General features: G+C 40.7%; 3 protein-coding genes, 2 long non-coding RNA genes and 1 pseudogene across 9 annotated transcripts in view; 4 read left to right on the top strand and 2 right to left on the bottom strand.

Annotated features, from left to right (window-relative positions):
- Window positions 1-9,480: 9,480 nt before the first annotated feature.
- On the bottom strand, window positions 9,481-9,655 carry LOC117968437 (small nucleolar RNA U3; annotated as a pseudogene).
- A 41,689-nt stretch (window positions 9,656-51,344) lies between these two features.
- On the top strand, window positions 51,345-55,044 carry LOC131702981 (uncharacterized). Its single transcript, XM_059005855.1, has 5 exons — window positions 51,345-51,423; window positions 52,524-52,844; window positions 53,275-53,580; window positions 54,461-54,566; window positions 54,861-55,044. Exons 1-5 carry the CDS (start codon window positions 51,384-51,386, stop codon window positions 54,883-54,885), a joined length of 798 nt encoding a protein of 265 aa, XP_058861838.1. The 5' UTR covers window positions 51,345-51,383; the 3' UTR covers window positions 54,886-55,044.
- A 17,974-nt stretch (window positions 55,045-73,018) lies between these two features.
- LOC117968433 (uncharacterized) lies at window positions 73,019-73,831 on the top strand. The gene is made up of 4 exons (XR_009309658.1): window positions 73,019-73,155; window positions 73,260-73,281; window positions 73,617-73,672; window positions 73,771-73,831. It is a non-coding gene; the product is annotated as an uncharacterized LOC117968433 (long non-coding RNA).
- A 20,945-nt stretch (window positions 73,832-94,776) lies between these two features.
- On the top strand, window positions 94,777-96,313 carry LOC131703043 (uncharacterized). Its single transcript, XR_009309662.1, has 3 exons — window positions 94,777-94,902; window positions 95,701-95,806; window positions 96,132-96,313. It is a non-coding gene; the product is annotated as an uncharacterized LOC131703043 (long non-coding RNA).
- A 9,673-nt stretch (window positions 96,314-105,986) lies between these two features.
- LOC117395254 (uncharacterized) lies at window positions 105,987-110,842 on the top strand. The gene is made up of 8 exons (XM_033994137.3): window positions 105,987-106,051; window positions 106,867-107,190; window positions 107,962-108,267; window positions 109,308-109,418; window positions 109,536-109,557; window positions 109,888-109,943; window positions 110,042-110,100; window positions 110,387-110,842. The coding sequence occupies exons 1-8, from the start codon at window positions 106,012-106,014 to the stop codon at window positions 110,447-110,449; spliced, it is 981 nt and encodes a 326-aa protein (XP_033850028.3). The 5' UTR covers window positions 105,987-106,011; the 3' UTR covers window positions 110,450-110,842.
- Window positions 110,843-141,156: 30,314 nt separating this feature from the next.
- The window catches only part of LOC131702988 (uncharacterized), a 12,032-nt gene continuing 9,009 nt past the window's right edge, over window positions 141,157-144,179 (bottom strand). For 4 of the 5 annotated variants that reach the window (XR_009309630.1, XR_009309631.1, XR_009309632.1 and 1 more), the window contains 3 exons: window positions 144,122-144,179; window positions 142,532-142,579; window positions 141,157-142,268 (listed from right to left, as the gene is read on the bottom strand). The exon at window positions 144,122-144,179 is cut by the window's right edge and continues 15 nt beyond it. Coding sequence is in view for 1 of the 5 variants with exons in the window: in XM_059005865.1 (XP_058861848.1) it covers window positions 142,546-142,579; window positions 144,122-144,179 (92 nt within the window). In the remaining 4 variants the exon portion in view is untranslated. The remainder of the gene's footprint in view (window positions 142,269-142,531; window positions 142,580-144,121) is intronic. The other variant, XR_009309633.1, reaches the window with a different exon arrangement.

Here is a 144,179-nt window from a genome sequence, read left to right as displayed (position 1 = left end):
ACAATTGTCCTGGATTTCGTGTTCTCGAGGAAGTCAACTTCCCAAAAGTTGGAGTAGTAGTCAACGGTAATCATATGTCCTTCTCATTGACTGTAAAAAGATCTGTTCCCACTGTTTCCCAGGGTCTACTTGGTGTTTCGTGTGATTTTAAAGTTTCCTTTTGCTGCTTGATTCCCTGTGCACTGCACACACTGCATTGCTCCATGTATGTTTTCAGCTGTGCATTCATGCCTGGCCAATAGATACTCTCACGTGCTCTTCTTAGGCATCCTTCTATTCCAATGTGTGAGGAGTGGACTCTTCGCATAATATCTGCTCTGAGAGAAGCTGGTATAACTACATGCTCACCCCTGAAGACAATTCCATTTTGTACACTTAGCTCATCTCTGCTATGGAAAAACACTGTTGCTTCCCGAGGTACGTGTTCCTTAGTGTCCGGCCAACCCTGTAGGATCACTTTCTTTAACACCTGAAGATCCTTGTCCTGCTCTGTTGCTTTTTGTATGGCCTTTAGCCTCTCGTCAGAGATGGGCAAGTAGTGCACCATGTTAATGGATTCAATTTCAGTTTCTACTGGATGTTTTGAGCTGGAGTCTGGTAGGTATGCCCTGCTTAGCGTATCTGCCAGTAGTAAATGTCTTCCTGGGTAATATCTGAGTCTGACATCATATCTCTGCAACCTCAGTAGCATCCGCTGTAGTCGTTTGGGTGCACAAAGAAGGGGTTTCCTTATTATACTCTCTAGTGGTTTGTGATCAGACTGTACTTCTACCGTGTGTCCATATGTGAACTGATGAAATCTCTCTATTCCAAACAGTACTGCCAGCAGCTCTTTTTCTATCTGAGCGTAGCCTTGTTCTGTATCTGTCAGGGCTCTGCTTGCGTAAGCAATTGGCTGTCCTGACTGCATGAGTGCCGCCCCCAATCCAGTTTCTGATGCATCACATTGCAAAACAAGCTGTTCTTCTGGGTTGTAGTATTTTAGTACTGGAGTTTTTGCAATTGCCTCTTTAATTTTCTCAAAGGCCTCTTCATGCCAATCAGTCCACTCCCACAATACGTCTTTGTGTGTCAGTTGTCTCAAAGGTTCGCACATCCCTGACAGGTGTTCACAAAATTTTGCTAGGTAGTTCACCATACCCAGGAATCGTTGCACTCCCCGAATGTCTGTTGGTCTAGGCATCTGCCTAATGGCCTTGACCTTCTCCGGATCGACTTTCAGACCCTGTGATGTCAAAAGGTGTCCAATATATGGCACTTCTTTCAGCCTGAGCTGAAATTTCTCTGGGTTTAGCTTCACATTGCATTCTCTGCACCTTTCCAGGAGCTTTCTCAATTTATCATCATGATCTTGTGCAGCTACTATATCATTGTTTCCTTCCCCAACAATAAGGATATCATCAGCTATGATTTTGATTCCTGGCACCCCCTCTAACACTTGGTTTAGTTTTCTCTGAAAGACCTCAGGTGCAGGACTGATTCCCATCGGCATGCGCAACCAACGATAACGTCCAAATGGAGTTGCAAAAGTGGTGAGATAGCTTGACTCTTCTTCTAATTCAATGTGCCAAAACCCATTCTTAACATCACATACTGAGAAAACTCTGTATGGCTTTGCTGCCTAGCAGTGGTCTGAGAACATTATTGTTGACAACAATGAATTCCAGCCTATACGCTTTTTTGTTGCGTGGATTTCTTAACTTAAGTTTGCATTTTCCAACGGGCTTCAGTGTGCTTTTATTATACATTACTAACACTTGCTTGCAGTTTTCTAAGTGGATGTCTCTTGTTAGGAGGTTCTCTGGGATTACATTGCAGCTAGCACCACAGTCAAGTTGAAATTTAACTGGTTGTTTGTTCAGTAACATGGTTGCAAACAGTGCTGCGTGAGGCTGTAGTGTTGACGCTTGTACTGCATTGATGTTCTCTGATTCCGGCTCCAAGGTTACACATAGGATATCCTCGCCACTGTCTGACTCAGTTGAAACATTCTCCAATGCTAACACTTTTTGCTTTCTCCTGCTAATGCTACTTCTACATGTGCTAATAAAATGGTTCCACTTGCCACAACCCTTGCATTGCTGGCCATATGCTGGGCATTTTTCTTTTTTCCTCTCATGTCTTCTTCCACAGTAGTTGCATTGTATTAAATTAGCGTCATTTGGTGTGGGTCTTTTTTGTCTCATTGTTTCCTTTTGTGTAACTGCATGTATCTGTGTAGACCCCCGTTCTTCAATTGTTTTTGTTCTTTCTTTGGATAGTTCTGCAGCTCTCCCAATCTGTAGACACTTGGCTAAATTTAAGTCAGCTTCCCTTAGTAGGCGTTCTCTTAAATGTGCGTCTCGAGTTCCACACACAATTTTGTCTCTTATGAGGGAGTCTGTAATATTTTCAAAATTACAGGTGGCTGTCAATATCCTTAATTCTGTGACATATTTGTCAAAACTTTCATCCGGGCCTTGGTTGCGTGTAAAGAAATTGTATCTCTCTACCGTCTCATTTTTCTTTGGGTCACAGTAATTGTCTAGCGCAGTCCTTACTTGTACTAACGTACGATCGGCTTGCGCGCCTTCATTCAGTGTTTCACACACCTCCCTGCCTTTTTCTCCAATCAAGTAATACAATAGTTTCACTTTCAAAACATCCTCTATCCTCTATCCCCCATTGTCAGGGCAATGTATAAATTAAACTCCTCTTTCCATCTTCTCCAGGCCAACGATAAGTTCTTTTCATCAAAGTCTATATTTCCTGGGGGTTTGAGTGCGTGTTCCATTTTTTTTTTTTTTTTTATTAACAATCAGTTATCCGTGTTTCTTCTTGTTACTCTACACAATATCTAGGATGTCAATGTATCGATCTACTCACGGTTAACTTTTAGTCCTTTCCGTTCCGCGCTGTTTTTTTTTTTTTTTTTTTTTCGCAAACACGTCTTCATGGATTACTTCAGGGTTCCTGAAAGCATACCGCTGCCACCATGTTTAAAGCTTGATGTGTTCCCCGGCGTAAGAAGTCGACACAAATCCAGATGTGAAACAAACAAATTAGCTTTTATTACTCAGGACTCATTTGCTGCCTTTCTTTCTACTCTGCTCTTGCTCATGACCTGTTGGAGCAGACCCGCGCCTAAAGCGCCCCCCCAGGAACACAGTAACACACAACAATAGGTTCCGCACATATTGCTACAGTCAATCTGATGTAGTTTATGTGTGACCGCGGAGATTTATTTATATATTAAATGATTTTACACGTCAAAATGTTGTCAATCTTTAATCGAAATTAAAATGTTTCAGTAATATAATCTGATGACATGCTGCATCCATCATATTAGTATGACAAGGTCGTATTTTTACATTTTGATATGAGTATAGCTGTAACTTTATTACAGTTTAGACGTGGCAAAACCGCCAGTTAAAAAAAAAAATGAATAGTATATACAGTACCTTGATTTGTCTGCATGTGTTATGTTTATTTAAAAAAAGGTTCTATGTTTAGGGTTGTGGTATTTAAATTGGGATAGGGTGAAGAAAATTAACCACAAATAGCCAGACGAAAGTTTTTTTTTTTAGTAAGGAATTGTGTCGTGTACTCAGGTTGGGAATTAAAAAAAACCTGTCATGCTGTTTGCACACAATACATTAACATAGATGCCATATTCTTCGTAAACGTGACAATTGTATTCCTTGCAGTAATATATAGTATTACTAAGGGATAAGATCTGTACTATTTTAAAAAAAGGACCTTGTCAAATCCTCTTGATAGGAGAAATACAGAAATGAAAAACGCATGCCATGGTAGATATGATTGCTCGTTATGTCTTACATGGTTGTTGCACTACAGGAATTTATATATATATATATATATATATATATATATATATATATATATATATATATATATATATATATATATGAGGAAGAGAGATACTGTATATATGTGTATATCTACATGATTTTAAATCGTGATAATTCACTTTAATTCAATATACTGTATCTCTTTCTCGTTATATGTCTTATTGGTTGTTGCTCTAGGATTTACCATTTTAAAATTATGCTGATATAGAGCAGCCTACATATACTGTATGATCTCTCTCACAACACAAAATCTTGGTTGGTTTTGAACTACAGGTATTTACCTCAAAGACGTTAACTCTTTAGTTTTTAATTAATGAATATATTGTTTCTTCCCACACTTGTAATTGAAATACATGCACTATGACAACCTGTCTCCTGTTCATTTTCTGTCCTAATTATACAAAGTACTGTATGTAAAAATAAATGAAAGAACAAATATAAAATAATAATACTGTATAAGCAACGTATTTCAAGTACATCGTGTGATGGATGTGCACCGTGGCCTAGTTAGTAATCGCAGCATGGAGCTTATTTTTTTTCCATGATTGAAACTCATGCTTTAACTTTTGGACAATCGCTGTCCATACTGTAGTGCTTCCCAAAACAAAAACACCTCCAGAAATCAAAATAACGTCAATACGTAACACATTTAAATGTACACAATCAGAAATGTACAATCATACAATTCATTTTTAATTATTTAGTTGCTGTTAATATATATTACAGAGATATTCACATTCCCTTATCTAGCGTAATACTGTCGAATATTTCCGATCTACATGTTAATGTAAATTATGCGTAGAAAAGTCATTTTAAATTATGCATTTTTGTTAGGCTAATATATCGGATCTAAAGCGATATTCACATCATCTTATCTAGCAGCATACTGCAGAATAAATCCGATCCATTAATTGATATAAATTATACTTACAACATTAATTTTAAATTATTTATTGTTCATTGATATATCCGATCTAATTATTTCCTGACTCGATCTACTTATTTCCTAGCCTAGGCTCGTTTACATTAAAAACAATGGAACCTCCCCTTTAAATTCTAGAGCTTGATCAACTTTTTTCCTGATCTACTTATTTCCTGGGACACCGGAAATACATTGGTGACACTGAATGCTACTACTGCATGATCTGAATGCTGCTCCCCTTTTAAAGTTTAATTAGTATTTTCATTTTATCAGTGTTGTTCTTATATTCAAATTAATTATACATGCTTTTAATCATTAACACATCATTTCCAAGTTGTATTATTATTATTATTATTATTATTATTATTATTATTATTATTATTATTATTATTAATAATGTTTTATTTTTTGTTTGGATTTCTCTCTGGGGTTTTCAGCTTTGTTGAACTCAGGCAGTGCCCTGGGTTGCTCATGTCATCAGAACAACTTCAACTTTGAAGGCAGTGTATTTTAATGAGATATTTGGTCATTGTTAAGACATTCAAATACAACCACTTGGAATAAAACAATCATTTTTTAGACATACTGGAGCTGCTTTAGAATTGTACCCAGAGCTGATGGGTTGTGCTGCTGGAATTGGATCACTTGTGAATGAAATTCCATTTTACATTCAGTGACTTGCTCTCGTCAAGGGAAAAAAACACTATCACATGGTAAAGCTACAACCTATAGAGGATCATTTACTTCCCAATGTATGTTTTAATTACACTTCTAGACTGCCAGGTGCATTAAACGTGAAATAAAAAATGATTTTACATGAGGGACGTGTATGGAGAAGGAAAAGATCCACATGTTTTAAAAAAAATTCTAATATTTTTTATTTGAAAAATGTTTGCATTTATAACAATCTGCCATTAATTAAAATGGCACAATTAGCATTGACCCTTTATGCATGCCTTTAAAATCATTGCTCCAGCACTGGCTTATTATTCAGCACAAACACCCAGAGGAATCTTAGAAGCAGAACAATTCAAGTTAGTTACTATGGATTGAATTCTGATATGCGCCAGAAATGGGGATTTGGTTACTAATTAAGAATTAGACCAAATAACATTAAAATCATACACATTTTCATCCTTGAACCACTGCTTATCCAAGGCAGTGTAGCTTTCAGATTATAAAAATCCCTGCTGTGAGTTTCCTTGTTATGACAAAAGCACAAGCTGATAGGGAGTGCTTCACAAAGCTCTGCTCAAAGCACTAATCTTTATGACAGGAAAGAACTTCAGCTCTCACCTGTTGAAGTAACAGGCAGCCACTGCTCCACAATGTCACCACCATGTGATAGCATTGAGGATTCACACATTACTAAAAGCAACAGTAACATCTTTCATTTAGCTTCTCATGAAGAAATTGGTAATTGGCATAGTGTACAAACAATGGGAGCATATGCAACACCTAGTGGATGATAGGGCAGCAGTGTGGAGTAGTGGTTAGGGCTCTGGACTCTTGACCGGAGGGTCGTACAAACTGCTGTTGTACCCTTGAGCAAGGTACTTTACCTAGATTGCTCCAGTAAAAACCCAACTGCATAATGGGTAATTGTTTGTAAAAATAATGTGATATCTTCTAACAATTGTAAGCCGCCCTGGATAAGGGCGTCTGCTAAGAAATAAATAATAATAATAACAATAATAATAATAATAATAATGTGTTACTACAATATTGTTTATTTGTCTCATTCAATATCTAGCTGTAAAAACAAATAAAGACCTCAATATCACCAGGAGCTTTATCTGCTGTTGCATTTGCTAAAGCAGGGGAGGCCAATCAAGGTCCTGGAGGGCCACTCCACTGCAGAGGTGCCTTCAACGAAGCAAACGTTTGTAACATTCCCCAAAGGTTCTAAACTTTTTTTTTCTTCTGTTGGTGGTGTGCTGGTGGCTAACATTAGCGACAGAGTGGAACGGCTACCTCTTATACACAATGATATAAGTCGTCAAACTAAGGTAAAATAATTCTTCTTCATCTTCTTCTTCCTCTTCCGTCTACTTTTTAAGGGTGTGTAGCGACTATTCAAACAGAAAAGCTAAATAACTGGACATCTACCAATCATGTGATTCCACATGTTGGTCAACGTCAAAACAAACCAGGGTGTGCAAGCAGTTTGATATCCACACCATTTATATTAAACAAATTATTTATGTTTCAAAACAGCACATATCGCAGGAAAAAAAATACCAAGGTTTGAACTTGCAACATGACGTTCTTGAAGAGCACACGACCTTAGCACGCTGCGCCACTGCGCTGTTGTTGAAATGTGTTACAACATGGTAAAAACATCTAAACTCTTTGAGCTGTATAGAGACACGGTAGTTTCAAACAAGTTTTTCTAACTTGTACCGTTCCTCTCAATCAATTTTTGTGGTTCTTATTGTCATTTTGTTACAGAACTGTAGTCATGCGTAATGTGTTTTCATTATGATAATAAAGCTACAGTTAGAAAATAAATAAAAAAAAATGTTAAAAAAATTAAAAATAAAGCTACAGTTACTTGATATATACAAAATATATATACAGAATGATGCAAATGTATTTGACTGTATTCACATCTTCTCACATTTAAAATCCTCCACAGGTTGGGTGCCTCTCAACTCAGATTAAGGTTGATACTGTATAAATGCAGAACCAATCGTTCCATATGGATGAGACCATTCATTTTTAAATACATGTAATTCGATTTTTCATTTGGTATTATTTGTATTGAGGCAGGGAGGCTGCAGTTGTTTCTAAGCGCCAATGAATCTGGTATAACATTCTTAGAGTTTGTGTCATACGACTTTGTGTCATCAAAGGTGTTTCTGGTGACGTTCAGTGGATTATATTTGGAATCTTTGGTTGTGTCTTTTAGTATTCTAAAATAAGACGACAAATTAATAGCTCAGTTGGTTACAGTGAAAGAAACTTCCACCAGTCAGCCCGGCTAGCTCAGTCGGTAGCGCATGAGACTCTTAAACTCAGGGTCGTGGGTTCGAGCCCCTCGTTCGACGTCCTTTTTAAATACAAATTGTAGATGTTTCTTCGAGGCAACGGAGCAATGTCTGATTCTGTTCACGTTGTATACAGTACTGCAACAAAATTACTTATTAGTCACTGTCATATAGCAATTGCTATTGTAAAATGCTTGCATCGTTTATAGCTATAACGATATTGAAATAAATCAACTTACTTTTTTGGGTTGACTTCAATCCGTTTCTTTTTTTACAGTTGTCATTACATCATTCATGGAGCAACAGTTGGTATGTGCGTAATAAACCCAATCGGGTCTTGATATGACAACCCTAGTCTGTGCTGAAATAAATAATGCGGTTTTCTAGTATGATCATCGCAGCTTGTCAGGATGGCCGAGTGGTCTAAGGCTCCAGACTCCAGAACTCTGTCTTTCCAAAGAATGGTGTATTCTTGTCTCCAAATAGAGGTGTGGGTTCAAATCCCTCATTTGACAGTTCAATTTTACTTATTTTTGAAAGGAATAAATGTGTTCATTTTACCATAAAATATTGTTTCAAGGAAATCAACAGCTGATACCAAACTCGTGTCAGCACTCAATACCATTTTAATTTCCATTTTAAATCGGACTAAAATAGAGTTTCGTAAGGGATAAACCACGGTAAATGTTGAATCGGTAAAATAATCCACCGATTCAACACTTACCGTGGTTTATCCCATTTAACACGTTTCTTCCTAATTGTCAATTGTTCAATAATGAGAGTAATTGAAATCTAATTTGGTAATTGATGTTTATATTAATAGGCTACATTGTGTATGCGTTTGCTAGTTTGCCGTCATGAGTTCCGAGTCTGAACCTGATATTCCATTGACACAGGCAACGTATTGTGTTATAAGTGAAGATAGCAACGAGGACTTTGTTTTAAATTTAGACCATGAAGGTGGCATTAGAAAAAAAAAATGAAAAAAACAAAGGAGAAAGCGGAATGTAAGCGTTTTGCTGCACCTAAAACGGATGAAGAAGTTAATATTGTAACGGGCACGGCTGGACTGACTCGCCGTTGCCACCTGTCGGCGAATAGGGCGCTGTGCCCGGAGCCAGTCCCCTACATTTGGTTAATGTGCAGCAGAGGATGCTGGGAGTACGAACTATGGTAGGGGAGAAACGGAATTATTGTTGTTGTGTTTATTTGTTTGTTATTGTAAAAGTTCCAGTACTGTTCTATGCATTTCCCTGTAATTGTTATTACCCTTCCGGTGTTGTTTGTTAAGTATGTGAATGTCACCCTGAGAGGCAGAGTAGTGCTGTTGGTTGGTTGGCGCTGACTTGCTGTTAGCTGCTTAATAAACTGTATTACCTAAAAGAGCTATTGTGTGCGTGTCTCCATTAATCCCTGTGCTCGCTACAATATCTTTGCAAGGGATCGATTTTCAGGAAGTACTCGCGCAAAATGTAAATGGGCTGTGAATCTGTTTGAAGTTTGGTTAAATGAAAGGAATTCAAAAGCGGACTTTAAATCTGAGATGCGTGTGATTAGTGGAGATTTAGTCAATATGGATCATGCTACTTTGTAGAAAGAAAATGTAACGGATTGTATGTAATTCACTGTACAAACCTGTAATGTGTATTGATTTTAACAACTGAACAATTGTAGGCTTGATGGTTTCTTTTTTCTGCGTTTCTACCAGTATGAGATACGCACTCAAAATGTGTCCCCTTCCTTCAACAACCCCCGACTGAAGATTGGAGTGGTCATCACTAGCAGCGAGCAGGTGCTGAGAAGAAAACACTCCCACTCTTCCTGGTGGATACCGAGACAAATCCCTTCAAAACATGTTTCACTCTAGAAATGATCATTTCAAATATAGTCTCAACTTTTATTGGCAGACCGTCGCCCCCAAATGGCAAGCTCTACTTCATATGATACAATGACTGGGCAAAAACGAGGTGTTACATTAACAATACAAACTAACTTGAGACAGCCAAGCCGTTAAAGCATACCTTAAGTTTGTTGTGTGATTAAAAACCAGGTTTTGGCATTTTGTATTGCCTGTCTCGTCAAACAAGCACGAGCCACAGCACACAGCGCTGCTGCTTCGGGACAGAGGTGGATTTTAAATCGACTGAATCAACGAGCTAAGACTACTTTTTGAAGAAATTGAAAACATACCTCTAGTCGAAATATTTGCTATTTAGTTACTCAATTTATTTTTTGAATTTGCAAATGGCAGACTGCATTACCAATAAAATAAAACTATAGGACAATCTGTATTGCTCGTATCAAGCTGCGATGTAGCCTATGAGAATCGCTGGCATAATTTAAGGGGAATTAGCTCAAATGGTTGCGCGTTCGCTGTATTTGCGTATTTAGTCCCAAAGCATTATGGAGATAAATACAAAGTGTGACAATTCTTTGTAACAGAGATGCCCGCCCTACATATGTATTTTAAAGCACAGTCTGCTAATTAGTAATATTCCCAGGACTGAAAAACTGCAGTACGCCCTCCATCGTTGCCTTCCGAGAAGGACAAACGTAGATTTTTTTAAATATATTTTAGCAATGGAAGAGTTTGTGTTATTTGGGAATAAATATAAATGGCTTGAAGTTTGCTTGCATTAGTTTGAATACATGTCATTGTGATTAGACTTTCCTGCCCAGTGTTGCTTTCTTCTTAGACGTGGTCTCAGCAACAGCTGAGCAGAGCTGTCTCTGAGGCGCAATTGGTTAGCGCATTAGGCTGTTAACCAAAAGGTTGGTGGTTCAAGCCCACCCAAGGACGGTGCTTTCTGCTTTTCTTAATCACATTAGAAAATGACACTGTAATACGTTATTATTACCTCCAATTACACTGAAGAAAAACATGTGTTCTTTTTTTTTAGTTGAAAATAATACAAAACGAAAATATTGTTGTTTTAGATTTTCGGTCTAACGCTCTCCCAGCTGAGCTATTTCGGCTTGACAAGCCTCCTTTTTCGAGATAACATTCTTTTTTTAGAACAGTTGTAATATAATTAAGTAAATTTCTAAACAAACCGATAGTAACATATATAATCTCAAAGAGCTATAATTTATTTCAGCTCTTATGAAAGACAAGTATCCTTGCGCATTATATCATCCTTGAATGTAATATTAATTAATTGCCTTCAGTTAATATTTTAGAAAAACTCCTTTGCTAACAGAAGAAACACAAGCTAGCAGAGGATGGTTTTGAGCAATCGACCGCTGGGCCCAGCACGCTTCCGCTGCGCCACTCTGCTACAGCTGCCTCATGACAGAATTACCAAGCAGCAGAAAAAAAAAAAAAAAAAAAAAAAAATGAACATCGTTTTAACCAGTCACACGGCAGTGGCCGGGCCGAACCATGGAAACGTTGCAATTCAGAGATGATCCGTTTTCTTTTCTCCCAAATACGTGATGCAAAGTATGCAACTTTTCTGTCCACTTTGATCACAGGCAGTTTTATCCCCCAGTTTCGGCTGCCAATTCCAATATTCAGTCTCTCTAAAGAATCTTAAATCGTGGAAAACGCTCTTTGGGGCACTATGGAAGATATATATGATTAATTGCAGGGGCGTAGCTAGTTTTAGATTTTTAATGTTAACCTTTAGGTGTAATTCGGTGGACGCTGTAGAGGGCGTTCTCTCGCTGAGCTTCCAATTTGTATGTTTGTATTTGGCTTCTCTAGCCCCCTGGCAGCTCTCAGTGGTGTCGGGATTAGCCATGCAAATTACTTCCTGGTGGGAGGGGGGCGGTTCAGTTTCAATCAAGTACAAGTCTCTCTGCCATTATCTTGCGCTGCTCTGTCTGGTCAGGTAAAAAGGACGTGACCAGAGCGATATGGGCAATCCCGTTAGGTAGCTTGCATGTCAATCTCTCCTTCTTTTCTATTTGTCCCCGGCGGTTCCTCGCCGGCTAGAGGGGACCCCCTGCCACAACTATCCAGTCGCAGCTCATGTGCTAGCCTCACCAAGGCTACAACCTTGCTATCCCATCTAACTTGTTTCATTTCTAGTCCGAGCACCTTTCTGCCCCTTCTGGCTGGCCGAGTCGGGCCGGGCTCTTTATCCTAACTCTCCACGCCGCCCATTTGCCAGCCACGCTGCCTGGGGATGCTGCACTGAGTAGTGACGGAGTGTCTTTTATGTTTGTCTTCTCATTCTGTTTGTTCGTCCAGCAGCTAAGAGACGCCGCCCGGTTTCGACCTGGACTGAGAGCTTTGTCCTTATTTGTTCTGTCTCTCATTCTCAATAGCCTGCCAGCAGCCACAGGATGCTGCCTGACCCGGTGAGACATGAGAGTTCAGAGTGTTTTACGTCATTGTCTTGTCCAGCTCTTCTCATCTCAAGCTATCCAGCTTTATGTCTCTAGTTCTGTGTTACACATATGTTCCCTCTGCGAAGTAAACCCATCTTTGCAGAGAGATGACCACCGACTTGGAGCCCTTTAAGATAACAGACAAGCTGCTTAACAAAGCCAGCAATGCACTGAAAGAAAAAAACTTCTCCTAAAAAAGGCACTGGCAAAGGAAGCTTTGGTATCTTTAATATACCAGCAAGTACTCAGGGATATTCATGTGAAAATGTTATTTTACTATAGGCAAATACACACTGTTGTGCTATAATGAAAACAAAGAACTCTGTTTTTTTGGTTGTTAAATAAAAAATAACAGCAATACGCACGGCTGTCTTTAATTTTCCTAATGAGACATGTGATGAGGATTTCAAGATTCAAACATTTGCGATGTTCTGACTTTTATTTTCGGTTCTTTCACATATTTTCAGGATTACTCAGGCTTGAAAATGAATATGTTCTTTAGAATACTCGGTAATGGAAACATTAAGGAAAATAAACCAGGAGCATGCCGTGCTGCAGGTTACCATTGTGCAAACTTACGACTACTAGAAGAGCCAATGGAAACGGAACGATCAAATAATACCTATAGCAGGTAAGACACGTTGGGTAGAAGTATTAGCTTCTGTTATTTACTTGTCTGTAGGAAGTGTAAAAGCTATGTGATGCTGAATAATGCGGATTTGAGAGAATACATTTTGCATACATAGATATAATGTAATTAAAATGTGTCAAAAAGGTCAAACTTCATAGATAAATAGCTTGAAAAGTTGTATCTGTGGGCATCATCAAACGTAGTGGCTCCCAAACCGGTCCTGAGGACACACTGTGCCTGCTGGTTTTCATGCCAACAGAGCTCTCAATTACTTAACTAGACCCTTAATTGAACTGATTATTTGCATAATTATAACTTTTTTCATTGTTTTCAGCTCTCAAAGCTTGAAAAGAATTGTGGGAAATGTGGGATCAGGCATAGAAGCAAAGGTATATTTCAAGGTCTTAAAACGACATTTCCCACATTTTTTTACAACGTCCCATCCCTGCCTATTGGCTGAGCGTCGCAGAGCAAGCAGGGGCGGAACATTCAAATTTAAAACTACACAAACAGACACGGAGCATTTAGCTTATTTGTTTTTAAGTTACTAACTGTCTCTGTTGAACCGAATACTGTTTTGTTTTTAGCAGTATTTTTATTTTCACCGTAGATGCGCTCTCGGTGCAAGCACAGTGCTGACATGTCATTTTCTAAAATTATATTAAGCAAAGTTTCGGGTAAATATATAAAGAAAAAAGGGAGTGTGTATTTTAGCACTAGTACAACAAGACCATGTATGGAATTAAAATGAATGGACTATAGAATAGTCGTTTTTGTAACAATTTAATTGGTTTAAAAGCAAACAGGATTATCCATAAACTAAAGTTAACAGAAAATAAATATAAAAAGAGAATTTCGACAAAAGCTGCCCGGAAGCACGGTCGCTGCTGATTGCTTGTTTCGACGCGCTTTGAAAGGGGAGTCTCGTCTTCCAGAATATCACTTACAATGTGCACCATCAAAAATAAAAATACAGTTTCTGAAGATGATTTCAGCAAGCTAAAACACCACACGAACACTGGTCATGTGACACTTTCTACATTGGCTTGCTAGCTTGCAATTGGCTGCTGGTCCGCGGCGGTGCGGCACTGAGCGCTGGTTTAACATGTTACAGGTGTTATACACCAGCGCCAGTAGGCACTGAGCGGTTTTCATCTCCAGCGACAATGTGTCACTGACGCTGGCATGCGTATCGGGTGGCGGTTCCGTGTGCACGTGGGTAGTGGAAACAGATATATATATAAAAAAAAAACATTATAATTCTTCCCAAGATTCTGACCAGAATCCTTTTTGTATTTTCATACAGATGGTGTATGCTTGAGTTTGATGAAGTTGTAATGGAGGGCCTAATAGGATTTATATTGCTACAGAATTGTTTTGTCCAAGATAAGCATTTAATAATCAAAGCTGTTAGAATTACAACTGTTTTTTTTCTTTGTATCCTTTTGCTATTTACAATATAGAACTGTAAGCAGTGTGATCCAAAGAGGTTAAATCAGACATCTGTGTGTAATGTCAAAACCTGTACATTGTAAAATATAGAATTTAAAGATAATTGAGTTTTAAATTCTTCTTCTTCTTCTTCTTCTTCTGCTTCTTCTTCTTCTTCTTCTTCTTCTTCTTCTTCTTCTTCTTCTTCTTCTTCTTCTTGTAAAACCAAGTCTAAGAATGTAACAAGACTTCTTAACCAACTGAATTGAAAACATACCTGCACACAAAACTACAAATTTAAAAGATTAAAAGATGCAACTACTAGCATGTGTTTAAAATCTGTTGCAAACGATTTAAGTTGAATTCTGAAACATCTTTTTTCAATATATTAATAAGTAGAAATAAGTCTCAACATACAAATTACAACAGCAACACCTTTCAAAGAAAAGCTGCAATAATGGAAACAACTCTGTGGTTGGTGTGCAAAGGGTCCTTTCATTGTTTAAATCCACATTGATCTTCATCAAATACAATTCAAGACTATAACCACAGCCCATCTATCTATCAAAAAACAAAACATAGCATTGACCACAACTGAGACGAGTCCTTGGTTTTCATGTATGCGCTGCTGAAACACACAACACATGTTTGCACAGAGAGAGCAGCATGACTGCACTGAGTGCATAAGAACATGAAAGCCAGCTCTGGCCAGTGTGCACTCATCATCATCACAGTGCATCATTAAAGCAGGTCTTTATGAAAAGCAACAGCTTTAATAGTGCCTGGGGGTCTCTAACAGTCTTATTAAATACCAATAAACAATATATTCCAGGTGTCAGCCTTTTCATTTGGGATTGAATAAAAATGTAAATTATCCATGCAGCTCTCCTCTAGTGGAATGGTAAATCCCTTAAAAACCCAACAAAAACAAATGACACAACCTGATTGGTGGATGCAAAAAAACTGCTTTGAACCGTTTTTTTTAATCACCTCCCCTAAAATCATTGTTAATAATACAAATGAATAAACAGGAGGGCAAAGGGGCAGGGCAAGTCTGTTTCCTAATTCCCATCACCTGGTCAATGAGTGACAGCTAACAAGGTGTGGCATGTTTGCAAAAAATGCCAACTGTAATTGTATTGGCCCAAGTATTATTATTATTATTATTATTATTATTATTATTATTATTATTACAAAAGACAATTGCAAATAGCCGAAGCAATATCACAACTATAGTTGGCCTATATTATATTATATATTGTTTGTGAGTTTTCCGCGCCCCCAGCTGGACAGTGTGAGCATTACACCCCTTCCTCCAGTCCCGGTGATGACTGAATGCAACCCAAACTAGGGGTTTCTTCAATCAGCACACGTGTTGCTGCAGAGATCTGTCTGCAGGGAACGGATACAAACTCGGACTTATCAAAAGCAGACGCGATGCTAAGATGACGTTAACAGTATCTGAAAATCAAACACGAAAGGATAAGAGACTGAAGTTGCCATGAAATATACATATTTTTAACATTATTCCTAAATACTTAAAAACTCATGAATTCATAGGTGACAACTAACAATCAGTACAATATAAAAGGAAATTTATTTTTTATCTTTGAAATATGCATTCTAGAAAGTAGAATGCTATTGTTTATATTGTGTATTCATTATTTTTGTATCGTTTAATACTGCCAAACCTCTGTAAAGAACGACTTGTCTATAGTGACCACATGATCACATCCTATAGCAGGATTTCCATGAAGACCAATTGTAACGCATGAGAATGTTTGACTGTCATTGCAGAGTGTATAAATTACAGTAACTGCTCTAACTGTGTAGACCACTAGATGACAGAAAAACCCTAATAATCCAGAAATGTTTTGTTTCCTTGCCAGTACTAATAGATGGAGTTTTCGAGTAATTAAATTTTGTGGAAAAAAAAACTGAATTAAGTATAATTCGGGCTTCTGATCACACACACGCACACACACACACACACACACACACACACACACACACACACACACACACGCACACACCACAAACGCACAGACACACGCACACACACACCTTGTCCTTCTGGCAAAGGGAGCGGGGGTCTGCGTAAGGTGCGAGGGGGAGCGAGGGGATATAAAACGGTGCGTGGAAATGACCGGGAGATTTGGGAAGACAAGAGTGAGGGAGAGGGGTATGTTTGGAGAGATAGAGAGAGGGGGAGAGGGAAAGGTTAAGAATATCGGAAAACAAGCACGAATACAACTGTTTATTATCCTTTTCGACTCCTACTTCCCTCCCCTACTTCATGAGCCCCTGCCTCTTGTTGGAATTACAATCCCACACTTTCATTATGCTAATGGAAGAGGAGAGCTGGATCCCACAGCTCCATGAAAGCTCTCCAGCATTGCACATGCGTGGAACTACAACTGAACAAAATAGTAATTCAGAACACACCCATGAACTGGTTTTGCTTTTCTCAATGAATATCGGGAGTGGCATTTGCTGTACCAAATAGCAAAAATGACAGTTCCTTTGTACAAGGTCTCTGTTCCTTTTACCTCTTTAATATTGAGCCATTCTATTTTAGGATGAGCCTAGAATGCTGCCTGCAATTCAGTACATTGACGAGCAAACCAAATCTGATAAAGGAAGGAAGGAAGCCTGTTTCAGTTTTGCCTGTATATAAGGTAAACAAAAAAAATCTGACACAATATACTCCACTGGACATTGGATCATGTATAATGCTTTGCACAAGAAAAGATTTATCATATGGAGAGAGAGAGAGCATTTTTTTTCCCACAGAAACAAAGGCTGCTAGTTGTTTTTAGGGGAACAATAACCACAGTCTATTTTTATTTTGCTGAATTCTAATACATGAGAGAGCTGCTTATAATTATTTTTTTAACAAAACATGTTTGAAAACACAAGGTAGCGCATTCAATTAAATGTATGAAACTGGATTATGTACTGTCTTGACTTCACATGATAATGCTATCTATTGAGTCAATAAATTAAAAGCTCAGTTAAGCAGTTTTTCTTTCATGAAGCTAAGCACAATTATACATTACTGTACATATCTTTCAGAATGTATCTACAGAGGAGCTTGAAAAATACACGCAAACCCAAGAAAAATAATCTCCTCGCCTTATTCTCTGCATTGCAAACAACATGTTTAAGAAGTCATTATCGTGAGGGACACTATTTCAAACTTTTCTCAGGCAGAACTGCTTCAGATGCTGTTCCAGCTTTACTGGGAACACACCGTGCATTTCACTTGCAGTACCTCAGAGTGTACTCCCAAGTACCTGGATTCCTGCAACATTATATACTGACAGACCCATATACTTATTTGCAAATTTAATAAACTACACCCATACAATGCAGTTTTGAAAATTCTACAGCTTTTATAAAATAAATAATTATATACATATATATAAAGTGCCTTGCAAAAGTATTCAGACCCCTGACCAATTCTCTCATATTACTGAATTACAAATGGTACATTGAAATTTTGTTCTGTTTGATATTTTATTTTAAAACACTGAAACTCAAAATCAATTATTGTAAGGTGACATTGGTTTTATGTTGGGAAATATTTTTAAGAAAAATAAAAAAAAACTGAAATACCTTGCTTGCATAAGTATTCAACCCCCACATATTAATATTTGGTAGAGCAACCTTTCGCTGCAATAACAGCTTTAAGTCTTTTGGGGTAAGTATGTACCAGCTTTGCACACAGTGTCAGAGTGATTTTGGCCCATTGCTGTAAAGTAAGAATGCTTTCAAAAATAGACATGTTAATAGATTATATTTATCAATTAACTAAATGCAAAGTGAGTGAACAGAAGAAAAATCTAAATCAAATCCATATTTGGTGTGACCACTGTTTGCCTTCAAAACAGCATCAATTCTTTTAGGTACACTTGCACAAAGTCAGGGATTTTGTAGGCATATAGTCAGGTGTATGATTAAACAATTATACCAAACAGGTGCTAATGATCATCAATTCAATATGTAGGTTAAAACACAATCATTAACTGAAACAGAAACAGCTGTGTAGGAGGAATAAAACTGGGTGAGGAACAGCCAAACTCAGCTAACAAGGTGAGGTTGCTGAAGACAGTGTACTGTCAAAAGTCATACACCATGGCAAGACTGAGCACAGCAACAAGACACAAGGTAGTTATACTGCATCAGCAAGGTCTCTCCCAGGCAGAAATTTTAAGGCAGACATGGGTTTCCAGATGTGCTCTCCAAGCTGTTTTGAAGAAGCACAAAGAAACGGGCAACGTTGAGGAACGTAGACGCAGTGGTCGGCCAAGGAAACTTACTGCAGCAGATGAAAGACACATCATGCTTACTTCCCTTCGCAATCGGAAGATGTCCAGCAGTGCCATCAGCTCAGAATTGGCAGAAAACAGTGGGACCCTGGTACACCCATCTACTGTCCGGAGAAGTCTGGTCAGAAGTGGCCTTCATGGTAGACTTGCGGCCAAAAAGCCATACCTCCGACGTGGAAACAAGGCCAAGCGACTCAACTATGCACGAAAACACAGGAACTGGGGTGCAGAAAAATGGCAGTAGGTGCTCTGGACTGATGAGTCAAAATTTGAAATATTTGACTGTAGCAGAAGGCAGTTTGTTCGCCGAAGGGCTGGAGAGCGGTACACGAATGAGTGTCTGCAGGCAACAGTGAAGCATGGTGGAGGTTCCTTGCAAGTTTGGGGCTGCATTTCTGCAAATGGAGTTGGGGATTTGGTCAGAATTAATGGTCTCCTCAATGCTGAGAAGTACAGGCAGATACTTATCCATCATGCAATATCATCAGGGAGGCATCTGATTGGCCCCAAATTTATTCTGCAGCATGACAACGACCCCAAACATACAGCGAAAGTCATTAAGAACTATCTTCAGCGTAAAGAAGAACAAGGAGTCCTGGAAATGATGGTATGGCCCCCACAGAGCCCTGATCTCAACATCATCGAGTCTGTCTGGGATTACATGAAGAGAGAGAAGCAACTGAGGCTGCCTAAATCCACAGAAGAACTGTGGTTAGTTCTCCAAGATGTCTGGGCCAACCTACCTGCCGAGTTCCTTCAAAAATTGTGTGCAAGTGTACCTTGAAGAATTGATGCTGTTTTGAAGGCAAAGGGTGGTCACACCAAATATTGATTTGATGTAGATTTTTCTTCTGTTCACTCACTTTGCATTTAGTTAATTGATAAATATAAACTATTAACATGTTTATTTTTTAAAGCATTCTTACTTTACAGCATTTTTTCACACCTGCCTAAAACTTTTGCACAGTACTGTATATATAAAATATATTTAACAATGAAATGTATGAGGATACAATTATTTTTATTGTGCATTTCAATTATTTTTAAAGCAGGGGTTACATATATTACATTTAATTATTTGATATTGTTACAAATATTTATTGGATACATTCAAATATCATAATGCAAAGCGGTGCTGCTATTTGCATATCAAAGTATTCAGCGCTACGAGGGAAAGTGCAGTTACACGGAAGTGTGTGCTACATGGCACAGGTGTTTCTAATAATCTGTCCAGCTCCGGTCTTTTTTTTTTTTTCTCTCGTCTTTTTGCTGTTCTGTCATACAGTATTGACATATGAAAGGAATACAGGTCTGTTCAAAAGAAGCCGCGTGAGATTATCATGAATTCATATTACTTCATTGGAGTATTTTAGGGCTCTAGTCTCACTTGGTTTACACGCTGATTACGCGCTGGAAGAAGGGCTTACAAGTAAACCAAGAGAGAAGGTGAAATTACATTTTAATATCTGTAAGTGTATCTATGTATGTATGTGTTTGTATACGTGTATATGTATTTAGACCTAATGAGAAAATGACGCAATAACAAAAAATAAAAAAATAAAAAAATAATAATAATAATAATAATAATAATAATAATAATAATAATAATAATAATAATAATAATAATAATGTACCTCTGATCTTATCTTCGGTCTGGCGTGCCTTCCGCCAGAACCCGTGTTTTCACATTGCCCTTTGAAAAAAAATATGATTTTAAACATAATTTCTATTTTGAAAAAAAAGCTCATTAGCAGGGTATGTAAAACGTCGTATCACGTACCTGTGGTTTGTTTCTTAGTGCTGACAGGTGTTTGTCTGACATCCTCCCTGTAACGCAAATCTATGTTAAACACCAGAGTAAGCAAACAAACACCTCTCCATGATATTCATACAATCAGAATACATCCATCTGTGGGTTCAAAATGCGACTTCAATTATCGGTGCACACAGTCACACACGCACGCACGCACGCAACACACACACACACAGTCTCACACACACACACAGTCTCTCTCTCTCTCTCTCACACACACACACACACACACTGTTTGTGCTCCGTTTCTGTGGAGGCTGTGGTATTATTTTGTAATAATATTATTTGGTGGGTGATATACCGAGCGCATGAACTGGACGACGGCACTGTTTACTTGCTGAGTATAGAATCCCTGCTTGCAATAAACTGTTGAATTCGAGAACCTCCAATATCTGTGTGAGCTGCTTCTTTTCCACGCAACCTTAGTTCTCAGCTCCCCCAGCTGGACACTGTGAGCATTACACTGCTTCTCAAGTCTCGGTGATACCTGAATGAAACACAAGCTAGGGGGGTTTCTTCAATCAGCACACGTGTTGCTGCACAGATCCGTCTGCAGGGAACAGATACAAACTCGGCCCTGAGCAAAAGCAGACGTCATGCTAAGATGACGTTTACAGTATCTGAAAATCAAACACGAAAGGATAAAGAGGCTGTGATATTACAGTTTATTAAAATCTTGCATGCATTCAAAATGAGTCATTTCTTATTTTTATTATTAAGACAGCAGTTGTCATAAGACAAACATCTTTAAAAAGACACCTAAATACATAAAACCCCATCAATTCATACAAGGTGACAACAAAATGCAGTACTATATAAAAGGAAATATAATCTCTTTTTTAAAATATGCATTCTAGAAAGCAGAATACTGTTATTTGTATTATACATTCATTGTTTTTTAATAGTTTAATATTGTCAAGCCAGCTGACCACATCCCATAGCAGGATTTCTATGAAGATCAATTGTAACTAATAATGTTTGACTGTAATTTTAGAGTGTATCAATACACTCTAACTGTGGTAACCGTCTCGACCACTAGCAGGCAGCAAAACTCTAATAAAGCAGAGATTGAATGTATTTCCAGTACCAGTAGATGGCGCTCCTCCTTCGAGTAATTTAATTTTGTGCAAAAAAAGTCCAAGAATTTAGGAAACCAAACACTCGACTAACCTAGCGGTTGTAAACCTGGTTTATTTTCTTCAATAAAAGTTTTTAACATGTTGAATTCATTGGGCTGATGCAAAAGTTCATGTTTTGTAAAAATCTTTTTTTTTTTATCAAAGTACAAGTTAATGACACACATAGGTTTGAACTTCACTAGATTAGTTGCTGCTTCTAAATCCTTTAAAAAACATACTGGAGCACACAGAGAAACATACACTGTCTGGTCACTTTATTAGGGCCTGTCTGCTCGATTGGATTTAGCCTGGCCCAGAATTAGACGTTAAGTTGATCATGTGATCCCTCTAGGACTACAAAGCTGTGGGAGCAGCATGACTGCAAGCAGTCTACCAGCAATAGGGCTGCTACGATTACATTTAAAATTCATTTTTCAATCAATTCCATTCCTCATTATATACATCAAGATAAATACTGGATAATTTATTTAATAATTACATTTTTGTAACGCACATAGTTAATAACATTCTTTAAGATTATCAATGAAACTGCACGGAACCCCCTGCCTTGCTATTTACAGTATTTCTGCCACACAAGCAGTGGGCGTGCTCTTCTCTTCCTGCTCGTGTTAACTAGCATCTGATTTGCTGGTCCCATCCTACCAGCGAATCAGTTTTGAAAATGCTTTGCAAGTACACGCCCCTCTCTGTATTCGATGTAAACAGAAAGCACACCGCTTGAATCCAGAGCAGGACCACAGGCTTGTATTCCTGCAAACAGCCTGTAAATAAATTGTGAACATTGAAGAAAACTGACTGTATATAGTTTGCGCATCTGGAAAGATTAATGGAAGGGGGTGCATGTTGATCACTGGAAGAGGAATGGAAGGGGGTGCATGTTGATCACTGGAAGAGGAATGGAAGGGGGTGCATGTTGGTGATACAGTAGCAGAAGCAGTGATGCTGGTCAGGCTGACTCCAGGAGGCATCAGAGTGCATCAGCAATGGCAAAGGGAAAGCAAGAGAAAGCTGGGGCTGCAGACAGTGACGGACGGAGGGGAGGGACAGAGAGAGAGAGAGAGTCTTGTCATGTGGGAAATATTAATGAGTGATTGCGTGAACATCCCCCAGACTCCTTCCGGAGCTTGTGGAATCTATGCCACGTCATGTGAAGGCAAACGGTATCTAACCTGAATTCAGGTGCAATTCTTAATAAAGTGACCAGACAGTTTAATGTACAACCTAAACAAAATGTGATCGAGTGTAGGAGGAGATAACAGTCTGTGACAAAGACACACGCTATCTGTGCCCTGCAGTTACATCAATCGTTAGTTCCTGTTTTAAGGTCCAGCAGTCAGTTGCACAAACAATTTTGACTGATTTCACAGACTTTGATTAGCACTAATCGTGGACTACCTTATAGAAGTTAACATTGGATAGTTCAAGATTAGCGCTAATCAGGGTCTGTGAAACCAGCCGGTTAAGGTAAATTTCCTCTAAGCTTTCCACTTAAGTGCTTGTAGAGTTTAAGGGTGTTGCAGAAATAACTTCATACATTTAACTCAATAATCTACAGTTATGACCGAACGTTTTGAATCACCTCGAATTTTAGGATTGAGACATAATAAAAAAAAGTATATGAACGTCATTTAGATATTTTAGTTTACATCATGTAATCAAAGAAACTACAAAATGATATTGCAAAAGTCTACCATAAACCATAATAGTAGTACAGTATTTCTTATTAGATTTGGAAATGTCGCATTTTTCAATTGTTGTCAGTTTTTCGTTAAGTATATGGAAAACTACAAAGCAGAATGTAATTCAATATGTTAATGTAACATTATTCAGCAGGTTTCATTCAACTTTGTAAAGCAAAATTGGTTTATATATGTTAATGTAATATTATTCAGCAGGTTTCATGCGACTTTACAAAGCAAATAGGGTGATGCAAAACTTTTGGCCTGAGTTGTAGATATTTCTTGTTACTTAAACCTAATACTTAAATGTCTGGTTTCATAGACCCCCAATTACCACTGATAACTTAGACAAGGTAAGCTACTGTTTATTATTATAAGCAGAACAAATATTAAGAAATGTACTATTAAAATAGATGTTTATGCACTTAATAAAACAGAATGTATATATTTTTTGTTTTGTTTATTTCACTTTATTAGTCCATAAAAGCAAAGCAACAGAAGAAAATCTACCTTAAAAAAACTATTAATTAACCTAAAAAATGGAGACCATAAAGTCAGTCAATCTGGACAAGTATCTACAGCATCCTGTTCACTTTCTATCTATCTATCCAGCCAGCTATTCCTTTTTAAACAGACATTTTAAGTTCAGTGATTTGAAGAGCTGATTGAGCTTAGTTTAACTGCAACAGTATCTTTCAGGATCTCAAAAGTCTCTTTGGGTCAAAGTGGAAATGTAAAGAATCTGGTACAGTGTTTTTGTATACGATTGTAAATCAGAAATAATTGTCAGATTTTTTCAAATTCATGTTTCTATCTTAAATAAAATCAGCATTCAGAACACTGAGGTTTACATTTGTAGACATCTTTATAACCCTATACTGGAACTAGCTGGCATGGCTTGTTTAGCACAGTGACGCTGCAGAATCTACACAATAAGGCTGAAAGCTGGTTGATTTAGGAGTACTGGTACTGGTCCATTGATCCTGCAGCACTGGATCTGGCCCATTGATCTTGCAGCACTGCTACTGGTCCATTGATCTTGCAGTGCTGGTACTGGTCCATTGATCCTGCAGTACTGGTACTGGTCCATTGATCCTGCAGTACTGGTACTGGTCCATTGATCCTGGTGTACTGGTACTGGTCCATTGATCCTGGAGTACTGGTGCTGGTCCATTGATCTTGCAGCACTGGTACTGGTCCATTGATCCTGCAGTACTGGTACTGGTCCATTGATCTTGCAGTAGTGGTCCATTGATCCTGCAGTACTGGTACTGGTCCATTGATCCTGGTGTACTGGTACTGGTCCATTGATCCTGGAGTACTGGTACTGGTCCATTGATCTTGCAGTACTGGTCCATTGATCTTGCAGCACTGGTACTGGGACAATTGATCTTGCAGTACTGGTCCATTGATCTTGCAGCACTGGTGCTGGTCCATTGATCTTGCAGTACTGGTGCTGGTCCATTGATCCTGGCGTACTGGTACGGGTCCATTGATCCTGGAGTGCTGGTGCTGGTCCATTGATCTTGCAGCACTGGTGCTGGTCCATTGATCTTGCAGTACTGGTGCTGGTCAATTGATCCTGGCATACTGGTACTGGTCCATTGATCCTGGAGTACTGGTACTGGTCCATTGATCTTGCAGTACTGGTCCATTGATCTTGCAGCACTGGTACTGGGTCAATTGATCTTGCAGTACTGGTCCATTGATCTTGCAGCACTGGTGCTGGTCCACTGATCTTGCAGCACTGGTGCTGGTCCATTGATATTGCAGCACTGGCTCACAGTTTCCTCTGCTTTCTGCCGCTCTGATATTATAAAGACATGACAACATAATATATTGATGTGGTGAACACGTGGGGTTAAGTGTCATTAATCATCATATCTGCTTAAAATGCTCAAAGCTATTTAGATTCTGCCGCCGTGACGTTACTGGAGATGAACCACTGAAACCGGACTGCGGGCGAGGAGAGGCCCCGGACCAAGGCAGACTAATGTCAGTGTCCCCTCGAAATCGAGCGCACTGGCAGAGACAGCAGGGGCCAGTATAGACACGGAAGTGTTCTCTTTTGAACTGTCTGAAAATATATATGTATTTGAAAAAATAAATAGAATGATTAGGTTTTATCAGTATTTACAAAAACATATTACTTATGTATGTTTTTACAGGACCCGCAATTTTAACAGTACCAAGGACAGCGCTAATGCAAAACTGTAGGGAGCGAAACTTTCAGGCAAAATCTTTTAGCAGTTCCTCATAGAATTCATTGTCTCGTGCTCATTGTGCGCATGTGCAGACGTGTCTTTTTCCAGTCACTGCGTGTGCTCTGCTGATTTTGTGAAAACCGGTTCACGGCGATTCAGTATGAAAGCCCTTCTGCGTCAAAAAACGCGGTATGTACTACTCGTTTCAAATATTTAGTACACTTTCTCATTTTGACTTTAGTCTGTGTAGTAATTATATTTACTACGCGTATTAATTTGGCCAATCAGACCAAATTAAATGAGAACCAATGAATTTAAAGAAAATAGTACGTGTAATAAATTATCCAATTAAAAGTTGCTTTACATCTGCCTTTCCTGCCCAATTCATGGTGGTATATGGACTTGACATAGTGTAAAGTCTAGTGAAAGATGGATAGACCCGGAACCTTACAGGGGAGCATCAGCCGGTGGTTTCAGAGCCTTAGAAATCACTTTAATTCAGTGGTAACCCCACTGGAACTAATATGTCATTTTAAGCAAGTGTTGACAGATCTGTCATTTAGTCTAACATTAGCTGTAGTAACTGAATATTTTTGTGTAATTAGAAAATAAAAAAAAACGATTGTGTACATTGTTAATACAAACTGAACCGTGTCACGGTCAACATGGTCTGTCTCAAGAAGTTACATATTAGTTACTTAGTAAATACATGTGTACTGAAGCATCATTACAATGTTATTATGCATAGTTACAATGTACTTCATGTGTAAATCTTTGTGCATGATAAAACCCTATCCCTAACTGAAACCTAACCATTTTCTGATACCATTGTCTACTTACATAGATTGTGCAAAAAGATTTACACATTAAGTACATTATAACTGCATAATAACATTGTAATTATGTATAAGTGCGCGTGTATTTACAAAGTATCTGCTATGCAAACACAGAGTAATCAGAGACACTTCATATAAAAGTGTTAGCGAACGTTCAGTGCTGCAGTATAAACTCACTTCCAGACACGATCACAACGGGACCCATTTGAGAATTGCATGTAGCTGGTACTGCGTTCAGCACAGTAGTATCTCCCGCTATTGTTTCCTAACGTGTCCCAGATTGTTAGCGTGATGGTTCCATTGGTCTCTATGGTGCGGGTAAACATGCATTGGGAGCCCGGGTCTCTGCATTGATCAGGGAACAACTCGCTCACTACAGCGTGCTCTAGGAACTAGCGAAGCCGATTGGCGATTGGCAGATTGGAGTTTCCAATCGAAGACACAGGGGACGACCCGAGCAAAATCATAAGCGGGATTTGTCCGACCCGAGCGAAATCATAAGCGGGATTTGTCCGACCCGAGCGAAATCATAAGCGGGATTTGTCCGACCCGAGCGAAATCATAAGCGGGATTTGTCCGACCCGAGCGAAATCATAAGCGGGATTTGCACTGAGAAAAAAAGAAAAACTGCAATAAATAAATAAAAATAATAAACAGGCAGCACGAGTTTATAATAAAATGATTAATGTTGAGGATGCATCTCGTTTAAAAATGTGTATTGCACCATGCGATTTAAAGAAGAATCCTACCAGCAATTGTAAAGTTTTTAGCTGTGAAAACAATATTCGGAACTACATGTATATAGTTATATAATACACTATGGTCTCGTAGTTTATGACGCCACATAAACCCTAGATGGAATTGTTTTCCTGCAACTCACTGAACCCCATCTATTATCTCTCTCTCTCTCTCTCTCTCTCTCTCTCTCTCTCTCTCTCTCTCTCTCTCTCTCTCTCTCTCTCTATATATATATATAAATATAACTATTGTTTTGAGACAGGAAATAACAAGAAAAAAATGCATAGGTGGTTTTTGCACCTTCGATCGATTGTCCATCTGAAACGACCACGTGTTGATGTTTATCTTCAGTGGAAAATACTAAACCACAAGCACTGAAACCCGAATTAACGGCTATTGTGCTCGTCGATACCGTTACACCCCCCCCCCCCTCCCCAACCCAACCCAACCAAACCAAACCAAAACAACCCTCCCCACTTATAATGCAATTAAAATAATAAAACAAATATCTAACAACCGAAAAGTAAAGAAGGAATATATCTGAAACGTTAAAGAGACTTTACGCACACATTTGGAAAAGGCACCTTACACCGTAGACCAAATACTATAATAATAATAATAATAATAATAATAATAATAATAATAATAATAATAATAATAATCTGCAGACACTCATGTATTTCATTTTCAGTCTGAAACAGCTCCATTAAACAAAGCGTTCAGCAGTGAAAGGGGCGCGTTCATCACAGACTGCTCTGGTTCTGTTTTATTTCCAAATGCAATTAACTAATAGTCTGGGTCGTGTTTAATGGTCGCTTCAGCGCGTCGGTGTTGTCAAATGTGCTTCTCGTATTATAACAATGACATCCCCTCCTGTTTTGAAGCACACAAATCTGGCACGAGATTCTAAAGGCTCGCTAAGTCGCTGCTGCAACCGGACACCTCGAGTCTTGTGTAGATCTTTACGCGTAAAGCGGCACAAATTATATTGAACTGTATGATTTTAAAGATACCTTAAGCGTTTTCAAAACAGCTTGAATAAAATATATAAAGTTAACTGAATAGTGAATAAAAAATGCTTATATTTGTAAATTCTGCAATGCGCAATTTCTTTTGACAAAAGTATTCATTGCTCATTTTTTGTCCCTCAAAATAACTGTTTTTTTATATTCATATTCTCAAAAAAAATAAACAAGTTGTGGACATTTCATACATTCATAAAAGCAAACAAACATACACGAACTGAATATGTATTCAGTTATTCTGTCCGCGCATGTGTATCTAGATAGAGGCTGTGGAGCGGTTTAATACAGTCTGCTTTCACAGGGGTATTCAGTCTGACTCGTGGTCTCAGCAAAAACCCGCAACGAGCTCTCTCAGCGTGAGGTGATTTTCCACTAGACTGCAATCGACAGAAGGGTATTTCTGCACGAAGGCGGCTCCTTTCTTTCATCAGATATGAACATGGCACGTCAGCATATGCATGCTTCATATCTCGAGCGTGCGTGCATGCAAGGTTAGAATCGGTGCGTTTTTGCATGCGGGGGGGAGGAGTTTGCGCGCTGCTTTAAGTTAGTAGTGTAAACAATAGTCATTGTTTCAGGACGAGTTCTGCTAGATATGCAACTTGAGTTTCCCATTAAATTGCACGAAAGGTTTGTCTTTTTTTAGAAAAAAAAAGTTGGCTTATAATATCAGGTCATTCGCGTTCAGAGCAAACACAAAATAAAAACCTTCCCAAAAGCGCTGGAGCGAGGGGCAGCCAAAACTGACCCGTCCACTCCGGGTCTTTGTTCCAAACCCTGTTCTAAATCGTTTAATTAATGAATCGATTAAATAAACGTCCATTCGTCCAGATCCTTGGAGTAGTTCATTATCTCATGTTACCTGTTAAACCTGTAGTCTGGGTGGTATGATGCATCTTCCACTTCTTAATGATGGTCTTCACTGTGCTGAGAGGGATACTCCGCGCCTTTGAAATTTTCTTGTACCCTTCTCCTGCTCTGTGCCTCTCTACCACTTTATCCCTGACTTGTTTCAAAAGCTCCTTGGTCTTCATGGTTGCTTTGTTGGATCACGATGCGAGTTGCAGCTTGAAAGTCTTTATATACCTGAGGGAAATTATCTACAAGTTAAACCACTTTGAGTACACACAGGCTGAAACCATTTCACTCATTTTGTGACCTTTCAAACAAATCATTTGCAACTGAGTTGATTTAGGGCTGCAGTAGCAAAGGAGTTGAATACTTATGCAACTGAGATTAATCTGTTTTTATCTGTAAATCTTACTTATTTATAATTCTAAATGCATTTTTTTTTTACTTTATCAATGTGGAGTAGTTTGTGTAGATTCTAAATGTAAAGTCTAATTTGAAAACTGTGCAGGTACACAAAAACGTTACTGTAGGTACACAAAAATCTAAAGAATTGATTTTTAAAAAAAGCTAATATTTCAGAACTTATGGACAACGAGTCCTTCTTCAGCTGGATGGAAAAAAGCAGCAAGCAAGCTGCTGTTACAAACAAGTTGTCTTTCAAAAGAAAGGCTCCGGAAGATGATGACTACAGTGTGATTATTTGTGCTTAAATGTCTGACAACATGAGATGTGGCGCTGTTCATTCTTACACTTAGTATATGTCCCACGAAGCGATCATCTAAACGTAAAAAGTGCCATGAATAGATGAGATAAAAGTGAGATAAAAAGGTATGTCTGTAGACTGCAAGAATACACAGACGCACGTGTTTATGCTCGTGTTTAAAACACATCGATTTATTAGTTATTTATTAGTATTTTGACTGCATTAAAGATACCGATTCACATGTAGTCTTTTCGAACCCGCTTCTAAATCGAAAAAGCTGCACTGGTGCGCTCAGTGAGACACACAGCCCTTCTCTAAAGTAATACGAGTCTGTTTACAGACTTTCTTCAATGAAAAGTGTCACTAATTTGAACGATCTTTTACAAAAAAAACGGCTTGAAGGTGAATCAGGCGGAGTTTTAGAATATAATTAATAATGGTAAGCATTTTGTTTGAATATTAATATTGCTGTAGGAATACAGATTTGTGTTGTATGTATTTATTTAGACGTAATTAACTGTAGACTGTATAGAAATGTGATCTTGTGGTAGTGAAGGACCTTGCAGCGGGATCTGTATACAATATCTGCACTTCCTGGCTTGTCTGTTGCAGCCCCTCTTCTTGCCCTGTTCACTGATACTGGCTGCAGTGCGGATCACACACACAACATCCTCGCCAGCCTTGCTGTGAACGTCCACCATGCTGCTCCGGCTCATTCTGCTATTCTACACGCTGCAAGGTAAGTGTGGCTTTACTGTTTATATTCTAACATCGCACAACAAATGTCTGTTTCAGGTTTATATTCCACTTGAATTTTGTTTGTATTTATTTACCGATTTAGCATTCTCGGTTATCCTTAACAAAAAATAAGGCTAACCTAAATGCAGAATGTTATTAATCGCCTGTTATATTGCATATCAGCAACCTGATGCATTTTGAATTTTGCCCTAAATTAATAATAATAATAATTATTATTATTATTATTATTATTATTATTATTATTATTATTATTATTATTATTATTATTATTATTATTAGAGATATAAACAGTAGGCTCTTTGTTTTTCTTTTTTTCTTGTTTCAGTTGCAGATGCAGGACTGTTCCAATGCCCGCCCTTAGTCAGAGCCGAGGTCGGGAGCAGCGTAAACTTGACCTGCGATATCGAGGACACGAGTGGAAAGTGTTTCAGTGTCATGTGGTTCAAACTGCGGTCCAAGAGCATCCCGACCCTGGAAACTTATCAAAGTGTCAGACCCGGTAGCAGCTTGGTAGGCAACGAAATCGAGAAAACCTGTTCCCTGAACCTAAACAACACGCAGGTGAACGATTCCGGGACTTACTATTGCGTTTTAATCAAGAGCTCAGCTATATACGTGGGCAATGGATCCTAGTTAGTAGTAAGAAGTAAGAAAGAAGGCAAAGAAGGTATTGAATACGTTTGTATATATTTATATATTACAGTGTATTACGTCAAACGTTTGTTTGTTTTAGTGGGGCAAATGTTGCAAGCGGGTCAGAGGCTAACATGGGAGTAAATACAGTATCGTGTTCCTCCACTGTGTCCATGGTGGACATTGGGCAGGTTTTGAGCATGAAGACAACTTTAATGCAACTTCAGGTTTCCAAAACTTTTACAAAAAATAGTAAACGTCAGTATATAAAATGCGTAACAGTCTATTTTATCTGTGTGTAAAGTGGGCAGTTTCAAATATTGTTTTCTATAAATCTACAAACATTCAGAGCTAAGAAAACCCATCTGTTTCGATTTCCCGTCTGCTGTCTGCAAACAGTGAAGTTGACCAATTCACACTGCTTTGACGTTGTTTAACTCTTACTTGAATGCCGAAGAATGTTCACCTACAACTTTAAATCTGACATAAAAGAAGTTGCACAGACGACAGGTCTAGAGTCGATGTCTTATTTAGGTTCAAATTACAATTTTGATATACTGAACTGCAGACGGTTCTAAGAATGGACTCCATATGAAAATGCTAAATAGGACTATTCTGGTTTTATGATATAAATCGCGTCAATACAATGTACTGTAGGCATTTCTAATCAAATGCGCTAGGATAAACGGGCTAGTACAACGCTGCTAATCTTTAGTCTTCAAAATGTACTCAGTGGTTTACACCCCCCCCCCCCCCATTATCCAACATGTTGATCTTAATGTTTTATATATTTACATCGCTCTTCTGGTTTCGAAAACAGAACGCTCCGATGATCGCTCTTATAATGAAATCCACAGTCCAGTCCAGAGTCAGATGACGAAGTCCAGTCCATTCATACTTAAATAACTACATAAAATAACATTATCGAATAGCCAGTTAACATGAGAATGATCTTTTAATGTCAACTCCCGAAGATGTAGGATTATTAACATCCAATCGTGAAGATGGAATCTGATCATCTTTCTTTCTCTGGTTTTAAGATCGGATTTGTGAATTACTTAGAATCTGCTGCCAATGCTTCTCCTTCAGCCCACATTCACAAACAGATCGAGGTTTTATTGATTCAGTGCTTGACCTCTGTATGCAGCTGATTAAGTCTGAACCGCACATGTTTGTATTGTGTTGTTTGTGCGATTGTCCTTTTTTATTGTTTCCAGGACCCCCTTGTAAATGAAGCCTCGGTCTCAATGGGTACATCTCCCGGTTAAATACATAAATACATAAATAAATATATAAATAAATAAATACACTGAAATTAGGTTATGTCTTGTTTAATACACTTTGAAATGTGGAGTGATGTTTTGTAAATAAAATCACCATCAAGTAAGAAATGAAGTTTTAGTATGTATAGACTTGTACTGTAGTGTGTGTGTGTGTGTGTGTTTATTTGCTACTTGTAATACTATATAAATATCATTAAAACGCAAGACCATTTCTGATTTGTTAGTAAGCGCTGTTATTAAACTAAAACAAGCGCCCGTTAAAATAAAGCGTGACCGAAGAACCTGAAAGAAGCTTGAAAATGATCAGAATTCTAAAGGCGTCACATCCAGTCAGGAGCGCAACCAGGATTTTCCTTGAGGGGGGGGCGGGGGTCTCATGTTACCTGCCAAGTTTCAGAAGTCCAGAAAATACACCACGCTCGCATATATCGCGCGCGTGGAGGGGGGTCCTCTATAAAACCGCAATACATCGGGGGCCACAATATAGCGAGACCCACAGAAGAAAAACAAATCACAAATACTACACAGTCAAACTCGGTATATCATGGGCCTGAGATATTATAAACAAGGCAGCAATACATCCAGAAACACATAGAAATAGGAGGCTAATAATACAGTACATCATTGTGTAAACTTAATATAAGCTTTTCAATTATGCAGTCTTGCTGGATGAGAACGCGCAATCACGGTTTACAGTAGGGTAAAAAGTAACAGATCGCATAAGAGTAACGTTACCTATTATCAGTGCTTAATTTGTGTCGGGGCGTGCCGGGCTTCCCGGAACCTCTGGGCGTGCATATTCCAGTCGCCTGAGCCCGCCCGTTGCGCCCCTGGTACCGGTGCGCGGTTCTCTTTTCACCTGTTTAACTGTGTTACAGGGAGCGGTGCGGGTCCACTCTTCCTCTATGGGTCGCTGGCGGCAGCTTCATTTCTTCTGATTACTCTGTTAATTACACTGGTAATATGCTATCGAAGACAGAATAAACCAGGTAACCTTTTCATCTGTATTATTAACAAGCTATTCGAAATAGAGCAAAACCACTAAGAATTTATAAGTAAATTAATATTTGGTTTCTTTTTTTTACCAAACAGATGCGTATTTTGCAAATGAACCGTAAGTATGTATTTAAATATCAGCCAACACAGAATAATGTATTTATTTATGTATCTATTTAGATATTGTAAACTTATACAATTATGAAATATAACCCATTTACCACGAAATAATGCAAAGTATTTTTTTTTCTTTATTTTTTTTTTAAACGGACTGAATCCTAATCGATTGATAGATGTATGTTTTTTAAATATTTATCACAGGTTCCATGAATATTGAAGCTAGAGTTCATATTGTTCACATTCACTTTTCTGATAGACCTTTCGGATAGTATTTATAATATGATACCATGTAGATTCTTGTTTTGAACCCACAGATCGATGTATTCCGAGATTCGCGTTACAGGGAGGGCGCCAGACAAACAAATAGCAGGTATTACAAACAAGCCACAGGCGATTCCTGGTTTACATTGACTTCTAATTAGGTTTGTTCAAAATCAAAATGATGTTTAAAATGATATTTTTTCACAGGGCAACGTGAAAACACCGGTTCTGGAGGAAGGCACGCCAGACCGAAGATAAGAGCAGCGGTACAGTATTATTATTATTATTATTATTATTATTATTATTATTATTATTATTATTATTATTATTATTATTTTTGCGCCATTTTATTGTTAGGTCTAAATACATATATACAACACACATGCATATATATATATATATATATATATATATATATATATATATATATATATATATATATATATATATACACAGTACTGTGCAAAAGTTTTAGGCAGGTGTGAAAAAATGCTGTAAAGTAAGAATGCTTTCAAAAATAGACATGTTAATAGTTTATATTTATCAATTAACAAAATGCAAAATGAGTGAACAATCTACATCAAATTAATATTTGGTGTGACCACCCTTTGCCTTTAAAACAGCATCAATTCTTCTAGGTAAACTTGCACACAGTTTTTGAAGGAACTCGGCAGGTAGGTTGGCCCAAACATCTTGGAGAACTAACCACAGTTCTTCTGTGGATTTAGGCAGCCTCAGTTGCTTCTCTCTCTTCATGTAATGCCAGACAGACTCGATGATGTTGAGATCAGGGCTCTGTGGGGGCCATACCATCACTTCCAGGACTCCTTGTTCTTCTTTACGCTGAAGATAGTTCTTAATGACTTTCGCTGTATGTTTGGGGTCATTGTCATGCTGCATAATAAATTTGGGGCCAATCAGATGCCTCCCTGATGGTATTGCATGATGGATAAGTATCTGCCTGTACTTCTCAGCATTGAGGAGACCATTAATTCTGACCAAATCCCCAACTCCATTTGCAGAAATGCAACCCCAAACTTGCAAGGAACCTTGTGGCAATGCGCCCCGCCCCTGTGTGCATTTGTGTGTTATGTGTTGTATGGTGCATGTGTTAATGTTGGTGTATAGTCATTGGTACACGGGATATAAACGGATCTGTGTTTCACGTGTATTTAAAAATGTAAAATTGTATTTAGGCACGGGATTGCACATCACTGCACGTGCATTTAAAGTAAGTAATATGCGCGGACGAGGTTGCACGTAATTAATTCACGTGCTGGGATTCAAGTGAATAATTAATTAGTAATTGAATCCCAGCACAACAGTATAAATAGATGCACGTTTCATTCACTCAGTGTTAGGTGTTCGTGAGTGGAGAACTGGAGAGAGAGGAGGAGAACTAAAAAGAAAGTAAAGAATAACAATTGCTACAGCGTGCTGGAAGTGCCAGCACGGTACTTGTTTAAACGTTTGTCCGCTTGTTTTGTGTGTTAGTTCGTTTTGTTTACCTGTTTATTTTGGCTCCAGTGCCGTGTCCTGTTTTGTGTTTAAAACCCTTTTATTTCATTTAATAAACGCTGAATGCCACCATTGCACTCAGCATTACTCATCACCACCGTCTGTCTGTGTGTTTCTTCCTGGTCTGACGTGTCACCACTCAGCCAGCCTTGTGACAAACCTCCACCATGCTTCACTGTTGCCTGCAGACACTCATTCATATACCGCTCTCCAGCCCTTCGGCAAACAAACTGCCTTCTGCTACAGTCAAATATTTCAAATTTTGACTCATCAGTCCAGAGCACCTGCTGCCATTTTTCTGCACCCCAGTTCTTGTGTTTTTGTGCATAGTTGAGTCGCTTGGCCTTGTTTCCACGTCAGTGGAATGGCTTTTTGGCCGCAAGTCTTCCATGAAGGCCACTTCTGACCAGACTTCTCCGGACAGTAGATGGGTGTACCAGGATCCCACTGTTTTCTGCCAATTCTGAGCTGATGGCACTGCTGGACATCTTTCGATTGCGAAGGGAAGTAAGCATGATGTGTCTTTCATCTGCTGCAGTAAGTTTCCTTGGCCGACAACTGCATCTACGGTCCTCAATGTTGCCCGTTTCTTTGTGCTTCTTCAAAAGAGCTTGGACAGCACATCTGGAAACCCCTTTCTTCCTTGAAATTTCTGCCTGGGAGAGACCTTGCTGATGGAGTATAACTACCTTGTGTCTTGTTGCTGTGCTCAGTCTTGCCATGGTGTATGACTTTTGACAGTAAACTGTCTTCAGCAACCTCACCTTGTTAGCTGAGTTTGGCTGTTCCTCATCCAGTTTTATTCCTCCTACACAGCTGTTTCAGGTAATGATTGTGTTTCAACCTACATATTGAATTGATGATCATTAGCACCTGTTTGGTATAATTGTTTCATCATACACCTGACTATATGCCTAAAAATCCCTGACTTTGTGCAAGTGTACATAGAAGAATTGATGCTGTTTTGAAGGCAAAGTGTGGTCACACCAAATAAGGATATGATTTAGATTTTTCTTCTGTTCACTCACTTTGCATTTAGTTAATTGATAAATATAATCTATTAACATGTCTATTTTTGAAAGCATTCTTACTTGACAGCATTTTTTCACACCTGCCTAAAACTTTTACACAGTACTGTATATATAGACACAGACCGTAACATACATACAATTACATCTTAACTAAAATATAATTTTTTTCCTATCAAATAACAATGAATTAATATAAATTCATGGTAATCTCACACATCTTATTTTGAACAGACCTATATATACTGTACAGCAACACGACGATGTTTTCCCCTCCTAGCAGGTCCGTGATGACGTGCAGTACGCCAGTCTGCAGTTCGAGGTGCGCGGGCGACAGAAATGAAGACTGGGACTGGACAGATTATTAGAAACACCTGTGCCATGTAGCACACACTTCTGTGTAACTGCACTGTCCCTCGTAGCACTGAATACTTTGATGTGCAAAAAGCAGCACTGCTTTGCATTATAGATGAATGTATTCAATACATATGTTTAATAGTATCAAAATAATTAAAAGTACCCAATGTAATCCCCCTTTAAAATAATTGAAATACCCAATACAATAAGCATCATATCCTCATAAATTTCCTTGTTAAAAACATTTTACAAATATTTACAATTATTTATTTTATAAAAGCCATAAATTTGCTGTATAGCGCAATTCTTAAAACTCTCAAAATGACTTTGTAGTTCATTAAACGCTTTTGAAAATAATTTGTATTGATAGGATTTACATCCAGTGTATGGGTTTCTAATGTTGCAGGAATCCAAGCACCTGGGAGTATACTCTGAGGTACTGCAAGTGTAATGCATAGTGTGTTCCCAGTAAAGCTGGAACAGCATCTAAAGCAGTTCTGCCTGAGAAAAGATTGAAAGAGTCACTGTATGACTTCTTGCAACGTGCTGTTTGCAATGCAGATACAAAGGCGAGGCGATTATTTTTCTTGGGTTTCGATGTCTCTCTCTCTCTCTCTCTCTCTCTCTCTCTCTCTCTCTCTCTCTCTGCTGAAGAAGGGCTTTTGCCTGAAACGTTTTGAAAATATTTTTTTTTAAATCTTTGAAACCTTTTGTGTACAATTAAAAAAAAAAAAAAAAAAAAAAAAAAATGTGTATATATATATATATACACACACACACAGACGCGCGACAAACCATTTGTTATGCAAATCACTAACATTATCCTATATTATAACAGAATTGTTTTAGCGCCCTCTAGCGGCTACTACATCCGAGGAGAGCGAGTTACAGAGGCTAAATATATAACTAAGAATATTATTAACATCAATACACTCCATGTATTTTCTTTTGGTTCCCACAGCCAAATACAAACTTAAGTATAGTGACCCACTCTGCAATAATATAAATATATAATGCATGGATGAGGACTATTTGCATCCCAAACCATACGGGATAATACCGCAGCAGTGACGTCAAAATGTCATATCCTTCTAGATGATTATACTTGACCTTTGACCCATGATTTCCATTACACGAGGGTAGATGTTAAAGATAAACACCAACTAAGATGTAGCTTTACAGTAAACTAATGTGATCCATATGTGTCTCCATCCATTTGGGCTTCCTTCCATATGATGATGTAGATATCCTTCTGCCTGGTGTTAATGGCTGAAGTGTAATGCTGGCTCCAGGGATCAGCTTATTTTGCCTCCCTGGCGCATCAGCACACACAACGGCTGCAATGCTGGCTCCGGGGGTCAACCACAGTGCGGCCTCCCCAGCGCATCAGCATGACAACTGTCTGGATTGAGCTAAGTAGGGTACATCTCTGGGGTCTTCAAGTGGGCACCTTCCATCCTCTGTGTTTCGTCAACTAGCCCACGACACCTCAAGAGGGCTCGACGGTGATTCTGGCGTCCCAGCATTACCCCCCTCCATCCCCCACTCAACTCAGCCCAGCTTACTTACCTGTACATCAGCGTTTCTTTCTTTCTATTGTGCTTGAGATCCCCAGCCACAATCTTTCCGTCTCAACCACAGCCAATTGCTGCTCCTCTCTGCTGCTTCAGATAAGTTATTCGCTGTTCGACGCAACTCTTGGCCACTGAATCCGACGTCTCTGAGAAACCGAGTTGTAGAATGTGCCACAAATACTCGACAACCCACTTCCACTGGGTAAACCCGGACTCTCCATCCTCGATGTTCCGCTTCAGTGGCTAGTTGAGCATACCACAGTTTCTTCCTCTCATACGCCTCATCTACAGCATCCTCCCATGGCACTGTTAACTCTACCAGGTGAACAAGACGTGCTGATCCAGACCACAAGACAATATCTGGTCGAAGGTTAGTGGTGGCAATCTCAGGTGGAAAAATAAGCCGTTGACCAACATCTGCCAGCATTTTCCAGTCTCTAGCAGCTTCCAGTTGTCCTGGGCGAGGATTGGTTTTAACACCTTTTCGTGGTGGTTGCTCTCTCTTTAGATCCCCATCGTACCATCTCCCAAGACTCTTCACTGGCTTCTCAGACACTGTTGGTATTGCCTCACCATTAATGAAGAATGTTTTATCTACATGTTTACCTTTAATTATAGAGATGTTCCTTGATTTAGTGGGCTTGAATTGCATTAGTGCCCATTCAATGTTATTGGTTAATTTGCCCAATAACCGATTAGTGCAGGCTACTGTTGTAGTCATGGTTGTCATGTCATCCATGTATGCTCAAATTGGTGGTAGTCGCATTCCAGAAGCCAAGCGCTCTCCTCCTACTACCCATTTTGATGCCCTAATGATTACTTCCATTGCCATGGTAAAAGCCAGTGGAGAAATGGTGCACCCTGCCATTATTCAAACCTCTAGGCATTGCCATGTAGTGCTGAATTCTGAAGTTGAAAAACAAAATTGCAAATCTCCAAAGTAGGCTTTCATTAAATTTGTTATTGTAATCGGTACACTGAAAAAATCAAATGCTGCCCAAAGAAGTTCATGTGGCACTGAACCATATGCATTAGCCAAATCCAGGAATGTCACAGGAATGTGTTCTAAGCATTCTGAGAAACCTGGAATGCCCGCTTTTTGTATTGAAGTGTCAATGAAGCAGTTCTTTAATAGGTAAGCTGACAATCTCTGAGCAATAATGCTGAAGAAAATCTTGCCTTCTACGTTTAATTACTCCTGTGCACCCCAAGACCACTTTATTATTATTATTATTATTATTTCTTTACTTAGCAGACGACTTTATTTCTGATTACACAGTTACATTTTTAAACTTTATTTCCCTTTCAAGTCGAAGACGACCACCAACATTAAGTATGGGATATTCCCTGCCCTTGAGGTAGGTAATACTGAGCTCTCTATATCAGAGCTGCCGAAGGCCCCTTCCTGTGATGACGCACTCTGTCCCACCTACCGAGGGTATAAAACTGTCACTCACCGGAAGATCTCTCTCTTTTTCCTTCTCAAGATGGTAAGTTAGGACCTCTGTGTCTAGAACTGAGCGTGTTGATAGGGAGAGTCCTCGAGTCCATTCTGGTCTGTTGTAGTTCCTAGCTTTTGTGCTGAAAGCTGGCTTGCCGCTTTCCTGGAATCAACGACTCTTGAAAAAGACAGAGTTTTTTGTCTTTCTGTCTTTCAGCGGCCCCCCCTGGGCTGGCCGCTCTCTCTTTGCTGTCTGTTGTATGTGAGCGGCTGTCTGTGCAGCCAACCGTGAGTTAGTTGTCTTTTCCTAAAGAGAGTTACACAAGTATCCTCCTCGGGGCTAGGCCTGCCGCATCCCCGCTGTCGAGTGACCCAGCCGCGCTCCCTTCCTCGGGGCTAGGTACTACCGTATCCCCGTACGAGTGGAGTCGCCGGCCGAACCTGACCGCTGCGGTGTGTCGGTTCATGTGCGTTCGGTGTGCTCTCGCTCTCTCTCTCTCTCTCTCTCTCTCTCTCTCTCTCTCTCTCTCTCTCTCTCTCTCTTTCTCTCTCTCTCTCTTTTCTTCCTTCTTATAAACTGTAATTTTTGCTTGACAAAAACTTCACCACCGCGGCTTCGGCCTCTGTCCCCCCCCTGGTACACGCTTTGCACTGACCAGGTGTGTGTGTTGACCACGTGGTCTGGGTACGCACTTTGCGTAGCGTCTTCTCTGGTGCTGCGGTACCGCGGCGCACGCATAGCCTGATTTCTCTTGGCACAGGCTGCGTATTATCCAACGCCAGCGTAGGAGCATAGTGCACACGGTAGTTGGTTCCCAGTACGCAGAACGATATTCACAGCGCACATAACGCGCAGGTGCTCATTGCTCCTTCCAAAAAGTTACGCACAGAGCGCAGGGTATGCAGTTTACGCTCCCGCTGCGCGAGGCGTCTAGAACGTTCGAGGCAAGCAGTGTTGTGCTCGATCTAAAGTGTAGTTACGCACAATGTGCACGATACGCAGTTCACGCAGTGTATGGTACCCATTGCACAAGGCATTTGGAACGCTTGAGGCAAGCAGTGCGGTGCACGTTGCACTAGTTGCGTAAGTACTGCTCTACTACCGCATTGCTCGTGGTGCTGCACGGTAATACCAGTGCGCACTGAGCTCAGCTCAAGCGCTGTACGCAGTGTACATATTACACGGTGCAGGTGTAGTTGGTTGTGGACTAGTGCCCATACGCTGCATAGTACACGGTGCACTTGTGCCCACGGTACCCGGCGCAGGGTAAGCGGTGTTAATAGCCTTAGCTGTAGCCCTAGCGAAATTTACACTGTGTTAGTACCTGTGGGTCAAACGCAGTGAAAGCAGTGCTTAGTGCTATGCACAAGCCAGATGTCCTGTCTCAGGACTCTCTGCCTAGCATCTCAAATGCAGTACACAGTGCGCTTTTGACGCACGGGTTATTGCGTAAGCACTGCTCAACCTGGCACATAGCTCACCTTGCTGCACTGTACCTGTGAAAACAGGATATTCGCTGCACACGGGGCTCAGCATTATTATTTATTATTATTTGTTTATTTAGCAGATGCCTTTATCGAAGGCGACTTACAGAGACTAAGGTTTGTGAACTATGCATCAGCTGCAGAGTCACTTACAATTACGTCTCACCCAAAAGACGGAGCACAAGGAGGTTAAGTGACTTGCTCAGGGTCACACAATGAGTCAGTGGCAGAGGTGGGATTTGAACCGGGGACCTCCTGGTTACAAGTCCTTTTCTTTAACCACTGGACCACACAGCCTCTATGTATGTGTGCATACATACAAGGTATGTGTGCATACCTTGCTGTAACGCTAGTGAGTGGACACACTACGTTAACACTTACCAGTGTTCAACGTAGTGCAAGCAGTGCCTCAGTGCTAATGCACAGAGTCAGCACCATATCGGGGTCCTTCCCTGTACGGCCTGCGACGCATCATACCCACAGGACGTATGGTGCTCGGTAGGCAGGTGCTTAGTACGTCAGGGCGCATAGCGCCTCCGGTGCTCGATGCACGAGGTGTCTCGTTGCCTTCTGCCTGTAGAAGGTGCTTCACTCCGCGGTAAGCTACGCGCTGCCCCAGTCGTGTGATTGCACGTAGTCCAGGCTAGACACCCCTGTCCAGTTACTACGCTGTGTTTACTCTTTTTTCTGCTTAATAGTCTACATCGCTTTGCGATTGCAGTCTGCTGAAAGCCTTACAGCGATCGCTGTTTTCTGCTTTCCTCTGCTATTAAGTCGCCCAGGATAAGGGCGTCTGCTAAGGAATAAAATAATAATAATGTTGCAGTTTAAAAGAAAAAAGAGACACGTGTTCCTCCACCGGCCCCCGGCTCTGCCGTGCCCCGCTGTGGAATTGACTCTGCTGGACTGCCTCAGCCCACCCTCTCGGTGCGCTTAAAATTTACCCGTTACCCATATTGCCTTGGGTAACTATTATTTTTTACCCGCGCAGCTTGCGTGGAGGGTGTGTATTTTCGTTTCTTAACTGCCTTGCAGTTTAGAAATTAAAATAAAATAAAATAAAATAAAAATACAGCGTTATTTCCACAGGGACCCAGCGCTGCTGGCCCCACTGTTGAGGGGCTTCTGCTGGCTTGTCTCTGCTAGGGCAGCAGTGTGGAGTAGTGGTTAGGGCTCTGGACTCTTGACCAGAGGGTTGTGGGTTCAATCCCCAGTGGGGGACACTGCTGTTGTACCCTTGAGCAAGGTACTTTACCTAGATTGCTCCAGTAAAAACCCAACTGTATAAATGGGTAATTGTATGTAAAAATAATGTGATATCTGTATAATGTGATATCTGTATAATAATGTATAATGTGATATCTTGTAACAATTGTAAGTCGCCCTGGATAAGGGCATCTGCTAAGAAATAAATAATAATAATAATAATGTCTCAGCCCGCCTACTCGGTGCGCTGTTTAAAAGCAGTCACACGCGCTGCCGTGGTGACTGCTATTTTACCCTCACAACCTTGCTGTTGTGTGTGTGTGTGTGATGTGTTTTTTCTTTACTGCCTTGCAGTTTAGAAAAATAAATAAATAAATAAATAAATAAAATGTAGTATGATATCAAACGGCAGCTCTGCTGTGTCCCACGGTTGAGTTGAATCCACCGGCTTGTTTCAGCCCACCTACTCGGCGCGCTTGGTCACCCGCCTGGCATGGTGAATGTGTTTCCCCCATAGCTGAATGGCTGGGTATAAGCCTGTATGTACCTGTTACTGCCTTTGCAGTTAAGAAATAACAGGTTGCAGCTCCTTGGGCCTGTGCTCCACCCTGGCATACGCTATGCTCTGCCACGTTATTATTATCCGCGTTGTGTGACTGCACGCAGTCCAGAACCAGGTTATCGCCGCTCTGCACCACGGTGCAGCACCGTGTGCTCCCCTGTACTGCTCTCCTGGTTGCCTACCACAGCCACTCGAGTCTGGGTATCCACCCCGGTGTATGCTTTGTGCTACCCCAGGTTGTGTTGGTTTCACGCAGTTAAGGCTGGGCGCCCCCATTCGGCGCCCTCGGTGTTTAGATGCTCCATACCTCAGTGCTTGGTGCCCCGATGCTTCGGTGCACCAGTACTGTATTCTACCTCACTCAGTGTCCTCGGTGCGTCTGCACCCTTGGTGCCTGAGTGCTTCAGTACACGGCTGAGCTGTACGCGATGCTGGGCCTGGCCAGGCAGCAGGCTCAAGCCCTTGCTGTGGCCCTAGCTCAGCCAATAGCGCCGGCACTGGAGCTGACCCCGCCTGAACCGGTGGTTGCCCCAGATGTTACGCGCTGACATCTTCCGTACTCGGCAGGCTGTCTGGCCGGGCGAAAGGTTTATCACACTGGACTGAAAGAACGCGGATTCCACGTTGCTATTCATCTAGTGCACAGGAAGTAACTCCGCTTCACCTTACAGGGGAGCGTCCTGAGTTTTCTGTGCTGTGGTTCAACCTCTCCTTAGCCCCCGCACGTTTCAAAGTGCATGGATGCCATCCTAGCTCCCTTGCGACTGCAAGTGATCAGGGTGATGAATTAGCTGAACGACTGGTTGATCTGCCCAGTCACAGGAAGGAGCAGTGGCCCACACAGTGCAAGTCTGCCTGTCGGACGACAGAGTGGCTGCCATTTGCAACTGTCTCGCCTTGTTCAGCAAGGGTTCACAGTATAATTGGTGTTGTGTTAAAAACTATTGGGTCTGATGGCCTCGGCTTCATCACCCACCCATCTAGGGTTACTCCACAAGCGCCCGATCCAAGTGTGGCTCAGTGCCTTAGGCTGCACCCCAAGTGCTACAGACACCGTCAGCTGACCATGTCTCGCCTAGGCTGGGAAGCCATACGCTGGTAGAAGCAAGCCTCTCTTCTGAGCGAAGGCGCAAGCATAGGAGAGATACTGTCAATTGGTGAAGACAGACACACCCAACTCTGTTGGGGGACCGGTCGGGCAGGTGGAGGAGTTCGTGGACCCTGGTCGGATCGCTGGACATAATGCGTGGGAACTGAGAGCAGCCCACGAGTGGTCCAAAGTGTTTTTTGTATGCTTTCCCACCTATACCGCTGCTCCCTTTTCTAGGAAAAGTCAGGTTAGAGAAAGCATCAGTTCTCCAGGTGGCCAAGAGAATGTGATTTTCGACCCTGTGCCAGCTGTTGCATAGCCAGCCCTGGGAGATTCCACTTCGTTGGATCTCCTCAGTCAGGTGGAAGGCTCTTTGGCATCCGGAGCCACGCAGGTTCCAAATATGGGTCTGGCCCCTGTAAGGGACTGCTGGCTAGCCCTAGGGCTATCGGACCCAGTTGTGGGTACCATGCAGAGCGCTAGGGTGAACTCCACTAGGTTTTTTGTATACCTATAAGTGGAAGTATTTTCAAGCTTGGTGTCTGGCTAGAAACCATGACCCCATCACTTGCCCTAGGCCAGTCATATTGCAGTTCCTGCAGGAACTGCTTGGTGCTGGACGGTCACCTTCCACCTTGCAGGTGTATTCAGTGGCTATCTCTGCTTGCCATGCACCCTTAGATTCTATGTCTCTGGGTGCGCATTTTTGGCTACCCATTTCCTTAAAGGCGCACGGTGATTACACCCTCCTAGGAGGACTGTTCTCCCCAAATGGAGCCTTAATATTGTGCTAGAGGCTCTCACGAAGGCCCGTTTGAGCTCTTAAACTCCATTGAGCTGAAGTGTCTGTCTATGAAGACAGCCTTCCTTTTAGTTATCACCTCCGTAAAGCGGATCATTGAGCTGCAGGTGCTGTCTGTTCACAGCTCCTGCATGCGCGTGTGGGAGGATGGAAGTGGAGTGTCGCTGCGCACCAACCCCGCTTTCCTCCCCAAGGTGATTACAGCTTTCCACATTAACCAGTCTGTGGAACTGGAGTCTTTTCATCCACCTCCGTTGCTTCAACGGAGGATGAGAGATTTAATTTTCTCTGCCCAGTGCGGGCATTGAGATGTTGCGTGCTAGGACAAGAGTGCTACATCAATCTGAACAGCTCTTTGTCTGTCACGGAACACTGACCCTAGGACAGCCCCTCTAAGCAGCGTCTGTCACACTGGATTGCAGACACGGTGTCGACTGAATATGAATATGTGCTGGGTTACCCCCACCTGGTAGAGTAGCTGCGCATTCGACTAGGTTGGCTACATCGTGGGCCCTTTTAAGGGCGCTTCGATTTCTGAGATTTGTGCTGTGGCTAGCTGGGCTATGCCGCATAATTTCACCAGATTCTACCGCGTTAATGTGGTAGATCCTGCTGTGCCATCTGTGAGCACAAGGGTCCTTGAGGGTGTACGTTCACACCGCTAACCTCTAGGTTAGACAGCACTTGTGCGTCCCTCATATGCTGCCGTTCCTTCTCCCTCGCGACGGCTCTGGTATACATTATCCCATACTTAATGTCGGTGGTCGTCTTCGACTTGAAAGGGAATGTTAGGTTACCTACCATAACCCTGGTTCCCTGAAAGAGAAGACGACCACCAACCATGAGGTCGCTCCGGTCGCCCTCACGGGTTCGGCGGAAAAAGAGAGAGATCTTCCGGTGAGTGACGGTTTTATACCCTCGGTAGGCGGGACCGAGTGCGTCATCACAGGAAGGGGCCTTCGGCAGCTCTGATATAGAGAGCTCAGTATTACCTACCTCAAGGGCAGGGAATTTCCCATACTTAATGTTGGTGGTCGTCTTCTCTTTCAGGGAACCAGGGTTACGGTAGGTAACCTAACGATTTTATTTGTATGTCACGCGATTACATTTCGTTTCCCGCCAAAACTGTAAGAAAGAGGGAGGGGGTGGAGAGAAGCGGTGTGGAAGGAGATATGTTAGTGACAATGAAAGGGTGGGGAATATAGCGAGGTTCAGGAACTATGGGGTGTTTATATGTTTTACAGTGATGAATAGACTGTCCAATTTCCAGAAATTTATATTCTCAATCACGAACAACATCCAGCTCCCAACAGAGCAGCATTCAGCTGTAACATGGAACGGCGCTCTGTCTTAATGACTCTCCCTGCACTTCCTCTCCCGCACATTCAACACAGGAAATACATTTGCGCTTCAATGACATCACTATTGCTATTGTAACAAACTGTAGTTACACAAAATGTCCACTAGATGATAGCAGTTACTTAAAGTTATCCAAGTACAGAATCCCTACTAGATCTTAGATTGAAATACAATCAAATGATTCGAAGTAAGGCTCATTTTGTCTTTACTCTACCCACTTCAGTTACATTTTATTAATTGTTTAAAAAAAACTGTTTATGTGAACTTTATGGAGTGAGACAAAACATCTATGAATTATAGATTCTAGCATAGATGGGAAATATAACATGATACAATGATACATGCAGTGACATGAATGTATTATACACACACATAAATACACCGTTTCATGTAAATTACTGTTGGCTAAACAAATACATATTTAGGGTTACATAGGGACACCTCCCTTGGCTCTCCAGCAACTCTCAACAATATATTCTGCCAGAGTAAATAGGAGCTGTGGTATGTGAAAAAAATGATAGCTTTGAAGGCTGAGAGGGGTGCAAATGTACCCCAAAAATGTACCATGTGCACTTTGAAGCAGGATTGTTATTTTTTTCCGATCTAACAACTGTGATTCTTGAAATGTATTTTTCTTTAAGACTATAAGTCGCCCTGGGCAAGGGCGTCTGCTAATAAATAAATAATAATAATAATAACAAGGTCATCCTTGGTATCAAAATAAAGGTAAGCAATTCAAGTTTAACCACATGTACGGTATATTACAATACACGTTTGAATAACTGTACAGTAGCATAGCAACTGAATCTGACTGAATCAGTTACAATCATTCGATTCAATGGGACGTTATCAAGCAAAATCACCCCACAACCTACCAATTGGTAGAGCAGGTCCGGAAGCGCTTTAATGGACGTCGGGCATATTAGCCGCTATAGGGAGCAAACAAGCGTTGCTGAAATCATAGTAACAGTTAGTTTAATAACGTAGTTAGGGTTAGGGTTAGATATTAGGTTTAGGGGTAGAGATTATGTTTAGGGGTAGAGATTAGGTTAGTGGTAGACAATAGGTTTAGGGTCAGGGGTAGAGGTTAGTGGTTAGGAGGGTAGTAGGTACCTACTGGCCCATTCCTATGGGAAGATTTTGCCTGATAACGTCCCATTGAATAGATTGATTCTAATCGGATCGGATGGATAACTAGTTTTAGGTGGCTTGGTTTGTAGGTTAATTCGTGCCCCTGACTGCCACTCCATCTACGGAGGTATCCGGAGTCTTGATCAGGGTGGCATTTTACTCTGATTCACGAACTGACTCATAGTTGTGTAAATAGACATTAACATAATTCAATGTAATCATCATAGTTATATTTTTTTAACCCATAACTTCAAACACACTTATGGGTGTGGTTTCACAGACCCGTTTCACACTATGGGCTTCCATACCAAGGTTAACAACAGCTAGTCTCAAATGTACGCTAATCGGGGTCTGTGAAACCTTGGGTATATCATAGATATTAAAACTAGAAAAATACTGAATTAATATATTTACCACCGTGCATTTACGTTTACACACTTGCAAATTAAACACACCTCGTTTATCTCACTTTTTTATTAGGATTTTAGCAAAGCAGAATACTAAACCTAATAATAATAATAATAAAAACGCTTACAGAACGGATTCTTGCTTTCATAGAACGCAGTCTGTCTGTCAGTCTGGCTAATCTACAGTATAGATCCACTGCCTGTCTGTTCAACAATCTATAGGACTTTAAACACATGTTTCAAACATTGAAAGCTGTTTCTCAGATTAACTGTGATCCACAAACACCAGTTTTCAGGACCTCAAAAGTCTTCTTGTGTTTATGGGAATGTAAAGACACCGAGGCTTTTGTAAATTTGTGCATATCCGAATTGTGTGATTTAGGTGTAACCCTCTCGTGCATGGCGATCTCGTATGTGGACCGATACAAATAAAGCTCTTTTCAGCCTATTCTGACTCAATGCTTAATTTACTGACGCGCTGGCTACTCTTAAGTGTAGTCTCTCTCAGGTACGTATCTAGCTGTGGGCGTGGCCTGTGGCTCCACTCACTCATTACTTTCAATATAGCAAGTTTACGGTCACGCCTCTGTATGGCCATGTGAAGATGTTAATATTGAAACCTATTATGTTGTTTTAAGGACTTTTAATTATCACTTGAAACTTAAGTAGAGCTATCAAATTTAAACCCCAATAATTCTATTCTCTATGTATAATAGCCCAATAGCCTATATAATATTTGGAACCCCCTACATTCGTTCTGTAATTGGCCTTTGGCGCTATAAAAACTCCACATATGGCCCGTTCGTTGAAATTCGATAATGGCTGCAAGAAAGTCTTTATCTGAAGAAGAAGAAAAATATTCCAGTTTTTCTATGGAGGAGATTGAGGTTCTGCCTCAATCTCCGATCGCGGTCCTTAAAGAGTTAAACGTGCCCAAGCCCCTTGGTGCCAATCAGACACCACCATACGATGCACTTCGAGATCGGGAAACGTACCCCTGCATTACAATACCTCACTAATGTTTACGATGCTTAACTGTTCTTCTCCGTGCTTTCACTGTGCTATATTACCCTTTGCTATGCTTATGGTAAACCTTTACAGGGTACAAAAGACCCCATAGTGCAGCAGTGTGGAGTAGTGGTTAGGGCTCTGGACTCTTGATCGGAGGGTTGTGGGTTAAATCCCAGGTGGGGGACACTGCTGCTGTATCCTTCAGCAAGGTACTCTACCTAGATTGCTCCAGTAAAAACCCAACTGTATAAATGGGTAATTGTATGTACAAATAATGTGATATCTTGTAAAAATTGTAAGTCGCCCTGGATAAGGGCGTCTGCTAAGAAATAAAATAATAATAGTGTTCCAGGAGCTTACAAACTGCTAGAGCATGGAAGGCCATCCGGGTCAAAAAACGCGTAATTAAAGTACAGCTTTCAAATATTTAGTACACGTTCTCATTTGACTTTAATACGTGTTGTAATTCTAATTACGTGTACTAATTTGGCCAATCCGATCGCTGAAAATGAAATGACAACAAATTAATTGATTTTTTTTAATCAATTATTTATATTTTTGTGAACCTACATGACCTTTTTCTTTTTTTCTTTTTATTTTGCACCTTATGGTACACAGCAGTTTCCCTTTTTATTTTTTTACATTCTCTCTCTCTCTCTCTCTCTCTCTCTCTCTCTCTCTCTCTCTCTCTCTCTCTGCTACAGCCTTATATTTTTGCATATTGTCATTGCCCCTTTGCCGCTGTACTTTATGCATCCAGGGCAGGTCAAACATCGGAAAAAAATCGGGCAGTGTTTTCCCGCCTTAATTCTTGACTTTTTTAAAAGCGTATTTCATGTCTGAAATTTAAAAAAAAAAGTTATGCCGGAGGTGGTTGGCTATTCTTGTAATTACGCTGCATGCCTGTAAAATGACCAAACCTTACGTATGTACTACTGTAAAATTACCAGGCACTACGTAGATACTATAATACATGCGTAGTTAATTTACATTTATTTAGAACGCGTAACATTATATGTATTCTGATTGGTCCAAATCCATACCCGTACTAAGTATTTGAAACGCGGACTAATGGCCTTCCATACTAGAGTGTCGTCTGACCTGAGAGCGCGTTTACTGACACACTCTTAAAGTCAATTTGACCTGCTGCACATAACGTATTTCAATTTGACCTGCTGCAACAGTAATACAGTAACGTATTTCGAATTGTTTTCAACTGTTAGTAAAGAAGAAAACACAACAGCAGCACGGTTTAAATGTATTTTGAAAATCATTTACTTTGTAGTACAGATTTTTTTTTTTCCTAGTGGTACCGGGCAAAAATAAATGCCTTTATTGCACTTCAGTTTACTAAATCCAAAATGAAACGCCATGGACTGTTTTTCTTTCTGCATATATAATCTATTTCACACACCCAGTACATGCAGCCGCTAGTTTCTCTTGTGTTTTGTGGCTTACCTGCTTTGGCCTGTACTCGCATGTATGTTTCTGCGTTTTTTTAAAGTGATATGGAAAATGTTGTCTGGTGTCCGGAAGTGTACAGCCAGTAAGCGCACAGCGACCTATAAGAATTGCGCTTCTAAATGCAACAACAGTATTTGTTGCATCAACTTCAAAAGGTCTCCCTTCACTAGACCAGTCAATGTATTAGCACTCACGATTCTAGGAACCGCTATAAACCAACATTTAAAGTGCAGAGCAGCTCGTTCTGCAACACAACACAACCCCCACAATGGTAGAGGAAAGATGCACATTTATATGTACTGATGTATTGTTTGTTTTGTTATTTGCTTAATAGTAACAACATGTTTAAACAGACTATGTAACTAACTTTTACACTGCAAATCAAAATACATGGGAATTGAATATGATCTAATGCAACCGATTTTAGACTCGTCTTCAGTGCTCATTCTAATTTAATGTGTGAGAATTTATTTTTGACCAACACAATGTTAGCAAAATAAAGATGCGATGCGTTTACACTGTAAACGTTTAAATCAGAAGTCATGCTACACGTTCACTTATTATAACTGAATTGCTGATAGTATTATTATTATTATTTATTTCTTAGCAGACGCCCTTATCCAAGGCGACTTACAATTGTTACAAGATATCACATTATTTTTACATACAATTACACAAGGGCGTCTGCTAAGAAATTAATAATAATACAGAAGCAATGGGGTGTTCTAATACAGAAGCAATGGGGTGTTCTAATACAGAAGCAATGGGGTGTTCTAATAAAGAAGCAATGGGGTGTTCTAATACAGAAGCAATGGGGTGTTCTAATACAGAAGCAATGGGGTGTTCTAATACAAAAGCAATGGGTTGTTCCAATAAAGAAGCAATGGGGTGTTCTAATACAGAAGCAATGGGGTGTTCTAATACAGAAGCAATAGGGTGTTCTAATAAAAAAGCAATGGGGTGTTCTAATGCAAAAGCAATGGGTTGTTCCAATAAAGAAGCAATGGGGTGTTCTAATACAGAAGCAATGGGGTGTTCTAATACAGAAGCAATAGGGTGTTCTAATAAAAAAGCAATGGGGTGTTCTAATACAAAAGCAATGGGGTGTTCTAATTCTTATAGATTTGCACTCGACTCTATGATTGACCTTTCTGGTTAAAGGATGACTTGGGAGTTCTTAAAGAGCCATATGATATATTTGTGTTTTATGTAACTGTTTCATCATAAATAGCTGTAGACTATGTATAAAATTGTAATCTTGTGGTAGTGAAGGACCTTGCACCGGGAACTGTATACAATATCTGCACTTCCTGGCTTGTCTGTTGCAGCCCCTCTTCTTGCCCTGTTCACTGATACTGTCTGCAGTGCGGATAACACACACAACATCCTCGCCAGCCTTGCTGTGCACTTCCCACCATGCTGCTCCGGCTCATTCTGCTATTCTACACGCTGCAAGGTAAGCGTGGCTTTACTGTTTATATTCTAACATCGCACAACAAATCTGTGTTTCATTTTATATTACTCTTTTGTATATTATTATTACTTATAGTTTTTTTTTTTAGTTTCATTTAACCTACATGATTTATTTTTTTACGGCGCGGTACAATTTATACAGAATACGATTTCAATGTATTATTTAATCAAAAAGATTAAATACCTCTCTACAGTTTGAGGTATTATTATTATTATTATTATTATTATTATTATTATTATTATTATTACATTTAGATACTATGACAGATTTACACTTTTTTGTATTTATTCATTAAAAAAAATGAAATTACAAAGTTTTATGTCAAATTATTTTTTACCATTTACCAAGTAGATTCTTATTTTTTTTGTTTGTTTGTTTCTGATATGATTATTTTTGTACGGGCGGTAGAATTTATACAGAATACGATAGCAATGTATTATTTAATCAAAATATACAACTTTCTGCAGTTTGGATTATTATTATTATTATTATTATTATTATTATTATTATTATTATTATTATTATTATTATTACTAGTAGTAGTAGTAGTAGTAGTAGTAGTAGTAGTAGTAGTAGTAGTAGTAGTAGTATTGTTATTATTATTACATTCAGATACAAATACATATTAAATGATGACAGCTTTACAGTTTTGTATTCTTTAATAATAATTAAAAAAAAAATGTACAAACTTTATATTTTTATGTCAGATTATTTTTCTTTCATTTACCGAGTACATTCTTAACATATTTTGGTTGGCCATGTTATTGCTGTTTGTAAAACAAAAAGAAACTCCATTATTACGATTGGATTTTTTTTTTTTTTTTTTTTTTACAGGTTTAGCATTAGGTTATCCTTAATAAAACGTATACAGATAATTTATAAATGCAGAATGAATTGGACTTTATCAGTGAATGTTGTTAATCGCATTTGATATTGCATATAAGCATCCTGATACATTTTGAATTCTGCCCTAAAAAAACATTATTATTATTATTATTATTATTATTATTATTATTATTATTATTATTATTATTAGAGATATAAACAGTAGGCTCTTCGTTTTTCTTTTTTTCTCGTTTCAGTTGCAGATGCAGGACTGTTCCAATACCCGCCCTTAGTCAGAGTCGAGGTCGGGAGCAGCGTAAACTTGACCTGCGATATCGAGGACATGAGTGGAAAGTGCTTCAGTGTCATCTGGTTCAAACTGCGGTCCAACAGCAGCCCGACTATGGAAGCTTATCAAAATGTCAGACCCGGTAGCAGCTTCGTGGGCAACGAAATCGAGAAAACCTGTTCCCTGAACCTAAACAACGCACAGGTGAACGATTCCGGGACTTACTATTGCGCTTTTATTAAGAGCTCAGCTATGTACTTGGGCAATGGATCCACGTTAGTAATACGAGGTAAGAAAGAAGGTATTGCATAAGTATGAAGGTTTCTTAAATAATGTGTTATTTTGATGAAAAGTTTTTGCTTTAAGGGCAGTGGGGCGATGTTGCAGCGGGTCGGAGGCTAACATGGAGAATAAATGTATCGTGTGTATCCACTGTGTCAATATTGAACATTGGGCTGGGTTTGAGATTGAAGTGAACTGTACATCCTTCTTCAAGAACAGCATACATCTCTGTAAAAGGATCTAATAAAGTCAAATTATGACCAACAGCGTGTAGGTTGCTTAAATCATTCCCTAAACTAATCCATGTTATAGATTTTTTTTTTCTGGGGGGGGGGGCATTTTGCTGACCTGATACTATATACAACAACACGTTATTATCCAGCATGTTGCTCTTAATGTTTTATATATTCACATCGCTCTTATTGTTTCCAATACAGAACGCTCCGATGACAGCGCTTATATTGAAATCCTCACCCCTTCAGAGTCAGACGGCGAAGTCCAGTCCAGCGGCTCCGCTACTTTAGTGTGTCTGGTGTTCGGGGTATCCGAGCAGGCTCGTGTCTACTGGCTCATCGAACACGGACTGACCGACTCCGGGTCCAGAGATTCCAGTGAATCCACTCCGGACTTTATCAGGAATCAGATCACCATTCCGGGCGAGGTCTGGAGCAGCGGGGCCGTGTGCACGTGCGTAGTGGAAACAGAGAGCGGGCGCAATATGAGCAAAAGCGTGAGCAAGACCGGTAAGAGAGTTAGAAACCTGAACATTTTCAATGATCAATTGCTTTTTTCCCCACTGTATCCTTAAATACATAAATAAAATAACAATATCGTATAGATATAGGGCACCAAGGTGTATCCGGATTTCTATAATGTAACAAGGTTTAAATCGCGGCCACTTTGATAGATCTATTTGGTGTAGCTTTTATAAATGTGTTTGTTTAGTTATCAATTTACCTTTTTAAAATGTAATCTAATGTTCAGCAAACATCGCATTCGGAATTGTCAACGAGTCGAACAGCCCGTTATCATGAGAATTATCTTTTGTATATCATCTCCCGAACACGTGGAACTGTTTCCTTCATATCACGGAATCTGATCGTCTTTCTTTCTCTGGTTTTAAAATCGGATTTGGGGATTGTTAGAATCTCATTGCTTCTCCTTCAGTCCGCATTCACAAACAGAGGTCTTATTGAGGGTGTTTGATCTCTGTATGCTGTTGATTAACTAGCCTGATACTACATTCTATTGGTATATGGAAACAAGCCCATGTTTTTATACTTTTGTTATACATTTAAAGCCCTCCCGAAATATAAAACAAATAGCTAGAAAATGAATTCATGAAACCCATCAGTATAATCAGATCGGTGCTTGAAAATCACCCGTCTTCAAGTGAGGACGAGAGATTAAGAATGTCGGAGCATCCTATATCTAACCAAAAGTGACAGACTGTAGTTACCCAAGTCTTCTATGAGCGGTATTAAGAGATTAAGAATGTCGGAGCATCCTATATCTAACCGAAAGCGACAGACTGTAGTTACCCGAGTCTTCTATGAGCGGTATTGCATTCGAATAGAAACATTACCTTTCATTTTGTGTATCTCTGCTTTGCTTGTGTTTCAGATGCAGATTGCTTTCCTTCGGTCTGGCGGTATGTCTTCATCTCCGGTGTTCTCGTTGCGATGTGGATACACTTTGCTGTAGTTCACTGGAACTATAACAAGCAAAGGTAATTGCAATGACACGTTTAGTTTAGTGTGTTCAGTTTGGGCCCTATTCTCACTTGGTTTACGCGCTGGAAGAAGGGCTTTCAGAGGAGGCGTAAACCCGCCTTCCAGCGCGTGCAAATGGGTCTATGTAGAACCTTTTGATTCCAAATGGAATCCATTTGAGGAATCTTTCTTAAATATCATGTTATTTTTGTTAACGAAAATACTTTATACAAGCATATTTGACAGGGAAATGTTTAATAGCGTTTAGCTTATTTGTGATCTGACCAGAATTATTTATCGTCTCCTCACAGACGGCGTTTTCAAGAGGAAAGATGAAGCAATGGAAATGCATTTAACTAAACAAGTCATTTTCTTTATTTGAATACAGCCTTGCTTCTGTCATATTGAACTTCATTTCCATTCTCAAAGTATTACAAGAGTGCATTAAAGGCATTGATGGTGCACCAGACCATACATTCAATTGAGATCTTGACACTAGTGCTTAATGTTTTGTATATGCAAGTAGACTTCATTATCTTCACAGTAAAGAGCTTGGTAATTAAGAATCTGCAAATGTTTGCATCGTTCCCACTGTGTACAAGTAAAGAAAAAAATGAATAAAATACTTGAATTCAACACTTTGTTGTTGTTGCATGTTTTACTAACTCACACAGAAAAAAAAACACACATGTTTGAAATGTATTGCACATCTGGAAAGAAAACAAAACCCTCTTGCCAAAACCCATTCCTGGTTTTACTATGAAAGACACCCCTGAGTGTGTAACCTGTACACTGTGGATCATGATTGGAATCTAAATGTTTTTTTTTTTAATTTAATATTTTTTGTGCACATTCAATAGTTACACATGTAATCAATGTGATGAGTTTTAAGTTTTACTCATGTTTAGAGAAATACACTTTACAGTGATTACATTGGGTCTTCACCTGTAACATATACTCTATACGACCGATTAAAAAAAAAAAAAAACATTATAATTCTTCCCAAGATTCTGACAAGAATCCTTTTTGTATTTTCACACAGATGGTGTATGCTTGAGTTTGATGAAGTTGTAATGGAGGGCCTAATATGATTTATATTGCTACAGAATTGTTTTGTCCAAGATAAGCATTTAATAATCAAAGCTGTTAAAATTACAACTTGTTTTTTATCCTTTTGCTATTTACAATATAGAACTGTAAGCAGTGTGATCCATAGTGGTTAAATCAGACATCTGTGTGTGATGTCAAAACCTGTACACTGTAAAATATAGAATTTATAGATAATTGAGTATTGAATTCTTCTTCTTCTTCTTCTTCTTCTTCTTCTTCTTCTTCTTCTTCTTCTTCTTCTTGTAAAACCAAGTCTAAGTATGTAACAAGACTTCTTAACCAACTGAATTGAAAACATACCTGCACACAAAACTACAAATTTAAAAGATTAAAAGATGCAACTACTAGCATGTGTTTAAAATCTGTTGCAAACGATTTAAGTTGAATTCTGAAACATCTTTTTTCAATATGTTAATAAGTTGAAATATGTCTCAACATACAAATTACAACAGCAACACCTTTCAAAGAAAAGCTGCAGTAATGGAAACAACTCTGTGGTTGGTGTGCAAAGGGTGCTTTCATTGTTAAATCCACATTCATCTTCATCAAATACAATTAAAGACTATAACCACAGCCCATCTATCTATCAAAAAACAAAATGTAGCATTGACCACAACTGAGACGAGTCCTTGGTTGTCATGTATGCGCTGCTGAAACACACAGCACATGTTTGCACAGAGAGAGCAGCATGACTGCGCTGAGTGCATAAGAACAGGAAATCCAGTCTCACACCCTGCCAGTGCTGGCCAGTGTGCACTCATCATCATCACAGTGCATTATTAAAGCAGGTCTTTGTGAAAAGCAACAGCTTTAATAGTGCGTGGGGGTCTCTAGTTCGGTCTTATCAAATACCAATAAACAATACATTCCAGGTGTCAGGCTTTTCATTTGGGATTGAATTAAAATGTAAATTATCCATGCAGCTCTCCTGTAGTGGAATGGTAAATCCCTAAAAACCCAACAAGAACAAATGACACAACCTGATTGGTGGATGCAAAAAAACCTGCTTTGAACCGTTTTTTTAATCACCTCCCCTAAAATCATTGTTAATAATACAAATGAATAAACAGGAGGGCAAAGGGGCAGGGCAAGTCTGTTTCCTAATTCCCATCACCTGGTCAATGAGTGACAGCTAACAAGGTGTGACATGTTTGCAAAAAATGCCAACTGTAATTGTATTGGCCCAAGTATTATTATTATTATTATTATTATTATTATTATTATTATTATTATTATTATTACAAAAGACAATTGCAAATAGCCGAAGCAATATCACAACTATAGTTGGCCTATATTACATTATATATTGTTTGTGAGTTTTCCGCGCCCCCAGCTGGACAGTGTGAGCATTACATCCCTTCCTCCAGTCCCGGTGATGACTGGATGCAACCCAAACTAGTGGTTTCTTCAATCAGCACACGTGTTGCTGCAGAGATCTGTCTGCAGGGAACGGATACAAACTCGGCCCTGAGCAAAAGCAGACGTGATGCTAAGTTGACGTTTACAGTATCTGAAAATCAAACACGAAAGGATAAGAGACTGAAGTTGCCATGAAATATACATATTTTTAACATTATTCCTAAATACTTAAAAACTAATAAATTCATAGGTGACAACTAACAATCAGTATAATATAAAATGAAATGTATTTTTTATCTTTGTAAATATGCATTCTAGAAAGTAGAATGCTGTTATTTATATTGTGTATTCATTATTTTTGTATCGTTTAATACTGCCAAACCTCTGTAAAGAACGACTTGTCTATAGTGACCACATGATCACATCCTATAGCAGGATTTCCATGAAGACCAATTGTAACGCATGAGAATGTTTGACTGTCATTGCAGAGTGTATAAATTACAGCAACTGATCTAACTGTGTAGACCACTAGATGGCAGAAAAACCCTAATAATCCAGAAATGTTTTGTTTCCTTGCCAGTACTAATAGATGGAGTTTTCGAGTAATTAAATTTTGTGGAAAAAAAAAAAACTGAAGTATAATTCGGGCCTCTGATCACACACACGCACACACAAACACACACACGCACACGCACACACACACGCACGCACACACCACAAACGCACAGACACACGCGCACACACACCTTGTCCTTCTGGCAAAGGGAGCGGGGGTCTGCGTAAGGTGCGGGGGGGGGGAGCGAGGGGATATAAAACGGTGCGTTGAAATGACCGGGAGATTTGGGAAGACAAGAGTGAGGGAGAGGGGTATGTTTGGAGAGATAGAGAGAGAGGGGGGAGAGAGAAAGGTTAAGAATATCGGAAAACAAGCACGAATACAACCGTTTCTATACCAAAGAACCCGAAAACGCTACAATGTTGGAATTACAATCCCACACTTTTATGATGCTAATGGAAGAGGAGAGCTGGATCCCACAGCTCCCTGAAAGCTATCCAGCATTGCACATGCGAGTGGAACTACAAATGAACATAATAGTAATTCAGAACACACCAATGAACTGGTTTTGCTTTCTCAATGAATATCGGGAGTGGCATTTGCTGTAGCAAATAGCAAAAATGACAGTTCCTTTGTACAAGGTCTCTGTTCTTTTTACCTCTTTAATTTTGAGCCATTCTATTTTAGGATGAGCTCAGAATGCTGCCTGCAATTCAGTACATTGAAGAGCAAACCAAATCTGATAAAGGAAGGAAGGAAGCCTGTTTCAGTTTTGCCTGTATATAAGGTAAAAAAAAAAAAATCTGACACAATATACTGGACATTGGATCATGTATAATGTTTTGCATAACAAAAGATTTATCATATGGAGAGAGAGCAAGCGTTTTTTTTCCGCAGAAATAAAGGCTGCTAGTTGTTTTTAGGGGAACTATAACCACAGTCTATTTTTATTTTGCTGAATTCTAATACATGAGAAAGCTATTTATGATTCATTTATTTTTTTAACAAAACATGTTTGAAAACATAATGTATTGCATTCAATTGAATGTATGAAACTGGATTATGTACTGTCTTGACTTCACATGATAATGCTATCTATTGAGTCAGTAAATTAAAAGCTCAGTTAAGCAGTTTTTCTTTCATGAAGCTAAGCACAATTATACATTACTGTACATATCTTTCAGAATGTATCTACAGAGGAGCTTGAGAAATACACACAAACCCAAGAAAAATAATCTCCTCGCCTTATTCTCTGCATTGCAAACAACATGTTTAAGAAGTCATTATAGTGAGGGACACTATTAAAATCTTTTCTCAGGCAGAACTGCTTCAGATGCTATTCCAGCTTTACTGGGAACACACCGTGCATTTCACTTGCAGTACCTCAGAGTGTACTCCCAAGTACCTGGATTCCTGCAACATTATATACTGACAGACCCATATACTTATTTGCAAAAGCATTTAATAAACTACACCCATAAAATGCAATTTTGAAAAATCTACAGCTTTTATAAAATAAATAAATAATTATATATATATATATATATATATATATATATATATATATATATATATATATATATATATATATATATATATATATATATATATACAGTGCCTTGCACAAGTATTCAGACCCCTGACCAATTCTCTCATATTACTGAATTACAAATGGTACATTGAAATTTTGTTCTGTTTGATATTTTATTTTAAAACACTGAAACTCAAAATCAATTATTGTAAGGTGACATTGGTTTTATGTTGGGAAATATTTTTAAGAAAAATAAAAAACTGAAATACCTTGCTTGCATAAGTATTCAACCCCCACACATTAATATTTGGTAGAGCCACCTTTCGCTGCAATAACAGCTTTAAGTCTTTTGGGGTGAGTATGTACCAGCTTTGCACACAGTGTCAGAGTGATTTTGGCCCATTCTTCTTGGCAGTTTTGCTCCAGGTTGTTCAGGTTGGTTGGACGATGCTTGTGGACCGCAATTTTCAAATAGTGCCACAGATTCTCAATGGGATTGAGATCAGGACTTTGACTGGGCCACTGTAGGACATTCACCTTTTTGTTCTTGAGCCACTCCAATGTTGCTTTGGTCTTGTGTTTGGGATAATTGTCCTGCTGAAAGGTGAATTTCCTCCCAAGCTTCAGTTTTGTAGCGGAGAGAATTGGTCAGGATTCTGAATACTTTTGCAAGGCTCTGTATATATATAACATATATTTATCAATGAAATGTATAAGGATAGAATTATTTTTATTGCATATTTCAATTATTTTTAAAGCAGGGGTTACATATATTACATTTAATTATTTGATATTGTTACAAATATTTATTGGATACATTCAAATATCATAATGCAAAGCGGTGCTACTATTTGCATATCAAAGTATTCAGCGCTACGAGGGAAAGTGCAGTTACACGGAAGTATGTGCTACATGGCACAGGTGTTTCTAATAATCTGTCCAGCTCCGGTCTTCATTTCGGTCGCCCACGCGCCTCGAACTGCAGACTGGCGTACTGCACGTCATCCTGCACCTGCCAGTCTTTTTGCTGTTCTGTCATATAGTATTGACATATGAAAGGAATACAGGTCTGTTCAAAAGAAGCCGCGTGAGATTATCATGAATTCATATTACTTCTTTGGAGTATTTTCGGGTCCTAGTCTCACTTGGTTTACACACTGATTACGCGCTGGAAGAAGGGCTTACAAGTAAACCAAGAGAGAAGGTGAAATTACATTTTAATATCTGTAAGTGTATCAATGTATGTATGTGTTTGTATACGTGTATATGTATTTAGACCTAATGAGAAAATGACGCAATAACAAAAAATAAAAAAATAAAATAATAATAATAATAATAATAATAATAATAATAATAATAATAATAATAATAATAATAATAATAATAATGTACCTCTGATCTTATCTTCGGTCTGGCGTGCCTTCCGCCAGAACCCGTGTTTTCACATTGCCCTTTGAAAAAAAATATGATTTTAAACATAATTTCTATTTTGAAAAAAAAGCTCATTAGCAGGGTATGTAAAACGTCGTATCACGTACCTGTGGTTTGTTTCTTAGTCCTCACAGGTGATTGTCTGACGTCCTCCCTGTAACGCAAATCTATGTTAAACACCAGAGTAAGCAAACAAACACCTCTCCATGATATTCATACAATCAGAATACATCCATCTGTGGGTTCAAAATGCGACTTCAATTATCGGTGCACGCACGCACGCACGCACGCACGCACGCAACACACACACACACAGTCTCACACAGTCTCACACAGTCTCTCTCTCTCTCTCTCTCTCTCTCTCTCTCTCTCTCTCTCTCTCTCTCTCTCTCTCTCTCTCTCTCTCTCTCTCTCTCTCTCTCTCTCTCTCTCTCTCTCTCTCACACACACACACACACAGTCTCTCTCTCTCTCTCTCACACACACACACTGTTTGTGCTCCGTTTCTGTGGAGGATGTGGTATTATTTTGTAATAATATTATTTGGTGGGTGATATACCGAGCGCATGAACTGGACGACGGCACTGTTTACTTGCTGAGTATAGAATCCCTGCTTGCAATAAACTGTTGAATTCGAGAACCTCCAATATCTGTGTGAGCTGCTTCTTTTCCACGCAACCTTAGTTCTCAGCTCCCCCAGCTGGACACTGTGAGCATTACACTGCTTCTCAAGTCTCGGTGATACCTGAATGAAACACAAGCTAGGGGGTTTCTTCAATCAGCACACGTGTTGCTGCACAGATCCGTCTGCAGGGAACGGATTCAAACTCGGCCCTGAGCAAAAGCAGACGTCATGCTAAGATGACGTTTACAGTATCTGAAAATCAAACACGAAAGGATAAAGAGGCTCTGATATTACAGTTTATTAATATCTTGCATGCATTCAAAATGAGTCATTTCTTATTTTTTTATTATTAAGACAGCAGTTGTCATAAAACAAACATCTTTATAAAGACACCTAAATACATAAAACCCCATCAATTCATACAAGGTGACAACAAAATGCAGTACTATATAAAAGGAAATATAATCTCTTTTTTAAAATATGCATTCTAGAAAGCAGAATACTGTTATTTGTATTATACATTCATTGTTTTTTTAATAGTTTAATATGTTCAAGCTAGATGACCACATCCCATAGCAGGATTTCTATGAAGATCAATTGTAACTAATAATGTTTGACTGTAATTTTAGAGTGTATCAATACACTCTAACTGTGGTAACCGTCTCGACCACTAGCAGGCAGCAAAACTCTAATAAAGCAGAGATTGAATGTATTTCCAGTACCAGTAGATGGCGCTCCTCCTTAGAGTAATTTAATTGTGTGCAAAAATGTCCACGATTTTAGGAAACCAAACACTCGACTAACCTAGCTGTTGTAAACCTGGTTTATTTTCTTCAATGAAAGTTTTTAACATGTTGAATTCATTGGTCTGATGCAAAAGTTCGTGTTTTGTAAATTTTTTTTTTTTTTTTTTTTTTTTTTTTTTTAGCAAAGTACAAGTTAATGACACACATAGGTTTGAACTTCACTAGATTAGTTGCTTCTTCTAAATCCTTTAAAAAACATACTGGAGCACACAGAGAAACATACACTGTCTGGTCACTTTATCAGGCCCTGTCTGCTCGATTGGATTTAGCTTGGCCCTGAATTAGACGTTAAGTTGATCATGTGATCCCTGTAGGACTATAAAGCTGTGGGAGCAGCATGACTGCAAGCAGTCTACCAGCAATAGGGCTGCTACGATTACATTTAAAATTCATTTTTCAATCAATTCCATTCCTCATTATATACATCAAGATAAATACTGGATAATTTATTTAATAATTACATTTTTGTAACGCACATAGTTAATAACATTCTTTAAGTTTATCAATGAAACTGCACTGAACCCCCTGCCTTGCTATTTACAGTATTTCTGCCACACAAGCAGTGGACGTGCTCTTCTCTTCCTGCTCGTGTTAACTAGCATCTGATTTGCTGGTCCCATCCTACCATTGAAATAGTTTTGAAAATGCTTTGCAAGTACACGCCCCTCTCTGTATTCGATGTAAACAGAAAGCACACCGCTTGAATCCAGAGCAGGACGACAGGCTTGTATTCCTGCAAACAGCCTGTAAATAAATTGTGAACATTGAAGAAAACTGACTGTATATAGTTTGCGCATCTGGAAAGATTAATGGAAGGGGGTGCATGTTGATCACTAGGAGAGGAATGGAAGGGGGTGCATGTTGATCACTGGAAGAGGAATGGAAGGGGGTGCATGTTGATCACTGGAAGAGGAATGGAAGGGGGTGCATGTTGATCACTGGAAGAGGAATGGAAGGGGGTGCATGTTGATCACTGGAAGAGGAATGGAAGGGGGTGCATGTTGGTGATACAGTAGCAGAAGCAGTGATGCTGGTCACGCTGACTCCAGGAGGCATCAGAGTGCATCAGCAATGGCAAAGGGAAAGCAAGAGAAAGCTGGGGCTGCAGACAGTGACGGACGGAGGGGAGGGACAGAGAGAGAGAGAGAGAGAGAGAGTCTTGTCATGTGGGAAATATTAATGAGTGATTGCGTGAACATCTCCCAGACTCCTTCCGGAGCTTGTGAATCTATGCCACGTCATGTGAAGGCAAACGGTATCTAACCTGAATTCAGGTGCAATTCTTAATAAAGTGACCAGACAGTTTAATGTACAACCTAAACAAAATGTGATCGAGTGTAGGAGGAGATAACAGTCTGTGACAAAGACACACGCTATCTGTGCCCTGCAGTTACATCAATCGTTAGTTCCTGTTTTAAGGTCCAGCAGTCAGTTGCACAAACAATTTTGACTGATTTCACAGACTTTGATTAGCACTAATCGTGGACTACCTTATAGAAGTTAACATTGGATAGTTCAAGATTAGCGCTAATCAGGTTCTGTGAAACCAGCCGGTTAAGGTAAATTTCCCCTAAGCTTTCCACTTAAGTGCTTGTAGAGTTTAAGGGTGTTGCAGAAATAACTTCATACATTTAACTCAATAATCTACAGTTATGACCTAACGTTTTGAATCACCTCGAATTTTAGGATTGAGACATAATAAAAAAAGTATATGAACGTCATTTAGATATTTTAGTTTACATCATGTAATCAAAGAAACTACAAAATGATATTGCAAAAGTCTACCGTAAACCATAATAGTAGTACAGTATTTCTTATTAGATTTGGAAATGTCACATTTTTCAATTGTTGTCAGTTTTTCGTTAAGTATATGGAAAACTACAAAACAGAATGTAATTCAATATGTTAATGTAACATTATTCAGCAGGTTTCATTCAACTTTGTAAAGCAAAATTGGTTAATTATATATGTTAATGTAATATTATTCAGCAGGTTTCATGCGACTTTATAAAGCAAATAGGGTGATGCAAAACTTTTGGCCTGAGTTGTAGATATTTCTTGTTACTTAAACCTAATACTTAAATGTCTGGTTTCATAGACCCCCAATTACCACTGATAACTTAGACAAGGTAAGCCAATAAAACAGAATGTATATATTTTTTGTTTTGTTTATTTCACTTTTTTATTAGTCCATAAAAGCAAAGCAACAGAAGAAAATCTACCTTAAAAAAAACTATTAATTAACCTAAAAAAATGGAAACCATAAAGTCAGTCAGTCTGGATCTACAACATCCTGTTCACTTTCTATATATCCAGCCAGCTATTCCTTTTTAAACAGACATTTTAAGTTCAGTGATTTGAAGAGCTGATTGAGCTTAGTTTAACTGCAACAGTATCTTTCAGGATCTCAAAAGTCTCTTTGGGTCAAAGTGGAAATGTAAAGAATCTGGTACAGTGTTTTTGTATACGACTGCAAATCAGAAATAATTGTCAGATTTTTTCAGATTCATGTTTCTAGCTTAAATAAAATCAGCATTCAGAACACTGGTTTACATTTGTAGACATCTTTATAAACCCTATACTGGAACTAGCTGGCATGGCTTGTTTAGCACAGTGACGCTGCAGAATCTACACAATAAGGCTGAAAGCTGGTTGATTTAGGAGTACTGGTACTGGTCCATTGATCCTGCAGCACTGGATCTGGTCCATTGATCTTGCAGCACTGGTTCTGGTCCATTGATCTTGCAGCACTGCTACTGGTCCATTGATCTTGCACTGCTGGTACTGGTCCATTGATCCTGCACTACTGGTACTGGTCCATTGATCTTGCAGTAGTGGTCCATTGATCCTGCAGTACTGGTGCTGGTCCATTGATCCTGGCGTACTGGTACTGGTCCATTGATCCTGGAGTACTGGTACTGGTCCATTGATCTTGCAGTACTGGTCCATTGAACTTGCAGCACTGGTACTGGGTCAATTGATCTTGCAGTACTGGTCCTGGTCCACTGATCTTGCAGCACTGGTGCTGGTCCATTGATCTTGCAGCACTGGCTCACAGTTTCCTCTGCTTTCTGCCGCTCTGATATTATAAAGACATGACAACATAATATACTGATGTGGTGAACACGTGGGGTTAAGTGTCATTAATCATCATATCTGCTTAAAATGCTCAAAGCTATTTAGATTCTGCCGCCGTGACGTTACCGGAGATGAACCACTGAAACCGGACCGCGGGCGAGGAGAGGCCCCGGACCAGGGCAGACTAATGTCAGCGTCCCCTCGAAATCGAGCGCGCTGGCGGAGACAGCAGGGACCAGTATAGACACGGAAGTGTTCTCTGTTGAACTGTCTGAAAATATATATGTATTTGAAAAAATAAATAGAATGATTAGGTTTTATCAGTATTTACAAAAACATATTACTTATGTATGTTTTTACAGGACCCGCGATTTTAACAGTACCAAGGACAGCGCTAATGCAAAACTGTAGGGAGCGAAACTTTCAGGCAAAATCTTTTAGCAGTTCCTCATAGAATTCATTGTCTTGTGCTCATTGTGCGCATGTGCAGACGTGTATTTTTCCAGTCACTGCTTGTGCTCTGCTGATTTTGTGAAAACCGGTTCACGGCGATTCAGTATGAAAGCCCTTCTGCGTCAAAAAACGCGGTATGTACTACTCGTTTCAAATATTTAGTACACTTTCTCATTTTGACTTTAGTTTGTGTAGTAATTATATTTACTACGCGTATTAATTTGGCCAATCAGACCAAATTAAATGAGAACCAATGAATTTAAAGAAAATAGTACGTGTAATAAATTATCCAATTAAAAGGCGCTTTACATCTGCCTTTCCTGCCCAATTCATGGTGGTATATGGACTTGACATTGCGTAAAGTCTAGTGAAAGATGGATAGACCCGGAACCTCCGAGGGGAGCATCAGCCGGTGGTTTCAGAGCCTTAGAAATCGCTTTAATTCAGTGTAACCCCACTGGAACTAATATGTCATTTTAAGCAAGTGTTGACAGATCTGTCATTTAATCTAATATTAGCTATAATAACTGAATATTTTTTTGTGTAATTAGAAAATAAAAAAACGATTGTGTACATTGTTAATACAAACTGAACCGTGTCACGGTCAACATGGTCTGTCTCAAGAAGTTACATATTAGTTACTTAGTAAATACATGTGTACTGAAGCATCATTACAATGTTATTATGCATAGTTACAATGTACTTCATGTGTAAATCTTTGTGCATGATATAACCCTATCCCTAACTGAAACCTAACCATTTTCTGATATCATTGTCTACTTACATAGATTGTGCAAAAAGATTTACACATTAAGTACATTATAACTGCATAATAACATTGTAATTATGTATAAGTGTGCGTGTATTTACAAAGTATCTGCTATGCAAACACAGAGTAATCAGAGACACTTCATATAAAAGTGTTAGCGAACGTTCAGTGCTGCAGTATGAACTCACCTCCAGACACGATCACAACGGGACCCATTTGAGAATTGCATGTAACTGGTACTGCGTTCAGCACAGTAGTATCTCCCGCTATTGTTTCCTAGCGTGTCCCAGATTGTTAGCGTGATGGTTCCATTGGTCTCTATGGTGCGGGTAACCATGCATTGGGAGCCCGGGTCTCTGCATTGATCAGGGAACAACTCGCTCACTACAGCGTGCTCTCGGAACTAGCGAAGCCGATTGGCGATTGGCAGATTGGAGTTTCCAATCGAAGACACAGGGGACTGTAACGGGCTGTCCGACCCGAGCGATATCATAAGCGGGATTTGCACTGAGAAAAAGAAAAACTGCAATAAATAAATAAAAATAATAAACAGGCAGCATGAGTTTATAATAAAATGATTAATGTTGAGGATGCATCTCGTTTAAAAATGTGTATTGCGCCATGCGATTTAAAGAAGAATCCTACCAGCAATTGTAAGTTTTTAGCTGTGAAAACAATATTTGGAACTACATGTATATAGTTATATAATGCACTATGGTCTCGTAGTTTTCCTGCAACTCACTGAACCCCATCTATTATTCTCTCTCTCTCTCTCTCTCTCTCTCTCTCTCTCTCTCTCTCTCTCTCTCTCTCTCTCTCTCTATATATATATATATATATAAACTATTGTTTTGAGACAGGAAATAACAAGAAAAAAAATGCATGGGTGGTTTTTGCACCTTCGATCGAGTGTCCATCTGAAACGACCACGTGTTGATGTTTATCTTCAGTGGAAAATAATAAACCACAAGCACTGAAACCCGAATTAACGGCTATTGTGCACGTCGATACCTTTACAACCCTCCCAACCCTCCCCCACTTATAATGCAATTAAAATAATAAAACAAATATCTAACAACCGAAAAGTAAAGAAGGAATATATCTGAAACGTTAAAGAGACTTTACGCACACATTTGGAAAAAGCACCGTACACCGTATACCAAATACTATAATAATAATAATAACAATAATAATCTGCAGACACTCATGTATTTCATTTTCAGTCTGAAACAGCTCCTTTAAACAAAGCGTTCAGCAGTGAAAGGGGCGCGTTCATCACAGACTGCTCCGGTTCTGTTTTATTTCCAAATGCAATTAACTAATAGTCTGGGTCGTGTTTAATGGTGGCTTCAGCGCGTCGGTGTTGTCGAATTTGCTTCTCGTTTTATAACAATGACATCCCCTCCTGTTTTGAAGCACACAAATCCGGCAAGAGATTCTAAAGGCTCGCTAAGTCGCTACTGTAACCGGACACCTCGAGTCTTGTGTGGATCTTTACACGTAAAGCGACACAAATTATATTGAACTGTTTGATTTTAAAGATACCATAAGCGTTTTCAAAACAGCTTGAATATAATATATAAAGTTAACTGAATAGTGAATAAAAAATGCTTATATTTGCAAATTCAGCAATGCGCAATTTCTTTTGACAAAAAAGTTTCTCGCATTCATTGCTCATATTTTTTGTCCCTCAAAATAACTTTTTTTATATTCATATTCTCAAAAAAAAATAAACAAGTTGTGGACATTTCATACATTCATAAAAGCAAACAAACACACGAATATATATATATATATATATATATATATATATATATATATATATATATATATATACGCACCCTGCTCTAGTGTTTCCATGTGGGCACGCGTGTATTTTTAACTTGTGGTTCTGTTGCGGTCAGCAAGTGTATTCAGTTATTCTGTCCGCGCATGTGTATCTAGATAGAGGCTGTGGAGCGGTTTAATGCAGTCTGCTTTCACAGGGGTATTCAGTCTGACTCGTGGTCTCAGCAAAAACCCGCAACGAGCTCTCTCAGCGCGAGGTGATTTTCCACTAGACTGCAATCGACAGAAGGGTATTTCTGCACGAAGGCGGCTCCTTTCTTTCATCAGATATGAACATGGCACGTCAGCATATGCATGCTTCATATCTCGAGCGTGCGTGCATGCGAGGTTAGAATTGGTGCGTTTTTGCATGGGGGGGGAGGGGGGGGGTTTGCGCGCTGCTTTAAGTTAATAGTTAAAACAATAGTCATTGTTTCAGGACGAGTTCTGCTAGATATGCAACTTGAGTTTCCCATTAAATTGCACGAAAGGTTTGTCTTTTTTTAGAAAAAAAAAGTTGGCTTATAATATCAGGGCATTCGCGTTCAGAGCAAACACAAAATAAAAACCTTCCCAAACGCGCTGGAGCGAGGGGCGGCCACAGCGGACCCGTTCACCCCGGGTCTTGGTTCCAAACCCTGTTCTAAATCGTTTAATTAATGAATCGATTAAATAAACGTCCATTCGTCCAGATCCTTGGAGTAGTTCTTTATCTCATGTTACCTGTTAAACCTGTAGTCTGGGTGGTATGATGCATCTTCCACTTCTTAATGATGGTCTTCACTGTGCTGAGAGGTATACTCCGCGCCTTTGAAATTTTCTTGTACCCTTCTCCTGCTCTGTGCCTCTCTACCACTTTATCCCTGACTTGTTTCGAAAGCTCCTTGGTCTTCATGGTTGCTTTGTTGGATCACTATGCGAGTTACTTGAAAGTCTTTATATACCTGAGGGAAATTATCTACAAGTTAAACCGCTTTTAATACAGACAAGCTGAAACCATTTCACTCATTTTGTGACCTTTCAAACAAATCATTTGCACCTGAGCTGATTTAGGGCTGCAGTAGCAAAGGAGTTGAATACTTATGCAACTGAGATTAATCTGTTTTTATCTGTAAATCTTACTTATTTATAATTCTAAATGCATTTTTTTACTTTATCAATGTGGAGTAGTTTGTGTAGATTCTAAATGTAAAGTCTAATTTGAAAACTGTGCAGGTACACAAAAACGTTACTGTAGGTACACCAAAATCTAAAGAATTGATTTTTAAAAAAGCTATTATTTCAGAACTTATGGACAACGAATCCTTCTTCAGCTGGATGGAAAAAAGCAGCAAGCAAGCTGCTGTTATAAACAAGTTGTCTTTCAAAAGAAAGGCTCCGGAAGATGATGACTACAGTGTGATTATTTGTGCTTAAATGTCTGACAACATGAGATGTGGCGCTGTTCATTCTTACACTTAGTATATGTCCCACGAAGCGATCATCTAAACGTAAAAAGTGCCATGGATAGATGAGATAAAAGTGAGATAAAAAGGTATGTCTGTAGACTGCAAGAATACACAGATGCACGTGTTTATGCTCGTGTTTAAAACACATCGATTTATTAGTATTTTGACTGCATTAAAGATACCGATTCACTTGTAGTCTTTTCGAACCCGCTTCTAAATCGAAAGAGCTGCACTGGTGCGCTCAGTGAGATACACAGCCCTTCTCTAAAGTAATACGAGTCTGTTTACAGACTTTCTTCAATGAAAAGTGTCACTAATTTGTTTGATCTTTTACAAAAAAAAAAACGTCTTGAAGTTGAATCAGGCGGAGTTTTAGAATAGAATTAATAAAGGTAAGCATTTTCTTTGAATATTAATATTGCTGTAGGAATACAGATTTGTGTTGTATGTATGTATTTAGACATAATTAACTGTAGACTGTATAGAAATGTGATCTTGTGGTAGTGAAGGACCTTGCAGCGGGATCTGTATACAATATCTGCACTTCCTGGCTTGACTGTTGCAGCCCCTCTTCTTGCCCTGTTCACTGATACTGTCTGCAGTGCGGATAACACACACAACATCCTCGCCAGCCTTGCTGTGAACTTCCACCATGCTGCTCCGGCTCATTCTGCTATTCTACACGCTCCAAGGTAAGCGTGGCTTTATTGTATATATTCTAACATCGCACAACAAATTTGTGTTTCAGGTTTATATTCCACTTGAATTTTGTTTGTATTTATTTACCGATTTAGCATTCTCGGTTATCCTTAACAAAAAATAAGGCTAACCTAAATACAGAATGTTATTAATCGCCTTTTATATTGCATATCAACAACCTGATACATTTTGAATTTTGCCCTAAATTAAATATTATTATTATTATTATTATTATTATTATTATTATTATTATTATTATTATTATTATTATTATTAGAGATATAAACAGTAGGCTCTTCGTTTTTCTTTATTTCTCGTTTCAGTTGCAGATGCAGGACTGTTCCAATGCCCGTCCTTAGTCAGAGTCGAGGTCGGGAGCAGCGTCAACTTGACCTGCGATATCGAGGACACGAGTGGAAAGTGTTTCATTGTCATCTGGTTCAAACTGCGGTCCAACAGCAGCACGACCCTGGAAACTTATCAAAGTGTCAGACCTGGTAGCAGCTTGGTAGGCAACGAAATCGAGAAAACCTGTTCCCTGAACCTAAACAACACGCAGGTGAACGATTCCGGGACTTACTATTGCGTTTTAATCAAGAGCTCAGCTATATACGTGGGCAATGGATCCTCGTTAGTAGTAAGAAGTAAGAAAGAAGGCAAAGAAGGTATTGAATACGTTTGTATATATTTATATATTACAGTGTATTACGTCAAACGTTTGTTTGTTTTAGTGGGGCAAATGTTGCAAGCGGCTCAGAGGCTAACATGGGAGTAAATACAGTATCGTGTTCCTCCACTGTGTCCATGGTGGACATTGGGCAGGTTTTGAGCATGAAGACAACTTTAATGCAACTTCAGGTTTCCAAAACTTTTACAAAAAATAGTAAACGTCAGTATATAAAATGCGTAACAGTCTATTTTATCTGTGTGTAAAGTGGGCAGTTTCAAATATTGTTTTCTGTAAATCTACAAACATTCAGAGCTAAGAAAACCCATCTGTTTCGATTTCCCGTCTGCTGTCTGCAAACAGTGAAGTTGACCAATTCACACTGCTTTGACGTTGTTTAACTCTTACTTGAATGCCGAAGAATGTTCACCTACAACTTTAAATCTGACATAAAAGAAGTTGCACAGACGACAGGTCTAGAGTCGATGTCTTATATAGGTTCAAATTACAATTTTGATATACTGAACTGCAGACGGTTCTAAGAATGGACTCCATATGAAAATGCTAAATAGGACTATTCTGGTTTGATGGTATAAATCGCGTCAATACAATGTACTGTAGGCATTTCTAATCAAATGCGCTAGGATAAACGGGCTGGTACAACGCTGCTAAACTTTAGTCTTCAAAATGTACTTAGTGGTTTACAGTGGTATATACCCCCCCCTCATTATCCAACATGTTGTTCTTAATGTTTTATATATTTACATCGCTCTTCTGGTTTCGAATACAGAACGCTCCGATGATCGCTCTTATAATGAAATCCACAGTCCAGTCCAGAGTCAGACGACGAAGTCCAGTCCATTCATACTTAAATAAATACATAAAATAACATTATCGAATAGCCAGTTAACATGAGAATGATCTTTTAATGTCAACTCCCGAAGATGTAGGATTATTAACATCCAATCGTGAAGATGGAATCTGATCATCTTTCTTTCTCTGGTTTTAAGATCGGATTTGTGAATTACTTAGACTCTGCTGCCAATGCTTCTCCTTCAGCCCACATTCACAAACAGATCGAGGTTTTATTGATTCAGTGCTTGACCTCTGTATGCAGCTGATTAAGTCTGAACCGCACATGTTTGTATTGTGTTGTTTGTGCGATTGTCCTTTTTTTATTGTTTCCAGGACCCCCTTGTAAATGAAGCCTCGGTCTCAATGGGTAAATCTCCCGGTTAAATACATAAATACATAAATAAATATATAAATAAATAAATACACTGAAATTAGGTTATGTCTTGTTTAATACACTTTGAAATGTGGAGTAATGTTTTGTAAATAAAATCACCATCAAGTAAGAAATGAAGTTTTAGTATGTATAGACTTGTACTGTAGTGTGTGTGTGTGTGTGTGTGTGTTTATTTGCTACTTGTAATACTATATAAATATAATTAAAACACAAGACCATTTCTGATTTGTTAGTAAGCGCTGTTATTAAACTAAAACAAGCGCCCGTTAAAATAAAGCGTGACCGAAGAACCTGAAAGAAGCTTGAAAATGATCAGAATTCTGAAGGCGTCGCATCCAGTCAGGGGCGCAACCAGGATTTTCCTTGAGGGGGGGGAGGGGTCTCATGTTACCTGCCAAGTTTCAGAGGTCCAGAAAATACGCCACACACTCGCATATATCGCGCGCGTGGAGGGGGGTCCTCTATAAAACCGCAATACATCGGGGGCCACAATATAGCGAGACCCACAGAAGAAAAACAAATCACAAATACTACACAATCAAACTCGGTATATCATGGGCCTGAGATATTATAAACAAGGCAGCAATACATCCAGAAACACATAGAAATAGGAGGCTAATAATACAGTACATCATGTGTAAACTTAATATAAGCTTTTCAATTATGCAGTCTTGCTGGATGAGAACGCGCAATCACGGTTTACAGTAGGGTAAAAAGTAACAGATCGCATAAGAGTAACGTTACCTATTATCAGTGCTTAATTTGTGCCGGGGCGTGCCGGGCTTCCTGGAACCTCTGGGCGTGCATATTCGAGTCGCCTGAGCCCTCCCGTTGCGCCCCTGGTACCGGTGCGCGGTTCTCTTTTCACCTGTTTAACTGTGTTACAGGGAGCGGTGCAGGGCCACTCTTCCTCTATGGGTCGCTGGCGGCAGCTTCATTTCTTCTGATTACTCTGTTAATTACACTGGTAATATGCTATCGAAGACAGAATAAACCAGGTAACCTTTTCATCTGTATTATTAACAAGCTATTCGAAATAGAGCAAAACCATGAATAATTTATAAGTAAATTAATATTTGGTTTCTTTTTTTTTACCAAACAGATGCGTATTTGGCAAATGAACCGTAAGTATGTATTTAAATATCAGCCCACACCGAATAATGTATTTATTTAGTATCTATTTAGTTATTGTAAACTTATACAATTATGAAATATAACCCATTTACCACGAAATAATGCGAAGTATTTGGTTTGTCTTTTTTTTTTTTTTAAAAAAACGGACTGAATCCTAATCGATTGGTTGATGTATGTTTTACGCATGTATGTGTTTTAACTATTTATCACAGGTTCCATGAATATTGAAGGCAGAGTTCATATTGTTCACATTCACTTTTCTGATAGACCTTTCGGATAGTATTTATAATATGATACCATGTAGATTCTTGTTTTGAAGCCACAGATCGATGTATTCCGAGATTCGCGTTACAGGGAGGGCGCCAGACAAACAAATAGCAGGTATTACAAACAAGCCACTGGCGATTCCTGGTTTACATAGCCTTCTAATTAGGTTTGTTCAAAATCAAAATTATGTTTAAAATGATACTTTTTGACAGGGCAACGTGAAAACACCGGTTCTGGAGGAATGCATGCCAGACCAAAGATAAGAGCAGCGGTAAAGTATTATTATTATTATTGCGCCATTTTATTATTAGGTCTAAATACATATATACAACACACATGCATATATATATATATATATATATATATATATATATATATATATATATATATATATATATATATATATATATATATATACAGTACTGTGCAAAAGTTTTAGGCAGGTGTGAAAAAATGCTGTAAAGTAAGAATGCTTTCAAAAATAGACATGTTAATAGTTTATATTTGTCAATTAACAAAATGCAAAGTTTTTAATTAAATCAATATTTGGTGTGACCACCCTTTGCCTTCAAAACAACATCAATTCTTCTAGGTAGACTTGCACACAGTTTTTGAAGGAACTCGGCAGGTAGGTTGGCCCAAACATCTTGGAGAACTAACCACAGTTCTTCTGTGGATTTAGGCAGCCTCAGTTGCTTCTCTCTCTTCATGTAATCCCAGTCAGACTCGATGATGTTGAGATCAGGGCTCTGTGGGGGCCATATCATCACTTCTAGGACTCCTTGTTCTTCTTTACGCTGAAGATAGTTCTTAATGACTTTCGCTGTATGTTTGGGGTCGTTGTCATGCTGCAGAATAAATTTGGGGCCAATCAGATGCCTCCCTGATGGTATTGCATGATGGATAAGTATCTGCCTGTACTCAGTATTGAGGAGACCATTAATTCTGACCAAATCCCCAACTCCATTTGCAGAAATGCAGCCCCAAACTTGCAAGGAACCTCCACCATGCTTCACTGTTGCCTGCAGACACTCATTCGTGTACCGCTCTCCAGCCCTTCGGCGAACAAACTGCCTTCTGCTACAGCCAAATATTTCAAATTTTGACTCATCAGTCCAGAGCACCTACTGCCATTTTTCTGCACCCCAGTTCCTGTGTTTTCGTGCATAGTTGAGTCGCTTGGCCTTGTTTCCACGTCGGAGGTATGGCTTTTTGGCCGCAAGTCTTCCATGAAGGCCACTTCTGAACAGACTTCTCCGGACAGTAGATAGGTGTACCAGGGTCCCACTGTTTTCTGCCAATTCTGAGCTGATGGCACTGCTGGACATCTTCCGATTGCGAAGGGAAGTAAGCATGATGTGTCTTTCATCTACTGCAGTAAGTTTCTTTGGCCGACCACTGCGTCTACAGTCCTCAACGTTGCCAGTTTCTTTGTGCTTTTTCAAAAGAGCTTGGACAGCACATCTGGAAACCCCTGTCTGCCTTGAAATTTCTGCCTGGGAGAGACCTTGCTGATGGAGTATAACTACTTTGTGTCTTGTTGCTGTGCTCAGTCTTGCCATGGTGTATGACTTTTGACAGTAAACTGTCTTCAGCAACCTCACCTTGTTAGCTGAGTTTGGCTGTTCCTCACCCAGTTTTATTCCTCCGACACAGCTGTTTCTGTTTCAGGTAATGATTGTGTTTCAACCTACATATTGAATTGATGATCATTAGCACCTGTTTGGTATAATTGTTTCATCATACACCTGACTATATGCCTAAAAAATCCTTGACTTTGTGCAAGTGTACATAGAAGAATTGATGCTGTTTTAAAGGCAAAGGGTGGTCACACCAAATAAGGATTTGATTTAGATTTTTCTTCTGTTCACTCACTTTGCATTTAGTTTATTGATAAATATAATCTATTAACATGTCTATTTTTGAAAGCATTCTTACTTTACAGCATTTTTTCACACCTGCCTAAAACTTTTGCACAGTACTGTATATATATATATATATATATATATATATACATACACATACATACATATATATAATATATATATATATATATATATATATATATATATATATACACACACATATATACATATATATATATATATATATATATATATATATATATATATATACATGACTACAATTACATCTTAACTAAAATATTATTTTTTTCCTATCAAATAACAATGAATTAATATAAATTCATGATAATCTCACACGGCTTCTTTTGAACAGACCTATATATATATATATATATATATATATATATATATATATATATATATATATATATATATATATATATATACTGTAGAGCAACACAACGATGTTTTCCCCTCTAGCAGGTCCGGGATGACGTGCAGTACGCCAGTCTGCAGTTCGAGGCGCGTGGGCGACGGAAATGAAGACCACACTTCTGTTTAACTGCACTGTCCCTCGTAGCACTGAATACTTTGATGTGCAAATAGCAGCACCGCTTTGCATTATAGATGAATGTATTCAATACATATGTTTAATAATATCAAAATAATTAAAAGTACCCAATGTAATCCCCCTTTAAAATAATTGAAATACCCAATACAATAAGCATCATATCCTCATAAATTTCCTTGTTAAAACATTTTACAAATATTTACAATTATTTATTTTATAAAAGCCATAAATTTGCTGTATAGCACAATTCTTAAAACTCTCAAAATGACGTTTTATGATTGTAGTTCATTAAACGCTTTTGAAAAGAATTTGTATTTATAGGATTTACATCCAGTGTATGGGTCTCTAATGTTGCAGGAATCCAAGCACCTGGGAGTACACTCTGAGGTACTGCAAGTGAAATGCATGGTGTGTTCCCAGTAAAGCTGGAGCAGCATCTAAAGCAGTTCTGCCTGAGAAAAGATTGAAAGAGTCTCTATATGACTTCTTGCAACGTGCTGTTTGCAATGCAGATACAAAGGCGAGGCGATTCTTTTTCTTGGGTTTCCATGTATGAACCTACATGACCTTTTTCTTTTTTTCTTTTTATTTTGCACCTTATGGTACACAGCAGTTTCCCTTTTTATTTTTTTACATTCTCTCTCTCTCTCTCTCTCTCTCTCTCTCTCTCTCTCTCTCTCTCTCTCTCTCTCTCTCTCTCTCTCTCTCTCTCTCTCTCTCTCACATATGCTTTAATTTTTAATCAGCTGAAGAAGAGCTTTTGCCTAAAACGTCTTGAAAATATATATTTTTTAAATCTTTGAAACCTTCTGTGTACAATAAAAAAAAAAATATTATATATATATATATATATATATATATATATATATATATATATATATATATACACACACACAGACGCGCGACAAACCATTTGTTATGCAAATCAATAACATTATCCAATATTATGTCGGAATTGTTTTAGCGCCCTCTAGCGGCTACTACATCATTCGTCCATTCAAGCTCTTGATCCGGACCTACTCTATCTGTTGGGAGGGCACGTAGGTACTACCGGCCCATTCCTGTGGGATGATTTGTGCTTGATATTGTCCCATTCAATTGATTGATCTCAATCAGATCGGGTGCAATATAACTTTTACTGTCCCTGGTTCATATTCGAAATGTCTCATTTATTTATTCAGTGGATCAGGCTATATTATCTATTCAGTGGATCATAATATATTATCAAACTCAGTGATGCTCTTTGAAGCAAGCTTCATGTTTTTTTTTTCCAATTTCATTTTCAAATGTAATTAGCCCATGGGTTCGGGTTGTCTTTCAGTTATTAAGATGAGGGAAACTTTCCTAGGAATTAATTGTGCCACAATGCTACATACTTAACAGTTTTTTTTCTAATAAAAACCATACCAAAACTGTAAATAAAACCTGAAAAACGAGAATTATAATGTTTTAATAGACGGAGAGCGAGTTACAGAGGCTAAATATATAACTAAGAATATTATTAACATCAATACACTCCATGTATTTTCTTTTGGTTCCCACAGCCAAATACAAACTTAAGTATAGTGACCCACTCTGCAATAATATAAATATATAATACATGGATGAGGACTATTTGCATCCCGAACCATACGGGATAATACCGCAGCAGTGACATCAAAATGTCATATCCTTCTAGATGATTATACTTGACCTTTGACCCATGATTTCCATTACACGAGAGTAGATGTTAAAACTTCATGCTGATTTGAACTTGGCTCCCGCCAAGATAAGCACCAACTAAGACGTAGCTTTACAGTAAACTAATGTGATCCATATGTGTCTCCATCCATTTGCGCTTCCTTCCATATGATGATGTAGATATCCTTCTGTCTGGTGTTAATGGCTGAAGTGTAATGCTGGCTCCGGGGATCAGCTTATTTTGTCTCCCTGGCGCATCAGCACACACAACGGCTGTGATGCTGGCTCCGGGGATCAACCACAGTGCGGCCTCCCCAGCGCATCAGCATGACAACCGTCTGGATTGAGCTAAGTAGGGTACATCTCTGGGGTCTTCAAGTGGGCACCTTCCATCCTCAGTGTTTCGTCGACTAGCCCACGACACCTCAAGAGGGCTCGACGGTGATTCTGGCGTCCCAGCATCACCCCCCTCCTTCCCCCACTCAACTCAGCCCAGTTTACTTACCTGTACATCAGCGTTTCTTTCTTTCTATTGTGCTTGAGATCCCCAGCCAGAATCTTTCCGTCTCAACCACAGCCAGTTGCTGCTCCTCTCTGCTGCTTCAGATAAGTTCTTCGCTGTGCGACGCAACTCTTGGCCACTGAATCCGACGTCTCTGAGAAACTGGGTTGTAGAGTGTGCCACAAATCCTCGACAACCCACTTCCACTGGGTAAACCCGGACTCTCCATCCTCGATGTTCTGCTTCAGTGGCTAGTTGAGCATACCGCAGTTTCTTCCTCTCATACGCCTCATCTACAGCATCCTCCCATGGCACTGTTAACTCTACCAGGTGAACAAGGCGTGCTGATCCAGACCACAAGACAATATCTGGTCGAAGGTTAGTGGTGGCAATCTCAGGTGGAAAAATAAGCGATTGACCAACATCTGCCAGCATTTTCCAGTCTCTAGCAGCTTCCAGTTGTCCTGGGCGATTTTTGGTTTTAACACCTTTTCTTGGCGGTTGCTTTCCTGGGCGGAGGAATGTTGTCTTTTGTTTGTAATGTTTTCATGGAACAGGTGGCAACTTATTGGTCATGTTACGCTTGTCTTCCAATGCTAAGGCCAAACATCGCAGCACCTGGTCATGGCGCCAAGTAAACCGTCCTTGGCTAAGAGCCACCTTACATCCTGTCAAAATGTGCCTTAATGTTGCAGGCGATGAACACAAAGGACATGAGGGATCCTCTCCTACCCAGAGGTTTAGGTTCTGTGGTGATGGGAGAACATCATATGTTGACCTGATGAGGAAACTGATCCTGCTCTGTTCCATTGACCATAGGTCTTGCCAGCCAATCTTGCGTTGTTCCACACTCTCCCATCTCATCCATTCTCCCTGCTTGGCCTGGGAAATGGCCTTTATACACCTCATCCTCTCCTCCTGCTTTTGCACCTCGTTGACTATCAGCTTCCTCCTTTGAGCTGGGGCTGCCTTGTGCCATGTAGGAGGAGCTGAACTGAGACCAAGACCCCCTCTTCCATGCTGAACTTGCCCCATGATATCACCAATTCGAAGGGCAGCCTTTGCATCTTCCACAGCTTTCTTTGCCGCCCACTTTCTTCCAGTTTTCAACACAGGTGCTGCCTCCCTTACGCATTTGTCGCATGACTCTACTAATGTTATTTCCAGTCTGACCTTGGTGCACTTAAACTCCTCGGTTCGAGTGGAGACTGGTAGCTGCAGTATTCCTTTACCATAAAGTCCCACTCTGCTGAGGCAGCGTGGAACTCCCAACCATTTCCTGATGTATGAACTGATTAAAGCCTCCAGGTTCTCTACTGTTGTCAAAGAAACCACGTACACAGTCAGTGGCCACAGCAACCTCGGCAGTAGACCAAACTGAAAGCACCAGAGTTTTAGTTTGCTGGTAGAGCGCTGCTGTCTATGCTCTTCAACCCTTCCACTTCTTGTTGTCTAACTTCTCCCACACGAACTGTGTCCTTTAGATCCCTGTCATACCATCTCCCAGGACTCTTCACTGGCTTCTCAGACACTGTTGGTATTGCCTCACCATTAATGAAGAACGTTTTATCTACTACTTTGCCTTTAATTATAGAGATGCTGCTTGATTTAGTGGGCTTGAATTGCATTCATGCCCATTCAATGTTATTGGTTAATTTGCCCAATAATCGATTAGTGCAGGCTACTTTTGTAGTCATGGTTGTCATGTCATCCATGTATGCTCGAATTGGTGGTAGTCGCATTCCAGAAGACAAGCGCTCTCCTCCTACTACCCATTTTGATGCCCTAATGATTACTTCCATTGCCATGGTAAAAGCCAGTGGAGAAATGGTGCATCCTGCCATTATTCCAACCTCTAGGCATTGCCATGTAGTGCTGAATTATGAAGTTGAAAAACTAAATTGCAAATCTCCAAAGTAGGCTTTCACTAAATTTGTTATTGTCATCGGTACACTGAAAAAATCAAATGCTGCCCAAAGAAGTTCAACTATGCTACCCAGCTCCTGGTCCAGGCCCTGGTACTCTCCCGCCTAGACTACTGCAACTCCCTCCTGGCTGGCCTCCCTGCATCCGCCACCCGTCCGCTCCAGCTCATCCAGAACTCTGCTGCCCGCATGGTGTTCTCTCTGCCTCGCTTCACCCACGTTACTCCACTACTCCGCTCACTCCACTGGCTCCCGATCACCGCTCGCATCCAAGTTCAAGACTCTTGTACTAGCCTACAGATGCCTTGACCAGACTGCACCCAGCTACCTCCAGACCCTCATCTCTCCCTACACCCCCACTCGACCTCTCCGCTCCGCCTGCACTAGAAGACTGGCTCTACCTCCGCTACGCTCCCCTGCCTCCCGAGCCCGCTCCTTCTCCACCCTTGCTCCGCAGTGGTGGAACGACCTTCCTACAGATGTCAGGACTGCCCAGTCCCTGACCACATTCTGGCGCCTCCTTAAGACTCACCTCTTCAAACAGCACCTGTAGAACTCCTCTGTTGTATCCTGGGACACTATCACCCTTCTTTTAAATATGCTTTATTTTGCTCTTATCTGCCCCCTATTTTACTACATTTAATCCTGTACTTCAGAATATTGTAATCTGCCAAGTGTTTAACCTGTAGTATTTTGTACTTAATCATATCCTGATGTAACTATCACTATTTAATCATATCCTGATGTAACTTTCACTATTATCTGCTGTATTATTGAATTGTGGTTTGTCACACTTGAAAAAAAAAATATTGTATTTCTTGCTCTTATTATATGACTTGTATTGTAACACTTGAATGTATTTGTATTTGCTTGCGATTGTAAGTCGCCCTGGATAAGGGCGTCTGCTAAGAAATAAATAATAATAATAATAATAATCCAATGCGACTTACAGAGACTAGGCTGTGTGAACTATGCATCAGCTGCAGAGTCACTTACAATTATGCCTCACCCGAAAGACGGAGCACAAGGAGGTTAAGTGACTTGCTCAGGGTCACACAATGAGTCAGTGGCTGAGGTGGGATTTTAAGCCCTTTTCTGTAACCACTGGACAACGCAGCCTCCTATGGTGATAAAACAGATACAATTACTGCTTAATAAGAGTTTCTAATCCATGTTTTCTGGATACACAGTTACATTTTTAAACAGTATTTCCCTTTCAAGTCGAAGACGACCACCAACATTAAGTATGGGATATTCCCTGCCCTTGAGGTAGGTAATACTGAGCTCTCTATATCAGAGCTGCCGAAGGCCCCTTCCTGTGATGACACACTCTGTCCCGCCTACCAAGGGTATAAAACTGTCACTCACCGGAAGATCTCCCTCTTTTTCCTTCTCAAGACGGTAAGGTAGGACCTCTGTGTCTAGAACTGAGCGTGTTGATAGGAAGAGTCCTCGAGTCCATTCGGGTCTGTTGTAGTTCCTAGCATTTGTGCTGAAAGCTGGCTTGCCGCTTTCCTGGAATCAACGACTCTTGAAAAAGTCCGAGTTTTTTGTCTTTCTGTCTTTCATCGGCCCCCCCTGGGCTGGCCGCTCTCTCTTTGCTGTCTGTTGTATGTGAGCGGCTGTCTGTGCAGCCAACCTTGAGTTAGTTGTCTTTTCCTATAGAGAGCTACACAAGTATCCTCCTCGGGGCTAGGCCTGCCTTATCCCCGCTGTCAAGTGACCCAGCCACACTCCCTTCCTCGGGGCTAGGTACTACCGTATCCCCGTACGAGCTGAGTCGCCGGCCGAACCTGACCGCTGCAGTGAGTCGGTTCATGTGCGTTCGGTGTACTCTCTCTCTCTCTCTTTTCTTCCTTCTTATAAACTGTAATTTTTGCTTGACAAAAACTTCACCACCGCGGCTTCGGCCTCTGTCCCCCCCTGGTACACGCTTTGCACTGACCAGGTGTGTGTGTTGACCACGCGGTCTGGGTACGCACTTTGCGTAGCGTCTTCTCTGGTGCTGCGGTACCGCGGCGCACGCATAGCCTGATTTCTCTTGGCACAGGCTGCGTATTATCCAACGCCAGCGTAGGAGCGTAACGCACACGGTACTTGGTTCTCAGTACGCAGAACGATATTCACAGCGCACATAACGTGCAGGTGCTCGTTGCTCCTTCCAAAAAGTTATGCACAGAGCGCAGGGTACGCAGTTTACGCTCCCGCTGCGCGAGGCGTCTAGAACGTTCGAGGCAAGCAGTGTTGTGCTCGTTCTAAAGTGTAGTTACGCACAGTGCGCACGGTACGCAGTTCACGCAGTGTATGGTACCCATTGCGCAAGGCGTTTGGAACGCTTGAGGCAAGCAGTGCGGTGCACGTTGCGTTAGTTGCGTAAGTACTGCTCTACTACCGCATTGCTCGTGGTGCTGCACGGTAATACCAGTGCGCACTGAGCTCAGCTCAAGCGCTGTACACAGTGTACATATTACACGGTGCAGGTGTAGTTGGTTGTACACTAGTGCCCATATGCTGCATAGTACACGGTGCACTTGTGCCCACGGTACCTGGCGCAGGGTAAGCGGTGTTAATAGCCTTAGCTGTAGCCCTAGCGAAATTTACACTGTGTTAGTACCTGTGGGTCAAACGCAGTGAAAGCAGTGCTTAGTGCTATGCACAAGCCAGACGTCCTGTCTCAGGACTCTCTGCCTAGCATCTCGAATGCAGTACACAGTGCGCTTGGGACGCACGGGTTATTGCGTAAGCACTGCTCAACCTGGCACATAGCTCACGGTGCTGCACAGTATCTGTGGAAACAGGATACTCGGTGCGCACGGGGCTCAGCATTATTATTTATTTTTATTCTTTGTTTATTTAGCAGACGCCTTTATCCAAGGCGACTTACAGAGACTAAGGTGTGTGAACTATGCATCAGCTGCAGAGTCACTTACAATTACGTCTCACCCGAAAGACGGAGCACAAGGAGGTTAAGTGACTTGCTCAGGGTCACACAATGAGTCAGTGGCAGAGGTGGGATTTGAACCGGGGACCTCCTGGTTACAAGTCCTTTTCTTTAACCACTGGACCACACAGCCTCTATGTATGTGTGCATACATACAAGGTATGTGTGCATACCTTGCTGTAACGCTAGTGAGTGGACACACTACGTTAACACTTACCAGTGTTCAACGTAGTGCAAGCAGTGCCTCAGTGCTAATGCACAGAGTCAGCAACATATCGGGGTCCTTCCCTGTACGGCCTGCGACGCATCATACCCACAGGACGTATGGTGCTCAGTAGGCAGGTGCTTAGTACGTCAGGGCGCATAGCGCCTCGGGTGCTCGATGCACGAGGTGCCTCGTTGCCTTCTGCCTGTAGAAGGTGCTTCACTCCGCGGTAAGCTACGCGCTGCCCCAGTCGTGTGACTGCACGTAGTCCAGGCTAGACACCCCTGTCCAGTTACTACGCTGTGTTTACTCTTTTTTCTGCTTAACAGCCTACATCGCTTTGCGATTGCAGTCTGCTAAAAGCCTTACAGCGATCACTGTTTTCTGCTTTCCTCTGCTATTAAGTCGCCCAAAATAAGGGCGTCTGCAAAGGAATAAAATAATAATCATGTTGCAGTTTAAAAGAAAAAAGAGACACGTGTTCCTCCACCGGCTCTGCCGTGCCCCGCTGTGGAATTGACTCTGCTGGACTGCCTCAGCCCACCCTCTTGGTGCGCTTAAAATTTACCCGTTACCCGTATTGCCTTGGGTAACTATTATTTTTTACCCGCGCAGCTTGCGTGGAGGGTGTGTATTTTCGTTTCTTAACTGCCTTGCAGTTTAGAAATTAAAATAAAATAAAATTAAATAAAAATACAGCGTTATTTCCACCGGGACCCAGCACTGCTGGCCCCACTGTTGAGCGGCTTCTGCTGGCTTGTCTCAGCCCGCCTACTCGGTGCGCTGTTTAAACGCTGTCACACGCGCTGCCGTGGTGACTGCTATTTTACCCTCACAACCTTGCTGTTGTGTGTGTGTGATGTGTTTTTTTCTTTACTGCCTTGCAGTTTAGAAAAATAAATAAATAAATAAATAAATAAATAAATAAATAAATAAAATGTAGTATGATATCAAACGGCAGCTCTGCTGTGTCCCACGGTTGAGTTGAATCCACCGGCTTGTTTCAGCCCGCCTACTCGGCGCGCTTGGTCACCCGCCTGGCATGGTGAATGTGTTTCTCCCATAGCTGAATGGCTGGGTATAAGCCTGTATGTACCTGTTACTGCCTTTGCAGTTAAGAAATGACAGGTTGCAGCTCCTTGGGCCTGTGCTCCACCCTGGCATACGCTATGCGCTGCCACGTTATTATTATCCGCGTTGTGTGACTGCACGAGGTCCAGAACCAGGTTATCGCCGCTCTGCACCATGGTGCAGCACCGTGCGCTCCCCTGTACTGCTCTCCTGGTTGCCTACTGCAGCCACTCAAGTCTGGGTATCCACCCTGGTGTATGCTTTGTGCTACCCCAGGTTGTGTTGATTTCACGCAGTTAAGGCTGGGCGCCCCCATTCGGCGCCCTCGGTGTTTAGATGCTCCATACCTCAGTGCTTGGTGCCCCGATGCTTCGGTGCACCAGTACTGTATTCTACCTCACTCAGTGTCCTCGGTGCGTCTGCACCCTTGGTGCCTGAGTGCTTCAGTACACGGCTGAGCTGTACGCGACGCTGGGCCTGGCCAGGCAGCAGGCTCAAGCCCTTGCTGTGGCCCTAGCTCAGCCAATAGCGCCGGCACTGGAGCTGACCCCGCCTGAACCGGTGGTTGCCCCAGATGTTACGCGCTGACATCTTCCGTACTCGGCAGGCTGTCTGGCCGGGCGAAAGGTTTATCACACTGGACTGAAAGAACGCGGATTCCACGTTGCTATTCATCTAGTGCACAGGAAGTATCTCCGCTTCACCTTACAGGGGAGCGTCCTGAGTTTTCTGTGCTGTGGTTAACCTCTCCTTAGCCCCCGCACGTTTCAAAGTGCATGGATGCCATCCTAGCTCCCTTGCGACTGCAAGTGATCAGGGTGATGAAGCAGCTGAATGACTGGTTGATCTGTCCAGTCGCAGGAAGGAGCAGTGGCCCACACAGTGCAAGTCTGCCTGTCGGACGACAGAGTGGCTGCCATTTGCAACTGTCTCGCCTTGTTCAGCAAGGGTTCACAGTATAATTGGTGTTGTGTTAAAAACTATTGGGTCCGATGGCCTCGGCTTCATCACCCACCCATCTAGGGTTACTCCACAAGCGCCCGATCCAAGTGTGGCTCAGTGCCTTAGGCTGCACCCCAAGTGCTACAGACACCGTCAGCTGACCGTGTCTCGCCTAGGCTGGGAAGCCATACGCTGGTAGAAGCAAGCCTCTCTTCTGAGCGAAGGCGCAAGCATAGGAGTGATACTGTCAATTGGTGACGACAGACACACCCAACTCTGTTGGGGGACCGGTCTGGGCAGGTGGAGGAGTTCGTGGACCCTGGTCGGATCGCTGGATATAATGCGTGGTAACTGAGAGCAGCCCACGAGTGGTCCAAAGCGTTTTTTGTATGCTTTCCCGCCTATACCGCTGCTCCCTTTTCTAGGAAAAGTCAGGTTAGAGAAAGCATCAGTTCTCCAGGTGGCCAAGAGAATGTGATTTTCGACCCTGTGCCAGCTGTTGCATAGCCAGCCCTGGGAGATTCCACTTCGTTGGATCTCCTCAGTCAGGTGGAAGGCTCTCTTTGGCATCCGGAGCCACGCAGGTTCCAAATATGGGTCTGGCCCCTGTAAGGGACTGCTGGCTAGCCCTAGGGCTATCGGACCCAGTTGTGGGTACCATGCAGAGCGCTAGGGTGAACTCCACTAGGTTTTTTGTATACCTATAAGTGGAAGTATTTTCAAGCTTGGTGTCTGGCTAGAAACCATGACCCCATCACTTGCCCTAGACCAGTCATATTGCAGTTCCTGCAGGAACTGCTTGGTGCTGGACGGTCACCTTCCACCTTGCAGGTGTATTCAGTGGCTATCTCTGCTTGCCATGCACCCTTAGATTCTATGTCTCTGGGTGCGCATTTTTGGCTACCCATTTCCTTAAAGGCGCACGGTGATTACACCCTCCTAGGAGGACTGTTCTCCACAAATGGAGCCTTAATATTGTGCTAGAGGCTCTCACGAAGGCCCGTTTGAGCTCTTAAACTCCATTGAGCTGAAGTGTCTGTCTATGAAGACAGCCTTCCTTTTAGTTATCACCTCCGTAAAGCGGATCATTGAGCTGCAGGTGCTGTCTGTTCACAGCTCCTGCATGCGCGTGTGGGAGGATGGAAGTGGAGTGTCGCTGCGCACCAACCCCGCTTTCCTCCCCAAGGTGATTACAGCTTTCCACATTAACCAGTCTGTGGAACTGGAGTCTTTTCATCCACCTCCGTTGCTTCAACGGAGGATGAGAGATTTAATTTTCTCTGCCCAGTGCGGGCATTGAGATGTTGCGTGCTAGGACAAGAGCGCTACATCAATCTGAACAGCTCTTTGTCTGTCACGGAACACTGACCCTAGGACAGCCCCTCTAAGCAGCGTCTGTCACACTGGATTGCAGACACGGTGTCGACTGAATATGATGGTGCTGGGTTACCCCCACCTGGTAGAGTAGCTGCACATTCGACTAGGTTGGCTACATCGTGGGCCCTTTTAAGGGCGCTTCGATTTCTGAGATTTGTGCTGTGGCTAGCTGGGCTATGCCGCATAATTTCACCAGATTCTACCGTGTTAATGTGGTAGATCCTGCTGTGCCATCTGTGAGCACAAGGGTCCTTGAGGGTGTACGTTCACACCGCTAACCTCTAGGTTAGACAGCGCTTGTGCGTCCCTCATATGCTGCCGTTCCTTCTCCCTCGCGACGGCTCTGGTATACATTATCCCATACTTAATGTCGGTGGTCGTCTTCGACTTGAAAGGGAATGTTAGGTTACCTACCATAACCCTGGTTCCCTGAAAGAGAAGACGACCACCAACCATTAGGTCGCTCCGGTCGCCCTCACGGGTTTGGCGGAAAAAGAGAGAGATCTTCCGGTTAGTGACGGTTTTATACCCTCGGTAGGCGGGACCGAGTGCGTCATCACATGAAGGGGCCTTCGGCAGCTCTGATATAGAGAGCTCAGTATTACCTACCTCAAGGGCAGGGAATATCCCATACTTAATGTTGGTGGTCGTCTTCTCTTTCAGGGAACCAGGGTTACGGTAGGTAACCTAACGTTTTTATTTGTATGTCATGCGATTACATTTCGTTTCCCGCCAAAACTGTAAGAAAGAGGGAGGGGGTGGAGAGAAGCGGTGTGGAAGGAGATATGTTAGTGACAATGAAAGGGTGGGGAATATAGCGAGGTTCAGGAACTATGGGGTGTTTATATGTTTTACAGTGATGAATAGACTGTCCAATTTCCAGAAATTTATATTCTCAATCACGAACAACATCCAGCTCCCAACAGAGCAGCATTCAGCTGTAACATGGAACGGCGCTCTGTCTTAATGACTCTCCCTGCACTTCCTCTCCCGCACATTCAACAGAGGAAATACATTTGCGCTTCAATGACATCACTATTGCTATTTTAATAAACTGTAGTTACACAAAATGTCCACTAGATGATAGCAGTTACTTAAAGTTATCCAAGTACATAATCCCTACTAGATCTTAGATTGAAATACAATCAAATGATTCGAAGTAAGGCTCATTTTGTCTTTACTCTACCCACTTCAGTTACATTTTATTAATTGTTTTAAAAAAAAAAACTGTTTATGTGAGCTTTATGGAGTGAGACAAAACATCTATGAATTATAGATTCTAGCATAGATGGAAAATATAACATGATACAATGATACATGCAGTGACATGAATGTATTATACACACACACACACATAGATACACCGTTTCATGTAAATTACTGTTGGCTAAACAAATACATATTTAGGGTTACATAGGGACACCTCCCTTGGCTCTCCAGCAACTCTCAACAATATATTCTGCCAGAGTAAATAGGAGCTGTGGTATGTGAAAAAAATGATAGCTTTGATTGTAACCCTCTGAAGGCTGAGAGGGGTGCAAATGTACCCCAAAAATGTACCATGTGCACTTTGAAGCAGGATTGTTATTTTTTTCCGATCTAACAACTGTGATTCTTGAAATGTATTTTTCTTTAAGACTATAAGTCGCCCTGGACAAGGGCGTCTGCTAATAAATAAATAATAATAATAATAATAACAAGGTCATCCTTGGTATCAAAATAAAGGTAAGCAATTCAAGTTTAACCACATGTACGGTATATTACAATACACGTTTGAATAACTGTACAGTAGCATAGCAACTGAATCTGACTGAATCAGTTACAATCATTCGATTCAATGGGACGTTATCAAGCAAAATCACCCCACAACCTTCCAATTGGTAGAGCAGGTCCGGATCAAGCGCTTTAATGGACGTCGGGCATAGTAGCCGCTAGAGGGCGTAAACAAGCGTTGCTGAAATCATAGTAACAGTTAGTTTAATAACGTAGTTAGGGTTAGGGTTAGATATTAGGTTTAGGGGTAGAGATTATGTTTAGGGGTAGAGATTAGGTTAGTGGTAGACAATAGGTTTAGGGTCAGGGGTAGAGGTTAGTGGTTAGGAGGGTAGTAGGTACCTACTGGCCCATTCCTATGGGAAGATTTTGCCTGATAACGTCCCATTGAATAGATTGATTCTAATCGGATCGGATGGATAACTAGTTTTAGGTGGCTTGGTTTGTAGGTTAATTCGTGCCCCTGACTGCCACTCCATCTACGGAGGTATCCGGAATCTTGATCAGGGTAGCATTTTACTCTGATTCATGAACTGACTCATAGTTGTGTAAATAGACATTAACATAATTCAATGTAATCATCATAGTTATATTATTTTAACCCATAACTTCAAACACACTTATGGGTGTGGTTTCACAGACCCGTTTCACACTATGGGCTTCCATACCAAGGTTAACAACAGCTAGTCTCAAATGTACGCTAATCGGGGTCTGTGAAACCTTGGGTATATCATAGATATTAAAACTAGAAAATACTGAATTAATATATTTACCACCGTGCATTTACGTTTACACACTTGCAAATTTACACACTTGGAAATTATCTCACTTTTTTATTAGGATTTTAGCAAAGCAACAGAAGAAATACTAAACCTAAAAATAATAATAAAAAAACGCTTACAGAACGGATTCTTGCTTTCATAGAACGCAGTCTGTCTGTCAGTCTGGCTAATCTACAGTATAGGTCCACTGCCTGTCTGTTCAGCACTCTATAGGACTTTAAACACATGTTTCAAACATGTAAAGCTGTTTCTCAGATTAACTGTGATCCACAAACACCAGTTTTCAGGACCTCAAAAGTCTTCTTGTGTTTATGGGAATGTAAAGACACTGAGGCTTTTGTATATTTGTGCATTTCCGAATTGTGTGATTTAGGTGTAATCCTCTCGTGCATGGCGATCTCGTATGTGGACCGATACAAATAAAGCTCCTTTAAGCCTATTCTGACTCAATGCTTAATTTACTGACGCGCTGGCTACTCTTAAACGTAGTCTCTCTCAGGTATGTATCTAGCTGTGGGCGTGGCCTGTGGCTCCACTCACTCATTACTTTCAATATAGCAAGTTTACGGTCGAGCCTCTGTATGGCCATGTGAAGATGTTAATATTGAAACCTATTATGTTGTTTTAAGGACTTTTAATTATCACTTGAAACTTAAGTAGAGCTATCAAATTTAAACCCCAATAATTCTATTCTCTACGTATAATAACCCAATAGCCTATATAATATTTGGAACCCCCTACATTCGTTCTGTAATTGGCCTTTGGCGCTATAAAAACTCCCCATATGGCCCGTTGGTTGAAATTCGATAATGGCTGCAAGAATGTCTTTATCTGAAGAAGAAAAATATCCCAGTTTTTCTATGGAGGAGATTGAGGTTCTGCCTCAATCTCCGATCGCGGTCCTTAAAGAGTTAAACGTGCCCAAGCCCCTTGGTGCCAATCAGACACCACCATACGATGCACTTCGAGATCGGGAAACGTACCCCTGCATTACAATACCTCACTAATGTTTACGATGCTTACCTGTTCTTATCCGTGCTTTCACTGTGCTTTATTACCCTTTGATATGCTTATGGTAAACCTTTACAGAGTACAAAAGACCCCATAGTGCAGCAGTGTGGAGTAGTGGTTAGGGCTCTGTATTCTTGATCAGAGGGTTGAGGGTTCAATCCCAGGTGGGGGGACGCTGCTGTGTCCTTGAGCAAGGTACTCTACCTAGATTGCTCCAGTAAAAACCCAACTGTATAAATGGGTAATTGTATGTACAAATAATGTGATATCTTGTAACAATTGTAAGTCGCCCTGGATAAGGCCGTCTGCCAAGAAATAAAATAATAATAGTGTTCCAGGAGCTTACAAACTGCTAGAGCATGGAAGGCCATCCGGGTCAAAAAACGCGTTATTAAAGCACAGCTTTCAAATATTTAGTACACGTTCTCGTTTGACTTTAATAGGTGTTGTAATTCTAATTACGTGTACTAATTTGGCCAATCAGGTCGCTGAAAATGAAATGACAACAAATTAATTGATTTTTTTTTATCAATTATTCATATTTTTGTGAACCTACATGACCTTTTTCTTTTTTTCTTTTTATTTTGCACCTTATGATACACAGCAGTTTCCCTTTTAATTTTTTTACATTCTCTCTCTCTCTCTCTCTCTCTCTCTCTCTCTCTCTCTCTCTCTCTCTCTCTCTCTCTCTCTCTCTCTCTCTCTCTCTCTCTCTCTCTCTCTCTCTCTCTCTCTCTCTCTCTCTAGGCTAGTAAATAGAGAGAGAGAATGTATGCATGTTTGCAGTCACATGTGGTTTTCACGATCACATCGCCTTCTTGCCAAAATGGTGCTGCTACAGCCTTATATTTTTGCATATTGTCATTGCCCCTTTGCCGCTGTACTTTATGCATCCAGGGCAGGTCAAACATCGGAAAAAAATCGGGCAGTGTTTTCCCGCCTTAATTCTTGACTTTTTTAAAAGCGTATTTCATGTCTGAAATTAAAAAAAAAAAAAAGTTATGCCGGAGGTGGTTGGCTATTCTTGTAATTACGCTGCATGCCTGTAAAATGACCAAACCTTACGTATGTACTACTGTAAAATTACCAGGCACTACGTAGATACTATAATACATGCGTAGTTAATTTACATTTATTTAGAACGCGTAACATTATATGTATTCTGATTGGTCCAAATCCATACCAGTACTAAGTATTTGAAACGCGTACTAATGGCCTTCCATACTAGAGTGTCGTCTGACCTGAGAGCGCGTTTACTGACGCACTCTTAAAGTCAATTTGACCTGCTGCACATAACGTATTTCAATTTGACCTGCTGCAACAGTAATACAGTAACGTATTTCGAATTGTTTTCAACTGTTAGTAAAGAAGAAAACACAACAGCAGCACGGTTTAAATGTATTTTGAAAATCATTTACTTTGTAGTACAGATTTTTTTACCTAGTGGTACCGGGCAAAAATAAATGCCTTTATTGCACTTCAGTTTACTAAATCCAAAATGAAATGGACTGTTTTTCTTTCTGCATATATAATCTATTTCACACATCCAGTACATGCAGGCCGCTAGTTTCTCTCGTGTTTTGTGGCTTACCTGCTTCGGCCTGTACTCGCATATATGTTTCTGCGTTTTTTTAAAGTGATATGGAAAATGTTGTCTGGTGTCCGGAAGTGTACAGCCAGTAAGCGCACAGCGACCTATAAGAATTGCGCTTCTAAATGCAACAACAGTATTTGTTGCAACAACTTCAAAAGATCTCCCTTCACTAGACCAGTCAATGTATTAGCACTCACGATTCTAGGAACCGCTATAAACCAACATCTAAAGTGCAGAGCAGCTCGTTCTGCAACACAACACAACCCCCACAATGGTAGAGGAAAGATGCACATTTATATGTACTGATGTATTGTTTGTTTTGTTATTTGCTTAATAGTAACAACATGTTTAAAAAGACTATGTAGCTAACTTTTACACTGCAAATCAAAATACATGGGAATTGAATATGATCTAATGCAACCGATTTTAGACTCGTCTTCAGTGCTCATTCTAATTTAATGTTTGAGAATTTATTTTTGACCAACACAATGTTAGCAAAATAAAGATGCGATGCGTTTACACTGTAAACGTTTAAATCAGAAGTCATGCTACACGTTTACTTATTATAACTGAATTGCTGATAGTATTATTATTATTATTTATTTCTTAGCAGGCGCCCTTATCCAAGGCGACTTACAATTGTTACAAGATATCACATTATTTTTACATACAATTACACAAGGGCGTCTGCTAAGAAATTAATAATAATACAGAAGCAATGGGGTGTTCTAATACAGAAGCAATGGGGTGTTCTAATACAGAAGCAATGGGGTGTTCTAATAAAGAAGCAATGGGGTGTTCTAATACAGAAGCAATGGGGTGTTCTAACACAGAAGCAATGGGGTGTTCTAACACAGAAGCAATGGGGTGTTCTAAGACAGAAGCAATGGGGTGTTCTAATACAGAAGCAATAGGGTGTTCTAACACAGAAGCAATGGGGTGTTCTAATACAGAAGCAATGGGGTGTTCTAATACAGAAGCAATGGGGTGTTCTAATACAGAAGCAATGGGGTGTTCTAATACAGAAGCAATGGGGTGTTCTAATACAAAAGCAATGGGGTGTTCTAATACAGAAGCAATGGGGTGTTCTAATACAGAAGCAATGGGGTGTTCTAATACAAAAGCAATGGGGTGTTCTAATTCTTATAGATTTGCACTCGACTCTATGATTGACCTTTCTGGTTAAAGGATGACTTGGGAGTTCTTAAAGAGCCATATGATATATTTGTGTTTTATGTAACTGTTTCGCCATAAATAGCTGTAGACTATGTATAAAATTGTAATCTTGTGGTAGTGAAGGACCTTGCACCGGGATCTGTATACAATATCTGCACTTCCTGGCTTGTCTGTTGCAGCCCCTCTTCTTGCCCTGTTTACTGATACTGTCTGCAGTGCGGATAACACACACAACATCCTCGCCAGCCTTGCTGTGCACTTCCCACCATGCTGCTCCGGCTCATTCTGCTATTCTACACGCTGCAAGGTAAGCGTGGCTTTACTGTTTATATTCTAACATCGCACAACAAATCTGTGTTTCATTTTATATTACTCTTTTGTATATTATTATTACTTATAGTTTTTTTTTTAGTTTCATTTAACCTACATGATTTATTTTTTTACGGCGCGGTACAATTTATACAGAATACGATTTCAATGTATTATTTAATCAAAAAGATTAAATACCTCTCTACAGTTTGAGGTATTATTATTATTATTATTATTATTATTATTATTATTATTATTATTATTATTATTACATTTAGATACTATGACAGATTTACACTTTTTTGTATTTATTCATTAAAAAAATGAAATTACAAAGTTTTATGTCAAATTATTTTTTTCCATTTACCAAGTAGATTCTTCTTTTTTTTTTTGTTTGTTTCTGATATGATTATTTTTGTACGGCGCGGTAGAATTTATACAGAATACGATAGCAATGTATTATTTAATCAAAATATACAACTTTCTGCAGTTTGGATTATTATTATTATTATTATTATTATTATTATTATTATTATTATTATTATTACTAGTAGTAGTAGAAGTAGTAGTAGTAGTAGTAGTAGTAGTAGTAGTAGTAGTAGTAGTAGTATTGTTATTATTATTACATTCAGATACAAATACATATTAAATGATGACAGCTTTACAGTTTTGTATTCTTTAATAATAATAAAAAAAAGAATGTACAAACTTTATATTTTTATGTCAGATTATTTTTCTTTCATTTACCGAGTACATTCTTAACATATTTTGGTTGGCCATGTTATTGCTGTTTGTAAAACAAAAATAAACTCCATTATTACGATTGGATTATTTTTTATTTATTTTTTTTTACAGGTTTAGCATTAGGTTATCCTTAATAAAACGTATACAGATCATTTATAAATGCAGAAAGAATTGGACTTTATCAGTGAATGTTGTTAATCGCATTTGATATTGCATATAAGCATCCTGATACATTTTATATTCTGCCCTAAAAAAACATTATTATTATTATTATAATTATTATTATTATTATTATTATTATTATTATTATTATTATTATTATTATTAGAGATATAAACAGTAGGCTCTTCGTTTTTCTTTTTTTCTCGTTTCAGTTGCAGATGCAGGACTGTTCCAATACCCGCCCTTAGTCAGAGCCGAGGTCGGGAGCAGCGTAAACTTGACCTGCGATATCGAGGACATGAGTGGAAAGTGCTTCAGTGTCATCTGGTTCAAACTGCGGTCCAACAGCAGCCCGACTATGGAAGTTTATCAAAATGTCAGACCCGGTAGCAGCTTCGTGGGCAACGAAATCGAGAAAACCTGTTCCCTGAACCTAAACAACGCACAGGTGAACGATTCCGGGACTTACTATTGCGCTTTTATTAAGAGCTCAGCTATGTACTTGGGCAATGGATCCACGTTACTAATACGAGGTAAGAAAGAAGGTATTGCATAAGTATGAAAGTTTCTTAAATAATTCCAGTGAACCCACTCCTGACTTTATCAGGAATCAGATCACCATTCCGGGCGAGGTCTGGAGCAGCGGGGCCGTGTGCACGTGCGTAGTGGAAACAGAGAGCGGGCGCAATATGAGCAAAAGCGTGAGCAAGACCGGTAAGAGAGTTAGAAACCTTAACATTTTCAATGATCAATTGTTTTTTTTCCCCCTGTATCCTTAAATACATAAATAAAATAACAATATCGTATAGATATAGGGCACCAAGGTATATCCGGATTTCTGTAATGTAACAAGGTTTAAATCGCGGCCACTTTGATAGATCTATTTGGTGTAGCTTTTATAAATGTGTTTGTTTAGTTATCAATTTACCTTTTTAAAATGTAATCTAATGTTCAGCAAACATCGCATTCGGAATTGTCAACGAGTCGAACAACCCGTTATCATGAGAATTATCTTTTGTATATCATCTCCCGAACACGTGGAACTGTGTCCTTCATATCATGGAATCTGATCATCTTTCTTTCTCTGGTTTTAAAATCGGATTTGGGGACTGTTAGAATCTCATTGCTTCTCCTTCAATCCACATTCACAAACAGAGGTCTTATTGAGGGTGTTTGATCTCTGTATGCTGTTGGTTAACTAGCCTGATACTACATTCTATTGGTATATAGAAACAAGCCCATGTTTTTATACTTTTGTTATACATTTAAAGCCCTCCCGAAATATAAAACAAATAGCTAGAAAATGAATTCATGAAACCCATCAGTATAATCAGATCGGTGCTTGAAAATCACCCGTCTTCAAGTGAGGACGAGAGATTAAGAATGTCGGAGCATCCTATATCTAACCGAAAGCGACAGACTGTAGTTACCCGAGTCTTCTATGAGCGGTATTGCATTCGAATAGAAACATTACCTTTCATTTTGTGTATCTCTGCTTTGCTTGTGTTTCAGATGCAGATTGCTTTCCTTCGGTCTGGCGGTATGTCTTCATCTCCGGTGTTCTCGTTGCGATGTGGATACACTTTGCTGTAGTTCACTGGAACTATAACAAGCAAAGGTAATTGCAATGACACGTTTAGTTTAGTGTGTTCAGTTTGGGCCCTATTCTCACTTGGTTTACGCGCTAGAAGAAGGGCTTTCATAGGGGGCGTAAACCCGCCTTCCAGCGCGTGCAAATGGGTCTATGTAGAACCTTTTGATTCCAAATGGAACTCATTCGATAGAACCTAAACGCGCTAGGATTCTAATGGAGGAATCTTTCTTAAATATCATGTTATTTTTGTTAACGAAAATACTTTATACAAGCATATTTGACAGGGAAATGTTTAATAGCGTTTAGCTTATTTGTGATCTGACCAGAATTATTTATCGTCTCCTCACAGACGGCGTTTTCAAGAGGAAAGATGAAGCAATGGAAATGCATTTAACTAAACACGTCCTTTTCTTTATTTGAATACAGCCTTGCTTCTGTCATATTGAACTTCACTTCCATTCTCAAAGTATTACAAGAGTGCATTAAAGGCATTGAAGATGCACCAGATCATACATTCAATTGAGATCTTGACACTAGTGTTTAATGTTTTGTATATGCAAGTAGACTTCATTATCTTCACAGTAAAGAGCTTGGTAAATAAGAATCTGCAAATGTTTGCATCGTTCCCACTGTGTACAAGTAAAGAAAAAAAAAACGAATAAAATACCTGAATTCAACACTTTGTTGTTGTTGCATGTTTTACTAACTCACACAGAAAAAAACACATGTTTGAAATGTATTGCACATTAAAAACATGTCTTTTTCTAGAAAGAAAACAAAACCCTCCTGCCAAATCCCATTCCTGGTTTTACTATGAAAAGACACACCTGAGTGTGTAACCTGTACACTGTGGATCATGTTTGGAATCGAAATGTTTTTTTTTTTAATTTAATATTTTTGTGCACATTCAATAGTTACACATGTAATCAATGTGATGAGTTTTAAGTCTTACTCATGTTTAGAGAGAAATACATTTTACAGTGATTACATTGGGTCTTCACCTGTAACATATACTCTATACAACCGATTAAAAAAAAAAAAAAAACATTATAATTCTTCCCAAGATTCTGACCAGAATCCTTTTTGTATTTTCACACAGATGGGGTATGCCTGAGTTTGATGAAGTTGTAATGGAGGGCCTAATAAGATTTATATTGCTACAGAATTGTTTTGTCCAAGATAAGCATTTAATAATCAAAGCTGTTAAAATTACAACTTGTTTTATCCTTTTGCTATTTACAATATAGAACTGTAAGCAGTGTGATCCAAAGAGGTTAAATCAAACATCTGTGTGTGATGTCAAAACCTGTACACTGTAAAATATAGAATTTAAAGAAAATTGAGTATTGAATTCTTCTTCTTCTTCTTCTTCTTCTTCTTCTACCAAGTCTAAGAATGTAACAAGACTTCTTAACCAACTGATTGTAAACACAATTTATTGTTGAATTGAAAACATACCTGCACACAAAACTACAAATTTAAAAGATGCAACTACTAGCATGTGTTTAAAATCTGTTGCAAACGATTTAAGTTGAATTCTGAAACATCTTTTTTCACTATGTTAATAAGTTGAAATAAGTCTCAACATACAAATTACAACAGCAACACCTTTCAAAGAAAAGCTGCAGTAATGGAAACAACTCTGTGGTTGGTGTGCAAAGGGTGCTTTCATTGTTTAAATCCACATTGATCTTCATCAAATACAATTCGAGACTATAACCACAGCCCATCTATCTATCAAAAAACAAAATGTAGCATTGACCACAAATGAGATGAGCCCTTGGTTTTCATGTATGCGCTGCTGAAACACACAGCACATGTTTACACAGAGAGAGCAGCATGACTGCGCTGAGTGCATAAGAACAGGAAAGCCAGTCTTTCACACCCTGCCAGCGCTGGCCAGTGTGCACTCATCATCACCACAGTGCATCATTAAAGCAGGTCTTTGTGAAAAGCAACAGCTTTAATAGTGCGTGGGGGTCTCTAGTGCCGTCTTATCAAATACCAATAAACAATACATTCCAGGTGTCAGGCTTTTCATTTGGGATTGAATAAAAATGTAAATTATCCATGCAGCTCTCCTGTAGTGGAATGGTAAATCCCTTAAAAACCCGACAAAAGAAGTGCTTTGGACTGTTTTTTTAATCACCTCCCCTATTATTATTATTTGTTTATTTAGCAGAAACCTTTTACCAAGGCGACTTACAGAGACGCGGGTGTGTGAATTATGCATCAGCTACAGAGTCACTTACAATTACATCTCACCCGAAAGACGGAGCACAAGGAGGGTAAGTGACTTGCTCAAGGTCACACAATGAATCAGTGGTTGAGGTGGGATTTGAACCGGGGACCTTCTGGTAACAAGCCCTTTTCTTTAACCACTGGACCACACAGACTCCCCTATCATCTTCGTTAATAATGCAAATGAATAAACAGGATGGCAAAGGGGCGGGGCAAGTTGTTTCCTAATTCCCATCACCTGGTCAATGAGTGACAGCTAACAAGGTGTGACATGTTTACTAAAAAGATATACATTTTTTTTTTTTCTGTTAATAAAATGCCTTATTATTATTATTATTATTATTATTATTATTATTATTATTACAAAGAACAATTACCCTGAACAACATCCCAACCATGGTGTAGTGGCCTGTATTGTAATACTGGCCGCTGTAGGTAAGCGACAATGTCTGAACATGTATTTGCTATTATGCCACTATTGTTATTGAGTTTTCCGCGCCTCCAGCTGGACAGTGTGAGCATTACACCGCCTCTCCAGTCTCGGTGATGACTGAATGCAACCCAAGCTAGGGGGTTTCTTCAATCAGCACACATGTTGCTGCAGAGATCTGTCTGTAGGGAACGGATACAAACTCGGCCCTGAGCAAAAGCAGACGTGATGCTAAGATGACGTTTACAGTATCTGAAAATCAAACACGAAAGGATAAAGAGGCTGTGATATTACAGTTTATTAATCTCTTGCAGGCATTCAAAATGAGTCATTTCTTATTTTTATTATTATAATAAAGACAGAAGTTGCCATATAATATACAGGATTTAAACAGTAGGTCTAAATACATAAACACTCATACATTCATAGAAAGTGACAACTTACAATCAGTACGATATAAAAGGAAATGTAATCTTTTATTTGAAATATGCATTCTAAAAAGTAAATTATATTATTTATATTATGTAGTCATTTTTTTATATATAGTTGAATACTGTCTACACCCTGTAAAGAACGACTTGTCTATAGTAACCACATCCTATAGCAGGATTTCCATGAAGACCAATTGTAACACATGAGAATGTTTGACTGTCATTGCAGAGTGTATAAATTTCAGTAACTGCTCTAACTCTCCAGGTTTCCCAGCCCTGGTCCTGGGGACCCCGCTGTGTCTTCTGGTTTTCATTCCAACTGAGTTCTCATTTGCTTAATTACAACCTTAATTGAACTAACAATGTGATTCATTCGACCTTTTTAATTGTTCTCAGCTCCTAAAAAACAACTTGTCGATTTCAAGTTCCTTGTAAAATGGTGTAGTTAACTTGAACCCTGCAGCTGTTTAAGAGCTGAAAACAAGTAAAAGGTTCTAATTAAGCAAATTATCTCTGTTTAGTTAAGTAATCGAAATCTCAGTTGGAATGAAAACCAGCAGACACATTGGGTCCCCAGGACCGGGGTTGGGAACCACTGGTCTAGACCACTAGATGGCAGCAAAACCCTAATAATCCAGAAATGTTGTGTGTCTTTACCAATACCAGTAGATGGCGCTGCTTCTTCGTGTAATTTAATTTTGTGCAGAAAGTAAATGAAGTATAATTTGGGCTTCTGGTCACACACAAACGCGCGCACGCGTGCACACATGCACACACGCACACACACACACACTACACTACACACTACAGGTTCTGGCTAGTTTTTTTTCTTTTTTTTAAAGCAACACGTTCTTAGTGTTGACGCTGTTGCACAATACATTTTCAAGATTAAGGTTCATTTTGCATAAAATATATATTTTTTCTTCGTTTTCAAGGTCGATTAACTCCTGGCTTCATTCACGGGTTTTCTTACTTGCTCTCCTACGTTTGCCATGTTGCAATTCCTCAGAAGTGTTTCTCATAGGTGATACAGCAGCCTCGTGTTCACTTACATCAGACTCCATTTCTAAAGGCACGTTGTCTTGCACTACTTCCCTCGGGGTGGAACACGAGGATAAGTCCCAGCAGCAGATTCTTTACAATGCTTCCCTATGCTTTACCAGACCTCTCTGTGCTTTACAATGCTTCCCTATGCTTTACCAGACCTCTCTGTGCTTTACAATGCTTCCCTATGCTTTACCACACCTCTCTGTGCTTTACAATGCTTCCCTATGCTTTACCAGACCTCTCTGTGCTTTACAATGCTTCCCTATGCTTTATCATACCTCGCTATTCTTTACGATGCTTCCCTGTGCTTTACGCTTTCGTTGTGATTTAATACGCTTTGTTATGGTTTTACTGCGGGAGAATTCTACACTGTACAAACGGCCCCAGAGTGCTCCGGGGGTTTACAAGCTTCTAGCGTGCCGTCTGACGCCGAGAGCGCGTTTAAGTTTGTTGTCAAATTGACCTGCACATAACGTTAGTAACGTCTTCGGAATTGTTATCCGCTGTTTGTAAAGAAGAGAAAAAAAAACAACAGCACGGTTCAAGTAGGCCTACGCTTTTCTATTGGTACCATCAAAAATACATCTTTCTTACGATTCTGTTTACTTGATCCAAAATGAAACGCCATGGACCGTTTATTTTTTCTTTATTATTATTATTATTATTATTATTATTATTATTATTATTATTATTATTATTATTATTTATTTATTTGTTTGTTTATTTATTTGTTTGTTTATTTATTTATTTATTTATTAGCAGAATAAACAAATACTGTCGTTTACAGTCGTAAACAAAAAATACATTTCAAGAATGTTTATGGTATGTATATATAGTAAAACCAACAACAACAGCACAATTCACACACCCAGTACATGCAGGCCGCTAGTTTCTCTTGTGTTTTGCGGCTTACTTCTTCCTCTGGCCTGTACTCGCATGTATGTTTCTGCGTTTTGTAAAGTGAAATGGAAAATGTTGTTTGTTATGTCCGGAAGTTTACTGCCAGTAAAGACCTAGGCCGCGCGCTTCTAAATGCCACAACAGTTTTTGTTGCAACACCTTCAAAAGGTCTGCCTTCGCGAGACCAGTCAATGTATTAGCACTCAGTATAAAACAACATCTAAAGTAAGCAGCTAGTTCTGCAACACAACCCGAACCTCAACATGACCCAATCAATAAGAATTTCAGGCATCAGACAGGCAGGTCTCGCGTCTACACATTTCATGTAATGTTACAGCCCTTGCAATTAGTCAAGTTAGAATTTGCTAAGATGATTGTTTTTATATGTTGTCTATAAAGTTATTCAGTCTTTATACAATCTATAACTCAGCTTTTTTCGTGTAGTTCTTTCAAACTGGTCTATATTTTTTTTTAAAGAAGAGCGGTGTGACCTTTTAGTTAAAGCAGCCGATGACCAGGGAATTTTTAAAACGTACAAAACAGTGTACCCTAGATATAATCCAAAATGTCAGACCGGTTTGTGCTTTAATCAGGCATCTTAAACAACTTCTAAAAAGTCTCCTGTGTTTTACCATGTGTGGCTCTGTGCTCCTTTTCTCTTACTATTTTTAGTTAATTGCATGTGTGGCCCTGTCACAAAGACGGCCGGAGTGGGTGGTGTCAGACCAGAGACAGGAAATAAATAAACAGAGAGATGTGGTTTTGGTTAAGCTGAGCGCGTGATGGCGCTCAGCATTTAATAAACAGAAAATAAAAGGTTTTAAACACAAAAACACGGGACACGGCACTACACGCCAAAATAAAAAGACAAACAAAACGGACTACACAGTAAACAGACAGTGCACAGACAGACAAACGAAACACGGTGAGTGAGACAGTTATTCACTTTTATATTTACGTTCTTTCTTATTATTTAATTTCTCCTTCTCCACACTCGTTCTCCACTCACCGAACACCTAACCCCGAGTGACAGAAAATGTGCCTATTTATACTGTTGTGCTGGGATTCAATTACTAATTAATTATTCACTTGAATCCCAGCACGTGAATTCATTACGTGCAACCCCGTGCCACACATTATACACATTTTATCTGCACGTGAAGTGATGTGCCATCCTCGTGCCTAAATATAATTATACACTTTAAACACACGTGAAACACAGACCCGTTTATATCCCGTGTACCAATCTATACACCAACATTAACACACGCAACATACAACACATAACACACAAAATACACACAGGGGCGGGCACTTTGCCACATATACCCCCCCCTGTGCAAAGCACACATGGCCTCAACGGCCACCTCCCCCCTTAAAAATCCAGCAGTCCAGCACAAAGTCTCGGGCTGGGAAGGGAGGCTTCAGTGGGCCCAATGCTGGCAATGCTGTCAGCACCCCTGCCGGTAGTGGCACGGCTGACAGCATGCCGGTCCAGTCCTGCAGCGAAAAAGCTGCGGGGGCAGGTGGTCCCCCGACCTCCCCCTTCTTCGTAGCCGGCAGCTCCCTCCTGTGGGGCTCCGGCCACAAGAACTCCTGCAGCGAAACTGCTGCTGGGGAAAGTGGTCTCCAGACCTCGTCCCCCTTCTTCGTGGCCGGCAGCTCCCCTTTCTGGGGCTCCGGCCACCGTACTCCCTGTGGCGGTACGGGCAGCAGAGGCAGCTCCTGCTCCTCTGCTCTGGGCGGTGGCGGAAGCAGAGGCAGCTCCAGCTCCTCTGCTCCTGGTGGTGGTGGAGGCAGAGGCGGCTCCAGCTCCTCTGCTCCCGGCGGTGGTGGAGGCAGAGGCGGCTCCAGCTCCTCTGCTCCTGGCGGTGGTGGAGGCAGAGGCAGCTCCAGCTCCTCTGCTCCTGGCGATGGTGGAGGCAGAGGCAGCTCCAGCTCCTCTGCTCCTGGTGGTGGTGGAGGCAGAGGCAGCTCCAGCTCCTCTGCTCCTGGCGGTGGTGGAGGCAGAGGCAGCTCCAGCTCCTCTGCTCCTGGCAGTTGGGCTGGTGCGCGCTGCGCTGCCCTCAGCTGCATGAATAGAGGCTGCTGGGGGACACAAGCCTCCTGCCCCTCTCCCCCCCAAAAATTTTCAGGGGGTTGAACCGGTAACTCCTCCCCTTCCGGCTCTTGGGGCTGAACCAGCAGGCATTTTCCCTCTGCTGGTGGCTTGGGTCCCAGGGCTGTGGAAGCCCCGACTTGCCTCCCTTTGGGCTGTGGACGCACCGACTCCTCCCTTTTGGGCTGTGGACGCACCGACTCCTCCCTTTTGGGCTGTGGACGCACCGACTCCTCCCTTTTGGGCTGTGGACGCACCGACTCCTCCCTCTTGGGCGTAGGACGCTCGGGCTCCTCCCACTCGGGCGTAGGACGTTCGGGCTCCTCCCACTCGGGCGTAGGAAGTTTCTGGCTCCTCCCACTCGGGTGTAGGACGTTCGGGCTCCTCCCACTCGGGCGTAGGACGTTTGGGCTCCTCCCACTCAGGCGTAGGACGTTCGGGCTCCTCCCACTCAGGCTGTGGAGGCAAAACCAGCAGGCATTCACCCTCTGCTGGTGGAGATGGGGACAGCAGGTACTCACCCTCTGCTGGTGGAGATGGGGACAGCAGGTACTCCTCTGCTGGTGGTCCTGCTACCTGGGCTGCTGTTCCATGTATAATTGCCTCCAGGTAGCTGAGGACCAACCCCACACCTTCCTCCCAGGTGCTTAGGGTCTGTTCCCTGGCATACGCCACCCATCGCTCCTCATCCATAAACTGCAGGAACTGGACGACTACTGGTATAGACTGGGCCTCCAGCCCAGCATTTTCCAGCATCTAGTCCCGCAGTTTGATGGCGTCCTCTGCCATATTTTCCTCTTTTTTTTTTTTTTTCACCTTTTTTTCTCTCTCTCTTTTTTTTTTTTAATCCAAAAATGCTGTTCCTGCTCTGGCCTGAGTCCTGGAGGCGCTGTAGATCCCACGCAGGACACCACGTGTCACAAAGACGGCCGGAGTGGGTGGTGTCAGACCAGAGACAGGAAATAAATAAACAGAGAGATGTGGTTTTGGTTAAGCTGAGCGCGTGATGGCGCTCAGCATTTAATAAACAGAAAATAAAAGGTTTTAAACACAAAAACACGGGACACGGCACTACATGCCAAAATAAAAAGACAAACAAAACGGACTACACAGTAAACAGACAGTGCACAGACAGACAAACGAAACACGGTGAGTGAGACAGTTATTCACTTTTATATTTACGTTCTTTCTTATTATTTAATTTCTCCTTCTCCACACTCGTTCTCCACTCACCGAACACCTAACCCCGAGTGACAGAAAATGTGCCTATTTATACTGTTGTGCTGGGATTCAATTACTAATTAATTATTCACTTGAATCCCAGCACGTGAATTCATTACGTGCAACCCCGTGCCACACATTATACACATTTTATCTGCACGTGAAGTGATGTGCCATCCTCGTGCCTAAATATAATTATACACTTTAAACACACGTGAAACACAGACCCGTTTATATCCCGTGTACCAATCTATACACCAACATTAACACACGCAACATACAACACATAACACACAAAATACACACAGGGGCGGGCACTTTGCCACAGGCCCCAATGAAAAAAAAATCATCAATGAAATTTGAGAATCACACATTTGCCTATTTTGCCAGTTTTCTAAGATTTTCAGTGCCAGTGGTTTGATTTCATTAGCACAACAAATCCAAACTACAGAAGCAATGGGGTGTTCTAATACAGAAGCAATGGGGTGTTCGAATACAGAAGCAGTGGGGTGTTCTAATACAGAAGCAATGGGGTGTTCTAATACAGAAGCAATGGGGTGTTCTAATACAGAAGCAATGGGGTGTTCTAATACAGAAGCAATGGGGTGTTCTAATATAGAGGCAATGGTGTGTTCTAATACAGAGGCAATGGGGTGTTCTAATACAGAGGCAATGGGGTGTTCTAATACAGAAGCAATGGGGTGTTCTAATACAGAAGCAATGAGGTGTTCTGATACAGAAGCAATGAGGTGTACTAATAGATTTGCACACGACTGTATGTGCGAGCTTTCTGGTTCAAGGATGATCAGGGAGATCATAAAGAGCCATATATATGTATAGGCCTCTATATACATCTGAAAAAGGAAACTGCTATGTACCAAAAGGAACACATTCGAAAAGAAAAAAGTAATGTAGGTACGCAAAAGTGTGAATAATTGATTAAAAACATAAATGATTTCAGGATGTTTCGGGCTACGAGTCCTTCTTCAGGTGGATGGAAAAATCAGTGCTGTAAGCAAACTGTTGTTATAAACAAATAGTCTTTCAAAAGAAAAGTTCCGGAGGATGATATCTACACTGTGGTCGTTTGTGTTGAAATGTCTGGCAATAGGAGATGTAGTGTGTTCATTCTTACATCTTACACTCGTAGATGTTGCACGAAGCGATCAGCTAAACGCAGGGCTTAGATTCTTATGGAATATTGGCCGCATCCCAACCGCCACGAATCATTAAAACTAAACGGAAAAGTAAAAGTCTCATGAAAAGAGTGTGTGTGTGTGTGTGTGTGTGTGTGTGTGTCTGTGTGTGTGTTTGTGTGTGTGTGTGTGTCTGTGTGTGTGTGTGTGTGTGTGTGTGTGTCTGTGTGTGTGTGTCTGTGTGTGTGTGTGTGTGTTTGTATGTATGTTAAAAAGTACATAAAATGGGCCTACTTAGTTGACTAAACATTATAAAAAGTGAGATTAAAAAAAAAACAGTCATGTCTCAAAAGAGCTGCATTGGGAGGGAGCTCTAGAAAAACTGACTTCTAAAAAAAAAAAAAAGTTTCACCAAATTGTTTGAACTTTTACAAAAGAAACAATTTGTAAAATGATAATGGTAAGCTTTTTGTTTAAATATTGATATTGGTGTAGGAATACATATTTGTGTTGTATGTATTTGTTTAGACATAATTAACTAGACTATATATGTATAAAACTGTGATGTTGTGGTAGTGAAGGACCTTGCAGCAGGATCTGTATACAATATCTGCACTTCCTGGCTTGTCTGTTGCAGCCCCTCTTCTTGCCCTGTTCACTGATACTGTCTGCAGTGCGGATAACACACACAACATCCTCGCCAGCCTTGCTGTGAACTTCCCACCATGCTGCTCCGGCTCATTCTGCTATTCTACACGCTCCAAGGTAAGCGTGGCTTTACTGTTTATATTCTAACATTGCAGAACAAATTTGTGTTTTGGTTTTATATTACTCTTGTGTTTTGTATATTATTATTACTTGTAGGCTATTTTTTTTTTAGTTTCAATTAACCTATAAAATTAATTTTTGTACGGCACATTATACAGAATACGATTTCAATGTTTTATTTATTTATGTATTTATTATTATTATTATTATTATTATTATTATTATTATTATTATTATTATTATTATTATTATTATTATTAATGTATTTATTTATTAGCAGACGCCCTTATCCAGGGCGGCTTACAGTTGTTACAAGATATCACATTATTTTTACATACAATTACCCATTTATACAGTTGGGTTTTTACTGGAGCAATCTAGGTAAAGTACCTTGCTCAAGGGTACAGCAGCAATGTCCCCCACCTGGGATTGAACCCACGAACCTCCGGTCAAGAGTCCAGAGCCCTAACTACACCTTATTTGATCAAACCTCATTATTTCAGAAACCATCATACTTATTCAATAGCTTCTTACTTAACTCGTACTACTAACGTGGATCCATTGCCCGTGTACATGCCTGTCCCCCACCTGCGATTGAACCCACGACTCTCCGGTCAAGAGTCCTGAGCCCTAACCACTACTCCACACTGCTTTAATAATAGTAATCTAAACTTTCTACAGTTTAGATTATTATTATTATTATTATTATTATTATTATTATTATTATTATTATTATTATTATTATTATTATTATTGGGTTGCTTAGAAATATAAACAGTAGGCTCTTGCTTTTTCTTTTTTTCTCGTTTCAGTTGGAGATGCAGGACTGTTCCAATACCCGCCCTTAGTCAGAGCCGAGGTCGGGAGCAGCGTAAACCTGACCTGCGATATCGGGGAATTCTCGAGTGCAAAGTGTTTCACTGTCATCTGGTTCAAACTGCGGTCCAAGGGCATCCCGACCCTGGAAACTTATCAAAATATCAGACCCGTTGGCAGCTTTGTAGGCAACGAAATCGAGAAAACCTGTTCCCTGAACCTAAACAACGCGCAGGTGAACGATTCCGGGACTTACTATTGTGCTTTGATTAGGGGCCAAGGCATGTACATGGGCAATGGATCCACATTAGTAGTACGAGGTAAGTAAGAAGCTTTTGAATAAGTATGAAGGTTTCTGAAATAATGTGCTATTTTGATGAAATGTTTTTGCTTTAAGGGCAGTGGGGCGATGCTGCAACGGGTCAGAGGCTAACATGGCTAACATGGAGAGTAGATATATCGTGTTCCTCCGCTGTGGACATTGGGCAGGGTTTAAGCTTGAAGGAAACTTTAATGGGACTTCGAGTTTCCAAAACTTTTAGAAAAAACAGTAAAGCTCAAATACGTAGCAGTCTATTTAACTGTGTGTAAGGTTGACAGTTTACAATAGTGTTTCCTGTAAATTTACAGACATTTAGAGCAAACAAACCTAATCAGTTTAACATTGCTTCAATTTGCCGTCTGCTGTCCGAATTCAAACTGCTTTGACGTTGTTTCACTCTTACTCGAATGCCGGGAAATGTTCACCTACAGCTATAAATCTGACACAGAAAGTTGCCCTCGCATTTCGCGGACCCCATGTATAGAGCCAATGTTTTATTTAGGTTAAATGCACAATTTTAATACTGAACTGCAGGCGGTTCTATAGAATGGGTTCCTCATGAAAATGCTAAGCAGCACTATTCTGATTCTGCGATAGAAATCGCGTCAATACAAATTATGCGCAAGACAGCATTTCTAATCAAATGCGCAAGAATAAAATAACTTGTACAACACTGCTGAACTTCAGTAGTAAATACCCTCCTCCCCCCTCCAGCATGCTTTCTTAATGTTTTATATATTTAATGTCGCTCTTATTGTTTCCAATACAGAACGCTCCGATGACCGCGCTTATATTGAAATCCTCACCCCTTCAGAGTCAGACGGCGAAGTCCAGTCCAGCGGCGCCGCTACTTTAGTGTGTCTAGTGTTCGGGGTATCCGAGCAGGATCGTGTCTACTGGGTCATCGAACACGGACTGACCGACTCCTGGTCCAGAGATTCCAGCCAGTCCACTCCAGACTTTATCAGGAATCAGATCACCATTCCGGGCGAGGTCTGGAGCAGCGGGGCCGTGTGCACGTGTGTAGTGGAAACAGAGAGCGGGCGCAATATGAGCAAAAGCGTGAGCAAGACCGGTAAGAGTTATAAACCTGAACATTTTATGTGATGATTTTTTTGTATTATTATTTATCCATAAATGCATAAATAAAATAACATTATCTTATCGATATAGGTAATCTAAAGTAATCTAAAGTACACCCCGATTTTTATAATGTAACCAGGTTTAAATTGCGATCACTTATGATAGATCCCTTTGGTAGAGCTATAAAGCTGTCTTGCTTTTAGAAATGTGTTTATCTAATGATCGATTACTAATGTGCAGCAAACATCGCATGCACACTTCAGGGTTGTCCACGAGTCGAATAGCCAGTGTAACACCCTTGGGAGAATTATCTTGTGCATATCAACTCCGCAGATGTGGAATTGTTAACATCCAATCATGAAGATGGAATCTGATCATATTTCTTTCTCTGGTTTTAAGATCGTGTCTGTGAATTGCTTAGACTCTGCTGCCAATGCTTCTCCTTCAGCCCACATTCACAAACTGATCTAGGTCTTATTGATTCAGTGCTTGACCTCTGTATGCAGCTGATTAAGTCTGAACCGCACATGTTTGTATTGTGTTGTTTGTACTTTGCGATTGTCCTGAGTACATCTCCCGGTCAAATAAATAAATAAATAAATACATTGAAATGAGGTTATGTCTTGTTAAAGACACTTTTAAATATCGAGTAATGTTTTTGCAATGTAAATCAAGTAAGAAATACCGTTTTTGTATTTAGATACTTGTACTGTAATGTATTTATTTTTAACTTCAGCGTACAGTGCAGTGTATTAATATTAAATATCAATATCATTAACACTCAGGCAGGACCATTTCTGATGTGTTAGACAGCGCTGCTACTGGGTAATAAACTAAAACAAGCGCCCGTTCAAATAAAGCGGGAGCGAAGAACCGTCTCTGAAAGAGGAGCTTGAAAATGATCAGAATTGTGAAGGCGCCGCATCTTCTTGCGCCTCTTAATGCATCCGTCGTGTCAGCAGCACTATTGTACTGAAGCGGTATACAGTACCGGTGCGCGGTTCTCTTTTCACCTGTTTAACTGTGTTACAGGGAGCGGTGCGTGTCCACTCTTCCTCTATGGGTCGCTGGCGGCAGCTTCATTTCTTCTGATTACTTTGTTAATTACACTGGTAATATGCTATCGAAGACAGAATAAACCAGGTAACCTTTTCTGTGTATCATTAACAAGCTATTCGAAATAGAGCAAAACCACTAAGAATTTATAAGTAAATTAATATTTAGTTTCTCTTTTCTTTCTTTTTTTTTATTACCAAACAGATGCGTATTTGGCAAATGAACCGTAAGTATGTATTTAAATATCAGCCCACACCGAATAATGTATTTATTTATGTATCTATTTAGTTATTGTAAACTTATACAATTATGAAATATAACCCATTTATGACGAAATAATGCGAAGTATTTGGTTTGTCTTTTTTTTTTTTAAACGGACTGAATCCTAATCGATTGGTAGATGTATGTTTTACGCATGTATGTGTTTTAACTATTTATCACAGGTTCCATGAATATTGAAGGCAGAGTTCATATTGTTCACATTCACTTTTCTGATAGACCTTTCGGATAGTATTTATAATACGATACCATGTTGATTTTTGTTTTGAACCCACAGATCGATGTATTCCGAGATTCGCGTTACAGGGAGGGCGCCAGACAAACACATAGCAGGTATTACAAACAAGCCACAGGCGATTCCTGGTTTACATAGTCTTCTAATTAGGTTTGTTCAAAATCAAAATGATGTTTAAAATGATCATTTTTCACAGGGCAACGTGAAAACACCGGTTCTGGAGGAAGGCACGCCAGACCAAAGATAAGAGCAGAGGTACAGTATTATTATTATTATTATTATTATTATTATTATTATTATTATTATTATTATTATTATTATTATTGCGCCATTTTATTATTAGGTCTAAATACATATATACAACACACATGCATATATACATGAATACAATTACATCTTAACTCAAATATTATATTTTCATTATAATGAATTAATATGAATTCTTGATAATCTCACACGGTTCTTTTGAACAGACCTATATAAATATATATTACATGTCAATTCTATATGTACAGCAACACGACGATTTTTTCCCTCCTAGCAGGTCCGTGATGACGTGCAGTACGCCAGTCTGCAGTTCGAGGCGCGCGGGCGACAGAAATGAAGACCGGGACTGGACAGATTATTAGAAACATCTGTGCCATGTAGCACACACTTCTGTGTAACTGCACTGTCCCTCGTAGCACTGAATACTTTGATATGCAAAAAGCAGCACCGCTTTGCATTATAGATGAATGTATTCATTACATATGTTTAATAATATCAAAATAATTAAAAGTACCCAATGTAATCCCCCTTTGAAATAAGTGAAATACCCAATACAATAAGCATCATATCCTCATAAATTTCCTTCTTAAAAACATTTTACAAATATTTACAATTATTTATTTTATAAAAGCCGTAGATTTGCTGTATAGCACAATTCTTAAAACTCTCAAAATGACTTTTTATGATTGTAGTTCATTAAACGCTTTTGAAAAGAATTTGTATTTATAGGATTTACATCCAGTGTATGGGTCTCTAATGTTGCAGGAAGTACCTGGAAGTACACTCTGAGTTACTGCAAGTGAAATGCATGGTGTGTTCCCTGTAAAGCTGGAGCATCATCTAAAGCAGTTCTGCCTGAGAAAAGATTGAAAGAGTCTCTATATGACTTCTTGCAACGTGTTGTTTGCAATGTAGATAATAAGGCGAGGCGATTCTTTTTCTTGGGTTTGCATGCATTTCTCAAACTCTCTCTCTCACACACATACACACACACACACACACACACAAATGCATTACTTTTCTTTTTAAACAGCTGAAGAAGGGCTTTTGCCCTGAAAATATATATTTTTAAAATCGTTGAAATCTTTTGTGTAGATTAAAATGTGTGTATATATATATATACACACACACACACACACACACACACACACACACACACACACACACACACACACGACAAACCTTTTGTTATGCAAATTACTAAAATGAGCCAATATTGTCAGAATTGTTTTAGCGCCCTCTAGCGGCTACTACATCCGACGTCCATTAAAGCTCTTGATCGGGACCTACTCTACCTGTTGGTAGGCTAGTAGTTACCTACTGGCCCATTCCTGTGGGATGATTTTTGCTTGATAAAGTCATATTGAATCGACTGATTTCAATCAGATCGGGTGCAATATAGCTTTTACCGTCCCTGGTTTCATATTCAAAATGTCTCATTTATTTATTCAGTGGATCAGGCAATGTAGTTATCAAACTTGCGCTTTGAAGCAAGCTTCATGTTTTTATCCAGTTTCATTTAATTAGCCCACGGGTCTCTAATGAAACTCGCATATTTGGTTTGTCTTTCAGATGTTAAGATGTAGGGAGGGAAACTTTCCTCAGAATTAATTCTTAAGAATATTATTAACATCAATACACTCCATGTATTTTCTTTTGGTTCCCACCGCCAAATACAAACTTAAGTATTGTGACCCACTCTGCAATAATATAAATATATAACACATGGATGAGGACTATTTGCATCGCGAACCATGCGTGATAATACCGTAGCAGTGACGTCAAAATGTCATATTCTAGAAGATTATACATGACCTTTCAAACAGAAAATGTCTCGTTTTCAATCGCTCGACAACACTCACAATTCGTGGTTTTTAGGCACTTTTAACAAATCTGTCTCTGTGAAGATTTACAATCATCCTCATAAAACCTAGATGAAATTATTTCCTGAAACTGACTGACAATTCTATTATTCTCTCTCCGTGTTTTCTGGATACACAGTTACATTTTTAAACAATATTTTTTTTTATTTATATGTCACGCGATTACATTTCGTTTCCCGCCAAAACTGTAAGAAAGAGGGAGGAGGTGGAGAGAAGCAGGGTGGAAGGAGATATGTTAGTGACAATGAAAGGGTGAGGAAAACAGCGAGGTTCAGGAACGATGGGGTGTCTATATGTTTTACAGTGATGAAGACACTGTCCGGTTTCCAGAAATTTATATTCTCAATCACGAACAACATTCAGCTCCCAACAGAGCAGCATTCAGCTGTAACATGGAACGGCGCTCTTTCTTCATGACTTCCCCTGCACTTCCTCTCCCGCACATTCAACACGGGAAATACAGAAATACATTTGCGCTTCAATGACATCACTATTGCTATTGTAACAAAGTGTAGTTACATAAAATGTCCACTAGATGGTAGCAGTTACTGATTCACTTAATCATGTGTTAACCTTGAAGACCCTCCACTCCCCTTGCGTTCCTAACATTGACGTTGTACAGTGCTTAAATTTAAAGTTATCCGAGTACAGAATCCTTACTAGATCTTAGATTGAAGTACAATCAAATTATTCGCAGTAAGGCTCATTTTGTGTTTAATCTATCCCCTTCAGTTACATTTCAGTCACTGTTTACATGAGCTTTATGGAGTAAGAAAAAACATCAATGAATTATACATTCTAGCATAGATGAGAAATATAACATGATACAGTGATACATGCAGTGACATGATGTATTATACACACCTGTTTCATGTAAATTACAGTCTTGCAATCTGCTTCCGTTTTGGGTGCCTCTGCTTGATTGACCTGCGTACTTGTTGCCTTGGCAACTGCTAATACTGCTCTGCTATTGCAGAGGGGCGTGACATAGCAAGGGGAACTTCATGTGGCGAGAGAGAGAGAGAGAGAGAGAGAGAGAGAGAGAGAGAGAGAGAGAGAGAGAGAGAGAGAGAGAGAGAGTTTGAGTTTGAGTTTTAAATCCCTTTATTGAAACAAAAACAAAATACATAAAACAAGATAGCCACAAAAGGAAACCATCAAAACAGCAATTAAGCAGTCAAAAAAAAAAAAAAAAAACAGCAACAAAAGTTACAATATAAATCTGTTTAGCGTGACAAGGTTAAAATAACAAAATGAGCCACCCCTCCTCACTCTCATCACACAGCCCACCCACCTCACACCACCTCTGTTTAAACTTGTCCAAGTCCTTTACCAAACGGTAATAAAAAAAAATCTACCTGAATCCTGCTAACAAGCAGAACTCTAAAAACACTCCACGCATCGGTAAAACCAGTGGCTAAAATCTTGTTTTTTCGAGATTTATAAATGGCTAACTTCGCTTGACCAAGGATAAAACTAACAAGAACACATTTTTTTACGTTGTTTTGATTTGTAGGTGATATTAAAAACAAATAACGTTTTACTAAAAAATAACACCAAAAGATGCCAACAGGTCTTTTAAATGCTGGAAAAAGGGTAGCAATCGGGGGCAGTCAGTGAACAGGTGATACACAGTCTCGGAGGCAGGGCAGAAGGGACACTGTTCACTCACTCCAGGCTCCACATGGCTCAAGTAGCAGTTTGTGGCCACAATGATGTGCAACACACGCCACTGCAGGTCTCCTGAGTGCTTGGGCAGGGGCAGTTTATACAGAGAGCGCCAACTTGGGAGCACGGCCTCGCTCACCCCCAGGTGTGCCCTCCACTTAGTATCCACCAGATCTCTCAACTCGGGGGAGCAGTGAGATTTAACACACAGGTGGTACAGTTGTTTCTTCTCTGCGGCATGAAAATGCAGCTCAGTGAGGTTGTGCACTGACAGCAGCCTCCCTGGCTGCTCCTCCTGTGCCAGGGGGACCGAGGGAGAGACCAGCACTGTGGGGAACAATGGATCAGGTTCGGGGACCACACGCTCCGTCAGACACCTCTCCACAAACCCAGAGACAGCCGGGCTCAAGGAGGCCCTCAGGTCAGCCAGCATCTTCTCCAGGAACCTCTCTGATCTGATACCCAGCAACACACTCAGTTCCCTGCTGGACCTCCACCGAAAATTTGTGAATTCAATAAGATGGCCCAGTTTTGTAAATCCAGCATTTAAAAACACACCACACATAGTGACAGAATTAAAATGAGTGTGATTAAAAATAGGATTAAAAAACAGGGGTTCTTCGAAGATCCACTGGCTGCACAGGGAGGAGTCAGTCCTGCTGGTGTGAAGGAGGTGCCAGGCATTAAACATAGTACTGTAAAAAGTGTCCAGTCCTGAGTTGGGGAATCTGTCAGGGGAAATAATAAAAAGATGTCTGTCCAAACCTAGCCGGCCTGCCCGGTGCAGCAGAGAGAAGGCCAGCCCCTGACAGCACAGCCCAGTGCAGTAAAGCAGCCGCTGGGCTGCCTGCAGTCGGAAAGCAGCCACCCTGCAAGAGAGGTTAATCAGTCCCAAGCCCCCCTCGTCTGGGTGAAGGTACAGCACCATGGGGTGCAGCCAGTGATGCCCGCTCCAGAAAAACTACAACAAGCTCTTCTGGATTTGCTCCAACAGTCCAGGGGGAGGGTCCAGACACACCAGTCTGTGCCACAGCATGGAGGCATAAACTGTTCATTACCCAGGAACACTCCCAGGATCTTGAGACCAACTGTATTCCAGGACAGGGTCTGGGGTAAGGAGGGAGGGGTAGCACCCTTCCAGCTGCCAACCAGGTACGCCCCACTCTGACAAAGCCCTCTCAAAGGTATGGGTGCAATCCTGCAGGGTGGCTACATCTCGGTCTCCAGTGACAAAGACATTCAGGTCATCAGCATAGGCAGAGAGTTGTATGGGCAGGGCGTGGGGCAGTGCAGGCACTGCCAGGATAGTCAGGTGCAGGCGGAGCTGATGCAGCAGGGGCTCTATGGAGAGGGAGTACAGCATTCCGGAGAGACAGCATCCCTGCCGAATCCCCCTCTGCACTGGGAAGGGCCGACTCAGGCTGTTGTTCACCTTAACTGCACTACACATTAAAATACAAAAGATTAATATAAGAAATAAAAACAGGACCAAAACCAAAAGCCTTCAATGTGACAAATAAATATTTGTGATCAACCCTGTCAAATGCCTTCTCTTGGTCAAGCGAAATTAAGCCAAAGTTCAGGTTAAAAAGTTTGGATACATTTAAAAGGTCCCGAATTAAAAAGAGGTTGTCGGCGATGGAGCGACCGGGCACACAGTAAGACTGATCCCGGTGCACCACCGACACCAGACAGCCCTGCAGCCAGACAGCCAGAGCCTTGGAAAATAACTTGTAGTCACAACAGAGTAGAGACACTGGACACCAGTACTTAAGGTTACACAAGTCCCCCTTTTTAGGAAGCATGGTGATGATGGCAGGACAACAGCTCAGTGGGAGTATTCCCTCCCTGAAACACTCAGTCAGCACATGGTACAGGTCCTGACCAAGCAAGGGCCAGAAGTGCTTGTAGAACTCTGGCTGCAGTCCATCGATGCCGGGCGCCTTGCCGTTGGACAGCTGCATAACAGCTTTGGAAAGCTCTTGAAATGTGAGGTGGGAATCCAGTTCACTGCTCTCCCCCTCACTCAGTCTGGAGAGACCTTGATGTATTTGTGCCATATCCAGTAGGTCGCAGCCTTCAGATTTATATAATTCACTATAAAACTCCACTGCAGCCTGGCGCAGCTCCACTGGGCTGCTCACCTCCTTCCCACAGGGCAGCCTCAGACAATGTATCTGTCTTTGTTCTAGCCTCCTCTTCTCCAGGCCGAAGAAGAAGGCTGTGGGAGCATCCATGTCTCTTAGCTGAGTGAAGCGGGCCCTGAGCAGTGAGCCCTGCACCCTCTCCTCCAGCAGCCTACCCAGGCACTGCCTCCTTTCCCGTAGGCTCTGACATGCTGTCTCACTGCTCTGGCCATCCAGCTGCCTCTCCAACTCCAATATCTCTCTCTCCAGCTCACTGACTGCCGCTGCCACACACCTAGTGGAGAACTGAGTGTACTGTTGGCAAAACACTTTAATCTGTATTTTACCAATGTCCCACCACTGTCTCAGGCTGTCAAAGTGATGCATCTGTGTCTGCCAGTTAGCCCCAAAAATTTTAAAATTTTCACAAAACTTTAGGTCTTGAAGGAGTTTGATGTTAAAATGCCAATAAGTTTTAACAAGAATTTCAGAAGGTAAAGAAACAGTGGTGGACACAAAGTGGTGATCAGATAATGGCGAAGGGGAAATATGGCAACCAATAAACTTATTGCTATGAGTTCTAGTGGTGTAAAAGCGATCTAACCTCGCACCAGAAAGCAGACTATGTTGCAATTTAATCCAAGTATATTGTTTAACATTGGGATGAGCAGTTCTCCAAACATCCACTAGGCTGTGTGTATTTACAACAGCAGGTTCCCCGTGGTTGCGATCAAGATTAAAATTCAAAGTACAATTAAAATCCCCCCCACCACGAGTAAATGTACCGGGTCACACTTTCCCAATAACTCTGATAATTTATTAAAAAATAAAATCCGTTCTCCCCCTAGGTTAGGAGCATAAATATTAATAAGATCAATAAAAGTCCCCCCCCAAGCTTAACGTGCACTCTTAAAAAGTTTCCCTGGTAAAATTTCATCAATTGATAAAATCTCTGCGCCCAATCCAGGAGATAATAAAACAGCAACCCCCCCACTGAGATTCGAGCCGTGGCTTAAAATACAATCGCCTTTCCTCTCAGACAGCCAGTGAACCTGGTTAGCGCTGTCTGAGTGCGTCTCTTGTAAAAAAAACTATATCTGCCTATTTTTGGTTAATAAAATCAAACTGGGCTCTCTTTTTAAAATCTTTACAAACATTAATATTAAAAGTTGCAAAAAATAGTTTCTCCATGGATAATAAAGTGAGGCATGCATTTAAAAAAATAAAACAAGCAAGGATAAAAGTCTGCACTGTACAATAATCAATTTCAATGCTTGGTTTTAGTTAAACATTTACGGGAACTACTAACAAATTTTTTCCAAATGATAACGTTTTTTCTGATCAAATTCGGCCAAAGTTGTTTTGCTGAGAATAATATTGGCAGACAACAAAAATAATTTCAAATCCGGGAAAAAGGATACTTCAACCCCCCTCTTACCTTCTGTCTTACCTAAAAAATCGTTAACCTGAGCAAGTGTATATAATTTTGGCTGGCCGGGAGGTCAGAGAGCTGCAAGAAGTCAGAAACCTCTCCGTCATCCTCCTTTTCCTCTCCGCACCCCGACACCCCCCACTCCTCGTTCCACTCGCCCTCTTCGGTCACCTCCGATTCCAGGGTTGCCTCCTCAATCTCCTGGTCCTCGACCAACGCCGTCTCTGCAGCTCCAGTCGGCTCAGAAGGAGCATCCAAGGTTAAGACAGTGACAGCACCAGCATGAGAACCAGTGCTCATGTCCTCAGCCTTCCCCGAACAGGAGGGTTCGCCCTGGCCAAGATTAGACTCAGCCTTGGCACTCCCTCCTAGCTCCGAATCACCCAGAGTGGCAGTATGGGGCGGGTGTGCCTGACCCTGACTGCCACTGTCCACGGAGACGGAGCTCGGCCCAGCCGCACACAGGGGCTGAGACCCTCCGCTGCTGGCTTGGGAAACCGAAACAGAGCCCCAGATCGACTCTTCCCCGCTCCCCGAAGCCGCCGCAGAATCCTTTTTTTTATTTTTCTTTTTTTAATTATTCCTGTGAACATGCTATCACGTTCAGTTACAGTAGCACTGACTGCGGGAGTCTCCGGGGCAGCAGTCTGCACTGCGGGTTCCTGCACTTCAGCTGGTCTCGATCGTCGGGGTGGGGGTACAGGTCTCTGTCTCACCGGTTCTTGTTCCTGAGCTCCCCGTGCCTCCCCGGCTGCCTCGCCATCGCCAGCGGCAGCACTAGCAGGGGGGTTCGGTTGTAATTTGGGACAGGTATGTTTCAGATGCCCCTGTGCTCCACAATTAAAACATTTCATGGTGTCTGTAGTAGCAAACACAACATAATATCTGCCGTCAACACTGAATTTCCAAGCAACATTAAGCTCAGTATCGGGGTTGTGTAACAACACAAACACTTGCCGCCTAAAAGACATTACGCGTTTAATTTCTTTTGTTTTACAGCCCAACGGAATAATCTTAAAAGGGGACACTATCTTCCCTATCTAAGAGTGTATTATCTATAAAAGGAGGAACATTAGAAATAACAACTTTAGTGAGGGGGGTCAACAAAGGCATCGCTGTAACTAGGGAATTGCTAACTGAAAAACCCTCCTCTACTATATGATTTACCAATCGCTCCTGACTCAGGAAAACAACAAGGGCCTTATTCATCCTCGAAGCAGATTTAACATTATCAAACCCAACCACTTCTCCCACCACTAACACCACTTCCACAGAAATGGAGCTGTCAGGAACACACCTGAAGCCATGTCTCCGGGTTAAACCACCCATCCCACCCGAGCGAGAACCTATCGGTTATATAAACAAATAAATAAATATAAATTATATATATATATATATATATATATATAAATAATGCAGTGAGCGCCGACTAGCAACAACTCACACACGCTCCCAAACTCTCACGCCCCTCCCACAACCCACAATCCTCCGAGAGAGAGAGAGAGAGAGAGAGAGAGAGAGAGAGAGAGAGAGAGAGAGAGAGACTTTTTAGATCCTTTATTAAACATTCCAATTAAAATCCATTAAAAATCAATAAAGGTAAAACACAACAAAATTAAGATTTATCTTAAAATATATCATGTTCTCCTTAAAAATAGATTTTAAACAAAAAAAGGATCGTAAAAATTCAATTTAAAAACAGTGTTTTCTTTCTGTTAAAAATAGATTGAAGCCAAAATTAATAAAAACACTGTAAAACAATAAAAAATAAAATAAAAAACTAGAACAAAAACTGGAGCTCCCCCTCCTCACTCACAGCACACAAGGCGTCTCCCACACACCACCTCTCCTGGAAGTCCTCCAGGTTATTACTGAGTTTAAAAAAATTCAAAATCCACTCTTATCCGGCTGACCACCAACACCCTGAACTGCACCACAACATCAGTCAGCCCGGCCCCAGAGATACTGTTCTTTCTGGATTTTAAAATGGCCAATTTTGCCTGACCCATTATAAAATTAATTAAAACACACCTGTTTCTAATGTGATGACTTCACACACATCTGGTAAATCTTCTTACTCTCTGCTGTATGAAGAGTTAGATCTTTAACTGTGTCTAAGTTTAATAGCATTCCCTTGTTTCCTACACCCTCCTCTCCTTCACCTACTGCTGGACACACTAGCAGCCCTGGAAAGATAAAGTTTTGTCTCTGCCCTGTGCCACTGGACATCTCCTCCCTGAACTCGGGGGAAAGAGAACTCCTCAGTTCACTGACCATTTTCTCTGCCAGTATCTCAGAGTGCCAGCCCAGCCAGCTGTGTAGCAGTCAGCAAGCAGGAGAGCTCAAAGTTGATCAGGTGTCTCAGCCTGGTCACTCCTGCCCTCTCAAAGCTGGCACAGATCGTCATTGACTGAAAAAAATGTACAGGAAAGAGCGTATTGAAAAATAAGGGCTCCTCCAACAAGACCCTGCCTGTCCAAGACCCCTCATCTCTTTTTACCCTCACTGCCCTCCAAGCATCTAAAACACTCAAGTAAAAAGAAGAGAGACCTCCTTTAGCTAGTCTGGTACTCTCAATTAAAAACAGGTGTTTGTTTATCCCCAGCCCCCCTACTCTGCTGAGTAAAACAAAAACAAGCCAGCCTCTTCCAATGAGCCTCCTCCCCAGCATACAGGAGCCTCTGAACTGCCTGCAGTCTGAAGGCTGCCACCCTGCTGGCAATGCTGACCAGCCCCTGCCCCCCTTCATCAGTGGGGAGATACAGGACCGCTGGCCTCAGCCAATGTCTCCCGCTCCAGAAAAACTCCGACAGTACTCTTTGGATCTCCTGCACCATGCCCTGGGGAGGGTCCAGACACACCAGCCTGTGCCACAGCATGGAGGCCACCAGATTATTGATCACCAGGACCCTTCCCCTAAAGGACAGCTGAGCCAGCAGTCCCCTCCATCTCTGCAGCAGCCCCCTCACCCTGTCCACTAGGCCCTGCCAGTTTTTCTGCATATATATCTCCACTCCGAAAAACACTCCCAGCACTTTCATACCTGTCCTGTCCCATCAGTGCCTCGGGCAGGACAGGGGGGTTACAATCATGCCAACTGCCTGACAGGAAGGTGTCACACTTTGCCCAGTTAACTCATGCTGTAGAGGCTCTCTGGAATGTGTGCAGGCTCTGCTGTAGTGCCTTGATGTCTCCATCACTGCACATAAACACGTTCACATCGTCTGCATAAGCGGACACCTTCACTGCGACAGGGGAGGGTGAGGAGGGCACTGCCCAGCCAACCAGCCGACCCCTCAGCAGGTGCAGCAGGGGCTCTAAGGCCAGTGAATAAAGCATTCCAGACAGGGAGCAGCCCTGCCTAATACCCCTGCACACTGGGAAGGGCTGATTCCGCCCATTGTTAATCTTTAAAATGCTAAAAACATTCAAATATAAAAGCTGGATTTAAGAAATAAAAACAGGGCCAAACCCGAAGGCTTCCAGGGTTTTAAATAGGTATGTGTGGTCAACCCTGCCAAATGCTTTCTCCTGATCTAAAGAAACCAGCCCAACATTCAAATCACATGTATTAGCCAATGATAAAAAGTCTCGAATTAAAAACAAATTAACAAAAATGGAACGTCCCAGTATGCAGTAAGTTTGGTCCATGTGAATTACAGCTCCTATACACATTTTTAGTCCATTGGCCAGACATTTTGAAATTATTTTAAAATCGGAACATAAAAGCGAAACAGGTCTCCAGTTTTTTAGCAAGCACAGTTCTCCTTTTTTGGGCAGTAATGTGATTACTGCCCTCCTGCAGCTGAGGGGCAGTTCTTTATCTCGGAGGCTCTCTCCCAGCACCTGCAAAAAGTCCTCACCAATCACAGTCCAGAAACTTTTAAAAAATTCAGTGGGCAGTCCATCAATGCCAGGAGCTTTTCCATTTGAAAGCTGTGTAACAGCACTGGTCAGCTCTTGATATGTTAACTGCTTATCTAATTGGTGCTGTTCTTCCTTTCTCAGGGTGGGCAAATCCTGGAGCAGCAGGTCCGTATCCTTCTGGTCACATGGCTCTTTGCTGTATAGTTCAGAATAGAATTTTACTGCCTCCCTGTTGATCTCCTCCCAGCTGTACAGCTCCCTGCCGCAAGGCGTCCGGACGCAGTGCACCTGCGGGCTGTCTGCTCTCCTCCTCTCCAAGCCAAAAAAGAAACTGGAGGGGGTGTCCATGTCTTTAGCTCCATGAAGCAAGAGCGCACCAGCATCCCCTTCACTCTTTCCTTCAGCAGGCTGCCCAACATGTGTTTCTGCTCTCTCAGGGTTTGCAGGGTCTGCTCCTGGTGGTCTGTGTCCAGGCTGCTCTCTAACTGGAGAATTTTCAACTCCAGCTCTCTCACCGCTGCGTTCAGTGACCAGGTTGAATTGAGTGTGTACTGCTGGCAAAAGATTTTAATCTGCGTTTTGCCAATGTCCCACCACTGCCTCATATTTTTATAATGTGTTTTTTCATTTTTCCATATGTTCCAGAAATCATTAAATTGTGTCCTGTAATAACTTTAAATTAAAATGCCAGTAGGAGGTGCTGTGAGAGTCAGTAGTAAGTATTACTGTAACTAACAGGCAGTGGTGGTCAGAGAGGCTACTGGGGATGATGTTGGCTTTAATTAATTTATTCAAATGAGTGTGTGATGTGTAGAAGCGGTCTAACCTGCACTGTAAACTTGAATAGTCAAACTCATTGAATAAATTATTATTATTATTATTATTATTATTATTAATTTATTTATTTCTTAGCAGACGCCCTTATCCAGGGTGACTTACAATCGCAAGCAAATACAAATACATTCAATTGTTACAATACAAGTAATACAATAAGAGCAAGAAATACAATAATTTTTGTTCAAGTGTGACAAACCACAATTCAATAATACAGCAGATAATAGTGATAGATACATCAGGATATGATTAAGTACAAAATACTACAGGTTAAACACTTGGCAGATTACAATATTCTGAAATACAGGATTAAATGCAGTAAAATAGGGGGCAGATAAGAGCAAAATAAAGCACATTTAAATGAAGGGTGATAGTGTCCCAGGATACAACAGAGGAGTTCTACAGGTGCTGTTTGAAGAGGTGAGGTGAAGAGGTGAAGAGGGGAGTCTTAAGGAGGCGACGGAATGTGGTCAGGGACTGGGCAGTCCTGACATCTGTAGGAAGGTCGTTCCACCACTGCGGAGCAAGGGTGGAGAAGGAGCGGGCTCGGGAGGCAGGGGAGCGTAGCGGAGGTAGAGCCAGTCTCCTAGTGCAGGCGGAGCGGAGAGGTCGAGTGGGGGTGTAGGGAGAGATGAGGGTCTGGAGGTAGCTGGGTGCAGTCTGGTCAAGGCATCTGTAGGCTAGTACAAGAGTCTTGAACTGGATACGAGCGGTGATCGGGAGCCAGTGGAGTGAGCGGAGTATTGGAGTAGCATGGGCGAAGCGAGGCAGAGAGAACACCAGGCGGGCAGCAGAGTTCTGGATGAGCTGGAGCGGACGGGTGGCGGACGCAGGGAGGCCAGCCAGGAGGGAGTTGCAGTAGTCTAGGCGGGAGAGTACCAGGGCCTGGACCAGGAGCTGGGTAGCATAGTTGGTGAGGAAGGGTCGGATTCTTCGGATGTTGCTCAGGAAGAATCGGCAAGTGCGTGCCAGAGTGGAGATGTGCTGGGAATAAGAGAGGCAGGGGTCCAGGGTGACTACAAGGTTCTTAGCGGAGGAAGAGGGAGAGAGTGTGGTAGATTCCAGAGGAACAGAGATAGAGAGATCAGAGGAGGGGGAGGAGGAGGGAAAGAAAAGGAGGTCAGATTTAAAGAGGTTGAGTTTGAGGTGATGCGAGTGCATCCAGGAGGAAATAGCAGACAGACAGGTAGAGATACGGGAGGAGATGGTGGAGTCAGAGGTGGGGAAGGAGAGGAAAATCTGAGCATCATCAGCATAGAAATGGTATGAGAAACCATAGGATGCGATGAGGGGGCCCAGGGAGCGGGTGTAGAGAGAGAACAGGAGAGGACCCAAGACTGACCCTTGGGGGAGGTGTGGAGGTTGCTCCACGCCAGGTTACCTGGTAAGTGCGGTTGGAGAGGTAGGAGGAGAACCAGGCCAGACACTGGGGGACACTGCTGTTGTACCCTTGAGCAAGGTACTTTACCTAGATTGCTCCAGTAAAAACCCAGCTGTATAAATGGGTAATTGTATGTAAAATAATGTGATATCTGTATAATGTATGTAAATAATGTGAATCTGTATAATGTGAAATAATGTATAATGTGAAATAATGTAAAAAAAATGTGATATCTTGTAACAATTGTAAGTCGCCCTGGATAAGGGTGTCTGCTAAGAAATAAATAATAATAATAATAATAATAATAATAATAATAATAATAATAATAGTGCCAGAGATCCCCAGGTCAGCGAGAGATTATAGTAGAATAGAGTGATCAACAGTGTCAAAGGCAGCAGAGAGGTCGAGGAGAATTAGGACAGAGGAGAGAGAGGCAGCTGGGGCACACTTAAGTGAGTTGGTGACAGACAGGAGGGCAGTTTCAGTGGAGTGAGCAGAGCGGAAGCCAGATTGGAGAGGGTCAAGCAGAGAGTGGTTGGACAGGAAAGCAGAGAGCTGGCGGTGTACAGTCCGCTCGAGGGTTTTGGAGAGGAAGGGTAGGAGGGAGACAGGACGGTAGCTCTGGAGGGAGGTGGGGTCGAGGGTAGGTTTTTTGAGGAGGGGAGTGATAGAGGCTTTTTTGAAGGCAGAGGGAAAGATGTCAGAAAGTAGAGAGGTGTTGAGGAGTGAGGAGATGAAGGGGAGTAGAGCAGGAGCACCAGCTTGAAAGAGGTGGGTGGGGAGGGGGTCCAAGGCACACGTGGTGGGTTTGTGACCCTGGAGCAGGGAGGAGAGGTCAGAGTCTGAGAGGGGCAAGAAGGTGGAGAAGGAGGGCGAGTTAGTAGGGGATGTAGTGGGTGTAGGGATTGGAGCAGGGGGGGTGCGGGGGAGGGAGAGGTGTTAAAGAGTTTGCGGATATCTGAGATTTTAGAAGAGAAGAAGGAGGCAAAGTCGTCAGGGGAGATAGAGGAGGGAGGAGGAGGGGGGGAGGGTTTAGGAGGGAGGAGAAGGTAGAGAATAGTTTGCATGGGTTGTTAGTGGAGGCTTGGATTACAGATTGGAAATAAGCACATTTAGCAGAGGAGAGAGTAGAGGAGATGGAGGAGAGGAGAGTGCGGTAAAGGTCTAGGGCAGCAGGGAGTTTGGTTCTCTTCCATTTCTTTTCAGCAGATCGCAGTGTGATTCTTGCCGAGCGGAGCGCAGAGGAGAGCCAGGGATGGGGAGGGGAGGGGCGAGCAGGTCGGGAGGTGAGGGGACAGAGGGAGTCGAGGGAGGAGGTGAGTGAGGAGAAGAGGGTGGAGGTAGCAGAGTCTACGGAGAGTTGTGAGAATGAGTCGATAGGAGGGAGGTGAGAGAGAGCAGTGGAGGCAAGGACAGAGGGGGAGAGAGAGCGGAGGTTACGGCGAGAGGTGACAGTGGGGGTAGGAGGAGCAGGGAGAGGGGGGAGAGACAGAGAAAAAGAGATGAAGAAATTAAGTATTGGAAACACAAAAGGTATAAAATATTAGTACTGACACAAACGTTTTAACTTGCAACTCAGTTTTGATTTTGTAGCAATTATGTTTTTGATTCAGAGGAACTATATGTGGGATTTTATGTAAAGAGAACTTCTGATATTAGATTTGCTGACACACAAATCTTTTCAGTTTGAGTTTATTAACGTGCAACGTCACAAAACGTCATCAACGTTGGATGGCACAGTCGAGAAAAATCATCTAAAATATGGTGGCTCTTCCTGGAGTTCGACTAATATTGTAGGTTAACTAAACGTTTAATCTCTTCTGTCTGCTGCGGTGGAGAAATTGTATACGGTAAACTTTTGAATCACGATCAAGTATGTAAGTCTGCTAAGCTGCCAGCCCGCTAAATCAGCTTACTTGCCGGAAAGCTAGCTAGCTATCATAGTTTAGTTGAGCATGAATTGAGTAAGTGCCAGGATAGTTGTGTAGTGATGCAGATGCTAAAAATCTAAAATATTTCTGGTTATTTTTCAAACTAATCTATGTTTGAAATTTACGAAAGGCAATTTTCAGATGCAGGCTAGCCAATCGGGTGTGTTTTTTGCATGACGTTGGACAAATGCGTTGGTGCGATTGGCTGGTTTGCCTGTGTGTCTCACTGCACCTGGACACTTGTTTTCCACACTTGACGAGCAGTGTACCCGCGGATAAGGTCTCGGGGAGTACGATTGTCGATTGCATTAGCTTCTCAACCGACTAATGATTCAATGATGTAAGAACTGTTTACATATATTTGCTATGTTTTAGCTTTGTGAAGAGCCTTAGATCGCTATCACGATCTGAATTCTGTGCTAACACGTTCAATGGCTAGCTATCCGACGCAACTAACTGGCAGTTTTCTAACATGTCTTCAGCTTTGGACTATGTAATGTTTACCAGGCCCACCGAGAGGGCGGGGAGGACGGGGAAATAAAATATTTTAAAACAACTAGTACTGCACAAGACCCTTTGCGTTCCCACCACAACATTAAAAATAAAAACTGCTGTTATATATACCATTGTATGAATTATTCTATTATTAAGATCTATAATTTGTTCAAAATAACGTGGTGTAGCAGTTTGTTAGAAAAATAAAATAAATAAAGTACTTTCTTCAGCTGGTGGTAAACACAATTAGAGAATGATGGGTTATATTGCTTAAAATACAAATATATTTACCAGTACAGGCTATTAGTTAAGAGCAGAGATGAGTGGTTTATTTTTGGCATGGGATAAATAAAATAGTGTATAGCAACACCATTGATGTAGTTTATGCTAAAAACGTATGTTATTTGATGTTAAGTAAGCTTCCGATAAATGACTATTATACACGTGGCAGCGGGACATACCAATCCTTCCCCGGGGCCCATGACGGCTCTCGGCGGCCCTGACATTTACTTATCAACCTAGGTAGCTAGCAAAACAATACAAGCTTCCATTCGTTTCAAATATGTTGCATGTAGCTATGGAAGTCATTCCTGCTAGCCTGTTAACTTTAGTACCTAGCTAGCCTGGAAAAAGCCAGAAGAAACTTGTAATGTCGGATGGCCACGTTTTTGATGAAATCGCATGGTGGCGCCAGGTGCACAAAATGGTGGGTTAGAGTAGACCAGGTGGCTATGACAAGATAGGTCTAACGTTAGCAGCCTTTAACATGGTGTAGCTGAGTATTTTGCTCCATGATAGTTATCAAGTAAAGGTATTTTGTTTTTAGTTTTGAAACTGTTAGGGAGGGGCATAGGTAAGGCGGTGACACTGATATTTTGCCATGTTTCATTTTTTAATCTCAATTACTCCGAGTATGTCAACGTTACAATCTATTGCAGGTCAATTTAGCCATTAAGCTCTGATTAAATCGTCTTTGAATGAAAATGCATAGTTGACCAAGTACTTAAGGTTTCAAATTATTTGTCATGTTTCAAAATGAGGAATTAGGACATCAATTTATTTTTGCTAATGAGATCTCTATTTCTCACTACAGGCTTGACTGAAGGATGCTGGTGCTCATCTAGCTAGCTTAGGCCCTATGCTATATCCCAGCAGTGAAAAATACACTTTACAAAAACACGTTGGATTACATTTGTGATAAACATGTTTATCATGTCTATCTTTACCATGTAGGGTAACAACATTTGTTATGCTTCCGGGTTGCTGATGGAATGGAATGGCTTGGAATTGTAAGTTGTGTGTGGCCATACTTCACTCCAGGACAGAGTTGCTAAAACACTATCGCCTGCAACATAGTCACTATTCAAGAGTCAGTACACTTCCGTGTCTCTACAATGATTATGTTTGTACATTTCATTCATTCAGTGGACTCAAAACTCATCTAAAACGATACCATTCTGCACGCTAGTAACACAATCTACAGTACATCTAAAGTCACTGTTGATGGCACTCACTATGCTACTGGAATGTTTGTATCAGTTGGAGTGAATGGCTGTCTGCCTCAAATCTGCAACATTGCTCAGATCTATCTTGTGAATTACAATGTTTCCTTTCTCTGTAGTCACTTTGAATCATGGTATGCTGAACATCTGCGTTCCTACGAGCTGTCACCTACACAAGGGAGCCTGTCTGTCCACCTGATATCTGAGCTCAAAGACACTGTCACGTTTGCTGCTTACACCGTTGGCCGGCTGCTTTTGACCCCCAAGAGATACATTTTACTGAGAGAGTGCTGAGTTAATCTTGAGGTGAGCAATCTGTTGGTTCACTAGTGATAAAACTTTTTTAAAACATATTTTTTCCCTAAAGAGATACTTGTGCCTAGATCAACTGTGTTTCTAAAGTGAAGGAGTTGATCTTGTACTTATTGGCTGACACATTGTCTTTTACAAGTGGGCGTAATTGTAGAATTACTTTGGTTTTAGCTCATTATGTGACCACCTTATTATTGCCTCATTGATAAGGTTATGTTTTGATATTGGGCATACAAAATGTTGAAACTGTTTATTCTACCACAGAAATATGGCAGCCGTATCCTCTCAAGATTACACTTGACACCCGCCCTGAGTCTGTTGATGACCTGAAAAGCATTTTGAAGGACAAGCTCAAGTTGGATGCAGACTTCAGCTTGCAGTACGAAGACCCTGATTTTGATGGAGAACTTATCTCCCTAGTGGACATTGATGAGTTGCCACAGAAAGCTACACTGAATCTTTTCATGGCAGAGGTGGAAACCAGTTCTATTTCAACTACAGACAGAGTTGCTGTCAGATGTGTCCTCTCCAGAGCGACTTAGTAGATGGCCGCCAGGTATTTTTCCCATGCCCACTTTTGCTTATGGGGTAGAATTGAAGCTCAGAGAAGGAAACACTGCCTTTGAAAGAAACTGAAAGTGTCTTCAGTTATCTAGAGATCAAAAGCATGACATCCTAGAGAAACTTGCAGCTACTATTTACAGTTTCAAAGCTTACCCGAGTGACAGAGAGTTATCAAAATCAGCTGAAGCACTTGTTTCCAAACACCCTGCCTGAAAGAGCTTGGATCTGAGACTGGCTGGTATGGATGGAAGAACAGCATAAAATACAAATTGGGTAACTACAGAACCAAGTTGAGGAGAGCAGGATGTCAGCAGTGTAAACGCAGGAAAAAGAAGCAGAAGTAATCCAGAGAATGAACCATCGCATTCAAACATAAAGAGACCCAAGCGTGCTGAAGTGAACTTTTTGCCTGACTTCCCCAAAGGACAGGACATGGCAAGTCTTGAAAGACAGAGGCTGGAGATAATCCAAGAAGTTCAGAAGACTGAGAAAACCCTACCCCTCATCGATAGGATGATGCAGACAACATTTGTCCTGCGGCGGCAGGAGGTAGTCACCAAAAGACCACCTGTGAGAGATATCCTTGAGCGCTGGCTGGCTCTACATTTGGAGTCGCAGGTAAAATTGCACAGCTTTGTTTTTTCAGCAATATTTTGTTTTTCCAGATAATATTAATTAAATAACTTGTCTTGAATACTGTCACTTGTCTGTCGTTTCTGTGTGTAGGTGTATGCAGAGTTCCAGCGGATTACAAACCAGAACTTGCCAAACATCTTTTATGAAGAGCTTGACCGCCACACTCTTCGCTTGATGACCTTATACCGACAGATGGCATCAAAGACAGGAAAGACATCTGATGCTTTGGCTGACATTCTGAGGATTCATGATCTACAGGTAAGATGGTCAATGCATACTTCACTAGGTCACTGCATATCTAAAGATGGGAATCAGACCTGGGTCAAAGTAAATCAAGCATAATCTATTTGACTCAGGTCTGGTTGAATACTTGTACGTTGTTATCACTTTAGTGATCTGAGGGTTCATGTACTGGTGAGTTTGTGCATGATGTATCCATTCTAACTATTCACAAGATTTGTGTGCCAGGTAGACGAGTATGACCCAATATGAAGGTCAACCCTAAGCCCTCCTGCCCTGTGGAGATCTGAAAGGATACGTAGGTAATATGCTAGCAGCTCCACATAGACCTCTGATAGGCTAGTTGGAATGTATGGCATATTGCTGTCACCTGCCAAATCTTGTCAGATCTCCAGAGTGCATAGGGCGTGAGGGCTTGGGGTTGATGTTGAGATTAGACCTATGTCTCAAAATGGATTTGGGATAATTATCTCTTCAGAACCAACATGATGTCCGTGCCCTTCCTGTGTTGCTGCGCGAGGTCGTCTCAGGATTTTTCAAGACATGCTTAGTTTTTTGCCCCTCTGGTGTGTGTGTTGATTGTGCGCATTTCCAATTTGTGATTGTTATACAGCATGTTTTTAAAGCTATTTCAGTCACTAAAGTCTTAACCTTGGTCTTCTAAATGCTACTTTTCCTGTCATTTGTGCATTTCAGGTGGAGGATTCTGATGAGCCAGATGTTGGTGATGCACCTGTCGCCATCCTTACAGTCGTCAGTGACGACACAGAAAAGCCGATCCACTTCAACCCAATCAAGATTTCCATTGTCCTGGAGAGTGAAGTCATGGTGACCAACCTACCCAGACTGGCTGATGCTTTCCTGGTAATGTTCGGTCTGATCTATGCTACGCTCCCCTGCCTCCAGAGCCCGCTCCTTCTCCACCCTTGCTCCGCAGTGGTGGAATGACCTTCCTACAGATGTCAGGACTGCCCAGTCCCTGACCACATTCCGGCGCCTCCTTAAGACTCACCTCTTCAAACAGCACCTGTAGAACTCCTCTGTTTGTATCCTGGGACACAATCACCCTTCATGTAAATGTGCTTTATTTTGCTCTTATCTGCCCCCTATTTTAATGCATTTAATCCTGTACTTCAGAATACTGTAATCTGCCAAGTGTTTAACCTGTAGTACTTTGTATTTAATCATATCCTGATGTAACTATCACTATTATCTGCTGTATTATTGAATTGTGGTTTGTCACACTTGAACAAAATTTATTGTATTTCTTGCTCTTATTGTATTACTTGTATTGTAACACTTGAAATGTATTTGCTTACGATTGTAAGTCGCCCTGGATAAGGGCGTCTGCTAAGAAATAAATAATAATAATAATAATAATAATAATAATAATAATAATTCAGAAAATCCTGCTGGGCCTAGAAGATGGGAAACTTAAGCCAAGACTGCAGGCTTTGAAGAAAGACTTGCTGATACATGTGTAGTGATTGACCAAAGACACGATCCGCCTGGGTTCTGGTGGATGCATTATTTTTATACTGTGGAAGACATTTTGAGTTTGCAGCCAGTGTATGAGTTTCATTTATCTTATTTTCTTGTGATCTTAGTTAGGGCACTGAAAGAGCTGTTATGGTAGCTGGAATACAGAACAAATCCTGAGTTTTTGTTTTCTAACAGGGAAAGCAAATTTTCCAGGCCACAGAAGTGTTTTTACTTTAGTCATATGGCCTAAGGCGGGCGAGTGGAAGGTGAAGGTGACGTAACAGAATTGTTGTAATACAGTTGTGGGCAGCACCTATGAGCCCAGCTTTAGTTTGTTGATAATCATTTGATGCAGTTGATTCTACTTAATATAAATTTTTAGGTTGCTCACATACTCTGCCAACATGCTTCTGGTGAGCTTTTTCTAGAGAATTTCTATTGTTGAAAAGCACTAAGATCATGGTAAATGTTTTTTTTTTTTTCTCAGAGACTATCAACATCTGGAAGCAGAGGCAACCTCAAAATGGTCATAGTCATTTTCTGAATCCCAAATAGACCCCTACCTCCTATGTAGATCTGAGTAACAACCCCACCCTGCCTTTACCATTTTTTACCATGTTTACATTTATCCTAGCATCTCTATGAGAGTATCTAGGGAGTAGGGGCTTGGCAATGATTTGGGATTCAGAGAGACAGGATCACTTAACCTCTTTTCACACTACAAAGCAAAGTTGCACTGTGTAAAGTAACAGACCTCTCAAATACTTTATGTGGTTATGACACCATTATTGCACCTTTGTTAAACAGAATTTTCAAATTGTTATCGTTACAATAAAACATTCTTCATGTTTTAATTATGCATTTGAACATGTTTTTTATTTTTTTTTATTTGGGGTAACTTTATATATTGCATGTATTATTTAGTTTGAGTTAGTGCTACTCAATTAAACTCCGGTAATCACTTGCCTAAAAAAAAATTGATTAACCGTACAATTGCCTTTTGAGTTTCACTAAGTTATATTTTTTAATTTACATTGAAGTTACCACAACTTAAAATGTTAAGTAAAGTGTAAGAAAATAAATCAGTAAGCGGAACACAAACACATTAAGTTATGACGACATAATATGTATACATTAAGTGCACTTCAAATGGGAAGTTGTGGTTAATTCAATGTATTGAGTTTTAATTAGCAAAATAATTGAGTTCATCATCATACTATTTTAAAGTATAGTTTAACTTTAAAGTTATATTAACTAAGAATAGTACGTACTGAATACATTTTCATTTTAAGTTTAATTACTCAAAAAATCAAAGGCAATCAGTTGCCTCATTTTTTTTGAGTTAGCAGAACTTATCGGGGTTTACAGTGTGGCTCTATATATTTGTTGTAAGCGACAATGAGACCAGGTGTACTGTCTTGCATTAGGATGCAGACACCTCCAGACATCAACCAGGCCACTGAAATGAAAAACTGCAGCTAATTCACTTGAGGATTGGGGATTGGGTTCCTCATTGTTTCTATCCATTGTAAAATCAATAGTGCAGTTAAAATCTCCTCCTCCCACCACCACATCATCATTATCAATACTTAAAAGAGCTTGCTTTAATTTAGTAAAAATTGAAATGCGTTCCCTCCCTTTATTTGGTGCATAAATATTAATAAAAACAAATACAGTACCACCCAACCTTGTTATTACTTTTAGTAACCTCCCTTTTTCAATTTCTTCAGTCTAAAATTGTTGCTCCTAGGCTGGGCTTAAATAAAATTGCCACTCCTGCACTGGTGCTTGAGCCGTGGCTCAGCACACACGGCCCCCTCCACTCTGCCAGCCACGCCGCCTCATTCTCCCTGTCTGAGTGCGTCTCTGCAGCAGAGCGACCCCCGCCCGCTTCTGCTCTAAAAACTCACAAAGCTGCGCTCTTTTAAAAGACTATCTGCAGCCATTCACGTTAAAAGAAATAAAAATGCACTTTTCCATAGCGGCTAAAAAATATAAAACTGACAGAATAAAACAAGCAACAATAAAAAAATTCTGAAAAGAACTATCCATTATAAAATTATTGTTTAGCAACATTAGCGATCTTTTTCTTAATTATTTGTACATATTTTTTGAGACGGTACCTTTTTTTCTGGTCAAACTCCTCTAATGTTGCCTTTCGTGTGACGATGTGTGCGGAGTGGAGGAATAATCTCAAATTGGGGAAGAAGTTTTCAATGTCAACACCCCTTTTCCCTTTTGTACTCTCCATAAAGAGTTTAAATTCATCTAGGGTATACATTTTTCCCCCTGTTAACGAGTTGGCTATCAGGGATGTCAGAGATAAGCGAGGAGTCAGAGAGCTCCCCCTCTATTTCCTCTGCTCCGTCGTCCACGGCTGCCAGCTCCTCCGCGCCGCTCTCCTCTCCTCCTCCCAGGACAGCCACAACCGTCACCGCTGCCTCTGCCTCCGCTTGCTGGGGTTGAGAGAGAAGAGCGCTGCACAGCGCCGGGTTGTAAGCCTATCGCCGTGCCGCTCCCCTCTCCCTCCATGTCAGGAGGGACAGACACCCCTGCCTGAGACTGCAGGCTCCCCTCCAGCACAGGCTCGGGGCTCTGCTCCGTTCCCCTCTCGCAGTTAGGCAGATCTGCAGCTTCTTTCTTTTTCTTTTTTTTTTAGCTACCATCACAAACGCCTCATCATTTTCAGTAGCTTCATTTTGTGACGAACCGTGGCTGAGTCTCTTCAGCCTCGGCTGTGGTGTGGGCGGCTTCATCCCGTTCGGCGGCTCCCTGGTCTCTGCAGACTCCGGCTGGCGCTGCGATGGGGGAGCAGCCTCATCCTCCCGCTCACCCCCAACATCCCCAGCCTCCTCCCTGCCATCAGTCCCCTGCTCCTGCCTTTCCTCGTTTCTGTTTTTTCTCGGGCAGGCTCTCCTCTGGCATCGGGCAAGCAGCTAACCCCATGTCGGCGTCTGAGAGCCCCCAGCCCTCCAGAGTGAGATCCCATAACGGGACCTACACACACAAAACACTTCTCTATACACGGTAAAATACAAACAAAGCAACGAAACAAAGATATATAAACGAACTCAACAATTAACAAATAAATATAGAAATTTGCAAAAACAATCTTCTACCGCACCAGCGTTCAAAACGCTACCGCCTCTCTGCAAGCTCCACCCACAATCCTCCGCGTGAAAGAGAGAGACTTTTTTGATTTTTAAGATCCTTTATTAAATCATTGCAATTAAAGTCCATTCTATAACAATAATAAGGTAAAACACGATTAAGATACTTGCTGGCTCCGGGGATCAGCCGAAACCTCCCAGCGCAACAGCATAAAAACCTAAGCAGTGTTTTTCCTGTAAAAACAGATTATTAGCAAAGTAATAAAAACACTGTAAAACAATAAAACCAAATATAAATTAAAACTAGAAGTTAACCAGCAGCTCTCCCTCCTCACTCAATGAGCACAAGGTGTCTCCCACACACCACCTCTCCTGAAAGCCCTCCAGATTACTGACCATTTTAAAATAATTAAAATCCACCATGACCCGGCTGATTGCTAAAATACGAAACAATCGGACAACATCCGTTAGTCCTGCCTCTGAAATCTTATTTTTCCTGGATTTTAAAATGGCCAATTTTGCCTGCCCTAAAATAAAGTTAATTAAAACACTCATATTCCTTGCTTTAAAACTATAGGGGAACCTAGAAATAAAAATCTCCTTGCTAAAAGCTTGCAGGAGATGAAAGAATGACCCTAGCCTGACACAGTCACTGAACGTGTGAAACACTGGCCCTGTCCACACTACATAACCGATCTCGAGAACCGTACTCCAAACCGCTCTAATTAATCCAGCTCAAAGTGTCCACACTGAAGTACCGTTTCATGTTTAGTCAGGCTTAATGCGTACACACACCATTAGAATAGTTCAGTTACAATTCCCAGCAGCGCAACGAACCGTGGACATTAATACGATAGTATCCCACCATGCACTGTATTTTATTTTAAAATAATGTGTTATGCCCCATATTAACAGAGGTCCATATTGCATAAATGAAATATAACAAGTATTGTGGAAAAAGTAAATCCGAACACACACACACACACACACACACACACACACACACACACACACACACACGTAGGGCTTGAAGTTTTCAGGTTTTATTTTTAATCAGGTGAAGTCCCTTTAAATAAATTGAGCTGATTCTGTTTTATAATTAAACTCAGAAAAAGCTGTTAATTACAAAACAATCTTTGTTTTTAACTTCATATCTTGCCTGAGCCTAATTCTGATCCTCTTAATTTTATTTCAAACAAAGCTGACAAATTACGTAATTTGTTCATCCCCGATCCTACCTTTAACTCGCATTTCATGTTTGCAGTCGCCTAATTTAACGCTGTGTTTTTGTTATTTATTTATTTATTTATTAATTAGCAGACGCCCTTATCCAGGGCGACTTACAGTCGTAAACAAAAATACATTTCAAGGATCACAGTACAAGTAATAATAGAGTTAAGAGCAAGATAAATACAATGACTTTGGTTCTAGCAAGTATAAGTACGATTCAAGAAAAAAACGATTTTCCCCACTAGTTTAACAGAGATGTCCTGAAAGATTTTTTGAAGCATAAAAATGAATACGTAGTGCGGCGTGTACACTCATAGCAACTCCTTCGGGCGCCTGCTCTGAGTATTTAGCCAAACATACCACAAAGCATTTTGGGATATTGCAGGATACACAAAAAATGTAGTTTGGTATTACAGCGTCCACACTTCTGATAAACCGCACTACCTGATGCGATCTAATTTAGAACCGGACTCGAGACTACCTCCTGAGGTGGTCTCGAATCCGGTTCTCGAGTACGGTATTAAATGCTGCATAGTGTGGACGCAAACCGTATTTAGCACTTTTAAGCCGGCTTAAATGCAACTAATACGGTTTAAAGGCATAGTGTGGACAGGGCCACTGTCTCCTTCTCCTCACAGAATCAGCAGTCCACACTGATGCTGGGGTCCAGTCTGTGGAGGAACCATCCCGTAGACACAGCACTCCACTGCAGGTCCCCTGCTCTTTTTGTTAAGGGCAGTTTGTACAACAGCCTCCACACTGGCTCTCTTTCTTTAGCTACCTGCAAATAGCTTTTGTGTCTACAAGCCCTTTTAGCTGCTTGGACTGGACTGTTTTAACATGCAGCTAATATAGTTTTTTCCCCTCTACTGTGTGGAGATCTATATTTTTAACTCTCTCCTCTTTCCCTATTCTCGCTCCTTCCCCGACCTCTTTCTCACCTAAATACGGGGATAAAAAAACTATAGGGAAAAAGGGTTCCCCTCCCTGACCCCCCCAGCTAGCCCCTCCCCCAATGCCTCCTTGAGTTTCGGGGGAGAGAGAGTTCTTCAGCTCATTAATCATTCTCTCAGCCAGCCTCTCCGAGTGCCAGCCCAGCCGCCTGGCCAGCTGAGCCGCTGAGATCCAACAGGGGAGGACTGACACGATCAGGTGGGCCCTTAAGAAAACTGGCACACAGCACCCCCGACTGAAAGAACTGAATGGGAAAAAGGGTATTAAAGAAGAGGGGCTCCTCTAGTAATGACTATCTCTCTCCAGTGAGCACCTTCCTCAGCATACAGGAGCATACAGGAGCCTTTTCACTGCCTGCAGTCTGAAGGCTGCCACCCTGCTGGCAATACTGACCAGGCCTTGCCCCCCTTCATCAATGGGGCGGTACAGAACTGACGGCCTCTGCCAGTGTCTCCCGCTCCAGAAGAAATCCAGCAATATCCTCTGAATCTCCTCTACCATTCCCAGTGGGGGGTCCAGATACGACAGCTTGTGCCATAACATCGAAGCTACCAAATTGTTGATGACCAGGTCACTCCTCTTGTATGACAGCTGAGCAAGCAGCCTCACCTTATCCACCAGGCCCTCCCAGTTCATCTGCATGAACAGCTCTGTTCCAAAGAACACCCCCAGCACCTTAATCCCAGTCTTGTCCCACTGCAGGGCCTGAGGCAGTGTGTGGGGCCCCCCCTCCTGCCAACCGCCTGACAGGAAGGTGTTGCATTTTGCCCAGTTTATCCGTGCTGAAGATGCTCTCTGAAACACTGCCAAGCTCTCCTTCAGGGCCTGGACGTCCCCATCACTGCACACAAACACATTCACATCATCAGCGTAGGCCGATACTTTCACAGAGACAGGGACGGGTGAGGCAGGCACAGCCCAGCCAGACAACCTGCCCCTCAGAAGATGCAACAGTGGCTCTATAGACAATGAATACAGCATGCCAGACAGAGCACAGCCCTGTCTAATGCCCCTGCTCACTGAGAAAGGTTTGCTTAACCCTAATCTTTAAAACACTAAAAACATTCGAGTATAAAAGCTCTATGTAGGAAATAAAAACGGCCAAACCCGAAGACACTCAGGACTTTCACAAGGTAGGTGTGGTCGACCCTATCAAAAGCCTTCTCCTGATCAAGGGAGACCAATCCCAAATTAAAATGACATGTTTCACTCAAAGTTAAAGCATCTCTAATTAAAAACAGGTTATCAAAAATAGATCTTCCTGGGATAAAATAACTTTGATCTTTGTGTATTACTGTACTTAAACACTTTTTAAGCCTATTTGCGAGACATTTGGAAATGATTTTCGAATTGACACATAACAGTGAAACAGGTCTCCAGTTCTTTAAAAGGCAGAGGTCTCCTTTCTTGGGCAGCAGTGTGATCACTGCCCTGCGGCAGCTGAGAGGCAGTTCTTTTCTCTCCAGACTCTCCTTCAGCACCTGAAGAAAGTCTTCCCTGATCACCGCCCAGAAATGTTTGAAAAACTCAGCGGGGAGGACGTCTATCCAGGCGCCTTCCTGCTGGAGAGCTGTGTCATTGCAGTGGTCAGTTCCTCGAAGGTCATATTTCACTTGTAACTTGTTTGTTTTATTGTTCCTACTAACATAGGAATTAATAGTATCTAAAATAAAATAAAAAAACACATCAATTTACCAAAAACAGTGAAAATGGACATTAGAATAGAATTTCTCCAGACCTGTTCAATATTTCATTGCTTTCCATTCACAGAGGTTCAGTCTAATGAGACACTCTGTATCCTGCAGTGCTCTGTGCAGAACTCCACTGCAGTGTCTATGTCCTGGATCAGAGATGGAGTGTCACTCCACATAACACAGCTAGCACTGAGAGTGAACACTTCAGAGTATAATTTTGCCGGTGTGCCAGCAATCTAGTCAGCAATAACTCAACCCAGCCTGTCACCGCTTCACAATACTGCACTGAGGAACAAACACAAACAGACGTAAACATTTTATTAGCGTCTTACTAGAATATAAAACCATTTAAAAAGCTTTTGTTAACATGGTCAATACTGTTCCTTAAAGGAGCGCGAACTAACCATCTTTAAATTCTCTCTTCTTATTATTATTAAGTTTATTAACATTATTACTGGGTGGCGTGGTGGTTAGCGCTGCTGCCTCCTCACAGCTCCAGGGTCCTGGGTTCGATTACGCCCTAGGAGGTCTGTCTGTGTGGAGTTTGCAGTTCTCCCCAATGTGTTTCCATTGTGAGTTTTCTACAGGTACTCCGGTTTCCTCCCACAGTCCAAAGACATGCTGGTCACTCGCTTGGTCACTCTAAATTTCCCTCTGTGTGAGAGTGTGTGTGTGTGTGTGCGTCTGTGTGTGTGTGTGTCTGTGTGTGTGTGTATGAGTGTGTGTGTGTGTGTGTGTGCGTCTGTGTGTGTGTGTGTATGCGTGTGTGTGTGTGTGTGTGTGAGTGTTTGTGTGTGTGTGTGTGTGTGTGTGTGGTGCCCTGCAATGGACTGTCGTCCTGTCCGGGGAGTAGTCCTGCCTTGCGCCGTGTCTGCCGGTTTGGGCTCCGGCTCACCGCGACCCTCTAGGATTAAGTGATAATGGATGGATGGAACATTATCACTACCCTCCCTCCCTTTAAAGGAGTGTTAACTAGCTAACTAACCATCTTTAAAATCTTCTCTTCTTCTTACCCTGTGCTGTAGGGAAGTGTGTCTAGTGGCTATTCCTCATCATTTGTAATTCCTCTGTGTGTGTTTTCTCTGTACAGACTCTGTATCCAGCTGGCTCAGCACTGAGCTGACCGTGAGAGTGCTGCTGTTCACACTGCTGACTGCAGCTCTGATCACAGTGTGTGTGTGCTCTACAGGAACTGGAACAACCTCACCACACACGGGTACTGGAGCTATACTGTAGAACTGCAGTGAAGCATGGAGGAGCATTGTGAAAACACAGAGAGAGAGAGGAGGGACAGTGGTGAAGCACATGGAAGCATTGTAAAAGCAGAGTTATTAATTAACAACAAAATATGTGGTGGTTTAAACAAGTTGTGCTCACAGATTCATGTTTAGAGTTTAACGGGATGCTAAGTTGTCTCCTCTGACAGGACTGATGAGAAACACCCCAAACAAACTGCAGATAAAATGAGCACTGTGTATGAAGAAGTGCAGACCTAGAAATCCATTTCACTTCAGTGATGCTAATAGTGTCTCACCAAAACCTTTTTATATACACTCAGTGTCTTCTTCAGTGTCAATTCAATGCCACTAGAAGTCTTTCTCAGTGTTGTCTTCAGTGTCAATTCAATGCCACTAGAAGTCTTTCTTTGTGAGTCTTCAGTGTCAATTCAATGCAAGTCTTTCGCAGTGTCTTCTTCAGTGTCAATTCAATGCCACTAGAAGTCTTTCTTAGTGTCTTCTTCAGTGTCAATTCAATGCCACTAGAAGTCTTTTTCAGTGTCTTCTTCAGTGTCAATTCAATGCCACTAGAAGTCTTTTTCAGTGTCTTCTTCAGTGTCAATTCAATGCCACTAGAAGTCTTTTTCAGTGTCTTCTTCAGTGTCAATTCAATGCCACTAGAAGTCTTTCTTAGTGTCTTCTTCAGTGTCAATTCAATGCCACTAGAGGTATCTCAGTGTCTTCAGTGTCAATTCAATGCCACCAGATGTCTTTCTTGTAATACCACGTTTGTACCACAAGAAGTCATCTGAGTAACTTTTAAAATAATTTACAAACAATTTTTGTGTTAGAATAATTGATGGACATTGGTCTTAACTTAAGAGTCTGCCTATAGTTTGAGCTTAAATCAATGATTGGTCAGAATATATATCCATCTCCCCTGCGATCCAAAGATTTAAAATATCGGTGCATTTGTCTATTTCCAAAATATTGGACACATATTAATATATATAAACATATTGATATATTATGTTTTTGCGTATTTGTGTGCGTGTCTGTTTGAGTATGCATGTGTTTGCATATGTGTGTTTACGTGAGTATTTGTGTGCGTGTGTTTGCATGTGTGTTTTTGTGAATGTATTTGCATGTTTGTGTGTGTTTGTGTTTGTGTGTGCATGTGTTTGCATATGTGTTTTTGTGAGTGTGTGTTTGGGTGAGTGTTTGTGAGTGTGCGTGTGTGTGTTTGTGTGATTGTATGTGCTTATGTGAGAGTGTTTGCGTGAGTTTTTGTGTGTGCGTATGTGTGCTATTTTCAATCAATCACTCTGAAGTGTATTATCCATCCACTATCAATAACCACTTAATCCTTTAGAGGGTCGTGGTGAGCCGGAGCCTAATCCGGCAGACACAGGGCAATGGAAGGCAGGATTACACCCTGGACGGACGCCAGACCATCACAGGGCACCACATACACACACACACTCACACCGAGGGCAATTTAGAGTGACCAATCAACCTGAACAGCATGTCTTTAGACTGTGGGAGAAAACCTGAGTACCCTGAGAAAACCCACGCAAACACGAGGAGAACATGCAAACTCCACACACAGACCCCTAGGCTGGAATTAAACCCAGGACCCTGGAGCTGTGAGGCAGCAGCGCTAACCACTGTGCCGCCCCTGAAGTGTAGTATTATTATAATAATTTATCTCTTAGTCGACGCGTCCTCTTATCCAGGGCGACTCACAGTAATGTTACAAGATGATGACATCACATTGTAGGGAACCTTTTCAATGAGGGTCAGGGAGTCAGAAAGATGGAAGTAAGCTGCCTTTATTCGGAGATCTCAGGAAAAGTACACAAGAAAGTTGACAGAGCAGTTCTGATTAATTATAAGTTCAATTAAGTAATTGAGAGTTGGAATAAAAAACAGCAGGACAGGCAGGGAGTCCCACGGTCTGGTGAAACAATTTATACTGATAGTGTTTTCATTTGCATATTAATACTTTTAGTGTAATAAAATAAATAAATCATTAAACTGAGGTACCGTTATAAGTTAATGCTGGTAAACTGGTTATTGCAAAGTCAGTAACATGAATTAATGTGTGAATGATCAGGGTTTTTTGTTTTAGTAATTGAACTTTTTTAAATACACACAGTTTTCCACAATATAAATACTATAAAATCATTTTCACATCCTTCCGAAGACCATTACAAATATATATATATATATATATATATATTATATATATATATATATATATATATATATATATATATATATATATATATATATATATAGGAATCTTAAAAATATTACTTGGCTTTTAACACTTGAGCAGCAGTTAGGGCAATTTCTAAAATAAATTTCATAGCATAAATCACACAATGCAGGATATATATATATATATATATATATATATATATATATATATATATATATATATATATATATATATATATAGATAGATATATATATCACTTTAATCCTTTTTAAATATGTGGTCTGGGGTTTCATCTAATTCCTCTATCAAATAACTTACTAAAAAACATTTTATATATAAAAATAAATACAGCAATACATTTATGTCTCAGTACAATACAGTGGTAATTATTGGTCAGTAGCAAATGAGGAGTGCATACACATTGTTCACATTGTTAATTGTGGAATGATGGACATCCCTTTCCCTTCATTATCATCGTAATCATTTTAACCGGAGCCTAACCCTAATGCTTGGAAGACATGGGGGGGATTGTCATAAGAATATAAAAGTTTTAAGTTAAAATTACCAAAACATAAAAAAAAAAAAAATCCTGGCAGTTTTACAGCAGCTTACATTTCCAGTTTTGAATTAGCCGACACCTGCTTGCCTGCCTGTTGTTCGCCTAGCAGTAGTGGTGGGACCGACAGACGGTCTTAAAAACAACTGGGATAAAATCGGGAGGTAACAGATATTTAAAAAAATAAAAATGAAAAGATATCCTAAGCAGCTTAAAATAACTGAGATTGTAACAAATACAGCTTGATATGACACTCCTGTAGAACCTGAAGTTTGATCCAATTGACCCATATTGCACAGAAGTAAACATTAAGTCTTAAGTCATTTGATCAAATGTTCCACTATAAATTCCGTTTTTTATTGGAATCCAGGCTATGCCAGAGTTCCCAGGGGGCGGTGCACGACTGTCAGAGCAGCCCGGACGGGGAGGGTTTGAGTTGGCAGGGTAATCCTCGTCTCACTGTGCATTAGCCACTCCTGTGCTGGCTGGGCGTCTGCCTGTGAGTTGTCTGAGTTGTCTGCGGAAGTGCGTTTCCTCCAACGGCGCGATAGCTTTGGTTGACTTCGCTGTCGGCTTGCGGTGTAAAAAAGGAGGTTGGCTGAAAGAACACGCTTCGGAGGACGCTTGAGTGTGCTTGTCTGTCTGTCTTCGTCTCTCCCGAGCCCACATGGGAGTTGCAGCAGCACCGAAACAAGCTCTTAATAAAAACAATGGGATATTCCAAATTGGGAGAAAATGGGGGTAAAAAAAACTGAAGAATCCAAATTTATTTAAAAAAAATCCCTTCTTTACTTTGCAATAATGTGTGGACTCTAGGTCTGTGGGGGGGAAAAAAATCATTAAGTTTCTTGTGTTGATAACATACTTGTCAACATTTGAAAACAGAAAAGAAAACAGAAGATTTTTTTAGGGGTGGGGGTAACTATTTTACCAATAACCTTAACTCTGAACTTACTGCGCAAATAAACAATATAGAAATCAGTCCAGCTTGAAGAAGCCCTATATATAGATAGAACTTAAAAACCTGGAAATACTCTGTGCCGATCTGAAACCAACACATTTAATTAAAACCAGTACTCACCAGTGCTGAAGATTCTACCCTGTTGAATCCTGTGTGCTGTTCGTTGGGCTGTTGGATTCCATTTAAAGACAAGAAACTTTGTTTTATTTGCATTGTTTAGCACCCAAACTATAACTGTAAATTACATTTAAAACCAATCCGCTCGTACACCGGCTTTCAATTATGATAGCAGCAACATTACTGATTGGACTGGATTTTGTTGTGCAAGTAAAATACTGGTAAGCTGTTACATCAGTACAAGAGATGGGATTTACTGTACTGTGAATTTATTTAGTAGGGGGTTGAAAAGTTATCAAATAAAACAAAAATGCTTTTCTAAATAAAAAAAAAAAAACATGTTGCTTTTTATCTTTATCTGTGCATCATTCTTGTTTTTTAATCAAAAAATGTTCGGGACTATTTTCTTTTGGGGACTCCCTGTCTGTCCTGCTGGTTTTTGTTCCAACTGAGCTCTCAATTACTTAATTGAACCCTTAATTGAACTAATAATATAACTCTGATTAGGCTAATTATTTCAAACAGATGGAGATTTCAAGCTCAATATAAAATGATATAACAAGGAAATTTAATTCTCCAAGTTTTTGTAAACTAAATAATTTTAAAAGTCAAATTAAGCAAATGGGGCGGCACAGTGGTGTGGTGGTTAGCACTGCTGCCTCAGATCTCCAGGGTCTTGGGTTTTGATAATGCCCTAGGGGGTCTGTCTGTGTGGAGTTTGCATGTTCTCCCTGTGTCCGCGTGGGTTTTCTCCGGGTACACCGGTTTCCTCCCACAGTCCAAAGACATGCTGTCCAGGTTGATTGGTCACTTTAAATTGCCCTGTGAGTGTGTGTGTGGTGCCCTGTGATGGACTGGCGTCCCGTCCAGGGTGTAGTCCTGCCTTGCATTGCCCTGTGTCTGCCGGGTTAGGCTCTGGCTCACCACAACCGTCTAAAGGATTAAGCAGTTATGATAATGGATGGATGTATTGACTCCTCTAAAGGATTAAGCAGTTATGATAATGGATGGATGTATTGACTCCTCTAAAGGATTAAGCAGTTATGATAATGGATGGATGTATTGACTCCTCTAAAGGATTAAGCAGTTATGATAATGGATGGATGTATTGACTCCTCTAAAGGATTAAGCAGTTATGATAATGGATGGATGTATTGACTCCTCTAAAGGATTAAGCAGTTATGATAATGGATGGATGTATTGACTCCTCTAAAGGATTAAGCAGTTATGATAATGGATGGATGTATTGACTCCTCTAAAGGATTAAGCGGTTATTATAATGGATGGATAGAAATTAAGCAAATTATTGGTTCAATGAAGTAACTGAGAGCTCGGTTGGAACAAAAACCATCAGAACAGACAGTGGATCCCCATGGACTAGAATTGAAAATCAGTGCTCTGAAAGATTAAGCGGTTATGATAATGGACTGATGGAATATTTGAGTGTTTATTTAAAATAAAAATGTAACAGAACAGTTTGAGTCTCTCTGCTCTGGTATAAGAGCACAACACTTAGTCTGGCTAGTATAGCCTCGTAAGGTGAGGCAGGCTAGATTGATTCAATGAAATGTCTGGTTGCTGTCATCGACTTACCTAAGAGCAACACCTTGTTCAGGATCTTCAGTTTCAGCTTTTTTGTTTCTTCTGCATC

The sequence above is a fragment of the Acipenser ruthenus genome, chromosome 32 (genome assembly GCF_902713425.1).
Source record: "Acipenser ruthenus chromosome 32, fAciRut3.2 maternal haplotype, whole genome shotgun sequence".
Taxonomy (NCBI): Eukaryota; Metazoa; Chordata; class Actinopteri; order Acipenseriformes; family Acipenseridae; genus Acipenser; species Acipenser ruthenus.
The sequence above is the reverse complement of the archived record's forward strand: the minus strand, read 5'-3'. Positions and strand labels throughout refer to the sequence as shown.

Bases quoted from the DNA above. Each gene is read 5' to 3' on its own strand.
- LOC131702981 (XM_059005855.1), top strand. From the start codon at position 51,384: ATGCTGCTCCGGCTCATTCTGCTATTCTACACGCTGCAAG. The intron at 51,424-52,523 runs GTAAGCGTGGCT...TTCTCGTTTCAG, and splicing joins GCTATTCTACACGCTGCAAG to TTGCAGATGCAGGACTGTTC. The intron at 53,581-54,460 runs GTAAGAGAGTTA...CTTGTGTTTCAG, and splicing joins CAAAAGCGTGAGCAAGACCG to ATGCAGATTGCTTTCCTTCG.
- LOC117395254 (XM_033994137.3), top strand. From the start codon at position 106,012: ATGCTGCTCCGGCTCATTCTGCTATTCTACACGCTCCAAG. The intron at 107,191-107,961 runs GTAAGTAAGAAG...TTTCCAATACAG, and splicing joins ATCCACATTAGTAGTACGAG to AACGCTCCGATGACCGCGCT. The intron at 109,558-109,887 runs GTAAGTATGTAT...TTGAACCCACAG, and splicing joins GCGTATTTGGCAAATGAACC to ATCGATGTATTCCGAGATTC.